The sequence below is a fragment of the Coregonus lavaretus genome (assembly GCF_964263955.1).
Source record: "Coregonus lavaretus genome assembly, chromosome: 34".
NCBI lineage: Eukaryota > Metazoa > Chordata > Actinopteri > Salmoniformes > Salmonidae > Coregonus > Coregonus lavaretus.
Window position 1 is genome coordinate 19,466,331 of NC_140021.1, and position 144,179 is coordinate 19,610,509.

At 43.5% G+C, this 144,179-nt stretch overlaps 1 protein-coding gene across 1 annotated transcript; it reads right to left on the reverse strand.

The window, feature by feature from the left end:
• Window positions 1–442: 442 nt before the first annotated feature.
• On the reverse strand, window positions 443–63,892 carry wwp1 (WW domain containing E3 ubiquitin protein ligase 1). Its single transcript, XM_084151647.1, has 23 exons — window positions 63,754–63,892; window positions 48,660–48,719; window positions 40,472–40,701; window positions 31,767–31,891; window positions 30,703–30,843; window positions 29,019–29,085; window positions 18,701–18,906; window positions 12,325–12,709; window positions 12,103–12,198; window positions 11,620–11,794; window positions 8,686–8,740; window positions 8,142–8,226; window positions 7,439–7,567; window positions 6,996–7,068; window positions 6,800–6,871; window positions 6,360–6,448; window positions 5,988–6,147; window positions 5,734–5,867; window positions 4,598–4,738; window positions 3,990–4,215; window positions 2,850–2,946; window positions 2,535–2,607; window positions 443–2,300 (listed from the first exon to the last, which is right to left on the reverse strand). Exons 3-23 carry the CDS (start codon window positions 40,678–40,680, stop codon window positions 2,201–2,203), a joined length of 2,838 nt encoding a protein of 945 aa, XP_084007773.1. The 5' UTR covers window positions 40,681–40,701; window positions 48,660–48,719; window positions 63,754–63,892; the 3' UTR covers window positions 443–2,200.
• Between the last annotated feature and the right edge of the window lie 80,287 nt (window positions 63,893–144,179).

The window sequence follows — 144,179 nt, forward strand, 5'->3', positions numbered from 1 at the left end:
CAAGGGAGTTGGGACACCTATGTATCCTTGCACAGAGACAATGCAAATGACCTTGTAGGGTTTCAAGGGGGGATATACACTGCGTAACACTAACAATCATTGTCCATTCAGAAGGCTGCTCAGTTACTTAGTTACTAAGTCTAAGAGTAAGAAAAAGGTCACTCGCTGATTTTCATTCATTTCATGGCAAAGAAACATTTTGTCATTTTACTGCAATTTTGTACATCTTTTGTTGAATGGATTAACTCCAAGACATGAGCATTCAATTAGTGGGTAGCAACTAGCACTAGGAAGCACTTCTGGCACTGACATTTCTGTTGTATGCATGTGACATACAGAAACATTTTTAGCAGGAAAAGTCAAGTAACTCATCAATTTACTATCCCAGAAAGGGAGTTAGTGCACCAAACACGGGAGATAGATACATCCATAACTAAATGTGTTATTTTCATTTCGCGTTTATTTCTCTCCATGAGTAGCAACTGCTTTGCTTCGGGTGAACATACAGCATTTGAGACGAAGGCTTATTAATCTCTCTCTCTCAAAAGACAAGAAAAAAGAACATTACTTAATAAATTAAATAGGCAGGTAAATGATGTAAGAAGAAGAGGAGTAGCAAGGTGCAGTGCCATGGCTTGAGAGCAAAGCTTTGAGTGCCAGTTATAAACCTGCCACTACAGCAGAGACCTAGAAGCCCCCAACCCCAAACCACTGCTGCCACCAGTCAACACCACTCAGTCACAACAGATGTCTCTCTCAGAGCTGGTGTACACAAACAGCCAGTAACAAGCACCCATATAGGTCCTAGAATTCAACATTATAGGATCTCTATGCAAGTACCATTCTATCAGGCAACTGCATAAAAATAAAAATGGGTCCCATTAACCCATTCATAAAATGGAACCACTGATTTGATCCATATCCTCTTCCGAAGCAACAAACCTTTGTAGGCTACACATCATCATGGAGTACAAACTGATGATCATCCTCCTTGAGTCAGGTTCTCACAGATCTTGACAGTGAAGGCTGTCGGTTCTTGACTCGAGCCCAGAAAAAAAGTCATTGTTTCCTTTTAGTCGACAGCTCCAAATTTACACATAATCCAAGGTACAACAAGACTGCATAATCTCATGTGAAGGTACCATCCTCTCATCCAGACTTTAAAGGCCCAGTGCATTCAAAAACGTGATTTTCCTGTTATATATATATATATATATATATCCACACTATGAAGTTGGAATAATACTGTGAAAATTATAATGCCCTTTTAGCGTAAGAGCTGTTTGAAAGGACCGCCTGGAATTTCTGCCTGTTTTGGTGGGAGGGTTTTGGCATTCCATGATGACATCACCATGCTGTAAATTAGTTAATAGACCAATAAGTTCCAAACCTCTCTGCCAACAACAGCTAATTTACAGTTTTCCCCTCCCATCTCAAACCACGCCCAGACAGTCCTAGCTAAATTCTTCCTTGCAAAATTGCTCTTTGCTAAGCAGCTATTAGTTTACTTTTTACCATTTTAATTTAAAACAATCACAGTAAGGTACTTAATTGTTACCGAGAAATTATGTGATATAGAGAAAAAAACAGCTGCATTGGACCATTACTCCAGATGGTCACCATACACCATCTCTTATCTTGGTGCTGAGTTGGAGGAGGGGGCTCGAGTCAGGGCTACTGAATTCTGGTTTTTATTCAATGACAACAATACTGATGGGGAGCTGGCTTCAGTTGATAGGAGTGGATGTGCAGTTGGGGTTGGAGGCAGTCTTCCTCTTTTCTGGAGGCAGCCATGCAAGCGCAGCACAATCACAACTACAGGTCCAAAAAACCCAGGCACTGGACCAAACACTACAATCACCCTTAAAAGCTCTATAAAACTAGAGCCGTAAGTTATGGTTCAACTATAAAAATCCTCTCTACGTTTTCAGTCTCCTTTTAAAAACCAGCCAAAAAGGGGAAAAAACATTTTAAAAATCATACATAGATTTTTCGTTTTTTAAAAGCGGAGGAAAAGCTGAAATGCTTGCATATTTTATGGGGTATAATATAAGGGGGATTGCTAAAATGAGGTTGTGAATCAAGATTTGGTTTTAAAAATGACAAAATAGCTTATGTACATTGGTAGTTATCTGTGCAATGTTTCATTTTTTGTTGTTTTACATGGCTGGATACACTGTGGTAGAGAGAGAGACTTTCTCTACTCTTGGCCAAATCCTTCCGTTTCCTCGATGGCAAAGAGCAGCTTCTCCTTCAGCTGTTCAAAGCTTTTGTACGGGGGTAAGTCCAGCCTGTTAAAGCTAAAGAAAATAAGCAAAAATACAGTAATTGAGTTTGAAAGCGAAAGAAGAAACAGTCATTGAGTACGGAGGTGAAACAAGAAACAGTCATTGAATACGGAGATGAAACAAGAAAGTAATTGTATTAAAATATGACATGATTTACACCCAACACATTGTTATTTGACATTGAAACATCATGATTCATTGACTTGATTGACAAGCAGGATGTTGCCGTGGAAGCGGACCACTCACCAAGTGTGACTCCGAGGGAGCCAAGTGTCTTTTCCGACCTTCTCAATGCAGAACTTCTGGGGCCCGTTACTACCTACAGAGACAGAGATATGAGGTGAACAAAATAAATACTTGCAAATACTTGCCAACTAAATAACCCTTCCCCCAGTACGACCTACGTTTTCCACAGAAGAGGGTAATTAAGTCTAGGACAAGTAAGCCTTCTCCGAGCCAGAACGGCGCATAGATACATCCTGACTAATTGTTCAACCCCAGATCAGTAGACGTGGAGGTTAGTCGTGTGTGTGTGTGTGTGTGTGTGTGTGTGCCACTAACCCATGAGCTCAGCGAAGCCCCCTAGAGGCAGTCTGCAGGTCCCCGTAACAAATTGCATGAGTCTCAGACGCACCTCGTTGTCCACCTCCTTCACCAGCTGTCCACACACAGAGGGAGGTGGAGACAGCAGATTAACACTGCGACAACATACAACATTAACACATCCTTGCCAACATATACCTGTACCCCACCTGTACAGAAACATAGAGGAATACAGGGCAGGTGGTGTCCAAATCACTAAGGACTTAAAATGGTCCACACACATGCACACAATTGTGAAGAAGGTGCGACAGCGCCTTTTCCCCTTCAGGAGGTTGAAAAAGTTTGGCAAAAAGTTCTACAGCTGCACCATTGAGAGCATCTTCACTGGCTGCATCACTGCTTGGTATGGCAACAGCACCACCCTCGATTGAGTGGTGCGGACAGCCCAGTACATCACTGGGGCCGAGCTCCCTGACATTCAGTACCTCTATATCAGGCGGTGTGAAAGGAAATGGTTAAAGACTCCAGCCACCCAAGCCTAGACTGTTCTGTCTGCTTTCGCACAGCAAGCGGTACTGGTGCATCAAGTCTTACACCAACAGGCTCCTGAACAGCTTCTATCCCCAAGCCATAAAACTGCTAAATAGCTAACTAAATGGCTACATGAACTATGCGATTTGGCCCTTGTATTTTATTTTTAGACTTTCTCTATACACACACTCACAGGGCCCTACACACTCACGCACAATGACACTCCAGCGCACACACACAATCCATAATTTGCTCACACACACACATAACATGCACATACATTTATACTGACTCTACACACAATACAATCATCATATACACTGCTGCTACTCCTGATGCCTAGTCACCTTACCGCAATACATATCTACCTCTATCACTCCAGTGTCCCTGCACATTGTAAATATGGTATTGGAACGGACTGACCCTGTATATAGTATGCTTACTTTCTCGTGTTCTTATTTTGTTATTTGTAGTATTACATTGTTATTGATTACTGCATTGTTGGGTTTAGAGCTTGCAAGAAAGGCATTTCACTGTACTTATGCATGTGACATTAAAACTTGAAACTGAAAGGAAAGGCAGTCGCAGAGATTGAACCCACGACCTTTGGGGCGCTGATGTACCTACCTGCCAGAACCAGATGATCTGCTTACTGTTCCTGGTGTAGTGGCGATACACAGTGTTTCTCTGCCAATCCTGTAGGTCTACCTCCTGCATGCCACACAGCATCACCTCCAGCTCCTTCTCATCAAAGTACTGGAGCCACTGCAGAGGCACCACCTCGTTGAAGCCGTCCAGGAAGGCTTTGGTCTGTCCCTCCACGCCGCGGGAGAACCGCCACTCTGCCATCAACCTGTAGGAAACAGGATGTAGTGACAGTTAGGGTCTCATCTTTATAATCATAAGCAGCCTCAGGTATTATCAATGTAAGGAATGCAAAGATGACTAAAACATTTAGCTAGTTGTTATCGGGCCAGTTTTTTAGCCCAGTCCTGGATTCAAAAGCTTGTTCAATGGAGAATCTCTCTTGCAAGTACCTTTAAGCAGAAAAAGCCATTATAATACAGCAGTAAGAATAGCAAAATGAGGATGTACATCACTAAGAAGAGGCACTATTATCACCATGTTATCATGATGCTAAAATACATGTTCACAATTGCTCATCGGATATCATTGGATGTCTCTGTGAACAAGCTGCTCTGTGATGGTCCATCACTCGGCGCCTCCTTCCTTACCCGATGTACTCCTCCTTGTTCTCCTCCGTCACCAGGAGGTCGCTGCCGTCAGGCTTCAGGTCATGTGACGTGATCTTCCCCAGGATCTCCATGTCCACAGAGAAGTACATCTCTAAACTACACTCCTCGATGTTGTTATCCCTGTTATGAAGGACAAGCACCATTATGTTATAGATATTATATCTCTAGACCACACTGCAGGATGTTATTATCCCTAAAGGACCACAGAATCAGGGCTAAGCTTAGGTCCAACGTTAACAGAGAAATACAGCTCTAGACCACATGTGTCCATGTTGTTATCCCTGGAGATGAGGAGAGCGCTCTGGACTAACCTAACGTAGTAGCAGGCGTAAAATAAAACGACTGAGCGGGGTCCCCACATCCGGTTTTCAGGAAGAAAATAAGCTAGTTGATACTGTATCCCTGAAAACCGGTTGTTTTTTCCCGTTTCTTCTGACCCGCTAAGGTCAGAAGTACATATCCAGACCACACTATGTTGTTATTCCTACACAGGAGAAAATTGCTTAAGGGTTTGGTAGTCAATGGTTAAAATGGGTAATCACCTTCCTAATATTGAGTTGCAACCCTTTTGCCCTCAGAACAGCCTCAATTCGTCGGGGCATGGACTACAAGGTGTCAAAAGCGTTCCACAGGGATGCTGGCCCACGTTGACTCAAATGCTTCCCACAGTTGTGTCAAGATGGCTGGATGTCCTTTGGGTGATGGACCATTCTTGATACACACTGGAAACTGTTGAGCATGAAAAACCCAGCAGCGTTGCAGTTCTTGACACACTCAAACCGGTGTGCCAGGCCCCTACTACCATACCCTGTTCAAAGGCACTTACATATTTTTGTCTTGCCCATTCACCCTCTGAAAGGCACACATACACAATCCATGTCTCAATTGTCTCAAGGCTTAAAAATCCTTCTTTAACCTGTCTCCTCCCCTTCATCTACACTGATTTAAGTGGATTTAACAAGTGACATCAATAAGGGATCATAGCTTTCACCTGTTCAGTCTATGTCATGGAAAGAATATGCCACTTAGCAGATGATTTTATCCCTGTGGGAATGGAACCCACAACCTTGTGGTTCCTGGCTAGGATGGGTCAAGAGAGCAGTAGGTCTGCCTACCTGATCCAGATCAGAGAGTTGTAGAACTCCGGGTCGATGGACTCCAGATCTTTGATGATGAGCTTCTTGTTCAACATGCGTTTATAGAATGGCAGAGAGAAGCCTGTGTCAATGAATTTCCCGTGGAAGAGCGCCTGTGGACAAGAGAGAGAGACCAGGAATGTTCACATGATTCTGCCGAAGGAGTGTTTGTGTATGCAAGACTATGCACATGATCTCAAAGAGCGAGTGAGAGAACATTGTGTGTGCTGTACCATGGCTATGAATCGTCCTATAAAGCAGAAGTAGGATAGGTGGTCAGGGTTGATGGTGGAGGCTGGGTTTATCTGCAGACAGTAGTTACTCTTGCCAGCGTACTCAAAGAGGCAGTACATGGGGTTGAGCACCTCGTGGGATAACAGGAAGAACCACTCTCTGTGGGGACGACGAGAGAGCGAGGTAGGTCAGAGGTGAAGACTGGCAATGACAAAAAGATCTGGAACATGTCATTTTACTATGCATGTTTCTTTCAACAACAACAGGTAGGGAATAATCTTACTGACAAGCATATGGTTGCAGAAATTGCCTAAAAGACTAAAGGGTGACTATCATTGTGTGCAAATGCGATGTGTGTGGTTGTGACGGACCTGGCTAGGCCACCGTAGTCCAGTCCCTCTTCTCCTCTGAAGATGACGTACAGTCTCCTCCTCAAGTCATAAGGTTTCAGGGCCATAATCTGGAAACACAAATACTAGCATTAGCCTATAGAGAACTGGTCACTGTCAAAACATTTTATTCAGAGTGAAATGTGGTTTGCAGGCAGGGGTAACAGTCCATACAAAAAAGTTAACAGATCACACAGAACACAAACTACGTCACAAAAAAACACAAACATCATCATACTGCAACTTATCACATGTAATAATACAATTGCCTTACTTTGAGTTGCACAAATGATATACAGTCAGTGAGGAACAATGTGACATGCCATAAGGAACTGGGTGTGTGTTTACGTGTTGCTGTTTGTGTGTGTCCTGTATATTATGCTCTTACAACCAGTTACATACAGAGGGAGGCCAACTCTTACTTGTTGGAAAGAGTCTTCGAACAACGTCTGCCTAGACACGGTGATCTTAACATGGCTGGGGAGTGCGTTGGACTGGAGAAAGAAAGAAAAAGTGGCTGTGAAATCAAAAGTGACTGGAATGTGCAAAACAACCATCCCTTCATCCAAACTAAAACGGTCCAACCAGAAGAAGAAAACATAGGGAGAGTAATATTACCTGACAAAGGTAGCGGAAGTGTGCTAGTTTCCACCTGAAGCTGCGCTCGTACGCTATCTGTGGGCCTTTGGTGCTGAGGAGGGAGTGGCAGAGGTTAGAGGTCAGGGTCAAGGGGTACAGTAACATGATGTAACTAATCCTCATCATGTGACAGAAGCATTGTTTGATGAAGCCATAATGAACCAGAGAAATATCCAAAAGATTTAGATCAAATAGATCTTAAACGATTCAGAGATGTTGGTGGTTTTCTTGAGTACGTAAATAAAACAATAATTACAAGCAGAGGTTTGCTGCTCATTGCCTCACAAGACACTTTAACTAATGACTGTTTAAGAGCAGCTGCTGCTAAAACATAACTTAAAAAGGCCCAGTCTGTGATATAAAAAGGCCCAGTCTGTGATACGTACAGCCAAAAACAAACAAGAGTTCAGTCCACTACTTACACAGAGGACTTCCCTGTGCGCGGATCACTGAAGGTGGTGGTCCGGGTGTTGTGATCTACGAAGTAGCGGACGCCCTCCCGCGTGTACCGGATCTCCCAACCCTGAGGAAGAGGGTCCTCATTCTGTAGCCTGGAGGCAGAGAGGCAGAGAGAGGCAGAGGCAGAGGCAGAGGCAGAGGCAGAGGCAGAGAGAGAGAGAGAGAGAGAGAGAGAGAGAGAGAGAGAGAGAGAGAGAGAGAGAGAGAGAGAGAGAGAGAGAGAGGGCAGAGAAAGAGAGAGAGAGGGGGGCAGAGAAAGAGAGAGAGAGGGGCAGAGAAAGAGAGAGAGGCAGAGAAAGAGAGAGAGAGAGGCAGAGAGAGAGAGAGGCAGAGAAAGAGAGAGAGGCAGGCAGAGAAAGAGAGAGAGGCAGGCAGAGAAAGAGAGAGAGGCAGAGAGAGAGAGAGAGAGAGAGAGAGAGAGAGAGAGAGAGAGAGAGAGAGAGAGAGAGAGAGAGAGAGAGAGAGAGAGAGAGAGAGAGAGAGAGAGAGAGAGAGGCAGAGAAAGAGAGGCAGAGAAAGAGAGAGAGGCAGAGAAAGAGAGAGAGAGGCAGAGAAAGAGGCAGAGAATATTAAAGAAAGGAGAGAGACTACTAAATGTGTTTTTGTTAGATACTATCAGATCAATTTGGCAGGACATGGCATTGCCACAGAGCTAGCTGGGCTCACCCTTGTGTGCGGGGATCTTCCCACTGTGTTGTCTTGGTGCTGTGGTTGACAAAGTACACCCGGTCGTTGGAGTCCACACGTCGCTCTATGGGGAACACAGGAGAGAAGGTCAAACAAGACCCAGTGAATTAACGTGAGTGGTGATTGAGGGAAGAGATGAGTTAGAGAGAACGGTATAGCTCACACAGCAACATGCAGGTCAGGAGAGAGCGAGAGAGAGACAGCGGGAGAAGAGGAACAACAACAACAACAGACAAGACTGCAAATAGAGGACAAGAGGTGAATGTTCAAAAAGGATTAGTATGACAGAAAGAGTCAGAATATGCATGAAAAAATACACAAAATCATTTTAGTATCAATCTTGTACATCTGGCCACAAACCAAGCCAAGATAAACCATCATGAATTCCAAAAGGTGATAGACAGTGAGCCAATTACGGAACAACCTCACATAACCTCACTAAAGATCAAATAGTGGACACAGTGGGTCCTGACTTGAGAACAAAGTCAGAACAACATCAGCACAACTTCAGAACTGAACTTACCCCAACCAGGAGGTAGCGGGCCCAGAGGGTCGTTTTCTGCCGACATCATGGAAGCCTGGAGGAAGCGTGGAATGGAGATCATGTACACGTCCATACAGTACCGATAGGGAAGAGAAGAAACAAAGGGAAAATAGTCCAAATGAGATGATATTCCAACTAAAGTGAGTAAATGCATATATAGCTGAGTGACTGAGTGACTAAGCAGCTCGCTAGCCTGCCATCAGCAAAATGCTGACTACATCAGATGGTAGTCAGTCAGTGTAGTGTGCTAATCATCGTCAGAGCAGATGAGATTACACGATAGTTCAAAGGGTTAGGGGAGCCCAGTGAAACCCTTCTCAATGCACTACATCAAAGGTGTCAGTGGTGGCTATAGCGACCAGGCCTGAGTGATCACTAACACTGTGAGTGATGTGAGCACTAGGGGTGGGACTACAGACAGTCATGTCTATTGGTAAGATTAAGATTCACTCATGTCTGTGCCTTTACAAACATTCATAAATTATAATATTTATTTGATTTATTTTTAATTAAAAAGGCTGGCCTCACTGATAAATTGAACACTTTGATATTAATACAAAAAGTGAAATCTACTAGATTTGTTTTACATAAAAGCCAGGAGTTCTTCCGTAGCTTCAGACCAGAGGCCTATCCGGTTTGTTTATGCTGTGAAGTAATTGGTTGATGATCATTCTGAGAATAAACTGTCAAACAGATTCTATAATTTGATTGGCAGATTAGCGTTTAGCTGTTGGCGGGGACCCAGGGTTTATTAGATGGGCCAGAAGGTCAATATGAATATGCAATATGTTACACAGAACTGACATGACTATTTGCTCCTCACAAAACAGAAAACTGTATCTGTTGCATAGAACTGAGAATTGTCTTTCCTCCTCTCAAAATAAAAAGCTATCTTTAATGTAGCTAATATACAGTACATTAAGAAAGTATTCACATCTTTTGACTTTTTCCACATTTTGTTGTGTTCCAGTCTGAATTTAAAATGGATTAAATTGAGATTTATCACTGGCCTACACGCAATACCCCATAATGTCAAAGTGGAATTATGTTTTTTTTAAAAATCTTTACAAATTAAGTAATGAAAAGCTAAAATGTCTTGAGTCAATAAGTTTTCAACCCTTTTGTTACGCCAAGCCTAAATATGTTCAGGAGTAGAAATGTTCTTAACAAGTCATATAAGTTGCATGGACTCACTGTGTGCAATACTCGTGTTTAACATGATTTTTGAATGACTACCTCATCTCTGTACCCCCACACATACAATTATCTAGATGTATGGTCCCTCAGTCGAGCAGTGAATTTCAAACACAGATTCAAACACAAAGACCAGGGAGGTTTTCCAATGCCTCGCAAAGAAGGGCACCTATTGGTAGATGGGTAAAAAATATATAAGCAGACATTGAATATCCCTTTGAGCATGGTGAAGTAACTAATTACACTTTGGATGGTGTATCAATACACCCAGTCACTACAAAGATACAGGCGTCCTTCCCACCTCAGTTGCCGGAGAGGAAGGAAACCACTCAGGGATTTCAACATGAGGCCAATGGTGACTTTAAAACAGTTACAGAGTTGAATGGCTGTAATAGGAAAAAACTGAGGATGGATCAACAACATTGTAGTTACTCCACAATGCTAACCTAATTGACAGAGTGAAAAGAAGGAACCCCTGTACAGAATACAAATATTCCAAAACATGCATCCTGTTTGCAATACGGCACTAAAGTAAAACAGCAAAAACTGTGGCAAAGAAATTAACTTCATATCCTGAATACAAAGCATTATGTTTGGGGCAAATCCAACAACACATCACTGAGTATCACTCTTCATATTTTCAAGCATGGTTGTGGCTGCATCATGTTATGGGTATGCTTGTCATCTGCAAGGACTAGGGAGTTATGATGATAAGAATACATTGAATAAAGCTAAGCACAGGCAAAATCCTAGAGGAAAACCTGGTTCAGTTTGCTTTTCAACAGACACTGAGACAATAACCTAAAACACAAGGCCAAATATACACTGAGTGTACATAACATTTTTCATGACAGACAGACCAGGTGAATCTAGGTAAAAGCTATTATCCCTTATTGATGTCACTTGTTAAATCCACTTCAATCAGTGACAATTCAGACATGGATTGTGTACGTGTGCCATCCCGAGGGTGAATGGACAAGACAAAATATTTAAGTGCCATTGAACAGGGTATGGTAGTAGGTGCCAGGCGCACTGGTTTGAGTATGTCAAGAACTGCAACGCTGCTGGGTTTTTCACACAACAGTTTCCCGTGTGTATTAAGAATGGTCCACCACCCAAAGGACATCCAGCCAACTTGACATAACTGTGAGAAGCATTGGAGTCAACATGGGCCACTGAGTGTACAAGACGTGTTCCTAATGTTTTGTACACTCAGTGTACACGGAAGTTGCTTACCAAGACAACATTGAATGTTCCTGAGTGGCCTAGTTACAGTTGACTTAAATTCGGATTTAAAATCTATGGCAAGACTTGAAAATGGCTGTCTAGCAATGGCCAACAACCAACTTGACAGAGCTTGAAGAATTTTTTTAATAATAATGTGCAAATATTGTACAATCCAGGTGTGCAAAGCTCTTAAAGACTTACCCAGAAAGACTCATAGCTGTAACCGCTGCCAAAGGTGATTCTAACATATTGACTCAGGGGTTTGAATACTTATCTAAATCATGATCTATTAGTGTTTTATTTTTATTTTTTTACAAATGTTAGAATTGTTCTTCCACTGACATTTAATCCCACTTTGTAACACAACAAAATGTGGAAAAAGTAAAGGGGTGTGAATACTTTCTGAAGGCACTGTAATATTTCCTATCAGCCACATTCTCTGACATAGCCAAGGATTGGTTGTTCGGGGCAGGAGAAAGAGGAGGTCCCTACCGAGTAGAGGTATCTCTGGTTGAACTGGTGCATAGCCCCCTGGAGCTGGCTGCGCTGGGACTGCCATGCCTCAAAATTACGCACTGACTCCATGGTGGGCCTCTGCCACGTGGTGGTTCTGGTGTTGTGGTCCACATAGTAGATCCTGCCCCTGTCATCCACACGCCTTTCCCAACTGTGTGTGTGAGAGAGAGACAGAGACAGAGACAGAGCGAGAGAGAGAGAGAAAGAGAGAGAGAGAGAGATAGAGAGAGAGAATATATGTATTATTATATGCCATTTAGCAGCGACTTTTTACGGATGGAGAAAGACAAATAGAGGGAGAAAGAAAGAGCGGAAAGGGAGAGAGAGGGAGAGCGAGAGAGAAAACCAATAAGTCCTACTCTAAGGGATCGACAATAACAGAGATGGCAAAGAGCAGATCCTGGTAACATGCTGACATTGTGTTAAAGTCAACACAGTGCAAATAGTCATCTTACTGACCCCGGCGGGAGGGGCTGTGGTCTCTCCCATGTTGTGGTTTTGGTGTTGTGATCCACATAGTAGGTTCTTCCATGGGGATCCTTCCTCTGCTCCCACCTGCAGAGGAATACACAGGGTCACAACACAGGATTACAACACAGAAACACAGATATTGAACACATCTGACACAGATACAGCCACAGCAGAAACACACAGTTAAAAGTCCAGTGAGACGTCACTTACCCAGGGGGCAGGGGGTCTGAAGTGCCAGTGTTGGGGGCCTGTTGTCTGGGCTTGGCGTCGTCTGCTTCTGCCCCACTGGAGCCCCCTGCTGCCTCCGCAGTGGGGGTGGAGGCGGCTGGGGCTGCCTGGCCTGAGGCTGGGGCTGAGGAGGAGAAGGGGGGAGCAGCAGCACTGTCATGCTCAGTGGAGGGAGCCTCTGTGGTGGGTTGAGGGGGAGAGGGACCAGGGGTGGAAGTGGAGCCTGGGTCGGTGGCTGGGACAGGTTCAGTGGTGGAAGCAGAGGTGGTGGTGGCTTCGCTGCAGTCCTCAGGGCCATCTGCAGGGGGCAGGGTCTCATCTGTGGATGTGGAGGGGGCAGGAGCAGCAGCAGAGGACTCACTTTTAACTAGAAGTACAGAGGGAAAGGACACAATTGAAAAGGAGTGTGAAAAAGAGCAAGAGAAAGGGGAAAGTATGACAATTTGACAACAGTGTTTCTTAAGGTATCAAAAAAATACTTACAAAATAATATTTGATGAAACATTGAATTTGGCCTTACGGCTATTAGCCCATAGAAACGCATTGAATAACAGCTTCATACATGGAAAAACAGATAGATTTTTTGGGACTAAATGTAGTTTGTTCTGAAGTGTCTGTCCTATTTCTGAGAGATATAAGAAAGATCTGGAAACTATTTTAATTTTTTACATGTATTTAACCCCTTATTTTAGGCACTAAACTATTTCCATATATACTTCCATATACTTTGGGCTCCCTTCAGACTAGTCTTGTGAGGCTTGTGGGCGTCCTAGAGCAAAACAACCGACATGTACGTGTTCGTGAGAGACTTATTAGTGTGTAGCCAAAACAGTTTGGACACTACAGACAGAAGTTGGCAGATCGGCTGTACAGACTTCAGACGAGTCCCATGACGATTGTGGGGGTCGTAGAGCACAACGAAGAAGAAACAACACTGTAGGCTACTTCTACACAAAACTGTAACTCAAGAAGATCTATACTGAACAAAAATATAAATGCAACATGCTACAATTTCATTGAGTTACAGTTCATATGAGGAAATCAGTCAATTGAAATACATTCAGTGGTCCTCTGTAGCTCAGCTGGTAGAGCACGGCGCTTGTAACGCCAAGGTAGTGGGTTCGATCCCCGGGACCACCCATACACAAAAATGTATGCACGCATGACTGTAAGTCGCTTTGGATAAAAGCGCCTGCTAAATGGCATATTATTATTATTATTATTATTATTATTATTATTCTTCATTAGACCCTAATCTATGGATTTCACGACTTTGAATACAGATACGCATCTGTTGGACACAGATACCTTAAACAAAATGGGCCTCAGGATCTAGTCACGGTATTTTTGTGCATTCAAATTGCCATCGATAAAATGCAAATTGGGTTTGTTGTCCGTGGCCTATGCCTGCCCATACCATAACCCCACCGCCACCATGGGGCACTCGGTTCACATTGACATCAGCAAACCGTTCACCCACACGATGCCATACACGTGGTCTGCGGTTGTGAGGCCGGTTGGACGTACTGCCAAATTCTCTAAAACGACATTGAAGGTGGCTTATGGTAGCGAAATTAACATTAAATTCACCGGCAACAACTCTGGTCGACATTCCTGCAGTCAGCATGCCAATTGCACGCTCCCACAAAACTTGAGACATCTGTGGCATTGTGTTGTGTGACAAAACTGCACATTTGAGTGGCCTTTTATTGTCAACGGCACAAGGTGCACCAGTGTAATGATCATGCTGTTTTAATCAGCTTCTTGATATGCCACACCTGTCAGGTGGATGGATTATCTTGGCAAAGGAGAAATTCTCTCTAACAGGGATGTGCACAAAATTGGATAGAAATAAGCTTTTTGTGCTTATGGGAACATTTCTGGGATCTTTTACTTCAGCTCATGAAGTAGTGTAGTTTGTAGGCCAAACCGTTCGGACGCTACAGACTGACAAACACCGCTCTAGCTCTGCCACCTTTCACTGCAGATGCATGCGGAAGGGCGACATTGGCGGAAGCGGTGATTGAGATGCAGCCCATGCAAAAAAAACATATCGCTAGCTTAAACTGATGGACAGCGGGGCGTGGACATCGACTCTAGGGAGTTAAACAATGATTCCAATTACCTACCTTACTATGGTTCTAACCTTACTCCAACCATTCTGAGAGCCTAGCTAACCATATTCCCCCTCTCCACTGTGTCTTGCCTAACTAGTGTTGCTTGCTCAATGCTCTCCTCGGTGTCTGGCTGATCTCTCCTAAGGGCTTTCTTAAAGACAGAGGTGCTGACAGGACAGCAGCAGAGAGGGATTGAAATGAAAATGAATCCGTTCTGTTCCCTTGGATCAACTCAACCATGACCAGGCTATAATAAAACAGCAGGGAAATTAACTCTGCAGCAGCTCAGCTACAAAAAACTGCAAACATCAGGACATTTAATATGAATAAAGACTTGCTAAAGTGCCAAAATTCTGCATTTTGGCATGTCCCACTGTGCACACTATGACTTCTAGGAAGATGTTAAGTTTTCACCATCATTGTAAAGCCTTATTTTGTTGCTTTCTGGAGATTAATATTTATTTCATGTGATTTTTAGTGATTCATTTTAAGGTTAAAAAAATAGTCCCTCATTTTAAGGTCAACCCTGTTACGTGAACTCTCGCTTTAATATGGTGAAACTTTTCCTTTTTCAATATTTTTTCCTAGAGAAACGTTGTGTTAAATCATTGTGTAAAAGCAGGTGAGATGGTTCTCCTCTTTTTGGCAAATTTCTGCTCTTTTGCTGAGTAAAAATGTGCGGTCGAGCATAACGTCAAATCAAATCACATTTTATTGGTCACATACACATATTTAGCACGTTATTGCGGGTTTGGCAAAATGCTTGTGTTCCTAGCACCAACAGTGCAGTAGTATCTAACAATTCGCAACAATACACACACATCTAAAAGTAAAAGAATCGAATTAAGAAATATATAAATATTAGGACAAGCAATGTCAGAGTGGCACTGACTAGAATACAGTAGAATACAGTATATACAGTGCCTTGCAAAAGTATTCATCCCCCTTGGCGTTTTTCCTATTTTGTTGCATTACAACCTGTAATTTAAATGGATTTTATTGGGATTTCATGTAATGGACATACACAAAATAGTCCACATTTATTCTGAAAAATAAATAATGGAAAAGTGGTGCGTGCATATGTATTCACCCCCTTTTCTATGAAGACCCTAAATAAGATGTGGTGCAACCAATTACCTTCAGAAGTCACATAATTAGTTAAATAAAGTCCACATGTGTGCAATCTAACTGTCACATGATCTGTCACATGATCTCAGTATATATACACCTGTTCTGAAAGGCCCAAGAGTCTGCAACACCACTAAGCAACGGGCACCACCAAGCAAGCGGCACCATGAAGACCAAGGAGCTCTCCAAACAGGTCAGGAACAAAGTTGTGGAGAAGTACAGATCAGGGTTGGGTTATAAAAAAATATAGAGTTAAGCATGCTCAAGTTTTCTGTTTTTTTTGCATCTTGAAAGTGGTAGGCATGTTGTGTAAATCAAATTATACAAACCCCCAAAAAATCCATTTTAATTCCAGGTTGTAAGGCAACAAAATAGGAAAAATGCCAAGGGGGGTGAATACTTTCACAAGCCACTGTACATATGAAATTAGTAAAACAGTATGTAAACATTATTAAAGTGACTAGTGTTCCATTATTAAAGCGACCAGTGATTCCATGTCTATGTACATAGGGCAGCAGCCTGTAAGGTGCAGGGTTGAGTAACCGGGTGGTAGCCGGCTAGTGATGGCTATTTAACAGTCTGACGGCCTTGAGAAAAGCTGTTTTTCAGTCTCTCGGTCCCAGCTTTGATGCACCTGTACTGATCCCGCCTTATGAATGATATCGGGGTGAACAGGCCGTGGCTCAGGTGGTTGATGTCCTTGATGATCTTTTTGGCCTTCCTGTGACATCGGGTGCTGTAGGTGTCCTGGAGGGCAGGCAGTGTGACCCCGATGATGCGTTGGGCAGACCGCATCACCCTCTGGAGAGCCCTGCGGTTGCGGGTGGTGCAGTTGCCGTACCAGGCGGTGATACAGCCCGACAGGATGCTCTCAATTGCGCATCTGTAAAAGTTTGAGAGGGTCTTGGGGGCCAAGCAAAATGTATTCAGCCCTGAGGTTGAAGAGGCGCTGTTGAGCCTTCTTCACCACACTGTCTGTGTTGGTAGACCATTTCAGATTGTCATTGACGTGTATGCCGAGCTTTTCACCTTCTCCACTGCGGTCCTGTCGATGTGGATGGGGGCGTGCTTGCTCTGCTGTCTCCTGAAGTCCATGATCAGCGCCTTCGTTATGTTGATGAAGACATTTTCCTGGCACTACTCCACCAGGGACCTCACCTCCTCCCTGTAGGCTCTCGTCATTGTTGGTAATCAAGCCTACTACTGTTGCGCCATCTGCAAACTTGATGATTGAGTTGGAGGCGTGCATGGCCACGCAGTCATGGGTGAACAGGACGTACAGGAGGGGGCTGAGCGTGCACCCTTGTGGGGCCCCTGTGTTGAGGATCAGCGTAGTGGTGGTGTTGTTTCCTACCTTCACCACCTGGGGGAGGCCCGTCAGCAAGTCCAGGACTTAGTTGCACAGGGCGGGGTTCAGACCCAGGGCCCGAGCTTAATGATGAGCTTGGAGGGTACTATGGTGTTGTAGGCTGAGCTTTAGTCAATGAACAGCATTCTTACATAGGTATTCCTCTTGTCCAGATGGGATAGGGCAGTGTGCAGTGCGATGGAGATGGCAATTAAATCGTCTGTGGATCTATTGGGGCGGTATGCAAATCAACCCTGTTACCCATAGGCTAGAAACATTTCTATTTTTTGTGAAGCTTGCATTCAATTGCCCCTCCTTGTTGCACACAGCAAGCTTCAATTCCTCCTGTCACAAGGGGATTTTATTGATTTAAGATGAAATCGTCAACCCTGTTACTTTATTTGGAGTGGCTGCTGATCTGACCATTTCGGGATCTTTAGTCCGTCGGAGGTACATCGATTGGACTGCTGAGGACTGGGGTAAAGTCATTTTCTCTGATGAATCCCCTTTCCGATTGTTTGGGGCATCCGGAAAACACCTTGTCCAGAGAAGACAAGGTGAGCGCTACCATCAGTCCTGTGTCATGCCAACAGTAAAGCATCCTGAGACCATTCATGTGTGGGGTTGCTTCTCAGCCAAGGGAGTGGGCTCACTCACAATTTTGCCTAAGAACACAGCTATGAATAAAGAATGGTACCAACACATTCTCCGAGAGCAACTTCTCCCAACCATCCAAGAACAGTTTGGTGAGGACCAATGCCTTTTCCAGCATGATGGACCACCTTGCCATAAGGCAAAAGTGATAACTAAGTGGCTCAGGGAACAAAACATCGACATTTTGGGTCCATGGTCAGGAAACTCCCCAGACCTTAATCCCATTGAGAACTTGTGGTCGATCCTCAAGAGGCAGGTGGACAAACAAAAACCCACAAATTCTGCCAAACTCCAAGCATTGATTATGCAAGAATGGGCTGCCATCAGTCAGGATGTGGCCCAGAAGTTAATTGACAGCATGCCAGGGCGGATTGCAGAGGTCTTGAAAAAGAAGGGTCAACACTGCAAATATTGAGTCTTTGCATAAACTAAATGTAATTGTCAATAAAAGCCTTTGACACTTATGGAATGCTTGTAATTATACTTCAGTATACCATAGTAACATCTGACAAAAATATATCATAACACTGAAGCAGCAAACTTTGTGAAGACCAATACTTGTGTCATTCTCAAAACTTTTGACCACGACTGTACACATGCGCAGAACATGATCCGCAGAAGCTTCCCAAAAAACTAAGATCTGCAGCCACGGCCTACTTTATTTGGCACTTAATAGGTACTAACTATAGCAATTTTTTCTTTAACCTCTTGAGATGGGATAACATGTTTTTTATTAAGTTAATGACAATGTTACAATTCTGTGAAATAAAGTTTATTTTCACCAAGTTACACTACCCAAAAGGAACTCATTTTGTGGAACGACCCATATAGTTATGTTTGGATTTTTTGAGAATTTGAAGGATATCTATCAAAATCAATAAGGGACAGTTTCCTTTACATAGGTTAAGCCTAGTCTTAGACTAAAAAGCACTTTCAATGGAGAATCTCTATTAAGCATGCTTTTTTATAGTCTTACTACAACAACAGTGACCTTAGTGACAACACCTGTTTTTCTCAGCCTGACATGTGGGTGAGTAAACCTAAACCATAGGTAGAAAAATAATTAACTGTACAATCCCAACTTCAATATTCAAATGAGCTGTTTTCTCACCAGTCCTATTGGCTACATCACTGTCGGTGGGGGCGGGGTTGGGTGTGGGCTTGGGGCTGGCCGTCTGGTGGGTCAGGGAGGATGCTGCATCGCCGTTGACAACAGGGGTGGGGCCGGGGCTGGAGTCGCTGTGGGCGGAGGAGGTGGAGGGACCCTCACTGTCCACCCCGTTATAACTGGGAGCACACCCCGTACCATTCACTGAGCTGTAGGAGGAGAAGTTTACAATTGTAATCTGTGCATGTGGAAAACATATTTGACATTAAGGTAACGTACACAGTGTACGCGGAAAGTATTTAGACCCCTTGAGTTTTTCCACATTTTGTTACATTACAGCCTTATTCTAAAATTGATTAAATTGTTTTTTTTGCCTCAATCTAAACACAATACCCCATAATGATGAAACAAAAACTGGTTTTAAGACATTTGTGCAAAAAAAAAAAAAAGAGGAAATAAATCAAATCAAATGTTATTTACCACATGCGCCGAATAAAACATGTGTAGACCTTAGTGAAATGCTTACTTACAAGCCCTTAACCAACAATGCAGTTTTAAGTAAAAAAATAAAAATAAATAAAGAGCAGCAGTAAAATAAATTAAAAGTAGGGAGCCTATATACAGCGGGTACCGGTAGAGAGTCAATGTGCGGGGGAACCGGTTAGTCAAGGTAATATGTACATGTGGCTGGAGTCTTTGACAATTTTTAGGGCCTTCCTCTGACACTGCCTGGTATAGCGGTCCTGGATGGCAGGAACCTCGGCCCCAGTGATGTACTGGGCAGTACGCAATACCCTCTGTAGTGCCTTGCGGTCGGAGGCCGAGCAGTTGCCATACCAGGCGGTGATGCAACCAGTCAGGATGCTCTCGATGGTGCAGCTGTAGACCTTTTTGAGGATCTGAGGACCCATGCCAAATCTTTTCAGTCTCCTGAGGGGGAATAGGCTTTGTTGTGACCTCTTCATGACTGTCTTGGTGTGTTTGGACCATGATAGTTTGTTGGTGATGTGGACACCAAGGAACTTGAAGCTCTCAACCTGTTCCACTACAGCCCTGTCGATGAGAATGGGGGCGTGCTCAGTCCTCTTTTTTGTCCTGTAGTCCACAATCATCTCCTTTGTCTTGATCACGTTGAGGGAGAGGTTGTTATCCTGGCACCATCAATTCAATCAATTTTATTTTATATAGCCCTTCTTACATCAGCTAATATCTCGAAGTGCTGTACAGAAACCCAGCCTAAAACCCCAAACAGCTAGTAATGCAGGTGTAGAAGCACGGTGGCTAGGAAAAACTCCCTAGAAAGGCAAAACCTAGGAAGAAACCTAGAGAGGAACCAGGCTATGAGGGGTGGCCAGTCCTCTTCTGGCTGTGCCGGGTGGAGATTATAACAGAACCATGCCAAGATGTTCAAAAATGTTCATAAGTGACAAGCATGGTCAAATAATAATCAGGAATAAATCTCAGTTGGCTTTTCATAGCCGATCATTAGAGTTTAAAACAGCAGGTCTGGGACAGGTAGGGGTTCCATAACCGCAGGCAGAACAGTTTAAACTGGAATAGCAGCAAGGCCAGGCGGACTGGGGATAGCAAGGAGTCACCACGGCCGGTAGTCCCGACGTATGGTCCTAGGGCTCAGGTCTCTCAGTTGGCTTTTCATAGCCGATCATTTAGAGTTGAAAACAGCAGGTCTGGGACAGGTAGGGGTTTCGTAGCCGCAGGCAGAACAGTTGAAACTGGAATAGCAGCAAGGCCAGGCGGACTGGGGGCAGCAGGGTGTCATCATGCCCGGTAGTCCTGACGTATGGTCCTAGGGCTCAGGTTCTCAGAGAGAAAGAGAGAACGAGAGAATTAGAGAGAGCATACTTAAATTCACACAGGACACTGGATAAGACAGGAGAAGTACTCCAGGTATAACCAACTAACCCCAGCCCCCCGACACATAAACTACTGCAGCATAAATACTGGAGGCTGAGACAGGAGCGGTCCGGAGACACTGTGGCCCCATCCGAAGAAACCCCCGGACAGGGCCAAACAGGAAGGATATAACCCCACCCACTCCGCCAAAGCACAGCCCCCGCACCACTAGAGGGATATCCCCAACCACCAACTTACAATCCTGAGACAAGGCCGAGTATAGCCCACAGAGGTCTCCACCACAGCACAAACCAAGGGGGGGGGGGGGCGCCAACCCAGACAGGAAGATCACGTCAGTAACTCAACCCACTCAAGTGACGCACCCCTCCCAGGGACGGCATGAAAGAGCACCAGCAGGCCAGTGACTCAGCCCCTGCAACAGGGTTAGAGGCAGAGAACCCCAGTGGAGAGGGGAACCGGCCTGGCAGAGACAGCAAGGGCTGTTCGTTGCTCCAGCCTTTCCGTTCACCTTCACACTCCTGGGCCAGACTACACTCAATCATATGACCTACTGAAGAGATAAGTCTTCAGTAAAGACTTAAAGGTTGAGACCGAGTCTGCGTCTCTCACATGGGTAGGCAGACTGTTCCATAAAAATGGAGATCTATAGGAGAAAGCCCTGCCTCCCGCTGTTTGCTTAGAAATTCTAGGGACAATTAGGAGGCCTGCGTCTTGTGACCGTAGCGTACGTATTGGTATGTACGGCAGGACCAACTCGGAAAGATAGGTAGGAGCAAGCCCATGTAACGCTTTATAGGTTAACAGTAAAACCTTGAAATCAGCCCTTGCCTTAACAGGAAGCCAGTGTAGGGAAGCTAGCACTGGAGTAATATGATCAAATTTCTTGGTTCTAGTCAGGATTCTAGCAGCCGTATTTAGCACTAACTGAAGTTTATTTAGTGCTTTATCCGGGTAGCCGGAAAATAGAGCATTGCAGTAGTCTAATCTAGAAGTAACAAATGCATGGATTAATTTTTCTGCATCATTTTTGGACAGAAAATTTCTGATTTTTGCAATGTTACGTAGATGGAAAAAAGCTGTCCTTGAAACAGTCTTGATATGTTCGTCAAAAGAGAGATCAGGGTCAAGAGTAACGCCTAGGTCCTTCACAGTTTTATTTGAGACGACTTTACAACCATCAAGATGAATTGTCAGATTTAACAGAAGATCTCTTTGTTTCTTGGGACCTAGAACAAGCATCTCTGTTTTGTCCGAGTTTAAAAGTAAAAAGTTTTCAGCCATCCACTTCCTTATGTCTGAAACACAGGCTTCTAGCGAGGGCAATTTTGGGGCTTCACCATGCTTCATTGAAATGTACAGCTGTGTGTCATCCGCATAGCAGTGAAAGTTAACATTATGTTTTCGAATAACATCCCCAAGAGGTAAAATATATAGTGAAAACAATAGTGGTCCTAAAACGGAACCTTGAGGAACACCGAAATGTACAGTTGATTTGTCGGAGGACAGACCATTCACAGAGACAAACTGATATCTTTCCGACAGGTAGGATCTAAACCAGGCCAGAACTTGTCCGTGTAGACCAATTTGGGTTTCCAGTCTCTCCAAAAGAATGTGGTGATCGATGGTGTCAAAGGCAGCACTAAGGTCTAGTAGCACGAGGACAGATGCAGAGCCTCGGTCTGACGCCATTAAAAGGTCATTTACCACCTTCACAAGTGCAGTCTCAGTGCTATGATGGGGTCTAAAACCAGACTGAAGCATTTCGTATACATTGTTTGTCTTCAGAAAAGCAGTGAGTTGCTGCGCAACAGCTTTTTCTAAAATTTTTGAGAGGAATGGAAGATTCGATATTGGCCGATAGTTTTTTATATTTTCCGGGTCAAGGTTTGGCTTTTTCAAGAGAGGCTTTATCACTGCCACTTTTAGTGAGTTTGGTACACATCCGGTGGATAGAGAGCTGTTTATTATGTTCAACATAGGAGGGCCAAGCACAGGAAGCAGCTCCTTCAGCAGTTTAGTAGGAATAGGATCCAGTATGCAGCTTGAAGGTTTAGAGGCCATGATTATTTTCATCATTGTGTCAAGAGATATAGTACTAAAACACTTAAGTGTCTCTCCCGATCCCAGGCCCTCGCAGAGCTGTGCAGATCCAGGACAGCTAAGCCCTGGAGGAATACGCAGATTCAAAGAGGAGTCCGTAATTTGCTTTCTAATGGTCATGATCTTTTCCTCAAAGAAGTTCATGAATTTATCACTGCTGAAGTGAAAACCATCCTCTCTTAGGGAATGCTGCTTTTTAGTTAGCTTTGCAACAGTATCAAAAAGAAATTTTGGATTGTTCTTATTTTCCTCGATTAATTTGGAAAAGTAGGATGATCGAGCAGCAGTGAGGGCTCTTCGGTACTGCACGGTACTGTCTTTCCAAGCTAGTCGGAAGACTTCCAGTTTGGTGTGGCGCCATTTCCGTTCCAATTTCCTGGAAGCTTGCTTCAAAGCTCGGGTATTTTCTGTATACCAGGGAGCTAGTTTCTTATGACAAATGTTTTTCGTTTTTAGGGGTGCAACTGCATCTAGGGTATTGTGCAAGGTTAAATTTAGTTCCTCAGTTAAGTGGTTAACTGATTTTTGTCCTCTGACGTCCTTGGGTAGGCAGAAGGGGTCTGGAAGGGCATCAATGAATTTTTGTGTTGTCTGAGAATTTATAGCACGACTTTTGATGCTCCTTGGTTGGGGTCTGAGCAGATTATTTGTTGCGATTGCAAACGTAATAAAATGGTGGTCCGATAGTCCAGGATTTTGTGGAAAAACATTAAGATCTACAACATTTATTCCATGGGACAAAACTAGGTCCAGAGTATGACTGTGGCAGTGAGTAGGTCCAGAGACATGTTGGACAAAACCCACTGAGTCGATAATGGCTCCGAAGGACTTTTGGAGTGGGTCTGTGGACTTCTCCATGTGAATATTAAAATCACCAAAAATTAGAATATGATCTGCTATGACTACAAGGTCTGATAGGAATTCAGGAAACTCAGAGAGGAACGCTGTATATGGCCCAGGAGGCCTGTAAACAGTAGCTATAAAAAGTGATTGAGTAGGCTGCATAGATTTCATGACTAGAAGCTCGAAAGATGAAAACGTCATTTTTTTTTTTGTAAATTGAAATTTGCTATCGTAAATGTTAGCAACACCTCCGCCTTTGCGGGATGCACGGGGAATATGGTCACTAGTGTAACCAGGAGGTGAGGCCTCATTTAACACAGCAAATTCATCAGGCTTAAGCCATGTTTCAGTCAGGCCAATCACATCAAGATTATGATCAGTGATTAGTTCATTGACTATGACTGCCTTTGAAGTGAGGGATCTAACATTAAGTAACCCTATTTTGAGATGTGAGGTATCACGATCTCTTTCAATAATGGCAGGAATGGAGGAGGTCTTTATCCTAATAAGATTGCTAGGGTGGACACCACCATGTTTAGTTTTGCCCAACCTAGGTCGAGGCACAGACACAGTCTCAATGGGTATGGCTGAGCTGACTACACTGACTATGCTATTGGCAGACTCCACTAAGCTGGCAGGTTGGCTAACAGCCTGCTGCCTGGCCTGCACCCTATTTCACTGTGGGGCTAAAGGAGTTAGAGCCCTATCTATGTTGGTAGATAAGAGGAGAGCACCCCTCCAGCTAGGATGGAGTCCGTCACTCCTCAGCAGGTCAGGCTTGATCCTGTTTGTGGGTGAGTCCCAGAAAGAGGGCCAATTATCCACAAATGTTATCTTTTGGGAGGGGCAGAAAACAGTTTTCAACCAGCGATTAAGTGCTGAGACTCTGCTGTAGAGCTCGTCACTTCCCCTAACTGGGAGGGGGCCAGAGACAATTACTCGATGCCGACACATCTTTCTAGCTGATTTACACGCTGAAGCTATGTTGCACTTGGTGACCTCTGACTGTTTCATCCTAACATCGTTGGTGCCGACGTGGATAACAATATCTCTATACTCTCTACACTCGCCAGTTTTAGCTTTAGCCAGCACCATCTTTAGATTAGCCTTAACGTCGGTAGCCCTGCCCCCTGGTAAACAGTGTATGATCGCTGGGTGATTCGTTTTAAGTCTAATACTGCGGGTAATGGAGTCGCCAATGACTAGGGTTTTCAATTTGTCAGAGCTAATGGTGGGAGCCTTCGGCGTCTCAGACCCCGTAACGGGAGGAGTAGAGACTAGAGAAGACTCAGACTCAGACTCCGACTCGCTACATAATGGGGAAAACCGGTTGAAGGTCTCTGTCGGCTGAATGAGCGACACCGGTTGAGCATTCCAACAGTATTTCCCTCCAGAAGCCATGAGAAAGTTGTCCGGCTGCAGGGACTGTGCGGGGGGAGTTATACTAACGTTACTGTCTGTACTTACTGGTGGCACAGACGCTGTTTCTTCCTTTCCTACACTGATAATACTCTTGCCTAACGATTGCGTCTGAAGCTGGGCTTGTAGCACAGCTATTCTCGCCGTAAGGCGAGAATTCTCCTGTATATTATGAGTACAGCGACTGCAATTAAAAGACATCATGTTAATGTTACTACTTAGCTTCGGCTGTTGAAGATGTTGATGAGCCATGTCCAGATAAAGCGTCCGGAGTGAAAAAGTTGAATAAGGGAAAAAAAGTTGCGATGGAAAAACGGAAAATAACGTAAAGTTGGCAGCTAAAACGCACAGGAAAATGACTCTTCTGTCTCGGGATAAACGTCCGGGGTGAAAAAGTTTAACGAAAAAAGATGAGTGAGGACAAAACTAAAAAGTTGGTAAATTTGTTGAACACAGAGATTGATTAAACGTTTATTAAAAGTAAAACGTGAATAGTTTGGCAGGTAGCCAAGTAACCACACGGCCAGGTCTCTGACCTCCTCCCTATAGGCTGTCTCATTGTTGTCGGTGATCAGGCCTACCACTGTTGTGTCGTCGGCAAACGTATTGATGGTGTTGGAGTCGTGCCTGGCCATGCAGTCATGGGTGAACAGGGAGTACAGGAGGGGACTGAGCATGCAACCCTGAGGGGCCACCGTGTTGAGGATCAGCGTGGCAGATGTGTTGTTACCTACCCTTACCACCTGGGGGCGGCCCGTCAGGAAGTCCAGGATGCATTTGCAGAGGGAGGTGTTTAGTCCAAGAGTCCTGAGCTTTGAGGGCACTATGGTGTTGAACGCTGTGCTGTAGTAAATGCATGGCATTCTCACGTAGGTGTTCCTCTTGTCCAGGTGGGAAAGGGCAGTGTGGAGTGCAATAGAGATTGCATCATTTGTGGATCTGTTGGGGCGGTATGCAAATTGGAGTAGGTCTTGGGTTTCTGGGATAATGGTGTTGACGTGAGCCATAACCAGCCTTTCAAAGAACTTCATAGCTACAGACGTGAGTGCTACAGGACGGTAGACATTTAGGAAGGTTTCCTTAGTGTTCTTGGGCACAGGGACTATGGCGGTCTGCTTGAAATATGTTGGTATAACAGACTCAGTCAGGGACATGTTGAAAATATCAGTGAAGACACTTGCCAGTTGGTCAGCGCATGCTCAGAGTACACGTTCTGGTAATCTGTCTGGCCCTGCGGCCTTGTGAATGTTGACCTGCTTAAAAGTCTTACATCGGCTACAGAGAGCGTGATCACAGTCATCTGGAACAGCTGATGCTCTCATGCATGCTTCAGTGTTGCTTGCCTCGAAGCGAGAAGTGATATAGCTGGTCTGGTAGGCTCGTGTCACTGGGCAGCTCGCGGCTGTGCTTCCCTTTGTAGTCTGTAATAGTTTGCCCTGCCACATCCGACGAGCATCAGAGCCGGTGTAGTACGATTCAATCTTAGTCCTGTATTGACACTTTGCCTGTTTGATGGTTCATCGGAGGGCAGAGCGGGATTTCTTATAAGCGTCCGGGTTAGAGTCCCGCTCCTTGAAAGCGGCAGTTCTACCCTTTAGCTCAGTGCGGATGTTGCCTGTAATCCATGGCTTCTGGTTGGGGTATGTACGTACGGTCACTGTGGGGACGATGTCATCGATGCACTTATTGATGAAGCTAGTGACTGATGTGGTGTACTCCTCAATGCCATCGGAAGAACCCCGGAACATATTCCAGTCTGTGCTAGCAAAACAGTCCTGTAGCTTAGCATCTGCATCATCTGACCACTTCCTTATTAACCGAGTCACTGGTGCTTCCTGCTTTCGTTTTTGCTTACTAGTTTGTCTTTTCTTAGCAAGGTGTTGCTAAAATAATTAGTGTTAGCCGCTAATGCTAATCGCTAGTTAGCTGGCTAGCCCATATCATACTGCGTGGCACAGTGTCTAAATTATAATAAAAGTGCAGGAAATGCAAAAATGTATGAAAATGCTGACTATTTTTGTTTGGAGTTGGATTGAACAGTATAAATGGAGACGGCCCCATTGAAATCACTTATCATGTATGTGTTGCCACCCTAGGGTCATGAACTACTCAAAGCATATTTATAACTTTTATTATCGAAACATTAAATACCGTAAAACATGTGACATGATATGATATTTGTCCATATAGCCCAGCCCTACAAATAGGACATGGCAAATAAGGTTCATCATCCACTTGTGCAGAGACAGATCCTATGTGATGGTGGGGTTAAACATAGGGGCAGTAGGCTAGACTCCCCATCATCTGTCAGAAGGAGGCCCCTCGTCTATACAAACCAACCTGAGACCGCCCGCGTCTTCCCACAACACAATGGGGGTGACGAAATCACTGTCTGAAAGCACTACTAATGATGGAGCGTGCCTGACAACACTCTCTGTAGACTAGTGTGTGCGCGTGCATGGTGTTTTGAGTCTTTGTGTGTTCTAAAATGTATACATCTGTTTTCTGGCCAGGCTGACACAGAACAGCACCACCACAGTATCTCAGCAAGCAGAAACTTTATTACCTCCACTAACCCTCTTCCTGTTTTTCAGGCAGGCCACGCACATGCAGCCAACTCCATTTCCTCTGTATCAACGCTTCTGAGGCACTTCACAGAGTACAGAGGGTATGTGAGTGTGCGTGCGTGCTTGCGTCTGTGTGTGAGGGAAGGACTTGTGATGTGCGTCTTTCAGAGTGGAAGTAAAGGGAGCCTGGGTGCTCCACTCTGCGTATGTCCTGTTCTGTACGGGGCACTAGTGACGCAGTCCTTGGTCTGAGAAGAGGCAATGCTTTGTGACATTGAGACTATTGTCATGCAGGGCAGAGGACGAGGAGAGAGGGAGGAGGGGGCAGGGTGCTATGGTGATGAAACAGGCAAGACTGAAGGAGAGCCTTTGTGTGTGTCCACAAGGTTTTGTCTCTGCACTCACTGCCACAGACCAGACAGAAACGTTCCAGGGACAGACGTAACTAGCCTACATGCACATACAATATATTGTGCCACAATGTGGACAACCAAAACCCACCACTAACACAATCAGAGTCTGGGCAGTGTTTTTGCTGGAGGTGGGCGGACTCACGCACACTATCCACAGTAGGTTGTGTATACTGTGACAGTCGGGCCTAGCGGGACAGTGGAAGTGTTTTAACAGCTGGGAGCAGGGGCACTGGGGCTACAGGAAGTGTCTTCCTCACTCTTAGTGGATAAACAGAGAGAGGGAGAGAGAGCGAAAGGGGGGAGACCGAGAGAGAGAGACAGAGAGACCGTGTAATGTTTACTGTTAATATTTAATGTTTATTTCACTTTTGTTTACTATCGACTTCATTTGCTTTGGCAATGTTAACATACGTTTCCCATGCCAATAAAGCCCTTAAATTGAATTGAATTGAATTGAGAGAGAGACCGAGAGAGAGAGACCGAGAGGACAAAGCAAGTGCAAAGGCAGTGTTTGCTGTCATCACAGGGTGGACGCAGCAGTAACTGCAATGCAGATGAAGTCTGTCTGCCATCTCCTTCACCTCTGTCTGTGAATAAATTGCCAACAGTCACTTTTTGTGGATTCTAATAAAACCCATTATAGTCCTGTTAACTGCACTTTTACAGTGTGAGCGAGATAATAAAGATCAGGGTTGTGTGGCTAGGCCTGCATGTAAGCTGTCCTGATTTAGGGACAGAGGGAGACAGAGGGACAGACAGAACATGTGCAGCCGTCGGAGCTCTGTTAAATTACAAGGTGAGAGTTCTAATAACCCTGCCTTCAGAGAACGCTCCAAGAGCCAGACAAATACAATGACCTAAGGCAGGAAAATCGGCTCTCTGTGTGTGTGTGTGTGTGGCTTGAGAAAACTGCATTGCCTTTCAGCATTGGTTTATGGTTTTCTCGAATATGAGCGGCATCACATTTTCTGCTGATCAAAATTATCTTTCCGCAGCCATCTAAACCAAACCATGCGTCTCTGCTGACCATATCACGTAATCTCAAGACTAGCTCAGTGCCCATTCATTCACAACATGGTTTTCTGCCAGGAGTTTCTCTCTTACCTGTTGGGAGCCCTTGATGGGGTGTCCCCTCCATTTTCATGAATGGCATCGCCGTTCTGCTGGACTTCTGAAAGGCAGGAGATGGCACTGTTATCCTAAACAGTATTCTACAACTAACAATCTAAACATGCATACATAAACTCAGCAAAAAAAGAAACGTCCCTTTTTCAGGACCCTGTCTTTCAAAGATAATTCGTAAAAATCCAAATAACTTCACAGATCTTCATTGTAAAGGGTTTAAACACTGTTTCCCATGCTTGTTCAATGAACCATAAACAATTGAAGAACATGCACCTGTGGAACGGTTGTTAAGAAACTAACAGCTTACAGACGGTAGGCAATTAAGGTCACAGTTATGAAAACTTAGGACACTAAAGAGGCCTTTCTACTGACTCTGGAAAAACACCAAAAGAAAGATGCCCAGGGTCCCTGCTCATCTGCATGAACGTGCCTTAGGCATGCTGCAAGGAGGCATGAGGACTGCAGATGTGGCCAGGGCAATAAATTGCAATGTCCGTACTGTGAGACGCCTAAGACAGCGCTACAGGGAGACAGGACGGACAGCTGATCGTCCTCGCAGTGGCAGACCACATGTAACAACACCTGCACAGGATCGGTACATCCGAACATCACACCTGTGGGACAGGTACAGGATTCCTCGTTACACCAGGAACGCACAATCCCTCCATCAGTGCTAAGACTGTCCGCAATAGGCTGAGAGAGGCTGGACTGAGGTTGTAAGGCAGGTCCTCACCAGACATCACCGGCAACAACGTCGCCTATGGGCACAAACCCACCATTGCTGGGCCAGACAGGACTGGCAAAAAGTGCTCTTCACTGACGAGTCGTGGTTTTGTCTCACCAGGGGTGATGGTCGGATTCGCGTTTATCATCGAAGGAATGAGCGTTACACCGAGGCCGATTTGGAGGTGGAGGATCCGTCATGGTCTGGGGCGGTGTGTCACAGCATCATCGGACTGAGCTTGTTGTCATTGCAGGCAATCTCAACGCTGTGCTTTACAGGGAAGACATCCTCCTCCTTCATGTGGTACCCTTCCTGCAGGCTCATCCTGACATGATCCTCCAGCATGACAATGCCACCAGCCATACTGCTCGTTCTGTGCGGGATTTCCTGCAAGAAAGTAATGTCAGTGTTCTGCCATGGCCAGCGAAGAGCCCGGATCTCAATCCCATTGAGCACGTCTGGGACCTGTTGGATCGGAGGGTGAGGGCTAGGGCCATTCCCCCCAGAAATGTCCGGGAACTTGCAGGTGCCTTGGTGGAAGAGTGGGGTAACATCTCACAGCAAGAACTGGCAAATCTGGTGCAGTCCATGAGGAGGAGATGAACTGCAGTCCTGCAATGCAGCTGGTGGCCACACCTGATACTGACTGTTACTTTTGATTTTGACCCCCCCCCCCCTTTGTTCAGGGACCCATTATTCAATTTCTGTTAGTCACATGTCTGTGGAACTTGTTCAGTTTATGTCTCAGTTGTTGAGTCTTGTTATGTTCATACAAATCTTTACACATGTTAAGTTTGCTGAAAATAAACGCAGTTGACAGTGAGAGGACGTTTCTTTTTTTGCTGAATTTACTATAGATAAATCCACATACAGAGAAATGGTGACAAGCCACACGCATACTAAAACAGACAGACGACACACACACAGACCGGTACTCACTGGTAGAGGTGGCAGCGTTGCCGTTGTGCAGCTGTTCCTGGTTGACGGTCAGACCGTCCAGGAACACGGTCAACTCTCCCGTAGCAACCACAGCCCCCTTATGGTCCAGCACCAGCTTCAACACCTCCTTCACATTCTCCACTGGGGAGGAGGGAGGGGAGACAGGAGAGAGGAGGATACAGGGGGACAGGGCATGGCAGAGACAGGGGAGAGGAGAGAGACAGGGGACGACAGAGATGTGAGAGGACAGAGGAGGGGGACAGGGGATGGCAGAGACAGGGGACAGGGGAGAGGAGGGGACAGGGGGACAGGGGATGGCAGAGACGGGGGACAGGGGATGGCAGAGACAGGGGACAGGGGATGGCAGAGACAGGGGACAGGGCATGGCAGAGACAGGGGACAGGGCATGGCAGAGACAGGGGACAGGGGATGGCAGAGACAGGGGACAGGGCATGGCAGAGACAGGGGACAGGGCATGGCAGAGACAGGGGACAGGGCATGGCAGAGACAGGGGACAGGGCATGGCAGAGACAGGGGACAGGGCATGGCAGAGACAGGGGACAGGGCATGGCAGAGACAGGGGACAGGGCATGGCAGAGACAGGGGACAGGGCATGGCAGAGACAGGGGACAGGGCATGGCAGAGACAGGGGAGAGGAGGAGACAGGGCAGAGACAGGGGACAGGGGAGGAGGAGGAGACGGGGCATGACAGAGACAGAGGCCAGGGGACAGGAGGAGACAGGGGGACAGGGCAGAGACAGGAGAGAGGGTGGAAGAGAACACAGCTATTAGTGACACTTACTCATTAGCAAGAAATGTCTGATACTTTCAAGTAGGGCCCCAAATACTGTAACAACATTCTATCTAAACCTTTTACTGTAGAATACTGTGTCTAACAGCACAATGGCATACTGCAGTTAATCCTGAAGAGTAAGAACATACTCTTTCTGGGGCAATAATATCGGAGCTGATATCCTGTTTAGTTTGTTGCCTATTGACATTGTTCTTGTCAAGGTTAGAACATAAGGAGGAATAAGAGATGAGGCGGGCTGCCAACTACGTACATTTCCTGTCGTGCTGCTCCAAGGCCTGGAGGAGGTCCAGAGTGGCTTTCCCCAGCAGAGCATCAGCCTTCAGGGTGTGGTGACTCCACACCTTAAAGTCCACCTGCGTGTGTGGCCAGACATTTCTGCAACACAGCACAGCGGTCAGACTATATCGCATGCACATGCGAACACACACAACACAGCAAGTGACATGGACACCTGAAGACTATACAACAGTGTTCATTTCTTATAAAGCAGTACTGTGTGTCCAAGCCAATTTTCCCCTTGGGGGCAAACATGTTTTTCTTATCGTATCTTACAACAACTAACTGGTGGCTTCTTTATCCAATTCTTCTGATGTAGAAATAAACTACCAGCACCATTACAGTGCATTCAGTGCTGATATGCTATACAGGATGCACAGCATACATTAGACAGTCACAATATCCCCATGACAAAATGCAATGATGTAGGTCCTGTTACCCCACTGATTATACTGTAAGTGGCTCCACTGAAGTCAATGGGCAGACAGACAAAAAGCAGGTTTCCATCTAACCATTTCAAGCAGACTAATTACCCGACACGAAAAAAGTCACAACCAGGTTGACGAAAACAGGAAATGCTGGGACAATTTTTTATAAAATGTCGACAATTTGTTCTTTCGACATGGTGGAAAATGTGCATATTGTTTTATGCAGATTTTAGAATATTCGCATGAAAATCTGTTGCCAATTGGATGGAAACCTAGCTACAGACAGCCAGCCAGCCAGGAAGGATCTTCTTTGTGACTTCTAGCAAGGTGCCACAACCTGGAGGAGTCTGCAGCATTTGATAATAATGGTAATGAATGTTTCTCAGCGATCCTTAGAAGGGCTCCCTCATCGATCTGAACATGTCTCCCGTCGTCTGGGCACAGCCACTGACAGCGCTCTAATCCAAATCAGCTCTACACACAGGACACGCTTTAACAGGGAGAGGTCTCAGCGGTCTGTCTGTGGCATACACAACATCTGAAGGGAAGGGAGACTCAGGAGCCAGCCTTGTCTTGTCGTCACACTGTTAAGACTTCAAAGAGTTGTGTTTAGTCATTGATTTTCCTCAGATTTTATCGCACCTCCATGCTATGATACTAGGACTATCGCTTTGGCCATTTCCCTTGACAATTACAATTTCTGGATCCTTTGGCAAATGCTTGCTTTTGTCACACTCTCCCCCTGACTTCCCTCTCTGCTGTCTGCAGATTAGACCGGTTAGTATTCCTCACACGGTCAGGGCCCCCCCCCCCCCCACCCCCGAGAGCGAGACAGAGAGAGAGCGAGAAAGAGGAGGGCTGCCTCTGACTGCAGAATAAAGAACTTCCCTGGTCTATAGAAACGACACAGGCAACCAGGAAGAGAGACAGTAAGGGAGACAGATAGAGAGAGATAAGAGAGGAAGAATGAGTGAGAAGAGCTAAGAAAATATACAAAAATAGAGATGACCAGAAAGCGTAGAGGCAGATGACGGAAGAAAACTAAAAAAAGAGAAAGACCGAGAGAGAGAGAGAGACAAAAAGTTAAGGTGGTAGACACACCCAGATTGTGCCCCAAATGGAATCCCCTGGCCTATTCGCTTTATAGTGCACTACTTTTGGTCAAAAGTAGTGCACTATATAGGGACTAGAGTGCCATTTGGGACACATCCCCTGTAAATCCTTCTATAAACTGTTTGATAATGGAAAAGCTGATAGCTAACCAAGTGTGTTTAACCCCAATGCAAATGGTGGCCCTCTCCCTGCATTCAAAAAATACAGTGCAATATACCAGCAGTGTTTTGCACTAGCGTCGGCTGTCTCCAGATTCATTTTTAGCCGGGTATTTTTTCCACTTAAATTCACTATTGATAGAACAGGCGACTGTTAGTCACAAAGTGAGCGATGAAAAGAATCACTCCTGGTTTGTCTGCGGTCTGTCCGGCCTATCGGTACCTGGGTGTGTGTGTTAGCCATATACCACAAACCCCCAAGGTCCCTTATTGCTATTATAAAACTGGTTACCAACGTAATAAAACAGTAAAAAGTTTGTCATACCTGTGGTATACAGTCCGATATACAGTGCATTCGGAAAGCATTCAGACCCCTTGACTTTTTCCACATTTTGTTACCTTACAAACTTATTCTAAAATTGATTAAATTGTTTTTTTCCCCTCATCAATCTACACACACACACACACACACACACACACACACACAATACCCCATAATGACAAAGCAAAAACAGGTTTTTAGAAATGTTTGCTGATTTATACAATTTAAAGAAAACGGAAATATGACATTTACATAAGTATTCAGACCCTTTACTCAGTACTATGTTTAAGCACCTTTGGCAGCGATTACAGTATCGAGTCTTCTTGGGTATGACGCTACAAGCTTTGCACACCTTTATTTGGGGAGTTTCTCCAGTTCTTCTCTGCAGATCCTTTCAAGCTCTGTCAGCTTGGATGGGGAGCGTTGCAGCACAGCTATTTTCAGGTCTCTCCAGAGATGTTCGATCGGGTTCAAGTCCGGGCTCTGGCTGGGCCACTCAAGGACATTCAGAGACTTGTCCCAAAGCCACTCCTGCGTTGTCTTGGTTGTGTGCTTAGGGTAGTTGTCCTGTTGGAATGTGAACCTTCGCCCCAGTCTGAGGTCCTGAGCGCTCTGGAGCAGGTTTTCATCAAGGATCTCTCTGAACTTTGTGCCATTCATCTTTGCCTCAATCCTGACTAGTCTCCCAGTCCCTGCCGCTGAAAAATATCCCCACAGCATGATGCTGCCACCACCATGCTTCACCGTATAGGATGGTGCCAGGTTTCCTTCTTACGTGACGCTTGGCATTCAGGCCGAAAAGTTCAATCTTGGTTTCATCAGACCAGATAAATCTTGTTTCTCATGGTCTGAGAGTCTTTAGGTGCCTTTTGGCAAACTCCAAGTGGGCTGTCATGTGCCTTTTATTGAAAAGTGGCTTCAAAAAACAAATGTTAGGCTATTTTCTGGCTACAACAATAAACTGAAGTTATAGGCTATTTATTAAATCCGTTTGCCAGCTCCAGTTAGGCTACACAAATGGCACAAATTGATTTGCAATGACTCCAGTGATATCGCCATTTTAACATATTTATCAAATGGTAGGCTACAATGGCAGATAAATTAATGGGATACTTGATGTCCAACAGATGCAAATGTATTATTGTCCACATTTATTGGCAGTTTCACTGAGGACTTTTCCGCATAACATTTTCCCTATAACAGAAGCACGTGAAGGAGTTCCATAACTTCCATTTAACATTTCCACTCGCGCAGCCTTCGAGACCCAAGAACTGAGCATGCGTAAAACACTTCCCTTGATACGGTTTTCCATGAGCAAAGTTGACATTAAAATGGCGTTTAAACCACCTCCAAGCAAATTTTTACCATTAATACTCCTCCACCAAACTTTACAGTTGGCACTATCTATTCGGGCAGATAGCGTTCTCCTGGCATCCGCCAAACTCAGATTAGTCCGTCGGACTGCCAGATGGTGAAGCGTGATGCATCACTCCAAAGAACGCGTTTCCACTGCTTCAGAGTCCAACGGTGGCGAGCTTTACACCACTCCAGCCAACGCTTGGTATTGTGCATGATGATCTTAGGCTTGTGTGAGGATGCTTAGCCATGGAAACCCATTTCATGAAGCTCCCGAAGAACAGTTCTTGTGCTGATGTTTCTTCCAGAGGCAGTTTGAAACACAGTAGTGAGTGTTGCAACAGAGGACAGATGATTTTTACGTACTACGCGCTTCAGCACTCGTTCTGTTCTGTGAGCTTGTGTGGCCTACCACTTCGCGGCTGAGCCGTTGTTTCTCCTAGACATTTCTACTTCACAACTAATAGTCTTGGAAGGAGCCTGCTTGATTCTGTAAGTATAATTGTTTTAACTTGTAAACTGTGTTGGTTCTGTCTGTCTGTCATAGTTAGTAAGCTACCCAGTCTGCTTAAGAAGCGATTGCTACCCATTCACACTGGACACAGGTCCAGCCACTTCTTTTGTTCTCTGCAGATTACAACTCAATAGGAGGGGGAGAGGCTACACTTGTGCTAGGCAATTAGCTTAGTGTTATTAGCACAACCTCTTTGTTCAGCGGCAGCTGTCTGCGGCGGCTGTCCCCAAAAATGAAGACTGTCCCTGAAACAAAGACAGTTCTGCCAAGTTGTTCTGCGGGAGTTAGTCGAGGGAGGCCCAGCTCTCTCGCTTCCCCAGATGTTTAGTTAATTTCATTCCGATCTCTTTTGCATTATTGTAGCCTTTTCTGTAGCCTGTCAACTATGCCTGTCTATCCCTGTTCTCTCCTCTCTGCACAGGCCATACAAACGCTTCACACCGCGTGGCTGCTACCACTCTAATCTGGTGGTCCCTGCGCGCACGACCCACGTGGAGTTCCAGGTCTCCGGCAGCCTCTGGAACTGCCGTTCTGCGGCCAACAAGGCAGAGTTAATCTCAGCCTATGCTACCCTCCAGTCTCTCGACTTCTTGGCGCTAACGGAAACATGGATTACCACAGAAAACACTGCTACTCCTACTGCTCTTTCCTCGTCTGATCATGTGTTCTCGCATACTCCAAGAGCATCTGGTCAGCGCGGCAGTGGCACAGGAATCCTCATCTCTCCCAAGTGGACATTCTCTCTTTTCCCCCTGACCCATCTGTCTATCTCCTAATTTGAATTCCATGCTGTCACAGTCACTAGCCCATTCAAGCTTAACATCCTTGCCATTTATCACCCTCCAGATTCCCTTGGAGAGTTCATCAATGAGCTTGATGCCTTGATAAGTTCCTTTCCTGAGGATGGCTCACCCCTCACAGTTCTGGGTGACTTTAACCTGCCGACGTCTGCCTTGGACTCATTTCTCTCTGCCTCCTTCTTTCCACTCCTTTCCTCTTTTGACCTCATCCTCTCACCGTCCCCCCCTACTCACAAGGCAGGCAATACGCTTGACCTCATCTTTACTAGATGCTGTTCTTATACTAATCTCACTGCAACTCCCCTCCAAGTCTCCGACCACTACTTTGTATCCTTTTCTCTCTTGCTCTCCTCCAACACTACTCACACTGCCCCTACTCAGATGGTAATGCGCCGTCGCAACCTTCGCTCTCTCTCTCCCGCTACTCTCTCCTCTTCCATCCGATCATCTCTTCCCTCTGCTAAATCCTTCTCCCTCCGGTCTCCTGATTCTGCCTCCTCGACCCTCCTCTCCTCCCTTTCTGCATCTTTTGACTCTCTATGTCCCCTATCCTCCCGGCCGGCTCGGTCCTCCCCTCCTGCTCCGTGGCTTGACGACTCATTGCGAGCTCACAGAACAGGGCTCCGGGCAGCCGAGCGGAAATGGAGGAAAACTCCCTGCAGACCTGTCATCTTTTCACTCCCTCCTCTCTACTTTTTCTTCCTCTGTTTCTGCTGCTAAAGCCACTTTCTACCACTCTAAATGTCAAGCCTCTGCCTCTTTGCCACCTTCTCCTCCCTGCTGAATCCTCCTCCTCCTCCCTCCTCCCTCTCTGTGGATGACTTCGTCAACCATTTTGAAAAGAAGGTAGACGACATCCGATCCTCATTTATTAAGTCAAATGACACTGCTGGTCCTGCTCACACTGCCCTACCCTTTGCTTTGACTTCTTTCTCCCCTCTCTCTCCAGATGAAATCTTGCGACTTGTGACGGCCGGCCGCCCAACAACCTGCCCGCTTGACCCTATCCCCTCCTCTCTTCTCCAGACCATTTCCGGAGACCTTCTCCCTTACCTCACCTCACTCATTAACTCATCCTTGACCGCTGGATATGTCCCTTCCATCTTCAAGAGGGCAAGAGTTGCACCCCTCCTCAAAAAACCTACACTCGATCCCTCTGATGTCAACAACTACAGACCAGTATCCCTTCTTTCTTTTCTCTCCAAAACTCGAGCGTGCCTAAATCCTAACTAGTCAGGTTTCAAGACTGGTCATTCAACTGAGACAGCTCTTCTCTGTATCACGGAGGCTTTCCGCACTGCCAAAGCGAACACTCTCTCCTCTGCTCTTATCCTTCTAGACCTATCTGCTGCCTTTGATACTGTGAACCATCAGATCCTCCTCCGAGTTGGGCATCTCCGGTCACGGTTGACAACTCTCGCCATCACGGTTGACAACTCCATTGTGTCCTCCTCCCAGAGTGCAAAGAACCTTGGCGTGACCCTGGACAACACCCTGTCGTTCTCTGCTAACATCAAAGCGGTGACCCGATCCTGCAGGTTCATGCTCTACAACATTCGCAGAGTATGACCCTACCTTACACAGAAAGCGGCACAGGTCCTAATCCAGGCACTTGTCATCTTATTTCACCTGCTAGCACTGACTTGTTTAAAGAAATGTATTTATTGTGATCGAGACGTAGTTGTCCCTGATTGCACTGACTTTGCTCACAGCTGCTTGTTTGAAGAAGTGTACTTACTGTGATCAAGATGTGGTTGTCCCACTGGCTATCCTAAGTTGAATGCACCAATTTGTAAGTCACTCTGGATAAGAGCGTCTGCTAAATTACTTACATGTAAATGTAAATAACAGCACTTACAGTTGACCGGGGCAGCTCTAGCAGGGCAGAAATTTGACGAACTGACTTGTTGTAAAGGTGGCATCCTATGACTGTGCCACGTTGACAGTCAATGAGCTCTTCAGTAAGGCCATTCTACTGCCAATGTTTGTATATGGAGATTGCATGGCTGTGTGCTCGATTTTATACATCTGTAAGCAACATGTGTGGCTGAAACAGCCAAATCCACTAATTTGAAGGGGTGTCCACATACTTTTGTATATACACACACATACTGTACTTTTTAATATATATATTTTTTTTATACCTACAGGGTTCCTAAAATTCTATATCAAATAGCTAAATGATCCATGGTATGACCATCTTAAAACAATTCCATATGTTAGAAGAGAGAAAGCATACAAACCTATAGGCCCTGCATGACCCCAATGCATTTAAGAACTACACCATGTCCGGGCCAGCAGAAATTCTGTTCGGAGTAGTAGATTTTTAGCCAACTAGCTCGACCGGGCCAGTGAGAAAAAAAAAAGTATACGTTGGACCATGGCGTGTTTCATATGCAGCCACGGAGTGGTGGGCATAGGCTATTTACTGTGCTTTGATTGACGAACAGCAAGCTTGACTAGTTTATCAAACGTGTCGAACTAACTGAATAAAGTCGATCTCATATATCCTTGCCATTCATAAATCATACAAAGTAGTTATATCTCCATGGTATCGTATCGGGACAAGTAAACTAAAGATGTCGTTTGTATTTTCGATATGAAGTCCATCAGGAATTGCAAGACAGCGACGTTAAAGTGAGTGACTCGTCAGTAGCCTATCGAATTGCATCGTTAAGACAGCTGTTCATTTAGCTCCATAATTTGCATACTGGTAGGCTTTTTTGGCAATTACCTGCAGTTAAATTAAGTCAGCAGACTCTTACAGGATTCTTTAAAAGGCCCAGTGGGGTCAAAATAATTGTTGTCCTGTGTTTTATATCATACTGTACAACAGCTGATGAAACCAACACTTAAAAGGTATCAGTGTTATTTCCTGATAGTTGCTGGTTGAAAATACAATCTTGCATTAGAATGTACCAGAGGCCACCAAAATAGAGCTTGTTTTAGAACCACTGGACTATGACTTGCAGGCCACGGTTGAGTTTCAGACAGCTAGCTAGCTACTCCTATAACATGAAGCATACACAAAAACAAAACAAACACACAGAGCCCTGGCTGTTTTGTCCGAGATAATTACCCCATCAAGGCAATTAGTGGCCTGGTTAACGAGTTTCTGAGTCTGAAATGGCACCCTACTGCCTGAATAGTGCACTACTTTTGAGCAGGCCCATAGGGCTCTGGTCAAAACTAGTGCACTATTCATATGGGATAAGATGTCGTTTGGAACACAGCCTGACATTTGGCTTTGACTCATTAAAGCCAGAGAACCATAAAAGCTGCTAGGTTACAGGCATCTCTGCTAGTGTTGCAACTGAACAGATACAGAAGGGTATTTTCAGCACAGTTCAAACCTGCACACCAACATGGGAAATAAAACAATAAAGATAACAGGCTCGTTTTGGGAACAGAGTGTTCAGAGGAAAGACACAGTATGTCTGCTTTGGTTTTTCAATCATCGTAATTTCATTGTACTGTAGGCCATTATAAAAAATATATTTTTTATAAATCTGCCCAGATTGGATGACTAAGTATTAGAGATATTCAGACTGCTCAGACTTCTAGTCGTTAGTCAGCTCTCCCACAAGCCCACTATGTGTTCCAATGAATCCACACCCCCAGATTCCCACAGATAAATAAGACCTTTGAGAAAACTAATCTTCTTTGTGTTGTACCACAAATGCATCTCATGTGTAGCCTGGTTCCTACTAAAAACGAGTGTTTAGATTTCTTCTCCCTCTAGTCTTCCTATTCCAGTACAGAACAGTTTGTTCCGAACAAATTTAACAGAGGTTAGATTGAAAAAGCACTACCGAAATCGATTCATACTGAATTAACACACCACCACTGTCTAACTCTAAAGAGTGTAACTTGATTCAGTGAGGAATACAATGTTGCTAGAGCATGCAAAACAGACTACAGTAAGTGATTAAATGGGCTACTCATGACACACATTAAGAACACACACACAGAAGGTAGGTTTCCTTACAGAGTGAGCCGCTCATCCCACTTGGGGTTGGAGGAGCTGTGGGACTTGGCCGTGCGGCGCGACTCCCCCTCCGCTGTCACCTCCACAAAGATGGACGTCCCAAACAAGCTCTTCTTCCGCTTGAGTTTGGCACAGGCAACGACGGCATGTAGCTGCGACGTCGGTCCGTGGTTATAGCTACACTCTGTTCTGGACGAGGCCGTGGCCATGTCATACACTGCAGTGGAAGCCTGAAGACACACAAAACAAAGAAGTCAAAATGAGGAAAACCTAAAGAAACGTCACCAGCAATCTAAAACTATGTGATATACAGTACCTTCGGAAAGTATTCAGACCCCTTGACTTTTTCCACATTTTGTTACGTTACAGCCTTATCCTGAAATGGATTAAATTTAAAAACATCTACACACAATACCCCATAATGACAATGAGAAAACAGGTTTAGACATTTTTGCAAATGTATTAAACAGAAAAAACATATTTACATAAGTATTCAGACCTTTTGCTATGAGACTCGAAATTGAGATCAGCTGCAACCTGTTTCCATTGATCACCTTTGAGATGTTTCTGCAACTTGATTGGAGTCCACCTGAGGTAAATTCAATTGATTGGACATGATTTGGAGAGGCACACAGCTGCGTATATAAAGGTCCCACAGTTGACAATGCATGTCAGAGCAAAAACCAAGTCATGAGGTGGAAGGAATGGTCCGTAAAGCTCCGAGACAGGCTTGTATCGAGGTACAGATCTGGGGAAGGGTGCCAAAACATTTCTGCAGCATTGAAGGTCCCCAAGAACACAGTGGCCTCCATCATTCTTTAATGGAAGAAGTCTGTAACCAGCAAGACTCTTCCTAGAGCTGGCTGCCCGGCCAAACTGCGCAATCAGAGGGGAGAAGGACATTGGTCAGGTGGCCAGATGGAAGTCACTCCTCAGTAAAAGGCACATGACAGCCCGCTTGGAGTTTGCCAAAAGGCACCTAAAGACTCTCAGACCATGAGAAACAAGATTCTCTGGTCTGATGAAACCACGATTGAACTATTTGGCCTGAATGTCAAGCGTCACGTCTGGAGGAAACCTGACACCATACCTACGGTGAACCATGGTGGTGGCAGCATCATGCTGTGAGGATATTTTTCAGCAGCAGGGACTGGGAAACTAGTCAGGATCGAGGGAACGGAGCAAAGTACAGAGAGATCCTTGATGAAAACCTGCTCCAAACCTGGAGAGACCTGAAAATAGCTGTGCAGTGATGCTCCCCATCCAACCTGACAGAGCTTAAAAGGATCTGCATAGAAGAATGGGAGAAACTCCCCAAATACAGGTGTGCCAAGCTTGTAGCATCATACCCAAGAAGACTATTTACCAAGAGAGTGTTCATCTATATTTTTCGTAGCTGTCTATTTACCACCACAAACCGATGCTGGCACTAAGATTGCACTCAATGAGCTGTATAAGGCCATAAGTAAACAGGAAAACGTTCATCCAGAGGCAGTGCTCCTAGTGGCCGGGGACTTTAATGCAGGGAAACTTAAATCTGTTCTAACTCATTTCTACCAGCATGTTAAATGTGCAACCAGAGGGAGAAAAAAAAACTCTAGACCACCTTTACTCCACACACAAAGCTCTCCCTCGTCCTCCATTTGGCAAATCTGACCATAACTCTATCCTCCTGATTCCTGCTTATAAGCAAAAACTAAAGCAGGAAGCACAAGTGACTCGGTTAATAAGGAAGTGGTCAGATGACGCAGATGCTAAGCTACAGGACTGTTTTGCTAGCACAGACTGGAATATGTTCCGGGAATCTTCCGATAGCATTGAGGAGTACACCACATCCGTCACTGGCTTTATCATTTCACTGGCTTCATCAATAAGTGCATCGATGATGTCGTCCTCAGTGACAGTACGTACAGTTGAAGTCGGAAGTTTACATACACCTTAGGCAAATAAATTGTGAAAAACTCAGTTTTTCACAATTCCTGACATTTAATCCTAGTAAAAATTCCCTGTCTTAGGTCAGTTAGGATCACCACTTTATTTTAAGAATGTGAAATGTCAGAATAATAGTAGAGAGAAGGATTTATTTCAGCTTTTATTTCTTTCATCACATTCCCAGTGGATCAGAACCTTCCATACACTCAATTAGTATTTGGTAGCATTGCCTTTAAATTGTTTAACTTGGGTCAAACGTTTCGGGTAACCTTCCACAAGTTTCCCACAATAAGTTGGGGGAATTTTGGCCCATTCCTCCTGACAGAGCTGGTGTAACTGAGTCAGGTTTGTAGGCCTCCTTGCTCGCACACGCTTTTTCAGTTCTGCTCACACATTTTCTATAGGATTGAAGTCAGGGCTTTGTGATGGCCACTCCAATACCTTGACTTTGTTGTCCTTAAGCCATTTTGCCACAACTTTGGAAGTATGCTTGGGGTCATTGTCCATTTGGAAGTGCCATTTCCGACCAAGCTGTCACTTCCTGACTGATGTCTTGAGATGTTGCTATAATATATCCACATAATTTTCCTTCCTCATGATGCCATCTATTTCGTGAAGTGCACCAGTCCCTCCTGTAGCAAAGCACCCCCACAGCATGATGCTGCCACCCCTGTGTTTCACGGTTGGGATGGTGTTCTTCGGCTTGCAAGCTACCCCATTTTTCCTCCAAACATAACGATGGTCATTATGGCCAAACAGTTCTATTTTTGTTTCATCAGACCAGAGGACATTTCTCATAAAAGTCAGATCTTTGTCCCCATGTGCAGTTGCAAACCGTAGTCTGGCTTTTTTATGGCGGTTTTGGAGCAGTGGCTTCCTCCTTGCTGAGCGGCCTTTCAGGTTATGTCGATATAGGACTCGTTTTACTGTGGATATAGATACTTTTGTACCTGTTTCCTCCAGCATCTTCACAAGGTCCTTTGCTGTTGTTCTGGGATTGATTTGCACTTTTGGCACCAAAGTACGTTAATCTCTAGGTGACAGAACGCGTCTCCTTCCTGAGCGGTATGACGTCTGCGTGGTCCCATGGTGTTTATACTTGCGTACTATTGTTGTACAAATGAACATAGTACCTTCAGGCGTTTGGAAACTGCTCCCAAGGATGAACCAGACTTGTGGAGGTCTACACATTTTTTTCTGAGGTCTTGGCTGATTTCTTTTGATTTTCCCATGATGTCAAGCAAAGAGGCACTGAGTTTGAAGGTAGGCCTTGAAATACATCCACAGGTACACCTCCAATTGACTAAAATTATGTCAATTAGCCTATCAGAAGCTTCTAAAGCCATGACATACTTTTCTGGAATTTTCCAAGCTTAAAGGCACAGTCAACTTAGTGTATGTAAACTTCTGACCCACTGGAATTGTGATACAGTGAAATAATCTGTCTGTAAACAATTGTTGGAAAAAGTAATTGTGTCATGCACAAAGTAGATGTCCTAACCGACTTGCCAAAACTATAGTTTGTTAACAAGAAATTTGTGGAGTGGTTGAAAAACTAGTTTTAATGACTCCAACCTAAGTGTATGTAAACTTCCAACTGTACATACCCCAACCAGAAGCTATGGATTACAGGCAACATCCACACTTAGCCAAAGGGTAGAGCTGCCGCTTTCAAGGAGCGGGACTCTAACCCGGACGCTTATGAGAAATCCCGCTATGCCCTTCGACGAACCATCAAACAGGCAAAGAGTCAAAACAGGACTAAGATTGAATCGTACTACACCGGCTCCGATGCTGTTATGATGCGGCAGGGCTTGAAAACTATTACATACTACAAAGAGAAGAACAGCCGTGAGCTGCCCAGTGACACAAGCCTACCAGACCAGCTAAACCACTTCTATGCTCGTTTCGAGGCAAGCAACACTGAAGCATGCATGAGAGCTTCAGCTGTTACGGCTGACTATGTGATCACGCTCTCCGTAGCCGATGTGAGTAAGACTTTTAAGCAGGTCAACATTTACAAGGCCGCAGGGCCAGACGGATTACCAGGACGTGTACTCTGAGCATGCGCTGACCAACTGGCAAGTGTCTTCACTGACATTTTCAACATGTCCCTGACTGAGTCTCTAATACCAACATGTTTCAAGCAGTCCACCATAGTCCCTGTGCCCAAGAACACTAAGGTAACCTGCCTAAATGACTACCATCCCGTAGCACTCACATCTGTAGTCATGAAGTGCTTTGAAAGGCTGGTCATGTCTCACATCATCACCATTATCCCAGAAACCCTAGACCCACTCCAATTTGCATACCACCCCAACAGATCCACAGATGATGCAATCTCTATTGCACTCCACACTGCCCTTTCCCACCTGGACAAGAGAAACACTTATGTGAGAATGCTATTCATTGACTACAGCTCAACATTCAACACCATAGTGCCCTCAAAGCTCATCACTAAGCTAAGGATCCTGGGACTAAACACCTCCCTCTGCAACAGGATCCTGGACTTCCTGACGGGCCGCCCCCAGGTAGTAAGGGTAGGTAACAACACATCTGCCACGCTGATCCTCAACACGGGGGCCCGTGTTGTCGACTACAGGAAAAAAAAGACTGAGCTCGCCCCCATTCTCATCGACGGGCTGTAGTGGAACAGGTTGAGAGCTTCAAGTTCCTTGGTGTCCACATCACCAACAAATTATCATGGTCCAAACACACCAAGACAGTCGTGGAAGAGGGCACCCTAGTCATAGACTGTTCTCTCTGCTACCGCACGGCAAGCTACCAGAGCACCAAGTCTAGGTCCAAAAGGCTTCTTAACAGCTTCTACCCCCAAGCCATAAGACCCCTGAACAGCTAATCATGGCAACCCAGACTATTTGCATTGCCACCCCCCGCTGCGGCTACTCTGTTTATTATCTATGCATAGTCACTTTAACTCTACCCACATGTATATATTACCTCAATTACCTCAACTAACCGGTGCCCCCGCACATTGACTCTGTACCGGTACCCCCTCTATATAGCCTCCCTACTGTTACTTTATTTTACTGCTGCTCTTTAATTATTTGCTATTTTTATTTTTTACTTAACACTTGTTTTTTCTTTTCTTAAAACTGCATTGTTGGTTAAGGGCTTGTAAGTAAACATTTCACTGTAAGGTCTACACCTGTTGTATTGGCAAATAAAATTTGATTTGACTTGAGGCTGTAATCGCTGCCAAAGGTGCTTCAACAATGTACTGAGTAAAGGGTCTGAATACTTATGTAAATGTGATATTTCAGTGTTTAATTTTTTATAAATCTGCAAACATTTCAAAAAACCAGTTTTTGCTTTGTCATTATGGGGTATTGTGTGTAGATTGATGAGAGGAAAAAACAATTTAATCAATTTTAGAATAAGGCTACCAAAATGTGGAATAAGTCGAGGGGTCTGAATACTTTCTGAATGCACTGTAACATGGGCTTCCAATTACAATACAATGAACTGTATTCGGACATTGAACTCCTTATCCATTGATTACTTGCCCTGCAATAACTTTTGACCTCCATACTGATACCAGGTTTAGTACCACGATACCATCACGATACTTGATACCAAGAAAGACACCACAGCAAAAAGATTAAGTTATATTAGCCAAAGTCACAGAATGGTACTTGTTCCAGACAGATGAACGTTTCAGTTTACCGTGCAACACTAAACCACACTGACATGTTAGGCTGTAGCCTAAACCAGGGATGGGCAACTGGCAGCCCGCGGAACAATAAAATACCCCATAATGTCAAAGTGGAATGATGTTTTCGAAATGTTTACAAATTAATTAAAAATTGAAAGCTGAAACGTTGAGTCAATAAGTATTCAACCCTTTTGTTATGGCAAGCCTAAATAAGTTCAGGAGTAAAATTGTGCTTAACAAGTCACATAATAAGATGCAATAATAGTGTTTAACATGATTTTTGAATGACTACCCCATCTCTGTACCCCACACATACAATTATCTGTAAGGTCCCTCAGTCGAGCAGTGAATTTCAAAAACACATATTCAACCAAAGACCAGGGAGGTTTTCCAAGATGGGTAAAAGAAAAGCAGACATTGAACATCCCTTTGAGCATGGTGAAGTAACTAATTACACTTTGGATGGTGTATCAATACACCCAGTCACTACAAATATATAGGAGTCCTTCCTAACTCAGTTGCCGGAGAGGAAGGAAACCGCTCAGGGATTTCACCATGAGGCCAATGGTGACTTTAAAACAGTTACAGAGTTTAATGGCTGTGATAGGGGAAAACTGAGGATGGATCAACAACATTGTACTTACTCCACAATCCTAACCTAATTGACAAAGTGAAAAGAAGGATGCCTTTTCAGAATAAAAAATATTCAAAAATATGCATCCTGTTTGCATTAAGGCCCTAAAGTAAAACTGCAAAAATATGTGGCAAAGAAATTAATATAAAGCGTTGTGCTGTGTTGGATTTGCCCCAAACATATCACTGAGTACCACTCTTCATATTTTCAAGCATGGTGGAGGCTGCATCATGTTATAGGCAATGTTCCCTCTAAACTGCACACATGCGTGGGCGCGCAGTACCCCGAGATTGCCACGCATCTCCCGGGACTGCTGCGCAAAATAAATACAGTATCAGCCCACGAAGAAGCACGAGATTGAACTTCACTCAACTTTTTAGATTTTGCCGTGTTAGTTAACACTATCAACCGTTGCCCTTTACTGTGGTCTACTGAGCGGCAGGTAGCTTAGTGGGTAAGAGCGTTGTGCCAGTAACCGAAAGGTCGCTGGTTCTAATCCCCGAGCCGACTAGGTGAACTGTCGATGTGCCCTTGAGCAAGGCACTTAACCCTAATTGCTCCTGTAAGTCGCTCTGGATAAGAGCGTCTGCTAAATGACTAAAATGTCAAATGTAAATGTAAATGTAACGCAATATTAGCCAATTTCAATGCAACATACCGAAACAAAATGAACTATGCAAGACTTGGTATGAAAAACGAACCACGCAAAATATTTTGTTGTAGCCAGAACGCGCCGGAGTAGGATACTATTGCATTGACACGACCGACTCAGCCCGTACTCTACACAGACCGGTGTTGCATAACTAATCAGAGCTGCAGTAGGCCTATATGCAAATAGACCATTGCCATATATGGATCTGTGCCATTTACTTTGAACTGGACTGTTTACAGCATGAGCGGTCGGTAGTAGATGTGCTTGTTTTGAGATCAAAGCGAGAGCTGCATGTTGCCACGTGTGCACATTTTGTTCATATCCTTTGCTAGTTAGTGAGTTATTAGCCCAGTTATAGATAATTTGTAGTCAGCAATAGGGGAGTGATTGCTTCCTACAAGAGCACAAAACATGTACATTTCTAGACATCTTTGAAAAGCAAGTCAGAGCTTTTTTTGTCTTAAAGGGGTAGTGTTGTGTTTTAAGACAGGCTTGAATAAGCTAAGTAGCCAATAGGCGGAGGGTGGCATAATTTGTCTGATTCTCTGTAATAATGGTATGGGAATAATAACGCATTTTATGTTTAAAGTGGTTTCTTTTTTCTTTTTTTTTCAAGTGGTTTCTTGCATCAAACCCAACATTTTCAGTCTGAAGGACAAGTGGATAAACAGGTCAATGCCAAGCCCTGCATGTTTTTTTTAGTTTTTTTAAAGTCTCATGGAATGTAGGTCTACATTGAACACAACACATTGGCTGCTACTGTAGGCTGAATGATAGAACAGCTATGTACATGTTAAAATGTTATGGCATTCATTTTCTCCATTGTTTTTGATGGTAGGCCAATCTGGTATGTCTACATTATGATCAAATAGCCACAGTATAATTTTTTAAAGAATAATGTGCAAATATAGTACAATCCAGGTGTGCAAAGCTCTTAAAGACTTACCCAGAAAGACTCACAGCTGTAATCGCTGGCAACGGTGATTCCAAAATGTATTGACTCAGGGGGTTGAATACTTATCTAATAAAATATACATTAGTGTTTTATCTTTCATAAAAAAAATGTTTTGCAAACGTTAGAATGTTTCTTCCACTTTTACAGTATTTTGTGTTGTCAGAAAATGACAAATCAATTTTAATCCCACTTTTGTAACAACAAAATGTGGAAAAAAATCAAGGGGTGTGGGTACTTTCTGAAGGCACAGTACCTTTCAAATCCTTGGCCAACATTAGCTCTAGTTCACATCCAAGGAAATAAACAGGCCTAGAATGGCGAATATACATCCCTACTCACGATTGGTGCGTTTTGCAGAACCCTCCGGATCCTCAGCCGACTCCGTGGCCCATGATTGCCCTGCAAAAGGAGAAAGGGAGTAGTTAGTTAGTCAGTGAATAATGCACTGTCAGCTGTTATATTAACACTGATCTGGGTTGTGCAAAGAAGGCTTTAACCTAAGCACAGAACCAGTCAAAGGGAAAATAAACACTTTCTTAATCTGAACAAAGTATTGATGTATGGTTTGTTTGGTGCAGATGAGTGACAACATATGAATGTTCTTAAACTGACAAGGTAAAATGGTTACCACAAGATCCCTTCCCTTCCTGTCCAAACACAGATGGGGTGCTAGGAGTTGTGAACTCAGAAGCTGAGAGCCACAGACCCAGGTTTAGGGAGATCCGAACTGATAACTGAGCAGATGGAGAGACTAGAGAGAGAGAAGGCTAAAACAATTTTCCATTGTCAGCATACATATGCCACTACCACCCCATTCTGAGGGCATAACACCACACAGAGAAACATAGCCATTTGATCTTTGCTACACAAACAAAAACACATTAAAATCATGTTACTCACTGGCAAAGCAAAGGGACATGAAAAAGGCCACTAACCATTGTTAATAAAGTGCAGATATGCACACACACACCAATTGCCACAAATTGTCTCAACAGACTGCCTCAAAGTGTGCAGTCACATGAGTAAACAGGGCAAGCAAGGCCATAATCTCAGAGCATTAAAGGCTAAGATGAGTGGAGCCAGAGGACTCCCAGCTGACTAAGGGTGAAGTGTTGTTCATCAGGACAGGAGAAAGCCTCCATTGTCTTTAGACCAGTGGGATCAGTTCCCGCTTTTCCATATAATCAATAGGCTATGTATTATGATCTTCAGGCCCAAACTAATCCTAGATCAGCACTCCTACTCTGAGATGCTTGATACATACGGCCCCGGGGCTTCATCCTCATCCAGACATCTCATGGAACACAGCAGAAGTCATTAGAGAGGGTGCAGAATCCAGAGGACCTTGAAGGGCACTTCACCCTACTCCAAAACACTGCACTCGTCCCCCTTCTCACTTCTCCGCGGCACTTCTATCATATTACACTCCTCCGCACTGCAAAACACTTCTTCCTTTACTCACCTCCTATATCCTCTTATCTCCTGTCCTCTCCTTCACACCCCACTCCACTGTTCTCCTGTACCCGTCTGGCTTGCATAGGGGAACGGACGGTATGTGTCTGCCTTGCATTAGCTCCAGCTCAGCAGAGACGCACAGAGACTACCGGCAGGCAGGCCAGATAAAACCTTTCCCTGATCCCCTCCAAGCCTCTGTCTGTCTGAAGAGACAGAGCAGCCCAACCAGGGGAGGATAGGGGAGTATGGGAGGATGTGGGAAGGGAGGTATGGGGGAGAGTGGGGATGTTAGCATCAGAACCAATGACACAGCATTACGGAGTGCATCTGGCATGGAAACCAACCAACCGCTGCGATTAACAGCCTCTGACCAGCTGAACGAACAACCAGGCGACTCGCAACCCCACTCCGCTCATTGTGTCTCAGTGTCTGGTAGTCGTGACAACGCCTCCAGCTGTAACAGTGACATGACAGGGGAACAGATAGCTGGCATAACCTCCAAGGTGAACCAGCGTGACATCTAGGGCTGGCACAATTACCGTATAACCGACAGTTATGGATGAAGACCGTCATGAAATGTAAAATAACTGCCATAACCGTTACAAAAAAGACGCAAACAGATTATTTTTATTTATAAGACATTTACGTCCCACTTTACTTCCTGCTTTGCTCCTATGGGTACACTCGCAATGGCCGCCAGTCCACACATTACGGCATCATTAACTTGAATGGGGATGCCCATTAGCCTATATTCATTCTGTTTCTATGGCAGCACATGCAGTCAGGAGTGGAAGAAAATATTTGCGTCAAATGTTGCTATTCAAAGTCATTACGGTGACTGTGGTCATTTGAATGGTCATCAAAAATTCCATGACCGTCACAGTGATGTCGTGCCTCAAAGACAGAAGTGCTCAGTCAGTCTGGAGCTGAATGAACAGGCTGCATAAAATAAAGCGTCATTGCTGTCCATCCTAAATGTGCAGATTGCAAAGGACATTTCCTTTTTTTACTCAGTGGATAAAAAGAGTGCTGTTCTGCTTAATCTGCTAGCACAGCACAGAGACCTATAGCAATATCTCCTCCTCAAGTGCACTCTGGCCTCTCAGACTAGGAGTAGAGAGACAGACAGAATAGGAGTAGTGTGACAGAGATGGAGTAGAGAGACAAACATAGGACACAGACAGACTTGGAGTAGAGCGACAGACAGAGGACTGGGGCAGAGCAGAGACCAACAGTAAGCTGCCATCAGTCTCTAATTAAGGAGGCTGACTAATGACAAGCGATCCTGCCAGCCAGACAGGCCAGGGAGCAGTTTATAATCCCCTCAGCCCTGGCCTGGAAGTCTTTCTGGGATTGGAGGCAGGGGATAGTCACACAGAGGGCAAGAGGTCAAGAGCACATGTAATCTCATTCCCAGAGTCTGGTGGACTAATGCGTAAAACTTTGCCTTAGTTAGCGAATACAGAAAGACCGGGAGAAACTCATAGGCATTGGCTTGATCGTGTGGTTTGCAAAAATTTAATGACAAATAATTTACTCAGCAATTTATAAAGTCACAACCGGGCTGATGGAAACAGAAAATGCAGGTACAATTTTATAAATGTCGACAGACAAGTTGTTTGTTTGACATGGTGGGATCTTTTTATGTCTGCAAAATTAATTATGCGAGAAATGGCGGTGGAAGCGCCTTTATGGGCAAATATTTATATAAAACAACCATTATATAGAACATGGATCGCAGGTCTGCGTACTGGCATCAATACCCACACATGCAGTCCCCTAGCCTTTTGGGGACCCTAAGGAAAATGTTGTTGGGGAGGGCACGTGCCAAGACCAGAATGGGCAAATTTGCTATATAACAACAGTTTTTGTGACAAAACCATCAAAAGAGTTGAACCCCATTGAACTTGTATTTTTTATTGTATTTTATTTGCACTACTAGGGGAGTTGCACTTGCCAGGGACCTCACGATATGATATTATCACGATACTTACGTGCCGATACGATATGTATTGCGATTCTCACGATTCAATATGTATTGTGATTTGATACTGTGATTTTATTGCGATTTGATGTTCCAAACATATTGCTCACCATATGTCTGCTGCAGAGGGACAAGAGAGAGACATGAGAAAACTAGTTTTGTTCAGTCATGCAAATAGAAGTCCTGAAAACTAATTGGCTCCCTCTATAAAAAGAAGATGGAGAACAAGCTATGAAGGAAAAATACTCAAGTTTTGGTGCAGGTACAGCCAACTAGCACAAGAATAATATTGCGATAATGACAAAAGCGATACGATATATAGTCAGTAATAATATCCCGATATGTAACTATCGATTTTTCCCCGCCCGCCACACACCCTTTTATCCACAAAAAGTCAGTTTGATGGAAACATCTATGCAGATTTGAGAATATTCACATGAAAATCTGTCACCAATTGGATGGAAACCTAGCTAGTGACGAAAACCCATCAGCGTACCGGAACAAAGTTCCTTGTTAGTCATCGCATCCCTCAGTCTGTTGACTGACGGCCACTACCATTTATGTTACGTGCGTCCGTCCTACAAGAAGCTATCAATATGTCTGAAGGTGACAGTCAGTGGCGTGATTATGCCTTCATTCCTCTCTTTCTAGCCTACATATCACGTGTTTCAAATATGGAGACACATTGGACCTTTGTGCTGCCATTGGCAGGCTGTAATCAGATGGACCTCATTTGGACAGAACAGGAGACTCATGCAGAATAAATGTGTTGGCATACTGCATTTTCCGGGCCTTCCTTTCACACCGCCTGATATAGTGGTCCTGGATGGCAGGGAGCTCAGCCCCAGTGATGTAATGGGCTGTCCATACCACCCTCTGTAGCGCCATGCGATCGAGGGAGGTGCAGTTGCCATACCAAGCAATGATGCAGCCAGTCAAGATGGTCTCAATGGTGCAGCTGTCGTCCGCTAACTTGATGGTGTTGGAGTCGTGCGTAGTCACGCAGTCATGGGTGAACAGGGAGTATGGGAGGGGACTAAGTACACACCCCTGTGGGGCCCCCGTGTTGAGGGTCAGTTTGGCTGTGCTGATGTTACCTACCCTCACCACCTGGGGCCTGTGTAATAGGATTCCACCTGTTCCTATATTGTCATTTTTCTTGTTTGATGGCTCTGCGGAGGTCGTAGCAGGACTTTTTGTACTTGTTCCTTTCCTCAGCCGTAGCCTCAGGGTTGGCTGCGATAGCCCTGCTGTGTGCGGTAGCCCTGTCCTTTCATTTAACACCAACCTCTGTGATAATCCAGGAACTTTTGATTGGGGAAACAGCCAACCTTCACTGTGGGGACAACGTCTCCGATCCATTTCCTAATAAAGCCGGTGACGGAGGTGGTTAGCTCGTCGATGCTATCGGCGGAGTCTCTGAACATATTCCAGTCAGCGCTAGCAAAGCAGTCCAGTAGGATAATTTCTGAGGACAATTTCTCAACGGAGCAAGTCACGAGTACTTCCTGTTTGAGCTTCTGCTTGTATACAGGAAGCAGGAGTATGGAGTCATGATCTGATTTGCCGAATGGGGGACGAGGGAGGGCCTTGTTTGCTTGCTTGTGGGTAGAGTAACAGTGGTCTAGGACTTTATCGCCCCTAGTAGTCCCATAGGGCGGCACACAATTGGCCCAGCATCGTCCGGGTTTGGCCGGTGTAGGCAGTCATTGTAAATAAGAATTTGTTCTTAACTGACTTGCCTAGTTAAATAAAGGTTAAAAAAAATACAATAAAAAAACGTGTTGATGGAAGTTGGGCATCACATGCCTTAATGATGCTGAATTTAAATCACCAGCAATAAGAAAAGCAGGGTCCGGGTGCAAGGTTTCCAGCTTGTTTATAGCCTCGTACAGTTCGTTATTTGCCAGCTTGTTATTTTTCTTGTCCTTAGGTGACAGGAAAACAGAGGGGAAACTAAGGACAGACAGAGTGAGACAGAGGATGAGGTGTGTGCGCATGTATTGTCATTTAGGCTGGTTGACAAAGCCTGACTAAGGGCCAGTCAGTCAGTTAAGTGTTATCATTGGTTGTGACAGACTGGGGAGACTGAGGCCTCTAATCGTATGATGTTTCAGAGCAGTTGCAACACTTTAAGACATTTTTCTATTAGAATCCTTCTGAGATAGTTTTGATTTCTTTGAAGCCATCAAAGACTAGGGTATGTGCCGGGGTGCAACACTGTCTAGAAGCAACGTCTTCACTTACGGGATTAATGACTCAAAAATATGACTGAATCAAAAAGTATTATTATATGTTCAGTGTCGCTTCATGGCTTGGCTGTAAAGCTGCTAGTTAAATGTGAAGGCTGAGGAACACTAACACTATTTGATGTGAAAATACCACTGTAGTGTGTGTGTGTGTGTGTGTTCTCCCAGTCAGTTTGCTGAGAGCTGGCCTCTGTGCAGGCACACCATTGGGAACATCAACAGCCCATGCAGCCAGCAGCACTGAATTGGATATCATTATAACTAATGGCTCTCTGACTCAGGAATCGATCAGACTGTTCAGACTCACTAGATCAGAGAGAGTAGGAGGGGGGATCCGATTTACACGGTTGTGTGATATTTGGTATTCATAGTACATGTGAGTAGCTTTCCAGTGCTACCATAATAGGCTTAGGCTAGAACTAGGCTACACAGACACAGTAAAGGAAGACAATGTGCTCAATCCTCTGGTAGTGTTGCACGGTATACCAAAACTTTGGTACTTTTTCCAATAGTAGAACTTGAAAAATAATTTGTGTTACTTTCTGTACTTCTGTCAAATGTGTCACACATCATCTACTGATTGAGAGAGGATCAAGTCTGTCTATCAGTGCAGCCGATGTCCCCTTAAAGCACGAGAGCACCGTGCCTGCTCCACTTACTCACTGCTAGCTCTAGCCTGTCCTGAGGAACCACTGCACTCACTGGGAGTCTGGTTGCATCACCACTCATGCTGCACAGAAGTTAACACACTTGAATAATGCGACACAGCATGTAGAAATGTTGATTTAATTACTGTTCGCAAAACAATGCCCATTACAGGCTAGAACACTTCAAAATACAAGAAGATACTGGTAGCTTCCAGCTTTGTAGGCTAACTTTCCTTGCTAGCTTACAGCTGAAACTAACATCAATTAACTACCCTAGTACTTTGTTTGTGATAATATTCAAACCATAACGCAAAATATTGCTGATTTCAAAGCTGATTGTCACCAAAAACTTTATTCATTCATTTCCTCTCCCCGCCTCACGTCGCTCCCAGTCAAGATCATCTTTGCTGGAGCTGACTGTGTGAATGAGGTCTTAGAGACAGTGCACACTTTTATAAAAGACACGGTTGCTTCTTCTATGCAAATGTTGATCAGTATAATAAAATAAGTCCCAAACGGAAGACAAAACAGATTGTTTATCATCTGTAGCCCCATGAAATCAGCCAAAACAAGCTCAGTAACTCAATGAATGCGCACACTCCTATTGAATATGCAGTCACCTGTACTGTGAATAAACCTAGGCTACATCTTGATTTACCCAGTTTATCAATAGACTAAAGATTTACCATTCAAATAACTGATTACCATTATGTTATGTAGTTAGACAGCTTTTTACCAAAGTCAAATGTATTGTATAATTGATTAATTAATGCATACATTCAAAAATCAAACATTTCAAATATAATGATACTGAACTCAAGAGAGCTGTCTGGATCAAGTTCCATTCTGTGACTTTGGCTAATACGCCTTCTTTTTTTGCCGTTGTATCGTTTTGATATCGTGATCCTAAACCTGGTATCGAAGTCAAAATTCTGCTAACGTGACAACACTATCCCTGGTGTAAACAAGTAAAAATCATGCTTGGAATTGGAACCCAAAATCTAAAATCACATAAAAAGTATGTGCTGGCATATTTTTTATATTTAGACACAGACACGCCCACATCTCTGTATGGCTGCTTGGGAAAACAACACAGGGACAAACTGCACACATACAGTGAGTGAATAATAACACATCCACCATAAATTCTACAGCTGCCATTTAAAATGGAACTGACAGTGTTTTAGCAACATGAAATATTTAAAAAATGTGTTCATATACACCCACAGGAAGAATATGCCGCCTTTTTTTTACATTTTCCGACAAGCGAGCACTTAGATGGTCATTTTCAAGTTCATATTTTCACATTTTAATTCTATAACAATATAGAGTGGGAAGGCGGCCGTGCATCTGGACAACTAATACACTTTAGGAAATAAAACCTAATAAAAACATCTGTCTTGTCCAGGACCAGACTCTACACAAACCGGTGTGCCCTAGCCAATCAGAGCTACAGTAGGCCTATATGCAAATACAGTGGGGGAAAAAAGTATTTAGTCAGCCACCAATTGTGCAAGTTCTCCCACTTAAAAAGATGAGAGGCCTGTAATTTTCATCATAGGTACACGTCAACTATGACAGACAAATTGAGAGAGAAAAAATACAGAAAATCACATTGTAGGATTTTTAATGAATTTATTTGCAAATTATGGTGGAAAATAAGTATTTGGTCACCTACAAACAAGCAAGATTTCTGGCTCTCACAGACCTGTAACTTATTCTTTAAGAGGCTCCTCTGTCCTCCACTCGTTACCTGTATTAATGGCACCTGTTTGAACTTGTTATCAGTATAAAAGACACCTGTCCACAACCTCAAACAGTCACACTCCAAACTCCACTATGGCCAAGACCAAAGAGCTGTCAAAGGACACCAGAAACAAAATTGTAGACCTGCACCAGGCTGGGAAGACTGAATCTGCAATAGGTAAGCAGCTTGGTTTGAAGAAATCAACTGTGGGAGCAATTATTAGGAAATGGAAGACATACAAGACCACTGATAATCTCCCTCGATCTGGGGCTCCACGCAAGATCTCACCCGTGGGGTCAAAATGATCACAAGAACGGTGAGCAAAAATCCCAGAACCACACGGGGGGACCTAGTGAATGACCTGCAGAGAGCTGGGACCAAAGTAACAAAGCCTACCAGCAGTAACACACTACGCTGCCAGGGACTCAAATCCTGCAGTGCCAGACGTGTCCCCCTGCTTAAGCCAGTACATGTCCAGGCCCGTCTGAAGTTTGCTAGAGTGCATTTGGATGATCCAGAAGAGGATTGGGAGAATGTCATATGGTCAGATGAAACCAAAATAGAACTTTTTCGTAAAAACTCAACTCGTCGTGTTTGGAGGACAAAGAATGCTGAGTTGCATCCAAAGAACACCATACCTACTGTGAAGCATGGGGGTGGAAACATTCTTTGGGGCTGTTTTTCTGCAAAGGGACAAGGACGACTGATCCGTGTAAAGGAAAGAATGAATGGGGCCATGTATCGTGAGATTTTGAGTCAAAACCTCCTTCCATCAGCAAGGGCATTGAAGATGAAACGTGGCTGGGTCTTTCAGCATGACAATGATCCCAAACACACCACCCGGGCAACGAAGGAGTGGCTTCGTAAGAAGCATTTCAAGGTCCTGGAGTGGCCTAGCCAGTCTCCAGATCTCAACCCCATAGAAAATCTTTGGAGGGAGTTGAAAGTCCATGTTGCCCAGCGACAGCCCCAAAATATCACTGCTCTAGAGGAGATCTGCAAAATACCAGCAACAGTGTGTGAAAACCTTGTGAAGACTTACAGAAAACGTTTGACCTGTGTCATTGCCAACAAAGGGTATATAACAAAGTATTGAGAAACTTTCGTTATTGACCAAATACTTATTTTCCACCATAATTTGAAAATAAATTCATAAAAAATCCTACAATATGACATTCCAGAAAATCACAGTTGACGTGTACCTATGATGAAAATTACAGGCCTCTCTCATCTTTTTAAGTGGGAGAACTTGCACAATTGGTGGCTGACTAAATACTTTTTTTCCCCACTGTAAGCCATTTGCCACACAGGCCTGCCATCCTTCACTTTCAACTGGCCTGTGTGTTTACAGGCAGTAGCAACAGAGAGACTTTTGATCATTAGAAAGCATTCACCAAAAAGGCACAAAATACACCTGAATGGATTTCTGCAAATATGTAAATCCCAAGGGAGTCCTTTGACATTTGGGAACTTTGCAGTCCCATTAATCAAACAAACATGAATAGGTAGGCTACCTCTCCCTCAGTTGCCTATGCACATCAACAAGATCAACAACTAACGTTAGCCAGAGCGAGATTAGCTAAAATCTAACAAGGGAACATATGATAAACCTGCTCAAACTATTTCAGCTTTTAGTTTGCCGTCAAAATTGCACTGATAAACGATGGGGAATAGTAGTCTGCTCGCCCTTCTGCAGCTTGCCTGCCAATGCATGCTTGTCCCAACCCACGTTTTGACAACTGAATGGGAACATGCCTGCCCCCATTTGACTGATGCCAAATACGACTGACAACTAAGAGATATGCTAAGTGTGGATAACAGTCGTTCAAGTTCAGCATAGCTAGCTAGCAAAGTGATTCACATTTCTTGCTAGCTAACCAAATGACACCTGTGTCTCTACAATGCCTTGCAAATGTATTCATCCCCCTGGCGTTTTTCCTATTTTGTTGCATTACAACCTGTATTTAAATGGATTTTTATTTGGATTTCATGTAATGGACATACACAAAATAGTCAAAATTGGTGAAGTGAAATGAAAAAAATAACTTGTTTCAAAAGTGTCACATGATCTCAGTATATAGACACCCCTGTTCTGAAACGCCCCAGAGTCTGCAACACCACTAAGCAAGGAGCACCACCAAGCAAGCGGCACCATGAAGACCAAGGAGCTCTCCAAACTGGTCAGGGACAAAGTTGTGGAGAAGTACAGATCAGGGTTGGGTTAGAAAACAGGTTAGAAACGTTGAACATCCCACGGAGCACCATTAAATCCATTACTAAAAAATTGAAAGAATATGGCACCACAACAAACCTGCCACCAAAACTCATGGACCAGGCAAGGATGGCATTAATCAGAGAGGCAACAAAGACACCGAAGATAACACTGAAGGAGCTGCAAAGCTCCACAGCGGAGATTGGAGTATCTGTCCATAGGACCACTTTAAGCCGTACACTCCACAGAGCTGGGCTTTACGGAAGAGTGGCCAGAAAAAAGCCATTGCTTAAAGAAAAAAAGGCATGTGGGAGACTCCCCAAACATATGGAAGAAGGTACTCTGGTCAGATGAAACTAAAATTGAGCTTTTTGGCCATCAAGGAAAACGCTATGTCTGGCGCAAACCCAACACCTCTCATCACCCCGAGAACACCATCCCCACAGTGAAGCATGGTGGTGGCAGCATCATGCTGTGGGGATGTTTTTCATCAGCAGGGACTGGGAAACTGGTCGGAATTGAAGGAATGATGAATGCCGCTAAATACAGGGAAATTCTTGAGGGAAACCTGTTTCAGTCTTCCAGAGATTTGAACTGGGACGGAGGTTCACCTTCCAGCAGGACAATGACCCAAAGCATACTACTAAAGCAACACTTGAGTGGTTTAAGGGGAAACATTTAAATGTATTGGAATGGCCTAGTCAAAGCCCAGACCTCAATCCAATTGAGAATATGTGGTATGACTTATAGATTGCTGTGCACAAGCGAACCCATCCAACTTGAAGGAGCTGGAGCAGTTTTGCCTTGAAGAATGGGCAAAAGTTCCAGTGGCTAGATGTGCCAAGCTTATAGAGACATACCCCAAGAGACTTGCATCTGTAATTGCTGCAAAAGGTGGCTCTACAAAGTATGGACTTTGGGGGGGGGTGAATAGTTATGCACGCCAAAGTTCTGTTTTTTTGTCTTATTTCTTGTTTGTTTCACAAGAAAAAATATTTTGCATCTTCAAAGTGGTAGGCATGTTGTGTAAATCAAATGATACAAACCCCCCAAAAATCCATTTTAATTCCAGGTTGTAAGGCAACAAAATAGGAAAAATGCCAAGGGGGGTGAATACTTTCGCAAGCCACTGTAGCTGTAGCAACTGAAAAACGATATGGGGGGGGGGGGGGGGAAGTGTGGTCCTCTGTAGCTCAATTGGTAGGGCATGGCGCTTGTAACGCCAGGGTAGTGGGTTCGATCCCCGGGACCACCCATACGTAAAAATGTATGCGCACATGACTGTAAGTCGCTTTGGATAAAAGCGTCTGCTAAATGGCATATTATTATATTATTATTAAAGTCAGCCACTCACCCAATCGTCCAATGACATGAAAAACTCCCAGCAGCTAGCTAGCTAACGTTAGACTCCATGTTTTTAGCTCGCTAAATAAGTAGCTACATAAATAGATAAGCTAGCCTATTAGCCATGTTATGACTGACTTGTGATCATTGCCCTTGCTAGTTTAATTGTACTGACATTCCCAGCCATAGTTACATTTGTCCGTTTTATTTTTTTCTGAAAGTGCATCCTGAATGTGTCGGCAGCAAACAATGTACCAGGCCAGCTGTGACTTACAAACTGATAGCAATATTTGTTGGACTACCAAGAAATGTGTTGGTGAATTATATTAATCATGCATTGAACTGCATCCATCTATTCTGCCAACAATGCCTTACTGTACGACGGAATTTTGAGTCAAATAGAACCTATTTTTAAAATCTCTTATAAAGTTGGTTTTGTAGCAAACTGGGAATTACACACTTTGTGCTGATATTATAATTGTCTGTTTCATATCTGTAAAGTAGTTAAAACACTGTCAGTTCCACTTTAATTCCTTAACTATTTTGTACTTCTCCATTACCAGCTCCATGCATGTTACAGTGTGTGTGACCTTACTTGAACCTTTCCATAGCATATGGATTGGCTTTCAAAACACAATCGTCTGTACTCGGATGAACACAGAAAGTATCTCTTACTTCATACACAACAGTTTACATACACAGTGGACTTGCTTGCGATGCTGTGAACATAGAGCGATGGAGGAACTAGTTGCCTTAGCACTAACAGGCCACAATAAACAGCCGATACACACACACACACACACACACACACACACACACACACACACACACACACACACACACACACACACACACACACACACCAGTAACCACAAGTCAGGCTGGGAGACCATTAAGAGGGGTGTTTCCTGACATAGGCCTACCTAATGGTCAGAATATCCTCCAGCCCACACCCCTGCCCCACTGAGAAAGGCAAAAACAAGCAGAGTCATAATCCTAGCATCTAGGCCAGGGTTCCCCAACTGGCGGCCCGCAGGCCGAATATGACCCGCGGGTGGTTTTATTTGGCCCCTCAAGTTGTTGTTGAATTTTCATTGTTGGACATAAGGCTGTAAAAACACCAGGAAACCAGCTCCAAGTGATTTTAATTTTGAAAATCTGTTCCCAAGTATTCCCATGCATAATAGAGATATGTGATCATATAAAAATTATAAATAATTGATTGGATTTATATAGCACTTTCCTACCAACTGAGGTATTCAAAGCGCTTTACATAGCAGGGGGAAACTCACCTCATCCCCCATCAATGTGTAGCACCCACCTCAGTGATGCATGGCGACGATTTTTGTGCCAGAACGCTCACAACACATCAGCTATCAGGTGGAGAGGTGAGGAGTGATCTATGCCAATTAGGAATGAGGGGCATGATTAGGTGGCCATGATGGAATGTGGCCAGGTTGGGAATTTAGCCATGACAACAGGGTGAACACCCCTATTCTAACAATAAGTGCCATGAGATTTTGAATGACCACAGAGAGTCAGGACACCCGTTTTAATGTCCCATCCATAAGACGACACCCTACGCAGGGCAATATCCCTAAATGTAGTCAAGGTTTGAAATGATTATGTTTTAGTAAAATATTATCTGTTTAGGCTTCTTGAAGTCAATTTGCAATTATGTTCCGGCCCCCCGACCATCCACCCAAGACAGAATTAGCCCACGGCTGAATCTAGATCCCTGATCTAGTCCTAGTAGCCTCGCTCCATGCACTGTGCAGGCCTAAACTTCAGCCAACACTACGGCATTGAAACTTTATTCACATTTAACGTGATTGACCTACACGGAGCGGCAAACTTTATGCATTAGAGGTGTCTTCATTTCAAATAGACAGATTAGGCTAGCTAGACGCCTGCAACCACACCAGCACAAAACACTGACCTCACTCTAAAACATTGAACCGTCTAACCAAGATTTCCACTGATTGTATCCAGCACATAAAAATATATATATTTTTTTTTAAACACTGGAATGATTGACCAACTAACGTTACAACACCCACCCAGACATATCTACCAAAAACAGGGGCATTGCCTTTTTACACTTGCAACATTTATTTACATTGGCAAGAGCCACTAGCCTCACACCTTGTGCAAGAGACATACAACTCAAGCATTCCCCACACATAGCTGTTTCTTTGTGAAAGGTCAACAACAGAGAGGGGGAAACTGAGGCTAAATAAGCATTTTGGACAGAGGCTGCCAAAGGCGCTGCTCAAGTGACAGCATCATGTAACTAATGCCTTCACACTGTGACAGCCAAACCATACAGGACTACTGTCAACGGGAGGATGCTACCCGCAGGCCTGCAATCACAATAGTCAAATTTGTGTGGAAGAGCACATTGAAACAAATTAAACAAATAAGGCCACCAGACAGTTTTTCTTCTCTCATTTTACATTTTAGTCATTTAGCAGACGCTCTTATTCAGAGCGACTTACAGTTAGTGAGTGCATAGATTTTCATACTCTCCAAGTCACCGGCTTGGTCTCCAAATAGCCTAGGCCTCAATAGAGCTACAGAGGACAAATCATTTGATCTAAGTTTGTCAACAAATCCCAACACAAATTTGAGAGAATAATGATGGCAGCCAAATCTATAGGAAATAAAATAAAAGTGTCTGTGTTATTACAAAATCGTCATATTTTCTCAAAATAGTGTCCAAACAGGGAAGATGTTGGTCTCTGTTCGTAAAGTACCATGGCAATTTCGAGGCCACATTGGCAGAACCACATCACGCACACTAGCCAGACTTAAACGTAACGTTTGCTAGCTAGCTATAACATTACATCAGTATAACATTACATCAGTGGTTCAATTCGTGTTGCCACAAAACAACCGTGCGACTACCGTTAGCTTGCTTTAGTTATTAACCCTAGATGGAGTTCTCTAGGGCAATAACCATGAAAAGTTACCCAGAGTACACTAAATACCGACAACATTATTAGTTACACGTCAAGTGTAACTAGTTTTATGAAATGGTAAAGGTGCTAACTAGCTAACGTTAGTTTATCCCCAAACTTATCTAGCTAACGTTAGCTAGCTAATCTTTAGTGAAGATTGCAAGGACCTTGGCATTAACACCATGAAAAATGTTGGGTGAATCCGTGTATTTTAGCGAACCAGCTAGCTAAGTTAATTAGATGGCTAGCCAGATAGTTAACATTACATGTCTCGCAATCAATTGGGAGTGTATTACACCGGGCACACTGATCACAACGGACAAAAACAAACAATCGGATGGTCAGACACAGCTAAGTTAGCTAGCTAGGTAGCTAACATTACATGGTAGCTAGCTAACTGCTTAGCGAGGCCATAGCAGTTGGGTAGCTAGCTAGTAGCTTAGTTAGGTGTCCGCCATCTTTTGCTGGCATTGCTTACTGATGATGGCACGGTCCATTACCAGTTAACGTTAGCTAAAGTTAGCTAGCCATTTCAAACAAATATATTGTAGCTAGTTAACGTTAGTAGCAGTTCGCCAGTAACCAATCTCAACTTGGTAGCTAGCTAACTGAAATAACAGATTAAATAGTTTAATTAGCTAGCTACTATCTAGTTAGCTAAACAAGATCCTATGGTACCTCAAGCAAATATCAAGTCAGTTGAGTTGGAGGAACGTAGCTAGCCTAGCTAACGTTAGATAGCTGAAATACAAGAAGATTGGCAAGCTCAGCTTGAAGCAGGCATGTAAAATTGTAGACGACAGACATCCAACGTCTCTAAGTTTGGGTGGTTTACCGTGCCTGTAGCTCCAAACCGGTGTTATAAACTCCCTGTAGCTATATTCTCTCGATAAAAAGCCTGGCATTAACCTCTCAGGCTGAGCGTCCAGCTACGATTGCCATCTCTCGTCACAGACAGGTTCTCACATACACCGTAGTAGCCGACTAAACTCAACTCCACGATTTACGATGGAGTTGAGCGGTAACTAGCGTGTGCGGACTGGAGCACCAACGTCACATACACATTTTTTTTTTCAATATAAAAAAACTACTGATTTCCGGACCTAACGAATAGCTTCTGTGTAAATGCGGGCTATTCGTTGGGTGCTGAAATCAGTCGTTTTGGATAAAAACTTCATTTTATGTGATGTCGGAGCTCCAGTCCGTCCACACTAGTCATCGCCCAACTCCATCGTACATGTTTTATTGTTGGACATAAACGGTTAATATATATATATATAATCTGCGAAATGATTTTTATTTTAGAAATCTGTTCCAAAGCATTGCCACGCATTATATATATATATATATATATATATATATATATATATATATATATATATATATATATATATATATATATATATATATATATATATATATATAATCGTAAGCAAGGTTTGAAATGATTATACTTTAGTCAAATATTATATATTTTTGTGCTTCTTGCGGTCGATTTGCAGTCCACAAATTATTAGTAATTAGGTTCCGGCACCCTGACCATCCGCTCATGACATAAATCCACCAGTGGCTGAATCTAGTTAATGATTCTTGCATTATATTGACAAGATAACAGCGTGACCGTTCTAACAATGGAAATACATGTCCTCAATGATTGAAGGCAGAAGAGAGCAGATGGGACCATTCTAGCCAACGAGAGGGCAGATACGCGTGTAAACAACAGACACAATAAGTCGTTTTTCTCAACGTTGACGGAATGCCACGTGCATCCACTTATACCAGTACATTTGTAACATCTTAGACATGACTAAACGTATATTAGATCAAATAAGCCTCACGTATTTTGACACTTTCTGATAGGCCTCCATTCAATAAAGGGCTTATCTCACGCAAACAGATTTTGGGCGGAGTAAATTCTCTCGCTTTGCCTCACCATCTTTGCTGCCAGACCCTGCAGCAAAAACATTTACATTTTAGCAGACGCTCTTATCCAGAGCGACTTACAGTTAGTGAATGCCTCCATGTTTTTTTTTGTTTTTTTTGTTTATACTGTCCCCCGTGGGAAAAGAACCCACAGACCTGCCGGTCAAACCCTCCCCTACCTTGGGTTTGACGCAAACAGATTTTGGGCGGAGTAAATTCTCTCGCTTTGCCTCACCATCTTTGCTGCCAGACCCTGCAGCAAAAACATTTACATTTTAGCAGACGCTCTTATCCAGAGCGACTTACAGTTAGTGAATGCCTCCATGTTTTTTTTTGTTTTTTTTGTTTATACTGTCCCCCGTGGGAAAAGAACCCACAGACCTGCCGGTCAAACCCTCCCCTACCTTGGACGCCGGCTGCGACAGAGCCTGGACTCGAACCAGTATCTCTAGTGGCACAGCTAGCAATGCGATGCAGTACCTTAAACCACTGCGCCACTCGGGAGTCAGAAACAGAGGAAGACAGCACGTCTGACACCACCCCAAATATCAAATCAAATCAAATTGTATTGGCCACATGCGCCGAATACAACAGGTGCAGACATTACAGTGAAATGCTTACTTACAGCCCTTAACCAACAGTGCATTTCTTTTTAATAAAAAAGTAGAATAAAACAAAAAAGTGTTGAGAAAAAAAGAGCAGAAGTAAAATAAAATAACAGTAGGGAGGCTATATATACAGGGGGGTACCGGTGCAGAGTCAATGTGCGGGGGCACCGGCTAGTTGAGGTAGTTGAAGTAATATGTACATGTCAGTTGAGTTAAAGTGACTATGCATAAATAATTAACAGAGTAGCAGCAGCGTAAAAAGATGGGGTGGGGGGGGGGGGGGGGGGGGGGGCAGTGCAAATAGTCTGGGTAGCCATGATTAGCTGTTTAGGTGTCTTATGGCTTGGGGGTAGAAGCTGTTGAGAAGTCTTTTTTACCTAGACTTGGCACTCCGGTACCGCTTGCCGTGCAGTAGCAGAGAGAACAGTCTATGACTAGGGTGGCTGGAGTCTTTGACAATTTTGAGGGCCTTCCTCTGACACCGCCTGGTATAGAGGTCCTGGATGGCAGGAAGCTTGGCCCCAGTGATGTACTGGGCCGGACGCACTACCCTCTGTATTGCCTTACGGCCGGAGGCCAAGCAGTTGCCATACCAGGCGGTGATGCAACCAGTCAGGATGCTCTCGATGGTGCAGCTGTATAATTTTTTGAGGATCTGAGGACCCATGCCAAATATTTTCAGTCTCCTGAGGGGGAATAGGCTTTGTCGTGCCCTCTTCATGACTGTCTTGGTGTGTTTGGACCATGATAGTTCGTTGGTGATGTGGACACCAAGGAACTTGAAGCTCTCAACCTGTTCCACTACAGCCCCGTCGATGAGAATGGGGGCGTGCTCAGTCCTCTTTTTTTTCCTGTAGTCCACAATCATCTCCTTTGTCTTGGTCACGTTGAGGGAGAGGTTGTTATCCTGGCACCACATGGCCAGGTCTCTGACCTCCTCCCTATAGGCTGTCTCATCGTTGTCGGTGATCAGGCCTACCACTGTTGTGTCGTCGGCAAACTTAATGATGGTGTTGGAGTCGTGCCTGGCCATGCAGTCATGGGTGAACAGGGAGTACAGGAGGGGACTGAGCACGCACCCCTGAGGGGCCCCCGTGTTGAGGATCAGTGTGGCAGATGTGTTGTTACCTACCCTTACCACCTGGGGGCGGCCCGTCAGGAAGTCCAGGATCCAGTTGCAGAGGGAGGTGTTTAGTCCCAGGATCCTTAGCTTAGTGATGAGCTTTGAGGGCAGTATGGTGTTGAATGCTGAGCTGTAGTCAATGAATAGCATTCTCACGTAGGTGTTCCTCTTGTCCAGGTGGGGAAGGGCAGTGTGGAGTGCAATAGAGATTGCATCATCTGTGGATCTGTTGGGGCGGTATGCAAATTAGAGTGGGTCTAGGGTTTCTGGGATAATAGTGTTGATGTGAGCCATGACCAGCCTTTCAAAGCACTTCATGGCTACAGACGTCAGTGCTACGGGTCGGTAGTCATTTAGGCAGGTTATCTTAGAGTCCTTGGGCACGGGGACTATGGTGGTCTGTTTGAAACATGTTGGTATTACAGACTCAGTCAGGGACATGTTGAAAATGTCAGTGAAGACACTTGCCAGTTGGTCAGCACATGCTCGGAGTACACGTCCTGGTAATCCATCTGGCCCTGCGGCCTTGTGAATGTTGACCTGCTTAAAAGTCTTACTCACATCGGCTACGGAGAGCGTGATCACATAGTCATCCGGAACAGCTGGTGCTCTCATGCATGCTTCAGTGTTGCTTGCCTCGAAGCGAGCATAGAAGTGGTTTAGCTCGTCTGGAAGTCTTGTGTCACTGGGCAGCTCGTGGCTGTGCTTCCCTTTGTAGTCTGTATATGTCACTATGGCTGCGTCTACACAGGCAGCCCAATTCTGATATTATTTCCACTAATTGGTCTTTTAATCACATATTTTTTCATTTCTTTTCACTTCATATATTTTTCAGAGCTGATCTGAGTGGTCAAAATACCAATTAGTGGAAAAAAATATATATATATCTTCTGTATACACCCCTACCTTGTCAAAACACAACTGATTGGCTCAAACGCATTAAGAAGGATAGAAATTCCACAAATGAACTTTTGAGAAGGCACACCAGTTAATTGAAATGCATTCCAGGTGACTACCTCATGAAGCTGGTTGAGAGAATGCCAAGAGTGTGCAAAGCTGTCATCAAGGCAAAGGGGGGCTATTTGAAGAATCTCAAATCTCAAATATATGTTGATTTTTGTAAACACTTTTTTGGTTACTACATGATTCCATATGTGTTATTTCATAGTTTTGATGTGTTCGCTTTTATTCCACAATGTAGAAAATAGTAAAAATAAAGAAAAACCCTTGAATGAGTAGGTGTTTTTTGACCGGTAGTGTAGGCTATGTAGTGGCTATAGTCTGTGCAAATTCACTGTGCTTCCTCCCTGTATAAGTCTTATGTCTCTTAGCATCTTTCTGGTTTTTGGCAGGCCTATGATGGCCTGCTTGTGGCCACCCCCTTGGCCTTTTGTTGTCAGAGTGTGCACATGTGTGAAGACCGGCCACAGCAGAATTGACAAAAACAAGCAGTCAGAAGTCATCGGCTCCCTGCACCCAGCTCCCCAGAGAGAAATATTATCGGGGCCATTCAGCCACTGTGTTGCTTATTCAAGAGGCCAAGGCCGCATTCTCCAGTCAATTCACAAATAGCCATTGTTTTTCTGCGGTTTGTTGTTTGTAGTGGCAAGCCTGAGGGATGTGTTTTTTGCAAAACTATTGAAAGCATTTTGAGACAAATATCTGAGGTTGTATAATGCAATCAGTGGAGAATTTACAAAAAGACAATGTGGATACTGTAATTTGAACTGCAACTTAAATCATAATATAATTGTTTTTCTTGAAAGCGTGTGTGCGTGTGTGCGTGCCCGGGCCAGCAGAGGACGCCAAAGTCTTTCTTTTAGTGTTACATTTGACATTTGAGTCATTTAGCAGACGCTCTTATCCAGAGCGACTTACAGTTAGTGAGTGCATACATTTTCATACTGGTGTTGACTCCAGCCATTATGTTCACAATATTTCCATTGAAAGCTGTGTGTGTGTGGACTCAACCCGAAAGAGAATTAGAGACAAAGGCAGAGAGAGAGAGACAAAGGCAGAGAGAGAGAGAGAGAGAGAGAGAGAGAGAGAGAGAGAGGTGGAGAGAGAAGAGAGAGAGAGAGAGAGAGAGAGAGAGAGAGAGAGAGAGAGAGAGAGAGAGAGAGAGAGAGAGAGAGAGAGAAAGGCAGAGAGAGAGAGAGAGACAAAGGCAGAGAGAGAGAGAGAGAGACAAAGGCAGAGAGAGAGAGAGAGACAGGCAGAGAGAGAGAGACAAAGGCAGAGAAAGAGAGAGAGAGACAAAAGCAGGGAGAGAGAGGGAGAGAGACAAAGGCAGAGAGAGAGAGAGAGAGAGAGAGAGAGAGAGAGAGAGAGAGATTGTTACAACACTGTATACTGTATATACTGTACATAATATGACATTTGAAATGTCTTTATTCTTTTGGAACTTCTGAGTGTAATGTTTACTGTTAATATTTGTTGTTTATTTCACTTTTGTTTACTATCTACTTCACTTGCTTTGGCAATGTTAACATACGTTTCCCATGCCAATAAAGCCCTTAAATTGAATTGAATTGAATTGAATTGAATTGAGAGAGAGAGAGAGAGAGAGAGAGAGAGAGAGAGAGAGAGATAGAGAGAGAGAGATAGAGAGAGAGAGAATGGATTCAATAACATCTATGAAACAAAGCTCCATTACTTTAAAATACACCGATATTCTCATTAATTACTTAAGAATACACAGACTATAGATTTGATTATGAAGGTGACCTCAACTCTGTGTAATTATATCCAGATTTAATTCTCCCTAGAACCGTTTCTACGTTTCTGACAGCTACTTCATCATTCCAATTAGACCTTGACCTAAATTTAGACAGCAGCAAAAAAAAGACTGTTTTATCCATGCAAAAAAATGTGCCTTGGTATTCTGCATTATATCATTCATACATGGGTTTCGGAAATTATTTTGTGATAAGTTAAGCTTAGTTCTAAGAGTTGGATGAAGTCTTGGAAGGGCCTTTGGCTACAGTATGTGGGTGCTGCTGCTCTCTCTCAGTCTCACCATTTACAGGTGCAGTGCACATGTGAGCGTTTGATCATTCTAACACCTCCTCTTTGAAAGTAAACAAGTTTCAAGTTTTATTAGTTGTACAGGAGACATTTACATTTACATTTACGTCATTTAGCAGACGCTCTTATCCAGAGCGACTTACAAATAGGATAGACATGGTACAGTGCCTTGCAAAAGTATTCATCCCCCTTGGCGTTTTTCCTATTTTGTTGCATTACAACCTGGAATTTAAATTGATGTTTATTTGGATTTTATGTAATGGACATACACAAAGTAGTCCAAATTGGTGAAGTGAAAAAAAACAACAACACTTATTTCAAAAAATTCTACAAAATAAATAACGGAAAAGCCACAAAATACACCTGAATGGATTTCTGCAAATATGTAAATCCCAAGGGAGTCCCAATCAAACAACCATGAATAGGTAGGCTACCTCTCCCTCAGTTGCACATCAACAAGACCAACAACTAATGTTAGCCAGAGCGAGATTAGCTCAAATCTAACAAGGGAACATATGATAAACCCGCTCAAACTATTTCAGCTTTTAGTTTGCCGTCAAAATTGCACTGATAAACGATGGGGAATAGTAGTCTGCTCGCCCTTCTGCAGCTTGCCTGCCAATGCATGCTTGTCCCAACCCACGTTTTGACAACTGAATGGGAACATGCCTGCCTGCCCATTTGATTGATGCCAAATACGACTGACAACTAAGAGATATGCTAAGTGTGGATAACAGTCGTTCAAGTTCAGCACAGCTAGCTAGCAAAGTGATTCACATTTCTTGCTAGCTAACCAAATTACACCTGTATCTCTACAGTGCCTTGCAAAAGTATTCATCCCCCTGGCGTTTTTCCTATTTTGCTGCATTACAACCTGTAATTTAAATGGATTTTTATTTGGATTTCATGTAATGGACATACACAAAATAGTCAAAATTGGTGAAGTGAAATGAAAAAAAAAACGTATTTCAAAAAATTCTACAAAATAAATAACGGAAAAGTGGTGCGTGCATATGTATTCACCCCTTTTGCTATGAAGCCCCTAAAAAAGATCTGGTGCAACCAATTACCTTCAGAAGTCACATAATTAGTTAAATAAAGTCCACCTGTGTGCAATCTAAGTGTCACATCATCTGTCACATGATTTCAGTATAAACTCATCAAAAAAAGAAAGATCCCTTTTTCAGGAACCTGTCTTTCAAAGAGAATTTGTAAAAATCCAAATAACTTCATAGATCTTCATTGTAAAGGGTTTAAACACTGTTTCCCATGCTTGTTCAATGAACCATAAACAGCTAATAGTATAAAAGTAATCATTCTACCCCCTCCCCTCCCCCACCCCACCATAAAAAAAAAAATCATAAGTTGAATGCACCAATTTGTAAGTCACTCTGGATAAGAGCGTCTGCTAAATGACGTAAATGTAAAAATTTAATGAACATGCACCTGTGGAATGGTCATTAAGACACTAACAGCTTACAGATGGTAGGCAATTAAGGTCACAGTTATGAAAACTTAGGACACTAAAGAGGCCTTTCTACTGACTCTGAAAACAACCAAAAGAATGATGCCCAGGGTCCCTGCTCATCTGCGTGAACATGCCTTAGGCATGCTGCAAGGAGGCATGAGGACTGCAGATGTGGCCAGGGCAATAAATTGCAATGTCCGTACTGTGAGACACCTAAGACAGTGCTACAGGAAGACAGGACGGACAGCTGATCGTCCTCGCAGTGGCAGACAACGTGTAACAACACCTGCACAGGATCGGTGTATCCGAACATCACACCTGCGGGACAGGTACAGGATGGCAACAACAACTGCCCGAGTTACACCAGGAAGGCACAATCCCTCCATCAGTCCGCAATAGGCTGAGAGAGGCTGGACTGAGGGCTTGTAGGCCTGTTGTAAGGCAGGTCCTCACCAGACATCACCGGCAACCATATCACCTATGGGCACAAACCCACCGTCGCTGGACCAGACAGGACTGGCAAAAGTGCTCTTCACTGACGAGTCGCGGTTTTGTCTCACCAGGGGTGATGGTCGGATTCGCGTTTTTCTTCAAAGGAATGAGCGTTACACCGAGGCCTGTACTCTGGAGTGGGATCGATTTGGAGGTGGAGGGTCCGTCATGGTCTGGGGCGGTGTGTCACAGCATCATCGGACTGAGCTTGTTGTCATTGCAGGCTATCTCAACGCTGTGCGTTACAGGGAAGACATCCTCCTCCCTCATGTGGTACCCCCCCCCCCCCCATTGTTTAGGGACACATTATTCAATTTCTGTTAGTCACATGTCTGTGGAACTTGTTCAGTTTATGTCTCAGTAGTTGAATCTTGTTATGTTCATACAAATATTTACACATGTTAAGTTTGCTAAAAATAAACGCAGTTGACAGTGAGAGGATGTTTCTTTTTTTACTGAGTTTATTAACACCTGTTCTGAAAGGTCCCAGAGTCTGCAACACCACTAAGCAAGGGGCACCACCAAGCAAGTGGCACCACGAAGACCAAGGAGCTCTCCAAACAGGTCAGGGACAAAGTTGTGGAGAAGTACAGATCAGGGTTGGGTTATAAAAAAAGATCAGAAACCTTGAACATTCCACGGAGCACCATTAAATCCATTATTAAAAAATGGAAAGAACATGGCACCACAACAAACCTGCCAAGAGAGGGCCCCCCCACCAAAACTCACGGACCAGGCAAGGAGGACATTAATCAGAGAGGCAACAAAGAGACCAAAGATAACCCTAAAGGAGCTGCAAAGCTCCACAGCGGAGATTGGAGTATCTGTCCATAGGACCACTTTTAGCCATGCACTCCACAGAACTGGGCTTTATGGAAGAGTGGCCAGAAAACCCAACACCTCTCATCACCCCGAGAACACCATCCCCACAGTGAAGCATGATGGTGGCAGCATCATGCTGTAGGGATGTTTTTCATCAGCAGGGACTGGGAAACTGGTCTGAATTGAAGGAATGATGGATGGCGCTAAATACAGGGAAATTCTTGAGGGAAACCTGTTTCAGTCTTCCAGAGATTTGAGACTGGGACGGAGGTTCACCTTCCAGCAGGACAATGACCCAAAGCATATTGCTAAAGCAACACTCAAGTGGTTTAAGGGGAAACATTTAAATGTCTTGGAATGGCCTAGTCAAAGGCCAGACCTCAATCCAATTGAGAATCTGTGGTATGACTTATAGATTGCTGTACACCAGCGGAACCCATCCAACTTGAAGGATCTGGAGCAGTTTTGCCTTGAAGAATGGGCATAAATCCTTGTGGCTAGATGTGCCAAGCTTATAGAGACATACCCCAAGAGACTTGCATCTGTAATTGCTGCAAAAGGTAGCTCTACAAAGTATTGACTTTGGGGGGGTGAATAGTTATGCAAGCTCAAGTTTTCTGTTTTATTGTGTTATTTCTTGATTGTTTCACCCCCCCAAAAAATGTGCATCTTCAAAGTGTTAGGCATGTTGTGTTAATCAAATGATGCAAACCCCCCCAAAATCCATTTTAATTTCAGGTTGTAAGGCAACAAAATAGGAAAAATGCGAAGGGGGTGAATACTTTCGCAAGCCACTGTATACACCGTCCAACAAATGCTTACTTGCAGGTTCCTTCTCAACAATGCCACAGAATAAGTAATAATAAAATATAAGAATACGAACATAAAGTAAATGGCTCAGTAGAATATAATAAATAATTTAGCATACATGTAAGTATAATACAGGAAGGCACAATTTATAGTACAAGTAGTCCAATAACCAACTTCTTTGCGAGTAGCTGAGGTGTGCATGCATATAAACTCCGGAGCCAGAGCAGTCCGCTCCACCGGTGTTATTGGACTACTTGTACTATAAATTGTAGCAGCACTAACACAATCATGGAGGCCATGAGCCAATGAAGCCTCAGACACTTCCAGTACCTGACTGACATTGCCGGGTGAAACACTGAGAGGCAGTGGTGAGGGCTGCTCGACAGGCTACAGAGTCCAGAGACAATCCCAAAATGATTTTCTGCTGGGTCGGTAAGAGCGAGCTTTTGGCACAACTTGTTCTGAAGCGTAGAGCATGCAGGTGCGACAACAGCTGGGCTGTGTGCTCCGCTGCCTGAGCCTGAGTGTCCGTGTAGATCGACCAGTCGTACAGTCGTACCATGTACATCAGAACTCTTTTAAGCCTCTTTCCTGTATGGAGGCTAGGGCGGCTTCAGCAAACCTTGTGAATGTCCGTGGGGCCAGGGACAGACCGAAATGGTAAGGTGAGATATTCATAGGCTATGACCTAGAAGGCGAACCTCAGATATCTCCTGTGCAGGATAATCTCCGATGTGGAAATAAGCATCCTTGAGGTCTACTGTGGTGAACCACTCGTTCGGTCGAATCATGCAATGCTTTAGCATTCGAAATCTGTAGACACTCAGATGCTTGTTGAGATGCTGTAAACTAGCGTCTGAAGAAGCCCTGTTGAGCTTCCTCCCACTGGCATCACACGTAAGGCTCCCTTGGCCAACAGAGTGTCACGTTCGTTGAAGGACAGGTCAGACCAAGGCGCAGCGTGAAAGGCATACATGTTTATTTCACAGATAAACACACAAACAAAACAACAAACCAATCAGAGACAACGAGCGACAGCTGCCTCTGATTGGGAATCACACCCGGCCAAACATAGAAATACAATAACTAGAATGTGAAGATAGATCTCCACACCCTGACTCAACATACAAGAGTCCCATAAGTCAGGGCGTGACAGTACACCCCCCCCAAAGGTACGGACTCCGACCGCACAAACCTTACATAACAGGGTAGGGTCCGGGTGGGCATTCCGCCTCGGAGGCAGAGCCGGCTCCGGGCGTGACGCCCACATTCTCTCAGCCTCCCCGTTGCGCCCTTGGTCTGGTCTGGACCTCGGCGCGCTGCTTCCCCTCTCCTTCCTCCCACGATGTACCAAGCCCTGTCTGGACCCTGGTGTGGGAGACCCCGAACCTGGAGAGGGGCTGACATCTGGGTCTGGAGCCGCTGACCGGAGCTGGACTGGGCACCGGTGGAGCGGACTACTCTGGCTCCGGACTGGAGCCGCTGACCGGAGCTGGACTGGGCACCGGTGGAGCGGACTGCTCTGGCTCCGGAGTGGACCTGCTGACCGGAGCTGGACTGTGCACCGGTGAAGCGGACTGCTCTGGCTCCGGAATGGAGTTGCCGAGTGGAGCTGGACTGGACCCCGGTGGAGCGGATTGCTCTGGTTCCGGAGTGGATCCGCTGACCGGAGCTGGACTAGGCACCGGTGGAGCGGACTGCTCTGGCTCCGGAGTGGAGCAGCTGACCGGAGCTGGATCAGGCACCGGTGGAGCGGACTGCTCTGGCTCCAGAGTGGAGCAGCTGGAACAAGTGGAATGGGCACGGGCCGTGCCGGACTGGACACACGCACCACTGGCTTGGTGCGAGGAGCAGGCACGGGCCGGACCGGACTAGGAACACGCACCACTGGCTTGGTGCGAGGAGCAGGAACGGGCCGGGCCGGACTGGTGACACGCACCACTGGCTTGGTGCAGGGAGCAGGCACGGGCCGGGCCGGACTGGGGACACACACCACTGGTCTGGTGCGAGGAGCAGGAACGGGCCGGGCCGGACTGGAGACATGCACCACTGGTCTGTTGCGAGGAGCAGGAACGGGCCGGGCTGGACTGGGAACACGCACCACTGGTCTGGTGCGAGGAGCAGGAACGGGCCGGGCTGGACTGGGAACACGCACCACTGGTCTGGTGCGAGGAGCAGGAACGGGCCGGGCCGGACTGGAGACACGCACCACAAGTCTGGTGCGAGGAGCAGGAACGGGCCGTACCGGACTGGGAACACGCACCACTGGCTTGGTGCAGGGAGCAGGCACGGGCGGTACCGGACTGGGAACACGCACCACTGTCTTGGTGCGAGGAACAGGCACGAGGTGTACCGGACTGGGAACTGACGTTAGAGATCTCCGACTGTACCAGTCTTTCACTCTCCGCGCCCAGTCCTCCTCCCGTGAGGACTCCTCCCTGAGCCCCCACGAGTGCAGTGGTCGGAGCTCTTCTCCATCGATCCCCGACCACTCTTTTAGCCCCCCAAAATGTTTTTATTGGGGCTGTCTCTCGGGCTTCCTCCTCGGCCGACGCCTTCTTTGTTGCCATTGCTCCTCTCTAAACCGGGCCTCCACTGTCTCCTCCCAAGGACGGCGATCCTTCCCAGCCTGAATCTCCTCCCATGTCCAGGATCCCTTTCCATCCAGTATCTCCTCCCATGTCCAGGATGTCTGCTCCTGGGCACGCTGCTTGGTCCATTTTTGGTGGGATCTTCTGTCACGTTCGTTTAAGGACGGGTCAGACCAAGGCGCAGCGTGAAATGCGTACATGTTTATTAACTGATAAACACACAACAAAACAAAAAACCAAACGAAACATGAAGTCCTAAGGCTGAACACACAACAAACCTATACACGGAACAAGATCCCTCAACTAATGAGTGCCAATAGGCTGCCTAAGTATGATCCCCAATCAGAGACAACGAGCAACAGCTGTCTCTGATTGGGAATCACACCCGGCCAAACATAGACATACAATCCTAGAATGAAAACATAGAACTACTAACATAGAATATTCACACCCTGACTCAACATATAAGAGTCCCCTGAGTCGTGACACAGAGACTGTATCTCATCTCTGAGGACTCTGGCTGCTTACCCCTGTGCAGTGGACTGAACTATTCCCATTAAACTATTCCCATTAGTATGTACCCCTGGCCTACGGCACATAGGACCCATGGGGAGACTGCACCACTGCTCCCTGTGAGAAGCAAGGGAGCCCACCTGTTCCCTGGGGGGAACAGGGAGCCCTGTGGCGGCCGACCCACTGGGCATATGGGCAACCTATCCCATGGAAGGGATGGGGAACATACAAGGTCGCGCTTCAGAGGTTGATTGGTTTGAATGGGAACATTCTGAACCATCACCCTCGGCCCATGGGCCTGGATGTGATGGAACTCTTTATTAGAGAACTGAACTGGAGGAACAGTGGTGTTGACCGGCCCCAACGGGGGCTTATGGGTCTTGAGTTGGGGGGCTCCTGTTGGCAACAGTAAGCCCAGCGCCTCGGTTTTCTTTTTTCTTTATTCGAACCTGGCCTGTATCTCCGATATGGCTGGTCCGAACAGTCTGGTGGGATCGATCTGTCCATTCAGGATCTTTCCTTTCTCCCTCTCAGACACCCATGTGTTGTTCAGTCAGAAGGCTCTCTGGCCGACAGTTGTGTGCGCCATATAGATGGAGAGGAGGGCAGCTGCATTAACGGAGCACCTCGCCTGAGCTGCGGATCGGTAGACCCTGTCACACATGGCCGTGGTGAAGTGATTGTTGTGATGAGCGAGCTTGGGGGCAGAGGAAGAGGTGCTCAAAGCCTTTGGGTGGAGGTGCTCAGCCAGGGAAGGCTCCATGGGAGCAGGGCTGAACCATCCGGACAACTCCATGCCATAAATATCCAACTGTGGTAGTCAGTCACCTGAGAAGGTGACTTAAGTGGCTCCGCCCAGAGAGACTCCACCAACGACACACAGTGTAGGAAGTCTGGTACATGTTGTCGGACGGATTTGGAATTACCCTGAGAGGTGATTCCATCTATCCTAGTCTTTTTGGCAGGCAGGATACCCGATTGTGAGTTTGGTGCAGCGTGTCTGATTTCCTCGAAGAAGGGGAGATCAGTCATTGACTCCTGCCCTACCTCCTCAATTTGGCTGGGCAGCACAAGCTGAGCAGAAAGCAACTCTTCCTCAGCGGTGTAATCCCCCTCGTGGTCAAAGAAGGCGCTGCCTTATGTGGCAAGAGACATGTCGTCATCCTCAATTCTAGATTCGTCTGACAGGTCTGCCCACCGGGAAAGATGGGCATCCTCCAAATTTGTTGGGTGCTCGAGTGGAGGGGAAGAGTGGCCAGCCTCCCTCCTCTGGGACTTGTCAACGAAATCTTCCCTGAGCAAGAACAAGGCCTGGGCAATACTTTCCATCTACCTTGCTCTACATTTAAGGACACCTAGACCCAGCTGGTTGCAATGCGCACAGCTAGTGGGGTCCACGAGTAGTCCATGCCCAGGCAGGTAGCACAGAAATGATGGGAATCACTGTTATACACAAAGAAAAAGGAAAACCTTCATCATATTTTCTTGTGTGCAAATAAAGTGTGCGTATCTCCACACACAGATCAGACTATGCGTATGTACAACTTCTAGTGGTTGAAGAATTGTATTGAAAGCAAATGTCTTTGGGAAAATGAGGTGTCTGTTAACATGCACAGAATAGTCATAACAGTGGTAATAAAAACATGAAAAAATATAATGTAGTAAGGCTCTGATTTATCAATGAAAACATGCATGTACAGTGCATTCGGAAAGTATTCACACCCTTGATTTTTTCCACATTTTGTTAGTTTACAGCCTTATTCTAAAATGGATTTGACAAAAAATCCTCATCAATCTACACACAATACTCCATAATGACAAAGCAAAAACAGGTTTTAGAAATGTTGGCAAATGTATAATTTAAAAAAATACGGAATACGGAAATACCTTATTTACATAAGTATTCAGACCCTTTGCTATGAGACTCGAAATTGAGCTCAGGTGCATCCTGTTTCCATTGATCATCCTTGAGATGTTTCTACAACCTGATTGGAGTCCACATGTGGTAAACTCAATTGATTGGACATGATTTGGAAAGGTCCCACAGTTGACAGTGCATGTCAGAGCAAAAACCAAGCCATGAGGTCGAAGGATTTGTCCGTAGAGCTCCGAGACAGGATTGTGTCGAGGCACAGATCTGGGAAAGGGTGCCAAAACATGTCTGCAGCATTGAAGGTCCCCAAGAACACAGTGGCCTCCATCATTCTTAAATGGAAGAAGTTTGGAACCACCAAAACTCTTCCTAGAGCTGTCCGCCCGGCCAAACCGAGCAATCGGGGGAGAAGGGCCTTGGTTAGGGAGGTGACCAAGGACCAATGGTCACTCTGACAGAGCTCCAGAGTTCCTCTGTGGAGATGGGAGAACCTTCCAGAAGGACATCCATCTCTGCAGCACTCCACCAATCAGGCCTTTGTGGTAGAGTGGCCAGACGGAAGCCAGTCCTCAGTAAAAGGCACATGACAGCTCGCTTGGAGTATGCCAAAAGGCACCTAAAGGAATCTCAGACCATGAGAAACATGATTCTCTGGTCTGATGAAACCAAGATTGAACTCTTTGGCCGGAATGCCAAGCTTGGTGGTGGCAGCATCATGCTGTGGGGATTTATTTCAGCAGCAGGGACTGGGAGACTAGTCAGGATCAAGGGAAAGATGAACGGAGCAAAGTACAGAGAGATCCTTGATGAAAATCTGCTCCAGAGCACTCAGGACCGCAGACTGGGGCGAAGGTTCACCTTCCAACAGGACAACGACCCTAAGCACAGCCAAGACAAAGCAGGAGTGGCTTCAGGACAAGTCTCTGAATGTCCTTGAGTGGCCCAGCCAGTGCCCAGACTTGAAACTGATCGAACATCTCTGGAGAGACCTGAAAATAGCTGTGCAGCGACACTCCCCAACCAACCTGACAGAGCTTGAGAGGATCTGCAGAGAAGAATGGGAGAAACTCCCCAAATACAGGTGTGCCAAGCTTGTAGCGTCATACCCAAGAAGACTCAAGGCTGTAATTGCTGCCAAAGGTGCTTCAAGAAAGTACTGAGAAAAGTCTGAATACTTATGTAAATGTAAAATGTATGTTTTGTATTTTTAATACACTTGCAACAACTTTTAAAAACCTGTTTTTGCTTTGTCATTATGGGGTATTGTGTGTAGATTGAAGAGGAAAAAAAACAATTTCATACATTTTAGAATAAGGCTATAACGTAACAAAATGTGGAAAAGGTCAAGGGGTCTGAATACTTTCCGAATGCACTGTCTGTTGCGTGGGACAGTTTGATAAATCCTAATAATGTGTTGCACATTTAGTGAGTAATGTACACATGGTTGGTAAATGAGGCCCCAGGGGAGCGGAAAATAAAGTCAGTCTATACTTTCAGGGTAGTTAAAGTAACGCTAACAGTGATGCTATCTAATTAGCTGGCTATCACCACGTCAGTGATGATAGCTAGCTGGCCAAACGTGTTAATAACAAGTGCTGACTGTGTTTAAATCAAGTAACTCAAGGTAAAAACGCACTGCTTATATTTTACAGGGGAATGTAAAAGGAGATAGTGCTTCAATGGTGGGTTAACCCACTTTGAAGAAATAGCACCGCTCGTGTTAGCCAAACAAACTGAATGGGGGCTTAGCGCAAAAGGTTGCTATCTATGACCACATGTCGTACCCTTCACCAACTAGCTAGCTAGGACACTCAACAGTTCAGCTAGCAAACTCCGAACAGTGGAAACCGACAGAGAGCTGAAGATCACGAGTAGAATAATCTAAAACTAGTGGAAAGCTGCTATTAGCGGGATGCTAATGCTGTAGAGCTAGCAAGCTAACAGCACTAATTGCGTGTAGGCTAGTCTACAGGTACTGTAGCCTGTTAGAAGAGTACTTGAAATGTAGGAATATGTAAATAAATAGTTACAATGTAAAACGGCTAAAAAGCAAGAATTATGTAAGAAATGTGCTCAACTAGGCGGATGATACAGTATGTCAATAAATAGAACTGTGGACTTAACATTTATTTAATTGAATGAACAGTACTTATTTTGGTGAAAAATATGATTGAATTGTTAACAACACACCATATTATGCAACAATAAATGGGTTAAACCACATTTCATCCCCCATGGGGCAAATTAATAAATATTCGGACTAAAGGTCGCCTATACAGTAATGCCTATAATAGTAATAAAAAACTGTACTTTGTCATTTATTATCTCAAAATGTAGTCTGAATATGTGGGAAACATGGTGGAAGAACCTAGATCATCTGAAATGTAATAAAACTATTTTTGGGGACATTGCACTATACATCACCTGAAAATGCATTAATTTTAATGTACATTAATATTCATGTTTGGACACACAAAATTACCATTATTTGTTGAAATTTGACATCAGTCCTCATTTAACAATGCCTAGTTATCTATAAAAGCCATTGAAGCAGACATAAAGCAATTGATGTAATATTGTTGAGATGAGTAAAATGCTATGCAAATTGCCATTCTTATGTGGCATTGCTGGTATGACCCTCTTTTAACTTCGTACCCGCCTGGTAGAGGTCTGTAATTTCCAAAATAAACATCAACTTGAAAGAAAATACAGTGAGGGAAAAAAGTATTTGATCCCCTGCTGATTTTGTATGTTTGCCCACTGACAAAGACATGATCAGTCTATAATTTTAATAGTAGGTTTATTTGAACAGTGAGAGACAGAATAACAACAAAAAAATCCAAAAAAACACATGTGAAAAAAGTTCTAAATTGATTTGCATTTTAATGAGGGAAATAAGTATTTGACCCCTCTGCAAAACATGACTTAGTACTTGGTGGCAAAACCCTTGTTGGCAATCACAGAGGTCAGACGTTTCTTGTAGTTGGCCACCAGGTTTGCACACATCTCAGGAGGGATTTTGTCCCACTCCTCTTTGCAGATCTTCTCCAAGTCATTAAGGTTTCGAGCCTGACGTTTGGCAACTCGAACCTTCAGCTCCCTCCATAGATTTTCTATGGGATTAAGGTCTGGAGACTGGCTAGGCCACTCCAGGTCCTTAATGTGCTTCTTCTTGACCCAATCCTTTGTTGCCTTGGCCGTGTGTTTTGGGTCATTGTCATACTGGAATACCCATCCACGACCCATTTTCAATGCCCTGGCTGAGGGAAGGAGGTTCTCACCCATGATTTGACGGTACATGGCCCCGTCCACCGTCCCTTTGATGCGGTGAAGTTGTCCTGTCCCCTTAGCAGAAAAACACCCCCAAAGCATAATGTTTCCACCTCCATGTTTGACGGTGGGGATGGTGTTCTTGGGGTCATAGGCAGCATTCCTCCTCCTCCAAACACGGCGAGTTGAGTTGATGCCAAAGAGCTCGATTTTGGTCTCATCTGACCACAACACTTTCACCCAGTTCTCCTCTGAATCATTCAGATGTTCATTGGCAAACTTCAGACGGGCCTGTATATGTGCTTTCTTGAGCAGGGGGACCTTGCGGGCGCTGCAGGATTTCAGTCCTTCACGGCGTAGTGGGTTACCAATTGTTTTCTTGGTGACTATGGTCCCAGCTGCCTTGAGATCATTGACGAGATCCTCCCGTGTAGTTCTGGGCTGATTCCTCACCTTTCTCATGATCATTGCAACTCCACGAGGTGAGATCTTGCATGGAGCCCCAGGCTGAGGGAGATTGACAGTGTTTTGTGTTTCTTCCATTTGCGAATAATCGCACCAACTGTTGTCACCTTCTCACCAAGCTGCTTGGCGATGGTCTTGTAGCCCATTCCAGCCTTGTGTTGGTCTACAATCTTGTCCCTGACATCCTTGGAGAGCTCTTTGGTCTTGGCCATGGTGGAGAGTTTGGAATCTGATTGATTGATTGCTTCTGTGGACAGGTGTCTTTTATACAGGTAACAAACTGAGATTAGGAGCACTCCCTTTAAGAGTGTGTTCCTAATCTCAGCTCATTACCTGTATAAAAGACACCTGGGAGCCAGGTGTCTTTTGCGAGGGGGTAAAATACTTATTTCCCTCATTAAAATGCAAATCAATTTATAACATTTTTGACATGCATTTTCTGGATGTTTTTGTTGTTATTCTGTCTCTCACTGTTCAAATAAACCTACCATTAAAATTATAGACTGATAATCTCTTTGTCAGTGGGCAAACGTACAAAATCAGCAGGGGATCAAATACTTTTTTCCCTCACTGTACATGTTTTTCAAGAATTTTAAGTTAAAAGGTTAACCTCTTGAGATGGGAAAATATGTTCTTTATGAAGTTGAACATGTGGTCTTTATGACAATAATGTAAAAATTAGGTGAAATCAAAAGTAATTTTTGACCAAGTAACACTCCCCAAAAGGCACCGAATTGGTGGAACGACCCAATTACAAAAAGTTTACTTGAGTTAACTGATTAACTCTGACAGCCGTAAATTGTTTACATCCCTGTTAGTGAGCATTTCTCCTTTGCCAAGATAATCCATCCACCTGACAGGTGTGGCATATCAAGAAGATGATTAAATAGCATGATCTTTACACAGGTGCGCCTTGTGCTGGGAATAATAAAAGGCCACTCTAAAATGTGCAGTTCTGTCACACAACACAATGCCACAGATGTCTCAAGTTTTGAGGGAGCGTGCAATTGGCATGCTGACTGCAGGAATGTCCACCAGAGCTGTTGCCAGAGAATTTTATGTTCATTTCTCTACCATAAGCTGCATCCAACGTCGTTTTAGAGTATTTGGCAGTGCATCCAACCTGCTGCAGACCATGTGTAACCACGCCAGCCTAGGACTTCCACATCCGGCTTCTTCACCTGTGGGATCATCTGAGAGCAGCCACCCAGACAGCTGATGAAACTGTGGGATTGCACAACCAAAGAATCTCTGCACAAACTGTCAGAAACCGTCTCAGGGAAGCTCATCTGCGTGCATTGTCGTCCTCATCAGGGTCCTGACCTGACTGCAGTTTGGCGTCGTAACTGACTTCAGTGGGCAAATGCTCACCTTTGATGGCCACTGGCACGCTGGAGAAGTGTGCTCTTCATGGATGAATCCCGGTTTCAACTGTACCGGGCAGATGGCAGACAGCGTGTATGGTGTTGTGTGGGCGAGTGGTTTGCTGATATCAATGTTGTGAATAGAGTGCCCCATGGTGGCGTGGGGTTATGGTATGGGCAGGCATAAGCTACAGACAGGACAATGAACACAATTGCATTTTATCGATGGCAATTTGAATGCACAGAGATACCGTGACAAGATCCTGAGGCACATTGTTGTGCCATTCATCCGCTGTCATCACCTCATGTTTCAGCATGATAATGCACAGACCCATGTCGCAAGGATCTGTACACAATTCCCGGAAGTTGAAAATGTCCCAATTCTTGCATGGCCTGCATACGCACCAGACATGTCACCCATTGAGCATGTTTGGGATGATCTGGATCGTCTTGTACAACAGCGTGTTCCAGTTCCTGCCAATATCCAGCAACTTCGCACAGCCATTGAAGAGGAGTGGGACAACATTCCACAGGCCACAATCAACAGCCTGATCAACTCTATGCGAAGGAGATGTGTCGCACTGCATTAGGCAAATGTTGGTCACACCAGATACTGACTGGTTTTCTGATCCACGCTCCTACTTTTTTTTTAAGGTACAGTGGGGGAAAAAAGTATTTAGTCAGCCACCAATTGTGCAAGTTCTCCCACTTCAAAAGATGAGAGAGGCCTGTAATTTTCATCATAGGTACACGTCAACTATGACAGACAAATTGAGAGAGAAAAAAATCCAGAAAATCACATTGTAGGATTTTTAATGAATTTATTTGCATATTATGGTGGAAAATAAGTATTTGGTCACCTACAAACAAGCAAGATATCTGGCTCTCACAGACCTGTAACTTCTTCTTTAAGAGGCTCCTCTGTCCTCCACTCGTTACCTGTATTAATGGCACCTGTTTGAACTTGTTATCAGTATAAAAGACACCTGTCCACAACCTCAAACAGTCACACTCCAAACTCCACTATGGCCAAGACCAAAGAGCTGTCAAAGGACACCAGAAACAAAATTGTAGACCTGCACCAGGCTGGGAAGACTGAATCTGCAATAGGTAAGCAGCTTGGTTTGAAGAAATCAACTGTGGGAGCAATTATTAGGAAATGGAAGACATACAAGATCACTGATAATCTTCCTCGATCTGGGGCTCCACGCAAGATTCACCCCGTGGGGTCAAAATGATCACAAGAACGGTGAGCAAAAATCCCAGAACCACACAGGGGGACCTAGTGAATGACCTGCAGAGAGCTGGGACCAAAGTAACAAAGCCTACCATCAGTAACACACTACGCCGCCAGGGACTCAAATCCTGCAGTGCCAGACGTGTCCCCCTGCATAAGCCAGTACATGTCCAGGCCCGTCTGAAGTTTGCTAGAGTGCATTTGGATGATCCAGAAGAGGATTGGGAGAATGTCATATGGTCAGATGAAACCAAAATATAACTTTTTGGTAAAAACTCAACTCGTCGTGTTTGGAGGACAAAGAATGCTGAGTTGCATCCAAAGAACACCATACCTACTGTGAAGCATGGGGGTGGAAACATCATGCTTTGGGGCTGTTTTTCTGCAAAGGGACCAGGACGACTGATCCGTGTAAAGGAAAGAATGAATGGGGCCATGTATCGTGAGATTTTGAGTGAAAACCTCCTTCCATCAGCAAGGGCATTGAAGATGAAACGTGGCTGGGTCTTTCAGCATGACAATGATCCCAAACACACCGCCCGGGCAACGAAGGAGTGGCTTCGTAAGAAGCATTTCAAGGTCCTGGAGTGGCCTAGCCAGTCTCCAGATCTCAACCCCATAGAAAATCTTTGGAGGGAGTTGAAAGTCTGTGTTGCCCAGCGACAGCCCCAAAACATCACTGCTCTAGAGGAGATCTGCATGGAGGAATGGGTCTAAATACCAGCAACAGTGTGTGAAAACCTTGTGAAGACTTACAGAAAACTTTTGACCTGTGTCATTGCCAACAAAGGGTATATAACAAAGTATTGAGAAACGTTTGTTATTGACCAAATACTTATTTTCCACCATAATTTGCAAATAAATTCATAAAAAATCCTACAATGTGATTTTCAGGAGTTTCATAGTTGACGTGTACCTATGATGAAAATTACAGGCCTCTCTCATCTTTTTAAGTGGGAGAACTTGCACAATTGGTGGCTGACTAAATACCTTTTTTCCCCACTGTATCTGTGACAAACAGATGCATATGCATATTCCCAGTCATGTGAAATCCATAGATTAGGGCCTAATGAATTTATTTCAACTGACTGATTTCCTTACATGAACTGTAACTGTATGCTGACTTTGAAGTAAGATCTAAAGAAGACTGTGGAAAATTACTCAGTTTAAACAAAACCACAAAACCAGCCCTGTAATATCAGAATGAAAGAGAATGTTTAAACTCATCCACATGTGGCACAGGCGCTGTCCAAATGTTGTTACATCTAAAGGTAAACGTCTGCTCACTTTCTACAGCTCCGAATAGACAAACAATACTTGACCAACGTGGTCTTATGGTTTATTTATATTGGGGAGATCTGTGTGTTAAAGTTGTTTGCATAACAAGGGTAAGTTTCCATCACTTATACTGAGAAATACTGAGAATTTCCTTTGTGAACTCCACAACTAGTTTACTATGAGAATTGACATTTTCACACTCACCTAAACAAACATATAACTTACTTTTGTCAAGCATCAATAGTTTGCTATATTGGCTTAAGCCCACAGTTGTGATAGGTTCAATTCCCCTTGTCTGTTTTCTTTGAACTATGGTTTACAGTATCCAGAAAATTCAGAAGCATGCAGCAGCTTTTGGCCTCAGAATTCAACCTGAGCTCTGTGAGGAATGAAGCCCTGGGGATGGGAATGAGAGCCAACATCATGGAGAGGTACAAAATGGGGCAATCAAAGTTCCATTCCATCTCAGAAAGGAGTCAATCCTCTACCTCAAATAAATTCAAACCACATGGAACGTTATCAGAAAGCTATTGTTAGGCTAGCTGCTTGTCTGCCTGTCACAAAACTCCCCACTCAACACCTTTCTGGGTTCAGGGTTGGTTTGACAGCATCTTGATTAATGTCCCTAGATGTTAAAGGAGACAGGCAAAGATGTTCCTGTTTCTATAGAAAGATTACAAGCACTGATTAGAGAACATATATTTCATATGGGGAAAATCCAAGGTGCTGTGAGGGAATATGCCTTGCCACCTTGAAGACTACAGAATAGTATGCCTGGGTTACTGAACAGGCTGTTATTTTTTCCTTCTGCTCTCAAGGTCCCCCAAGATTTTACGACCAGGAGGCTTGAGAAGAAAGTCAAGGAATTCGAGCTCACCCTATGGGTGTTGGGGTCCGCTCCCTGCTCTGTTAGTCCTGGAACTTATAGGATGTTCCCCCCAACTCTTATGTAAGTCCCTGAAACAGTATGAATTTAAATGTTGTCTTATTGCATTTAACGCAAGCTCTCTCTCTAGGCATTTCATGACAGTTATATACTTGTGGAACTGGGGCGAAACTGTAGATAGTGATCCAACTGACTGATAGCGCTTGTAATGGTAAAGAGTGGGGGAACCCACCCACTCACTCCAAACATGCTGTTAAATAAAATGATCTTATTTCAACTTTTGCATAGATTCATTTTTGTATCATTGTCATCCGTGAACTATAGGACACATCTATAGTAGGCAGTAGTAGTTTTCCAAGAAAAATAACACATAGTTTAACACACATTTGTCTAGGAAGCCCAAAATATTATTTTCTCTCCCGCTGCGTTACAGTATTAGCCGTCTCTGCATCTCTCTGCATTGAAATGGAACAGATCTAAAACATATGGTCCAGAAAAAAAGAAACCACAATGGGAGAGATTGTCTGAGGACTCAGTGGAGTTGAATGTACTGTTCCACTGGGCACAGACGTAATTAAACGTATATTCCACGTTGTTTCAATGTCATTTCATTGAAATGACGTGGAAACAACGTTGATTCAACCAGTGTGTGCCCAGTGGGGTATGTTCAAGGGTCACTGGAACCTGCATGCCTTTAGATGTGCCTTTCAGTTATTTTGCATGAATATGTTATGTGAAATGCTATATAGAATTGATTTGTGTGGTCCTGTGTGGTTCAATTGGTTGTGGCTTCAATTGTGAGTTGTGGGTTCAATTCTAGCTGGGATCACATAATAAAAACATAATGCACTCACTGTAAGGAACTCAAACCCTTAGCTCTCCAGATTCTTCTTTAAACACAGGTTCATCTTTAAATGTAAGATAGATAATGTTCGCTCTCAGAGATGTGTGATTTGTTCATGTTTGTGCTGATGTTTTGGTCTTGGTGAAATGCACGCAGTATGGAATAACTTTTACACGCTGTTGTGACATACAAAACTGAAGAAATATTTATGTAATGTTAAACACAGTGCCACATGCCAGGCAGACGTTGTTAAAATATGGTTGCTCGCATGTCCCAGTTTTGATCAAGTACACTTAAGATATTCCCCCTTTGAATTTATCAGTTCAACTATAAACTATATGTAGTGATTTTAAAATACAGCCTCATTCATTTCAGTCTTAGCACAGCCTTCTTCCCACTTGGCATATTTTCCCCTCACATAACTTATAGCAAGTTAACTGCAACATTCTTAAAAGAACAATGCACTGTATTTCAAATCAAATCAAATCAAATTGTATTTGTCAAATGCGCCGAATACAACAGGGTTAGACCTTACAGTGAAATGCTTACTTACAAGCCCTTAACCAACAATGCAGTTTAAAGAAAGAATACAAAAAAAAACACACCAAAAAATAAATTATAAAATAATACGAAATAAAAGTAACAAATTAAAGATCAACAGTAAAAATAGCAACAGCGAGGCTATATACAAGGGGTAGCGGTACCGAGTCAATGTGCGGGGGCACCTGTTAGTCGAGGTAATTGAGGTAATATGTACATGTAGGTAGAGTTATTAAAGTGACAATGGGTAGCCATTTGATTAGATGTTCAGGAGTCTTATGGCTTGGGGGTAGAAGCTGTTTAGAAGCCTCTTGGACCTAGACTTGAAGCTCTGGTACTGCTTTACGTGTGGTAGCAGAGAGAACAGTCTATGACTAGGGTGTCTGGAGTCTTTGACCATTTTTAGGGCCTTCCTCTGACACCGCCTGGTATAGAGGTCCTGGATGGCAGGAAGCTTGGCCCCAGTGATGTACTGGGCCGTACGCACTACCCTCTGTAGTGCCTTGCGGTCGGAGGCCGAGCAGTTGCCATACCAGGCAGTGATGTAACCAGTCAGGATGCTCTCGATGGTGCAGTTGTAGAACCTTTTGAGGATCTGAGGACCCATGCCAAATCTTTTAAGTCTCCTTAGGGGGAATAGGTTTTGTCATGCCCTCTTCACGACTGTCTTGGTGTGCTTGGTGATGTGGACACCAAGGAACTTGAAGCTCTCAACCTGCTCCACTACAGCCCCGTCGATGAGAATGGGGGTGTGCTCGGTCCTCTTCTTTTCCTGTAGTCCACAATCATCTCCTTTGTCTTGATCACTTTGAGGGAGAGGTTGTTATCCTGGCACCACACGGCCAGGTCTCTGACCTCCTCCCTATAGGTTGTCTCGTCGTTGTCAGTGATCAGGCCTACCACTGTTGTGTCATCGGCAAACTTAATGATGGTGTTGGAGTCGTGCCTGGCCATGCAGTCATGAGTGAACAGGGAGTACAGGAGGGGACTGAGCACGCACCCCTGAGGGGCCCCCGTGATGAGGATCAGCGTGGTGGATGTGTTGTTACCTATCCCTTACCACCTGGGGGCGGCCCGTCAGGAAGTCCAGGATCCAGTTGCAGAGGGAGGTGTTTAGTCCCAGGGTCCAGTGATGAGCTTTGAGGGCACTATGGTGTTGAACGCTGAGCTGTAGTCAATAAATAGCATTCTCACATAGGTGTTCCTTTTGTCCAGGTGTGAAAGGGCAGTGTGGAGCGCAATATAGATTGCATCATCTGTGGATCTGTTGGGGCGGTATGCAAATTGGTGTTTCTGGGATAATGGTGTTGATGTGAGTCATGACCAGACTTTCAAAGCACTTCATGGCTACAGATGTGAGTGCTACGGGTCGGTAGTCATTTAGGCACATTACCTTAGTGTTCTTGGACACAGAGACTATGGTGGTCTGCTTGAAACATGTTGGTATTACAGACTCAGACAGGGAGAGGTTGAAAATATCAGTGAAGACACTTGCCAGTTGGTCAGCGCATGCTCGGAGTACACGTCCTGGTAATCCATCTGGCCCTGCGGCCTTGTGAATGTTGACCTGTTTAAATGTCTTACTCACATCGGCTACGGAGAGCGTGATCACACAGTCGTCCGGAACAGCTGATGCTCTCATGCATGTTTCAGTGGTACTTGCCTCGAAGCGAGCGTAGAAGTTATTTAGCTCATCTGGTAGGCTCGTGTCCCTGAGCAGCTCGCGGCTGTGCTTCCCTTTGTAGTCTGTAATAGTTTGCAAGCCCTGTCACAGCCGATGAGCGTCGGAGCCGGTGTAGTACGATTCGATCTTAGTCCTGAATTGATGCTTGTCCTGTTTGATGGTTCGTCAGAGGGCATATTGGGATTGCTAATGAGCTTCCGGGTTAGAGTCCCGCTCCTTGAAAGCGGCAGATCAACCCTTTAGCTCAGTATGGATGTTGCCTGCAACTTTTGCAGGTTTTGCAGGTTTTCCTACTTACAAAGCATGTCTGTAATTTTTATCATAGGTACACTTCAACTGTGAGAGACAGAATCTAAAACAAAAATCCAGATAATCACATTGTCTGATTTTTAAGTAATTAATTTGCATTTTATTGCATGACATAAGTATTTGATCACCTACCAACCAGTAAGAATTCCGGCTCTCACAGACCTGTTAGTTTTTCTTTAAGAAGCCCTCCTGTTCTCCACTCATTACCTGTATTAACTGCACCTGTTTGAACTCGTTACCTGTATAAAAGACACCTGTCCACACACTCAATCAAACAGACTCCAACCTCTCCACAATGGCCAAGACCAGAGAGCTGTGTAAGGACATCAGGGATAAAATTGTAGACCTGCACAAGGCTGGGATGGGCTACAGGACAATAGGCAAGCAGCTTGGTGAGAAGGCAACAACTGTTGGCGCAATTATTAGAAAATGGAAGTTCAAGATGACGGTCAATCACCCTCGGTCTGGGGCTCCATGCAAGATCTCACCTCGTGGGGCATCAATGATCATGAGGAAGGTGAGGGATCAGCCCAGAACTACACGGCAGGACCTGGTCAATGACCTGAAGAGAGCTGGGACCACAGTCTCAAAGAAAACCATTAGTAACACACTAAGCCGTCATGGATTAAAATCCTGCAGCGCACGCAAGGTCCCCCTGCTCAAGCCAGCGCATGCCCAGGCCCGTCTGAAGTTTGCCAATGACCATCTGGATGATCCAGAGGAGGAATGGGAGAAGGTCATGTGGTCTGATGAGACAGAAATAGAGCTTTTTGGTCTAAACTCCACTCGCCGTGTTTGGAGGAAGAAGAAGGATGAGTACAATCCCAAGAACACCATCCCAACCGTGAAGCATGGAGGTGGAAACATCATTCGTTGGGGATGCTTTTCTGCAAAGGGGACAGGACGACTGCACCGTATTGAGGGGAGGATGGATGGGGCCATGTATCGTGAGATCTTGGCCAATAACCTCCTTCCCTCAGTAAGAGCATTGAAGATGGGTCGTGGCTGGGTCTTCTAGCATGACAACGACCCAAAACACACAGCCAGGGCAACTAAGGAGTGGCTCCGTAAGAAGCATCTCAAGGTCCTGGAGTGGCCTAGCCAGTCTCCAGACCTGAACCCAATAGAAAATCTTTGGAGGGAGCTGAAAGTCTGTATTGCCCAGTGACAGCCCCGAAACCTGAAGGATCTGGAGAAGGTCTGTATGGACGAGTGGGCCAAAATCACTGCTGCAGTGTGTGCAAACCTGGTCAAGAGCTACAGGAAACGTATGATCTCTGTAATTGCAAACAAAGGTTTCTGTACCAAATATTAAGTTCTGCTTTTCTGATGTATCAAATACTTATGTCATGCAATAAAATGCAAATTAATTGCTTAAAAATAATACAATGTGATTTTCTGGATTTTTGTTTTAGATTCCGTCTCTCACAGTTGAAGTGTACCTATGATAAAAATTACAGACCTCTATATGCTTTGTAAGTAGGAAAACCTGCAAAATCGGCAGTGTATCAAAAACTTGTTCTCCCCACAGTATATCGACAAATATTACAACAACACGCAACACCCAAACATGGCGGAAGATAAACGAGGGGAACCAATCCCCAAGAGAAAACGCGACTCGTCGACTGATACAGATGATATGCTTTTCACCACTGGGACTGGTAAGTGTGGAAAGCGACCTGTTGAAGTCGATAAATGACAAATTGGGCATACTAGAATTGGTCAGTAAGGACATAAAAGAGTTGAAAGCGAGTCTTCAAATGAGTGACGAAAAAGCTGCGATAATGGAAAAAGAAACCAAAAATTTTTAAGTGACAGTCACTAAGATGGAAACGGACGTTAGGGAACTTAAAAAGGAGAACAACCTTCTGAGAGAAGCCTTACTAGACATCCAAACTAGATCGATGAGAGAAAATGTAGTACTTACGGGTATTCAGGAAAAGGAGGGAGAAATAACCGAGAATATTATGAAGGATTTCCTGCATACAGCGCTTCAAATCCCACTCGAGGCTGTCGATAAAATCCAACTCGAACGTGTACACCGTTTCGGACAAAGAGGACAGAAATATGATCGCCCAATCGTTGCCAAATTTGTATTTTTTAAGGATAAAGCAATGGTTAAAAGCCTAGGTAACAGACTTGCTGGCACGAAAATAGGCATGAATGATCAGTTCCCGAGGGAGATTGCAGAAAGGCGCAAAGTTCTGTATCCAATCTTCAAGGAAAATAGATTAAAAGGGAAACGTGTTGCACTGGTGGTCGATAAACTATATATTGACAACCAAATGTTCAGAGACACAAAGACTACTCCATGGCTATTCTAAAAGTTGTAATAGAGGAGTCGAATAATGGAACACCAAATACTAGCAATTATAGGGATTGTAATATTAAAGAATATTTCTAGTAAGTATAGTATTTTAAAAAAAGGATAAAACGATATAACAAGAAAACATAACAAGCAGAATAATACATCTTCAAATACAACTAATTAGAACATGGCTTTTTTGGCGGGCAATTGTTGTTTTGGCGGACGGTTGTTGTGGTTGGTCCTGTGTTCTCCCTGGCGTCCTTTTCCCCTTGCGGCAGGTGTGGGATGCGGGTGCATTTGCGCTTGGCCCATTTCCTCCGCAGTCAACCATGTGGTGTGCATTTCTGTGTTTGGAAGGGTGCGGCGTTAAGTGAGTGAGAGGGGAAATGGTTGCATATCCCAGAGCCGACGGGTGTCTATGAGAAGGGGTAGTGAGAGAGAGCTTTCAATTTTGTGAAGATGAGGGATATACATTTTTTTATATAGTATACATCTAATCTAACTTTTTATTGTCCTTTCATGATGGAAAGATCCCCAACCCTATATCCTGGACACCCTCCTGAGCGACCCATACACCAAAGAGAAGTTCCCATCTGTTTTATGGACCTGCTGTGAGTATGCAGCCTAAACAGAGAAATAAATGCCTCAGGATTCTGAGCCTGCCTGGCAGGGTTGGTCATACAAAGCCAGAGCCCCCTGATGGGAGAGCATTATATACAAGGAAATTCTCAAAGCTGCTAATGAGAACCTTGACGACCTTGTACCTAGCCGGTGGGGATTCCGGTGGGGTACCCCCACCCAGGTAGTGGCAGTGCTGGCAACACTGGCTGCAGTAACCCATGGGGAGGGGGTCACACTCGGACAATCAGAGAGGGGGTTTATCATTGTGGCCCGGGTGGCACAAAATAATCAAAGGTCTGACTGCACAGAGATGCTTGGGAAAAATTGTTACAACGGGGGACCAGAGTGTTTGTGTCTCAGGTGAAGAGGGTGGATCTGATCTCCATCACCTAGGACTTGTCATAGATTAATTAGATTAATCAAATCTCACATTGTTGTCAATTTCTGCTCAATCTTGCATGCTTTCTCAATCAGCTGTAACTGTATGTGCACTCGTAAATCAGGTCCTTTCTTGAGTTGGGCTCTGGGATGTAACAACCGTTGAGCATCTGATTTTATGGTTGATTGTGGAGGAAGGGGGTTGAGTGTGTTGGAGTATGTGAGTATGTGCGTGTGTGTTTGTCCCGCATCTGTTGTGGGGGGGGGGGGGGGGGTGAGGATGTTGGGGGGGGGGGTATGGGATGGACCGCTGTAATTATTTGCTAGGATAATAATTGCTTGTCAATAAATTAAATGTAATACAATGGCAATCCGGGTTGTATGTTGAGATCCTGTGTATGAACTGCCGACATTGTTACACATATTAATTGATAAAGATGGAAAATAAGATATGCTGGATATTTGAATAGATATATATATATTTAAATAGTTATATATATATATAGAAGTGACAGCATTGGAAATGCTTTTGGTGGTTAATCTGCTTCTGTTTTGTGGGTGGCACTGTGTCCTGTTGTCGATGGATGGGTCCTGGCCTCTCGGGGCCCTAGGGATCCGGAGGGACGTGGGTGGGATGCCGATCACTGGGATGACGGCTCAACTTGGGATGGGGAGGGGCTTTAGCGGGATAATTTGTGGAGAACAATTGAAGGGTTACTTAGTAGCAATGCAAATATCACGGTACAGCTATATGGACACTCAATCATTACGGTATTTTTTATTGGTAAATTTACAAACATATATAATGATAAATAGACTTGAAACTTGTATCTCATTATGGTGTATGGTGAAATAAGTATAGCCAGTTATAATTGTAATGGCTTAGCTGATAATAACAAAAGAAGAACAATATTGACATGGCTCAAAGAGAAGGAATATAATATCTATTGTTTACAGGAAACTCATTCAACAATTCTAGATGAAGTTAAGTGGAAAAATGAATGGGGGGGGGGGCGAAATATACTTCTCCCATGGGCAAAGAAATTCAAAAGGGGTGATGATATTAATTCATAGTAATTTCGATCCGAATGTGCAAATTGTCCAAATAGATCCGCAAGGTAGATGGATTCTTTTAAATATGTTATTGGACCATAAACAGATATGGCTCATTAACCTTTACGGACCAAATAATGATGATCCACACTTCTTTGACAATATATATAATAAATTATCAACCCTGCAAGCAATTCAAGACAATATTATTATGGTGGGGGATTATAATACTGTTTTAAATAGCTCAATGGACCGTAAAGGAAATCACACCACAAACAATCACCCACACGCTCTTAAGGAAATCATGAATGTCATGGATACATTAGAACTAGTAGATATATGGAGGCTTAAATATCCTGATCTAGTGAGATATACATGGCGGAGACTCAATCAAGCTAGTCGTCTTGACTTCTTTCTTATCTCATTCTCGTTGGCACTAAAAGTTTAAAAAGTGTTGATAGGGTACAGAATGCAGTCGGACCATCATGTAATTGGCATATACATTACTCTTACTGAATTTCCACGTGGGCGAGAATATTGGAAATTTGATCAAAGCCTATTGGATGATAATTTATTTTTAACTAGGACAAAGGAATTTATAACTTACTTTTTCCGACATAACATAGGTAGAGCAAATCCCCTTATTGTATGGGACACCTTTAAATGTGCCTTTAGAGGCCATGCAATTCAGTACTCATCTCAAAAACAAAAGCAATTTAGGTCAAAAGAGTATATACTAACAAAGGAAATATAAAGTCTAACAGTACAGATAGATGGCAATAAAAACTGTAACATAGAGGCTCAGAATATATTAGAGGAAAAACAAAAAGAAATTGAGAATCTTATTCAAGAAAGATCAAGTGTAATATATTATAAAAATAAAGCAAACTGGATGGAATATGGGGAATAATGCACCAAATTCTTTTTTAATCTTCAACATAGGAATGCTACCAAAAATAATTTAATGTAACTGGTTACAATTGTAACCCATGATTCTCCAAATGATATTTTGAAGGAGGAAGCAAAGTACTTTAAGCATATGTTTTTGTTTCAGTTGCCTACATCTCCTCTAACTGAAGCTAATTGTAGATATTTTATTTCTATTGATAATGTAAAATTAACAGCCATACAGAAAGACTCATGTGAAGGTGAAATTACAGAGGAGGAACTTCTGGATGCAATTAAAGTCTTTAAGTCCGGGAAAACTCCAGGGTTGGATGGCATACCAGTCGAGGTATACCAAATCTTTTATGATATACTAAGAGGACCGTTATTAGCATGTTTTAACCACTCCTATGTAAATGGTAGATTATCTGACACTCAAGAAGAAGGTCTGATCTCATTATTACTGAAACAGGATACAAGTGGAAAATATAAAGATCCAGTACATTAAAAAAATTGGAGGCCCCTTATACTTCAGTGTTGTGATGCAAAAATTCAAGCAAAATTCTAGCGCATAGAATTAAAAAGGTATTGTCGGATATTGTTCATTCTAATCAGACAGATTTTTTACATGGAAGATACATTGGAGATAATATAAGGCAAGTATTGGAAACAATAGAACACTATGGAAAATCTGGGAAACCAGGCCTGCTATTCATAGCAGACTTCGAAAAGGCATTTGATAAAGTACAACTGGGGTTTATATATAAATGCCTGGAGCATTTCAATTTTGGAGAATCTCTTATAAAATGGGTCAAAATCATGTATAGTAACCCTAGGTGTAAAATAGTAAATAATGGCTATTTCTCAGAAAGTGTTAAACTGTCAAGAGGAGTGAAACAAGGTTGTCCACTATCGGCATATCTATTTATTATGGCCATCGAGATGTTAGCTATTAAAATCAGATCCAACAATAATATCAGGGGAAAGAGGAGGAAGGGAAGCGCTACTAAGGTACACAATAGTAAATGTTGGTAGACAGAAGGTGCTCTTTGGTCAAAGGGGTGAATTGGTCATCAAAAAGAAAGGAGGACCAAGGCAGTCTTCTTATAATTAATTAAAATGCCTTTATTAGTATGGCATGTTCAATAGAAACAAGGTTTTTAAAATAAATGATCTCACTTCAATATATTTTAATAGAAAGTTAGCAAAAATAGATAAGATCTTGCTACCATGGAAAGGTAAATACCTGTCAATTTGTGGAAAAATCACTCTGATTAACTCTTTAGTATTATCCCAGTTTACCTATTTGCTTATGGTCTTGCCTAAGCCTAGCGAACAGTTTTTTAAATTATATGAGAATAAAATGTTCCATTTTATTTGGAACAGCAAGCCAGACAAAATTAAACGGGCCTATTTATATAATGAATATGAATTCGGAGGACAGAAATGATTAAATATTAAAACATTAGACCTATCACTAAAAGATTCAGTCATACAAAAGTTATACTTAAATCCGAACTGGTTCTCTAGCAAATTAGTAAGATTTTCTCACCCAATGTTCAAGAATGGCCTTTTTCCCTTTATTCAGATTACAACCACTCACTTTCAGTTATTTGAAAAGGAAATAATCTCCCAAATATCACTATTTCTAAAACAAGCCATAGAAAGTTGGTTGCAATTTCAATTTAATCCTCCAGAAACAACAGAACAAATAATGCAAGAAATATTGTGGTTAAACTCAAATATACTAATTGACAAAAAAGCTTTTTCTTTTGACAAAATGTTTAAAAAAGGTATAATCTTCGTAAATGATATCATCGGTAGGACTGGTGGAGTTATGTCGCACATGCAGCTATCAAAAACATATGGAAATGTCTGCTCTACCCAAAATTACAACCAAATAATTGCAGCCTTACCGCAAAAATTTAAGAGGAAAGTGGAAGGGGGAGAAAGTAAGGAACTTGTCTGTCGGCCTTGCATTAAATAACATAATTGGTTAAGGAAAACTGTGATAAATAAAAAAGTATATCAGTTTCATTTAAGGACCAAAGGTTTGACAGCCGTCCCATATAGATTGCAAAATAGTTGGGAAGAGATTTTTGACATACCGATCCCATGGCATAGTGTTTATGAACTGATACGCAAAACGACACCGGATTCAAAACTTAGAATCTTTCAATTAAAATTATTATATACAATTCTTGCTACCAATAGAATGTTATTTATATGGGGGATACAATCTTCCTAGCTCTGCAGATTTTGCTGTGAAGAGACAGAATCATTAGATCATTTGTTTTGATACTGTCCATTGCAGATAGCATTACTGGGTGATCTGAAAAGTCATAGTCAATTGATCAATAACATAATAACACTTTTAGCAAAAAAAAGTATTTTCAATTCACAATCTGTAGAAACAATGAGAATAGAAAGGTTCAGAACTTTTGTAAGACATCACAGTACAGTTGAAATATATATGGCAAATAGAAATCCTATATGGATGGTGTTAATAGATAGATAGGAGGTGTTGAATGGAATTGAAGGATGGGACTAATAACAACTAACAACAAATAATAACAATATAACTAATAATGTAAGCATACTGTGTCCATAAGAAGTATATAGGTTGTAGGTTGGGAGCTTTTGTGAAAGAGCACAGTTAGAAAGATATGGCATATAGAGCAAACCGGATGGACATCATGAAAATGAAGAGGTTGAGAGTAGAGGATATTCAGGAGAAAAAAAATAAACAAAATATAATTCTTGTAAAATTGACTGTGTCCATAAAATGTAGATAGTAGGTATAAGCTGGAAGTAGAGGTCTAAGCATTGTTGTTCACTCGTTTACTCCAAGTAGGGAAAGGGTGGTGGGGTTGGAAAGTAATAAAGGGGAATATATATATTTGTTTAAAGTATGTATGTGTATGTATGTCACGCCCTGGCTCGGGGGACTCTCGTATGTTGAGCCAGGGTGTTAGTTTCTATGTTTTGTGTTGTAGGTTGTGGGTCTAGTTTGTATTTCTATGTTGGCCTGAGTGACTCCCAATCAGAGGCAACGAGTGTCAGCTGGTTGTCTCTGATTGGGAGCCATATTTAAACTGTCTGTCTTTCCCTTTGGTTTGGTGGTTTCTTGTTCTTATTTGGTTTGTGTTAAACCGTAGACATCACGTTATCGTCTGTTGTTTTGATCGTGTGATCAGTATAATAAATAATATGTTCACCTTCAACGCTGCGCATTGGTCCTCCTCCTTAGACGATCGTGACAATGTATGCATGTATGTATGTGTGTATGTATGTGGGTATGTGTGTATATATATGTGTATATACACTGCTCAAAAAAATAAAGGGTATTTGTAAGTCGCTCTGGATAAGAGCGTCTGCTAAATGACGTAAATGTAATGTAAAATGGAACACTTAAACAACACAATGTAACTCCAAGTCAATCACACTTCTGTGAAATCAAACTGTCCACTTAGGAAGCAACACTGATTGACAATACATTTCACATGCTGTTGTGCAAATGGAATAGACAACAGGTGGAAATTATAGGCAATTAGCAAGACATCCCCAATAAAGAAGTGGTTCTGCAGGTGGTGACCACAGACCACTTCTCAGTTCCTATGCTTCCTGGCTGATGTTTTGGTCACTTTTGAATGCTGGCGGTGCTTTCACTCTAGTGGTAGCATGAGACGGAGTCTACAACCCACACAAGTGGCTCAGGTAGTGCAGCTCATCCAGGATGGCACATCAATGCGAGCTGAGGCAAGAAGGTTTGCTGTGTCTGTCAGCATGGTGTCCAGAGCTTGGAGGCGCTACCAGGAGACAGGCCAGTACATCAGGAGACGTGGAGGAGGCCGTAGGAGGGCAACAACCCAGCAGCAGGACCGCTACCTACGCCTTTTTGCAAGGAGGAGCAGGAGGAGCACTGCCAGAGCCCTGCAAAATGACCTCCAGCAGGCCACAAATGTGCATGTGTCTGCTAAAACGGTCAGAAACAGACTCAATGAGGGTGGTATGAGGGCCCGACGTCCACAGGTGGCGTTGTGCTTACAGCCCAACACAGTGCATGACGTTTGGCATTTGCCAGAGAACACCAAGATTGGCAAATTCGCCACTGGTGCCCTGTGCTCTTCACAGATGAAAGCAGGTTCACACTGAGCACGTGACAGACGTGACAGAGTCTGGAGACGCCGTGGAGAACGTTCTGCTGCCTGCAACATCCTCCAGCATGACCGGTTTGGCGGTGGGTCAGTCATGGTGTGGGGTTGCATTTCTTTGGGGGGCTGCACAGCCCCCCATGTGCTCGCCAGAGGTAGCCTGACTGCCATTAGGTACCGAGATGAGATCCTCAGACCCCTTGTGAGACCATGTGCTGGTGCGGTTGGCCCTGGGTTCCTCCTAATGCAAGAGAATGCTAGACCTCATGTGGCTGGAGTGTGTCAGCAGTTCCTGCAAGAGGAAGGCATTGATGCTATGGACTGGCCCGCCCGTTCCCCAGACCTGAATCCAATTGAGCACATCTGGGACATCATGTCTCGCTCCATCCACCAACGCCACGTTTCACCACAGACTGTCCAGGAGTTGGCGGACGCTTTAGTCCAGGTCTGGGAGGAGATCCCTCAGGAGACCATCCGCCACCTCATCAGGAGCATGCCCAGACGTTGTAGGGAGGTCATACAGGCACGTGGAGGCCACATACACTACTGAGCCTCATTTTGCCTTGTTTTAAGGACAATGCATCAAAGTTGGATCAGCCTGTAGTGTGGTTTTCCACTTTAATTTTGAGGGTGACTCCAAATCCAGACCTCCATGGGTTGATAAATTTGATTTCCGTTGATAATTTTTGTGTGATTTTGTTGTCAGCACATTCAACTATGTAAAGACAAAAGTATTTAATAAGATTATTTCATTCATTCAGATCTATGATGTGTAATTTTAGTGTTCCATTTACATTACATTTTACATTTTAGTCATTTAGCAGACGCTCTTATCCAGAGCGACTTACAGGAGCAATTAGGGTTAAGTGCCTTGCTTAAGGGCACATCGACAGATTTTTCACCTAGTCGGCTCGGGGATTAGAACCAGCGACCTTTCGGTTACTGGCACAACGCTCTTACCCACTAAGCTACCTGCCGCCCCAGTTCCCTTTCTTTTTTTGAGCAGTGTATATTTATATATATGTATATGTATGTATGTATGTATAAATATATATATATATATATATATACACAGTGGGGAGAACAAGTATTTGATACACTGCCGATTTTGCAGGTTTTCCTACTTACAAAGCATGTAGAGGTCTGTAATTTTTATCATAGGTACACTTCAACTGTGAGAGACGGAATCTAAAACAAAAATCCAGAAAATCACATTGTTTGATTTTTAAGTAATTAATTTGCATTTTATTGCATGACATAAGTATTTGATCACCTACCAACCAGTAAGAATTCCGGCTCTCACAGACCTGTTAGTTTTTCTTTAAGAAGCCCTCCTGTTCTCCACTCATTACCTGTATTAACTGCACCTGTTTGAACTCGTGCAATTGGATGTGATGCAGACAACGACATTGATGGAAGTTACAATCTATCTGCAATATTAAGCTGATCTACCCCCCCAAAATGTAATAATAATAAATAAAAAAATAAGAATATAGATGAAAACTATCTTGGTAGATAGAGTATCTCATGCTGTAAACCACACTATCTCAGGCGAGCAAAACCTTAAGACTTCCTTAGATATCATGCACCAGCTTTTGTTTACAGCTTTTCTTGTTGAAATCATTTTACACAGTTGTTGAAACTGAACAGACAAAGTATAATGGGTTAATCATAAAGTTTGTTTTATTATAAAGCTTCATTTAGACCATGCAGCTTGGTTAAAAACATTGTAATCAGTGTTTGGTTATCAAAAACAGTAAGATCTCGCTTACTTTTACAACAGTAAGATTCTGTTTTTTATAAAAAGTACCTGTATAACACACCATTCCTTTTATAGCAAAGGGACATTGATTATCATCAAGTGGATTGTACTTGTGTGGGATCAATCTGACCCAAAAGAGTACAGACGCATTCTGCCCTACAAACGCAAAATGCAGTAACCATGGCAACAGTGAAACTGAGAAAAATGGCTTTAAAGTTTTTTTTTGCTAGCCAGCCAAATATGTTGTAGGTAGATAAGTGATAATGCACTGATGTATCATCTTATTATGAAGACATTTCTATGCATATCAACCATGACCATGGATTTTACCTATGCAGATACTGCACTCTGCCTTTGTATGACCTTAAACAACTATATGGGTAATGCAAAGGCAAAGTGCAGTATCTACAATCTAAATGTGTTTATCCAACTTTCTTGTTTTTCTGTTTGATGGAAACAGTTTGATAGTTCTAACTACATTCCAACTGTATTTAATGGTATTAAGTAGTTATGTTTTCATCTTTTGAATGTTGTATTGTAGTAACCCTCAAGCATTTTTTCACCATAATGTAAGGACTATTTCATCACGCAGAATGTTATACTTAAAATGTTTTGACTTTGTGCAGTATATACAATCGAAATGTGTTTATCCAACTGTCTTGTTGTTTTTCCTGTTTGACGTTGTATGGTAATTTATTTGACTTAAGGTTCATAGGTTAAATCAGTGGTCATGGTTGATATGTGTAAAAAATTACTCACTTACAGTTGAAGTCGGAAGTTTACATACACTTTGGTTGGAGTCATTAAAACTCGTTTTTCAACCACTCCACAAATTTCTTGTTAACAAACTATAGTTTTGGCAAGTTGGTTAGGACATCTACTTTGTGCATGACACAAGTACTTTTTCCAACAATTGTTTACAGACAGATTATTTCACTTATAATTCACTGTATCACAATTCCAGTGGGTCAGAAGTTTACATACACTGAGTTGACTGTGCCTTTAAACAGCTTTGAAAATTCCAGAAAATGATGTCATGGCTTTAGAAGCTTCTGATAGGCTAATTGACATCATTTGAGTCAATTGGAGGTGTACCTGTGGATGTATTTCAAGGCCTACCTTCAAACTCAGTGACTCTTTGCTTGACATCATGGGAAAATCCAAAGAAATCAGCCAAGACCTCTGGTAGACCTCCACAAGTCTGGTTCATCCTTGGGAGCAATTTCCAAACGCCTGAAGGTACAACGTTCATCTGTACAAACAATAGTACACAAGTATGAACACCATGGGACCACGCAGCCATCATACTGCTCAGGAAGGAGCTTGGTCGCCAATGGGTCTTCCAAATGGACACTGACCCCAAGCATACTTCCAGAGTTGTGGCAAAATGGCTTAAGGACAACAAAGTCAAGGTATTGGAGTGGCCATCACAAAGCCCTGACCTCAACCCTATAGAAAATATGTGGGCAGAACTGAAAAAGCGTGTGAGAGCAAGGAGGCCTACAAACCTGACTCAGTTACACCAGCTCTTTCAGGAGGAATGGGCCAAAATTCACCCAACCTATTGTGGGAAGCTTGTGGAAGGCTACCCGAAACATTTGACCCAAGTTAAAGAATTTAAAGGCAATGCTACGAAATACTAATTGAGTGTATGTACATTTCTGACCCACTGGGAATGTGATGAAAGAAATAAAAGCTGAAATAAATCATTCTCTCTACTATTATTCTGACATTTCACATTCTTAAAATAAAGTGGTTATCCTAACTGACCTAAAACAGGGAATTTTTACTGGGATTAAATGTCAGGAATTGTGAAAAACTGTGTTTAAATGTATTTGGCTAAGGTGTATGTAAACTTCCAACTTCAACTGTATCTACCCACAACATATTTGACTGGAAAGCAAATAAACTTTAAAGCCATTTTTCTCAGTTTCACTGTTTGCGTAGTTACTGCTCTTTGCCTTTGTATGGCAGAGCAGGTAACTGCAGTCAAAACACGGTGGTACCAGCTCCTTACACTTCTCTCTATTGCCAACGATTTTCCGGAACTCAAATATTATTTTCAGATCATCAGGCTTTCAGTTACTGCTGTTTCCTTTGGTTTTACTTGGATTCTGTAGTTACTGCAAATTTCACACTCCATTTTCTCTGAAACTGAACATAATTGAACAAGGATACTTTGTCACAAGATAAAACAGATACTACAAAGCCTGATTTCAGTCTTAACTCAATTTTGACCAAAAGTGTAGTTACTGCATTTTGCCTTTGTAAGGCAGTATCGGTTTGTATTGTGCAAAGTTTGTGCTGAATAGCAGTCTTTTTATTGAAAAGAAGAGGTAGTCTACAACCTTGGCTCTACCAGAAGCAAACTACTGTACCATCCTTAGCCCAGATCTTTTTGAGCTCTCTAGCCAACTCTATTGCTGTCCTTGTCAAGCCAAACAGACATTGAGTGACAAGGAGTTGGCATGATAGCACAAACAGACTGGCACTCAGGCTATTCTACGTTTGCTAGTTTCTCACTAGTAAGGCTGGAGCTTGCCTTTAAGTTTCCTAACATCAATGTTACACGTACCATTTTCTGCAACTCTTTGCTTGAGGCCTGCAACATAATGCATTCTGTCTTCAAAATTACCTAAATAAATGTTTAGTAATTTTGGCTTATCATGAATATTAAATGTTCATGATTATACAAGTTTATTGCCATTCATTAGTTTGCATAATGTATAACTATTCCACTATTATCCCACTTGTGGGTTGTGTCTGCTCTCCAACCTACAGTAAAAAACATTTAAAACCAATTACCCAGTGGAGAGAAAATACATGGAAATATATCCTTAGCCCTTATAAACACTAGCGCTTATTAAGACATTTGGGCAGTGGAAAACTAACTTAATTGCAGTTTCACACTCAGGAATATCCTAATTATATTATATATCTAACTTTACATGTAGATAGTGTTGACATATACAGTAAATACATGTAAACATACTGTAGTCTACAAATATTGTATAATATTGTAGCACATGATGAGTGCATAAGGTGGTACAGGTGTTGAAGGGGAGGTAGGTGGGCTACTTCCAGGCAGCACTAGAGAATGAGTGATTGTGTGTCCCGTGGTGTGTGTGTGTGTGCACGTGTATGTGAATGTGTGTCTTCAGGTCTTCAGGTATGACAGCCCAGTGTCCAGCAGTACAATGGAATGTTTTGTGTATGTGTGTGTATACACAGTGTGTGTGTGTGTGTGTCAGTATGTTTAAGATTTCTTCTGGCAGTGTTATCCCAGTTTCCAGCAGTAGCAGATGGAATTGAAGAAGCGACAGTGACAGGAGACACAGGGGTCACAGCAGCGGGAGTGGGGCATACAGCTCTCCATCACCTTGGAACAATTAGGGGTAGGGGGGGCAGGCTTCACCTTGGGCTTCTATAGCACACACACACACACACACACACACACACACACACACAGGAAAAAAATGAAAAAGGTATTAACTGACAATTAAGCACTTACCCTCTGACTGTTTCAAGATTTATGACCTGCTAACCAAGCACTCATGCAATTTTGTTCCAAATGGCACCCTATTCCCTATATAGAAATGAGGTGCCCTGCTCAAAAGTAGTGCACTATATAGGGAATAGGGTGCCATTTGGGATGCAGACATGCAATCACTACGCCAACACACTATGCCAAGACTATCTTGGACTGTCAACCACTCAGAACTAAGTACACTCCATTTCCCGAGCAGCCTCGCCTCCAGCTGTGCAGAAGCCATTTTGTTGATGTTCTGTAAGCTAGTAATCATCATACTGTAGGAGAAAAATGAATAGAATTAGATACGGTTTGAAATTGTTGAGGTCTTACTACCCAATATGGGTTGGCTGACATAAATCAAGCATGAAATGCACATTCATCTTGCATTGATGTCAATGGGAGATTTGTGGTCTAATGTCTAGAAAGATCATAATAATAATAATAATAATAATAATAATAATAAATGCTATTTAGCAGACAAGTACACATCCCATGCCATCTGTTGTGTGGGACAGATAGGCACCGTTTTCTTTCCATTAACATGGGTTTGAGGCACATGGATATACAGAACAGGTTTTGTGGGATGTGGAATCATATCGATATTACACTGAAAGGGTCTGGCAAACGTTGATTTTGGAGTGAAGTACACTATATGACCAAAGGTATGTGGACACCTGCTCGTCAAACATCTCATTCCAAAATCACGGGCATTAATATGGAGTTGGTCCCCCCTTTGCTGCTATAACAGCCTCCACTCTTCTGGGAAGGCTTTCCACTAGATGTTAGAACATTCCTGCAGGGACTTGCTTCCATCAACCACAAGAGCATTAGTGAGATCGGGCACTGATGTTGGGCGATTAGGCCTGGCTCGCAGTCGGCGTTCTAATTCATCCCAAAGGTGTTCGATGGGTTTGTGGTCAGGGCTCTGTGCAGGCCAGTCAAGTTCTTCCACACCGATCTCGACAAACCATTTCTGTATAGACCTCGCTTTGTGCATGGAGGCATTGTCATGCTGAAACAGGAAAGGGCCTTCCCCAAACTGTTGCCACAAAGTTGGAAGCACAGAATCGTCTAGAATTTCAATGTATGCTGTAGCGTTAAGATTTCCCTTCACTGGAACTAAGGGGCCTAGCCCAAACCATGAAAAACAGCCCCAGACCATTATTCCTCCTCCACCAAACTTTACAGTTGGAAATTATCCAAACATAAACCCCAGCAGTTTACCGTCACACGCAACCTCTGCCGTTCCTGGATTCCTCTTCTGGCAAACAACGTTCTGGGTTTCGCCTGGTTCCACAGCTCTGTTGGAAGGAAAGAAGGAAGAATCATAAGAAACCTCCTTAATTCCGATCAGAGATTACAACATTCTGGGGTTGCAGTAAATTGAATAACATGAATTATCGTGCAAAAATCAATTGAAACGCCAAACAGCATAATAGGAAACTGTTGTCATGGATCTGAATATCAGAACTCCATCATGTTCACTTCACTTATTGAAGTTCACGTCAGCCATGGCATCAAGGTTAACTGATGGAAATTGTGTGCTTTTGTAGTGTGTGTGCGTGAGTGTGAGTGTGTATATCACCAATAACTCGCATAACTTTTGTACAGCTTCATCATCCCTGTCACAAATCATGGCCCAGTTAAATGTAGCAGAGTGTAACCAGAGATTTATGTTACATATATTTGAAATACGTATTTCAATTACTTTTGAATGTTGTAATTTGTATTTCACTGGCCTGACCTACAATCCAATGTATTTTGTAACAAGATACTTTTGAGACCTAAGGTAGATAAACAACCACATATGACAGTCATAAACCCCGTTTCCATCCACAGTTTTTATGCAAGTAAAGCCATATCATTTTTAAAAAATCATGACAGCTGTGATGGAAACAGGAAGTTTCGGTGTAATTTCATAAATGCCGACAGATAATTTGTTTGTTCGATATGGTGAGATCTTCTTGTCGGTAGAATGTATTATGCGGGAAATGGTGGTGGAAACGCCGTTATGCGCAAATATTGATATAATAACCATCATATCGAAGTAAATTTGGAGTCACACAATGAAATGGTGTGTGGTCCTCACACTACGACTCGGGAAACCATGCAGTTTATTAGGCTACAGATGAAATAAATTATGAACTTCACAGGGTGTTGAAAGTGCAAGGTGATGAGCTTGATGCTGTTTTCCAATACATATCGAGGGTCTTATTCTGGTGACATGATCATCGATGCTTGGCTGCTGTTTGACAAATAAAAATAATCTTGCTCTTTTGTACATCATAATCTCATCATGTAGGCTATACGTGCACTCTAGCCAAAAGAGCTGTTGGCTAGAGAGCACGTTCCAATACCAGAATGGGCACACTCGCTATATAACGCAACATTCTTTGTGACAAAACCATCAGTAGAGTTGAAAATGCGATGGAAACCCATTTAACTTGTATTTGTTATTCAGTACATGGGAATTTAACCGCAAAATGTATTTTTATGTGACCTACGTGATCACACACAGCCTTTTATCTGCAACAAGTACATTTGATGGAAACACATCTTTGTTTTTATGCAGATTTTAGAATATTCGTATGTAAATCTGTCGCCAATTGGATGGAAACCTAGCTATAGCAAGTCAAAACAAATTGGGTACCGTTACTGAGCATGTTGTTGTAGTGAAAGCGTGTACTTGCAAATGTATTTTGTAAATACAAAATACCTAAAATAACTGTATTTTGATTAAATACAATACTTTGCAAAATAATTTGGTATTTATTTTAATACATTGGACTTTAGAGTATTTTGTAATAGTAACAAGATAGTATATTTGCTCATCTCTGAATGTTACAGGGGGTGAGTGAGCAGCAGCGTCTCAGAGAGAAAAAGTGGGTGAGAGGACAACCCTGTGTTGAGGTTAAACCCTGAGGAGAGGGTCTGGAGTCTCTCGACTAATCCCTCACCTGGACATTGGGACCTTCCGACAACTTACAGCCCTGCATGTGCACTGGTGATTTGGACTGAGTACGTTCAGAGGTGAATCAATGAACCTGTGCACTGCAGACCTGGGTTCAAATAACGTTTAAATAGGTTGAGTTTAGCCTACCATGAGTGCCAAATTGGTTTTACAATTTGGGACTATTCTATTGGTCCATTACGCCAGACAAGGTCAAGAAGCTGAAATAATGTTTTCTTAATGTGATTTCGAATAGTATTTGAACCCAAGTCTGGTGCATTGTGGATTTGGATGATCAGGCGACTTGCCACTAAGATGGTCATGATATGTTGTGACCTAAGAACCTGCTTAGGTCAAAGCTGCTCAGAGCAGGAGGGATATGTGTAGACTCTGGGGGATGTATTGCTATACAAGGTTCAAGGGATTTTATTAGTCACGTTTACAATAAACATGACATTGGTTACCCTAGTGCAAAACAGACTACATTACACAATACAAATACATAATGTATTGCAATAAATCTAGCTCCCCTCCTGTAGGTCTTTCCTCCAACCCCAGTTGTAACTAACCTGATTCAGTTTATCAACCAGCTAATTATTAGAAACAGGTGTGCTAGATTAGGGTTGGAGTGAAAAGCTAGAGGAAGGTAGCTCTCCAGGAACAGGGTTGGAGAGCCCTGATCTAGTCTATCAAAATGAAAATGAATATCCCTTGCATGTAAATTATTGACAGGATGCTTCAGTAGGCTACTAAACAGTGTACTGAATTAAACATGTTTAGTAATTAATTCAGGTTACAATTGCTTTTTTGACCAGTTCAGACAAATATGAAGAACAAAATCTTAGCCAACTAAATGCACACATGCATGGTTAATAGCATATTATGCATAATCATTGTTATATTTTCCATTCCTATATATTATCTCCAAAGTGTGATTCCTGAATTCCTGATGTGACTTCCAGTGGTGGGCGCATTGACAATAAATACACAAAAAATATATATATACAGCAATACAGGATGTACACAAGAGGAGTGGCAATGTATGGCAATGACTTGAACCATACATTGTGCGAAGTTCATAGCATAACATGCTTTTCACACCATCAGTCTATATTTAGCCTATCATTTAGCTAATAAAATAAATGTACAACTGAAGAGAAAAAAGACAATTGGAAATTTGGATAACGAATTAAGGGGACTGAAACTAAGATAAGCTACTCACCCATTTCCTTGGCCGTAAGGTCATTTGATGACAATTTATTGTCGGTCCTTTTATTTTTAACAAGATGTGTCTTGTCACGCGCTGCAAGTCTACAGTTGACAGCTGCCAATTGAAGAAGGCAAATACATAATATGGCAAGCTTCATTTCAATTCCACTCAAATATTCCTAATGTGGGGAGAAACAAAAATGAGCGTTATTAGATCAAGCAGGACTGCAGAAATGTCGACGCTATAAAGCAGCAAAATATCGCTCCTCACTATTGGACGTTTAGTCTCGTCGTCAACATTATTTGGTCCTTCCAGTCAAAAGTCATACTTTATAAGCCGGAATCTTGTTCCCGCGCCGCCCACCTCCGTATTTCCTTAAGAGAGAGCAAGAGACCGTGGACCATCAGGACACTGAAAGCTTGGCTCAACGATCATAGTAAAGTACCCACCTGAGGATATTCAGAGATTTATTCTGGATATACACTGAACAAAAATATAAACGCAACATGTAAATTGCTGGTCCCATGTTTAATGAGCTGAAATAAAAGATCCCAGAAATTTTCAAAATTTGTTTACATCTTAACCAGAGCGATTTACAGGAGCAATTAGGGTTAAGTGCCTTGCTCAAGGGCACATCGACAGATTTTTCACCTAGTCAGCTCAGGGATTAGAACCAGCGACCTTTCAGTTACTGGCACAACACTCTTAACCACTAAACTACCTGCCGCCCATCCCTGTTAGTGAGCATTTGATCCTTTGTCTAGATAATCCATCCACATGACAGGTGTGGCATATCAAGAAGCTGATTAAACAGGATGATAATTACACAGGTGCATCTTGTGCTGGGGACAATAAATGGCCACTCTAAAATATGCAGTTTTGTCACACAACACAACACAATGCCACATATGTCTAAAATTTTGAGGGAGCGTGCAATTCCAAATCAAATTAAATCAAATTTTATTTGTCACATGCGCCGAATACAACAGGTGTAGACCTTACCGTGAAATGCTTACTTATAAGTTCTTAACCAACAATGCAGTTCAAAAAATAGAGTTAAGAAAATATTTACTAAATAAACTAAAGTAAAAAATAAAATAAAAAGTAACACAATAAAATAACAATAACTAGGCTATATACAGGGGGTACCGGTACCGAGTCAATGTGCATTAGTAGAGGTAATTTGAACATGTATAGATAGATAGATAATAAACAGCGAGTAGCAGCAGTGTAAAAACAAAGGGGGGGGGGTCAATGTAAATAGTCTGGGTGGCCATTTGATTATTGATTAATTGTTCAGCAGTCTTATGGCTTGGGGGAAGAAGCTGTTAAGTAGCCTTTTGGACCTAGACTTGGCGCTCCGGTACTGCTTGCCATGCGGTAGCAGAGAGAACAGTCTATGACTTGGGTGACTGGAGCCTTTGACAATTTTTTGGGCCTTCCTCCTACACCGCCTGGTATGTAGGATGGATGGCTGTCACGCCCTGGCTCTGGGACTCTTACATGTTGAGCCAGGGTGTGTAGATTCTATGTGTTTGTGTTTCTATGTTAGGATCTAGTTCATGTGTATCTATGTTGGCCGGGGTGGTTCTCAATCAGAGGCAACGAGAATCAGCTGTTGCTTGTTGTCTCTGATTGGGAACCATACTTAGGCAGCCTGTTTGGCACAGTGTATTGTGGGATCTTGTTCCGTGTATGGTTTGTGTATGTACCCAAGGACTTCATGTATCGTTTTGTTGTTTTTGTTTGTGTGGTGTATATTAAATAAAGATGTTCGCATTCCAGGCTGCGCATTGGTCCACTCCTTTTGACGATCGTGACAATGGCCTGGACCAACCTATGGCTGCGCCCCTGCCCAGTCACTTGAAATCCATATATTAGGGCCTGATGAATTTATTTCAATTGACTGATTTCCTTATATGAACTGTAAGTCAGCAAAATCCAAAATACGGGAGGGTTGTCTTTATTTATTTTTATATTTTGCTTTGAGGAGGGTTGTGCGTTTTTTTCCCCTGGTTTACATTCACTCTTCTGCTTGTATTTTCCATATAAACAATGGCTTGACTTACTTTTGATATTACCCTAATAAAGTTTAGAAACATTTATAAAGGTTTGGTATGATGTGGCTATTATTAAGCTTTAGCTACTGCAGGCCTATGATGTTGTGGCGTTTGCTGGTTTCCCGATCTCATAACTTTAATAGCTTCAATAACAAACTGACCAAGAGGGAAATATGATTAATGCCAAAAGGCGTTTTAATGTTACACTGCACAGGGTAACAGGGAGCTGCACAAAACAACCAACCTAAACTGAACTAGCTAGCCATAAATCACAGTCCAGCAGGAGGTATCTCCCCAGAGAGAGAAACACGAGAGAGACAAAATCCGGCTCTCACCACTAGTCTGCACACCTTACCCCCTGAAGGTCGCTACATTGCTCCCCCCTCAAGTCCTCATTCCAAGGATAAAGTCTCTGAACTGACCAAGGGGTCTCCTTGAACGCTGTGGCCTCCGGGTTGGATCAATGGGGGTAGGAGGTGAAGGGTGCCCAGCTCTGGGTGAGAGAGCGGAAGCAGGGAATGTAGTGCTAGGCCTTGATGGGGGCACCAGTGCACCCATCGGGGTTACCACCACCCCGGAAGTGGCTCTGATGTTGCCGGGGAACCACCGGTGAGGCCGTCCGGCCCTCTGGTGACTGGGGGTTCAATGGCTGACTCTGGAGGGTGAGCCGCGGTCTCTGGGGGATGGTGAGCTTCGGTCTCTGGGAGGTGGTGAGCTCCGGGCGAAGGAGGGCTGGTTCCGGCCCTGATAAGGCGCCATTCTGTGAAGGTGGATGACAACTGTGCGGCCATGGGGTGCTAGCCTCACCCGGTATACTACCTTTTCAACCCGGCCAACCATGTAGCAGGGACCCACCCAGTTGCTGTCCAGCTTGGGGTTCCTGTCTTTCACTCTCTTGGGGCTATACACCCACACCATGTCTCCTGATGTAAAATGTTGCCCCATCACATGCACATCGTACCCTCTCTTTTGCCGCACCCCAGCTGCCTTGACAGTCGGGGGCCCGTCCATAGGCCAGTTCTGTAGGGGTTCTAAGCTCCCGACCCATCAGAAGCGCACAGCAGAAGCTCAGGGGTGCATCCCGTAGATTCTTGCACCGTGCTACAACATGCCAGGAGGACTAAAGGCAGCTGGACATCCCAGGCCTTTTGGTCTCGGGCGGTGATGAGGTCCAGCTGTGCACCCAGGGTGCACATTAACCCCTCTACCAGTCCATCACTTTGTGGGTGAATGGGGGTGGTTCTGGTTCTTTATGAATCCCGAGTATCCGACACATTTCAGCGAAGACCTTGGACTTGAAGTTCCGCCCTTGGTTGGAGTGAAGAACTGAGGGCACTCCGAAGCGGCTGAATATGTCCCCCACTAAGGTGTCAGCCACAGTCTCTGCTTCCTGGTTTGGTAGTACGTAGGCCTCTGGCCACTTTGTGAAGTAGTCGATCGCCACAAGGACGAAGCAATTACCATTGATGGATTTCGGGAATGGGTCCAGCACATCCACGGCGACCAGACCCCAACTCGGTGTTGCTGCAAGGGGGTGTGTGATCGACCTTGGGGGCCTTTTTTGGCTGTGCATGGATCACAGCGACGGCAGTAATCCTCCACATCTGGTTTACATTGTCCCCAGTAGAAGGATTGGCGGATTTGCTTCAGAGTCTTGGTAACACCGAAATGTCCTACACCAGGGTGTCCATTGTGTAGCTCAAGCACTTCTTCTCTCAGGACCTCTGGGAATACCAACTGCCAACGAGCCTCTCCTGTGGCTGGTTCCAACCAGCTTCTTTTCAGTGCTCCATCTCTTATTTCCATCCCAGGCCACTGTAACCACAGTCCCCTCACAGTGGGTGACTGCTCCACCACCTCATCCCAGGGGAGGCAACATCCTTCCTCCACCCAGCCAATCACCATCTGTAGGTTGGGATCAGCCTGCTGTTGTTCCGTCTACCCATCAGTGTCTGCTGGCAGTAGTGCCCGACACACGTGGCCTTCGGATAGATGTCGCTCCACTTCTTGAGCATCTGTGCTCTCACAATGCTTGCACTCAGGACCACCTGGCTGCCTGGACAGTGCATCAGCATTGGAGTGGTTCTCCCCAGCATGGTGAATGATGGTGTACTGGAAAGCCTGCAGCTGCTCTTACCAGCAGGCCACTTGCCCCTCGGGTTCTTTAAAGGAGAGAAGCCACTTCAAAGCTGCGTGGTCTGTTCTTATGATGATGGGCAGGCCACAGAGGTGGTGGCGGAAGGGATGAGTAGAGTCCACTACTGCCAAGAGTTCTTGGCGAGTGACGCAGTAGTTCCTCTCCGCCTTTTTGAAGGTATGGCTATAGTATGCCACTAACTGCTCAGCCTCAGGGTTGGCCTGCGATAGGACTGCTCCCAGCCCCTCACCGCTGGTGTCGGTGTCCAGGATGAACTGTCTCTGTGGGTCTGGGGCAATGAGGATGGGGGCTTCACAAAGGGGCCTTTTTTAGGGCTTCAAAGGCAACCTGCTGCTCTTGGTTTCCATTGGAAGTCATTCCCTTTCTACAAGAGCCAGTTCAGAGGAGCATCCACCATTGAGAAGCCTGCAACAAATCTCCTTTATTATTGGGCTAGGCCCAAGAATGCCCGTACTTGGTGGATGTCTCTGGGGGTAGGCCAGCCCTGTACTGTAGCAATTTTGTCCTCCATTGTTTTGAGGTCCTCACTGCTCACTCTATGGCCGAGGAACGTAACCTCAGTTTGCAGCAGGCAACACTTTTCAGGGTACAGCTTGAGGCCTGCGGCACGGATCCTGTCCAAGACCTCTCTCAGAGCCTCGAAGGCAGCATCAAAGTCCAGCCCATGTGCCAGCACATCGTCTAAGTACACTAGATAGTGTTCAGGGGGCATGCCAGCTAGTACTTTCTCCATCAGTCATTCAAACGATGCTGGTGTGTTGTGTCGTGGAAATTCTACTTTATCAATAATGAGGCGAGACAAGGTCAATCACCAATCAGGATATTACTTTTGTCATGACTCTCCTGGGTGAGGATCCAAGTCCTCAGATCAGCTTGGCAATGGCTGACAACAACCAGACCCCTCTCACCCACAGAAGAGGGGAGGGGGGGCTGGGCCGGTTTTGACACCTTAACACTCAGTCGTAAATTAGGCAGGAGGGGAATCTCCCTCTTGCTCTTCAGTATTGGTAAAGGAATGTCCTTTGTCTCCAGAATACTTTTGCCGCCAAAACTATAACGTCCAAAAAGTAAACACTGGAACAATATTTCCAACATCAGAATGTAGGGAATGGTCAGTGGGGACCTAAAGAATAATCATGTCATATTGTTCTTTTTTTTGTGATGTCATTAAGAATGGTATCAAGAAAATATTGTAACTTGAAAAGTATACACACTATATGTGTCAGGTTTTCATCCTTTATGTTGTATATGATATATGAAAAATTATGAAAGTATTTTTGTTAAGATAGGAATGTGATTTTAGTTTTCTAACGAGATCATAGTTTTCATATAAGCTTTTCACCAGTAAGTAGCCACATCCCGAGTGAGCTCAGAGATTGTGTCAGCACGATGGAACGCCCCTTTTATCAAGAGTGCATAAAGGCTTGAAATTCACATCAGACCAGAAAGACGTGAGCGGAGGCTACACGTCTGAAAATGGTTGGAACGTTGAACCTCAACACGAGGTGAAAAAGATCACCTCTCAGTCTAGAGCGTGTGGTCCTCTGTAGCTCAATTGGTAGAGCATGGCGCTTGTAACGCCTGGGTAGTGTGTTCGATCCCCGGGACCACCCATACGTAAAAATGTATGCACACATGACTGTAAGTCGCTTTGGATAAAAGTGTCTGCTAAATGGCATATTATATTATAGACCCGAACATTGACAGGCTGCAGCTGTGCGTGTAAAGTGGTTCAATCTCTGACTAACCACTCAAGGTGGGAAGAAGAAAGCTCCCCTCTCAGACAATCACTGGTACATCTGAGTATCTGTTCTGAGGAAACAAGCCAGGACAACAAAGAAGAAGGACATTGTGACCTCCTGTATGCAATCAGAGCCTTACAAGTGAGCAGAGTGAAGACCCAGCCAAAACCCCTCCCAAGAGGGCTTGGGTCAACAGAGATACACGACAAAACAAAGACATCCACACGTAAATACATTCATGATTTCTTACTCCAAATGGGCGGTGGTTCATGAGCAATGTATTATGATTACTTTGAGGGTAGTTTCCGAATGTATCAACGATAAGTGTTGTGTCTCTCTTTCTCTCTCTCGCTCACTACCCCTCCCTCTTTTGGTAACCAAGCAGTCATGTTGTTGTTAGTCCGCTAGGGACCTTTTCTCATGTATTAAGTGTGTATGTTATTCTGTGTTATTATTTAGTTAGCTAGTAAATAAATAATTAAGCCAATTTGTGTAGTGCTGAATCATAAGTAAAGCTGGGGTTCATGCAGATCCAAGAAGTCTACGACCATTCAGAATGAGACTGATAAGAGGTAATGATTCATTTACATTTTAGTCATTTAGCAGACGCTCTTATCCAGAGCGACTTACAGTTAGTGAGTACATTTTTCATACTGGCCCCCCGTGGGAAACGAACCCACAATCCTGGCGTTGCAAGCACCATGCTCAACCAACTGAGCTACAGGGGACTATATTCATACGTTGACTGTTTTATACATATTGATAGGTAAAGAACTTTAGAGTTTAATTCGGGAGATGGTAACTCTATAAACAACTTCTTCCGTGGTACCCCAAATCCTAATGAGTTAATTGTTACATGATTAATTTAATCGAGTAACAATTAAACATAATATAGTTAGTTGATTCGATAAACAACAGTCATCATATTAATGGAAGTCACGTCACAACACTTTATTCAAAAAGTATGAATAAGGGAGCAGGTCACACTATACACACTAATGAATAGAGTGAGTGCTCAATGATTCTGAGTTGGGGCTTGCCTTATATAGCCCAACCTTGTTACATTTCCTTAATCCACCACAACTGTCTCAATGTGTCGAACCAACAGATAACATGCGAGTACTGAGAACTGTTTGTTCTTAGAACAGAGGAACAAAGACAGTTTTTTCGGGACAGAGACACCTTGTTCCGGCTATACAAGTTTCAGAGTACAGAGTTTATGCGAATCCAACAACTTACACAACCAGAGTAAAAGGATTGTACACACCTATCATTTATAGAAACCTTAAAGTAATGCTAATACTGATTCCCCCCCCCCACAGTTGCATAGTCCAAACGGCATGGTCTTGAACTGCCACAGTCCCTTCCCTGTGGTGAAAGCAGTCTTGGCCTCTGAGTCCATGCAGGACCCCTGGGGTTATGGCTGTGTGGAATAGGGGTTGAGTCAGGCTGGGCATGGGGTAGGTTGGTGGGGGGGGGGGGGGGGGGGTCCAGTAGTGCCCTTCCAGACAGGTCCAGTAGTGCCCTTCCAGTGACATAGCCAACTGTACTGCTCTCTCTGTAGTGGACTAGCTGTTAGCTGCAGCCACTAGCATCAAACCAGCCTACTTTGAGCCTCTCCTGGAGAGCCCCAGAGCCGTCAGTATCAGCCTTTTCCCCTTCTGCTGTCACTGTTTCACTACTGCTACATTTGGGGCTAGGGTTAGCGTCCTGGCTAACATTAGCATTAGCATCTGCATTGGGAAACTCTAAGAAACTCTGGGTTGAGGTCAGTGATAAAGTAGTCTACAGTACTACTGCCAAGAGATGAGCTATAGGTGTACCTACCGTAGGAGTCCCCTCTAAGCCTACCATTGACTATGTACATACCCAGATTCTGACAGAGCTGCAGGAGTTGTGACCCGTTTTTGTTGGTTATGTTGTCATAGTTGTGTCTAGGGGGGCGTATGGGGGAGGGAATGCTGTCACCTCCAGGTATGTGTTTGTCCCCCTGTGTGCTGAGGGTGTCAGGATCTTGTCCAGTTCTGGCATTTAGGTCTCCATAGACTAGTACATGTCCCTGGGCCTGGAAATGGTTGTTCTCCCCTTCTAGGGTGGAGAAGTGTTACAAGAAGGAGTCGCAGTTCCGGAACGACCCACTAGGTGTCATCCTCCGACAACCTTAGGCACCTCCTCACTCACAGTCTGGACTAATCATTATCCTATTGGTGTCACCTGTGTCTACCTGTTCACCTGGGTATTTATGCCCTCACTTCCCTGTGTTCCCTTGCTCAGTTTTCTCTGCTAGTTTCTCTATGTCCAGCAGTACTACTCAGTGTCTGATCGGAGACCTATGCACAGGTACTTGAGAAGTGTTCTCCCTGTTTCGTTATTTGCTTCAGTCTTAGGTAGTATTTAGTATTTTGGCTGTCAGACGGTTTTTGGAGATTTATTTGCTCCGCCTTTCTTTTGTCGTAATAAGTCCGTTGTTTTGTATTCTGGCTTCAGGACCACCAGTAAAGATCCTTGTTTCACCATCTCTGTCTACTGCCTACTGGGTCACACCTCACACCAACCCTTACAGAGAAGCTGTCATCGTTAAAGTATGGGGATTCTATTGGGGATATATATGTAGCACACATGACAACATTTTTCTCTGTTGAGATAAGTTCCTTAATTTCTAGCCATGTGTAAATTGTTCCTGTTTTGACTAATTTAATTGTGGGTTAAGTCTGCTCTATACCAAATTAGCATACCCCCTGAGTCTCTTCCCTGTTTCACACCTGGTAGTTTGGTGGATGGGATTCTCTCTCTGTTACAGTATCCAGTGGACTGATTACTGAAATGTGTGTTAGTGATGCTATTGCATCCCTGTTTGTTATCTATCTAAACCTTGTCCTCTGAGGAGAACTTTGATGCCATCTATATGGATGTATGATCTCTGTGGTTACTTGTAGTTGTTCAGAGTGAACACTGACAACACTTTATGCAAGGATCTCTGTTGTTCTCTCAGGAATTCTCTCTTATCTCTATTGTACCCAGCTCACCGCCTCAGGACATCACACATAGATGTGATATCCTTCCTAGAGGATGTTGGCTGGTTCAATCTGATTGGATAGCTTATTTATTGTCTTTAGTTTGGTCTGTGGATTGGTCAACAACTTGTATGAAAATGCTTCTCTTCTAAACTACCCAGGCCCGTGGCCTGATTAGGTCAGATTAGGCCTAGTTGACGCTTTGCCTTGTAAATTAACCTTAAGATCTGTATGCCTAGAATAATCCCTTGTAATGCTTGTTAATGCTTTGTAACTTAAGTTTATGCCTTGTATGTGATTTCATTCATTTTACAAAGTTATTAAATAACACTTGCCTTTTGCATTTGCTTCTCATGACCATTTCTTGATCTTTGTCAGCTAAACTCATAATACTTGATCACAGACAAACAATTGGCATGCATAAAAAGGAGGTGGAGAAAAACACATTCTAGAGGTTAGTGTGCATCTGCTAAGCAAACACCAAAACAGGGAATTGAAGAAAAATATGCGCGTTTTGGAACTCTTCTCTGACAAGATGCGTTCCAAAAACGTTTCTTGGGAAAGAAACATGTTGAATATGTTGCCTCCTTAGAGCGAGAGGAGATGCTTTTGAAGCAGCAAATGTATAGTGCTAGAAAAATAGTGTTAAGACACTGGAGCATCGTGCCCATAACTCTGCTGGACCATTCCCAGTGAAATGTCCATTCACACCATGTTGGGAACAGGTGAAGACCCAGTACAATGGTATGGTCTAGAAATGTGAGATGTAGCAAGTACTTTTGCTCTCAATTCCAAGTTAAATTGTCCACAGAGCCATGGATGACATTAAGCAAGGCACAATTGTTAATCCGCTGTTTGACAATGAAAGAAATGCAGCCATTTTAGAGTGGCTTAAAGCAAACTTGCTTAGTCTTCGAGGTCCATCTCAAACAGACGGGACTAGGGTCATAGCCTGTAAGCAGGGCACACAAGAACCTTTTGAACAGTCTGCAGAGTGACTGTAGAAACTTTTCTATGAATATTCTGGCCATGAAACCCCATCATGTGACAATAACATGTTACTAACAATGCTCACACAATAAGCAGGCTGGTCTCTGTACATTTTATTTTGGGAGTGGAGAAATGGAAAAAGGCTCTTCTACGTTTTTAATTTCTGAATTTGAATTTATTGTGTCAGAATTAGACATTGAATAATGGAAAACAAATAACATTTATATTCTTGGATTTTGTTTTTTGTTTCTTTCAAACCCGGAAGTGCACGCCTGATTCATAGAATATTAATGGGCTTAGAGGGTGTGTTTACAGCCTATGTTGGCACCACAAAGAAATTATTAGACTCTGTGAGTGTGACCGGAAGATACAAAAATACTTATGTTAGCTAAGATGCAGAACTTTTTATGAAGTTAGCATGCCAATAGAACAAACTCCACAACAACTAGCTAGCTAGCACTAGCTGGCTAACTAGCACTAGCTGGCTACTAACTAGCTAGCAGACTAGCCAGCTAGCTCTACCTGGTTACTGGCTATAGTCATGCTAGCTAGTAGTAGCTAGTGGAAGTAAGTTAGTCCCTCAACCTGATACAAGATTAAGCTGCCCGGCCAGCGCAACCTGCTGCAGAAAGGTCAGATTTCTCCATTCCTTTCTGTACCTAACTTAGATAGTTTCTGTTGGCTAATGATGTTTATTGAATGAGTAATAATGAACAGCAGTTACTGTAAATGGTTACCTATCTGGCACTTTGCATAGCTAACTTAGCTATTGCTTAAACATACAGTGCATTTGGAAAGTATTCAGACCCCTTCACTTTTTCCACATTTTGTTATGTTACAGCCTTATTCTAAAATTTATTAAATACAATTTTTCCTCATCAATCTACACACAATACCCCATAATGGCAAAGCGAAAAACACGTTTTTAGAAATGTTTGCAAATGTATTACAAACAAAAAAACAGAAATACCTTATTTAGATAAGTATTCAGACCCTTTGCTATGAGACTCGAAATTGAGCTCAGGTGCATTCTGTTTCCATTGATCATCCTTGAGATGTTTCTACAACTTGATTGGAGTACACCTGTGGTAAATTCAATTGATTGGACATGATCTGAAAAGGCACACACCTGTCTATATAAGGTCCCACAGTTGACAGTGCATGTAAGAGCAAAAACCAAGCCATGAGGTCGAAGGAATTGTCTGTAGAGCTCCGAGACAGGATTGTGTCGAGGCACAGATCTGGGGAAGGGTACCAAAACATTTCTGCAGCATTGAAGGTCCCCAAGAACACAGTGGCCTCTATAATTCTTAAATGGATGAAGTTTGGAACCATGAAGACTCTTCCTAGAGCTGGCCGCCTAGACAAACTGAGCAATTGGGGGAGAAGGGCCTTGGTCAGGGAGGTGACCAAGAACCCGATGGTCACTCTGACAGCACTCCAGAGTTCCTCTGTGGAGATGGGAGAACCTTCCAGAAGGACAACCATCTCTGCAGCACTCCACCAATCAGGCCTTTATGGTAGAGTGGCCAGACGGAAGCCACTCCTCAGTAAAAGGCACATGACAGGCAGCTTGGAGTTTGCCAAAAGGACCATGAGAACTTGTAGTGTATTTGAGGTTTAAAAAGGCTCCTAAAGATTGTAATTTCCACTTTAAAATGTCAGACTTGATTTGCCCCAACTAAAAATGTATCAACCCTTAAGAAAATGTAAATTAATTATAATGCACATAATAATACAAATATCCTGCTGCTGTAGGATTCTTTTCCTGCTGTGAGAAAATGATCAAATTAAGATCATACATCTGTACATTCCAACTGCGGTCATGACTCGTGACTGCCGATGTGGTGGTAATACAGCCACCGTAACAGCCCTAATCCTGGCCCCATGACTATAAATCTGCATGTCTCTAACCCTGCTGTACCGTACAGTGCTGAGACAACATGTCTCTAGAACAGTTTCTCTCTCTCTCTCTCTCTCTCTCTCTCTCTCACCCACTCACTCACTCACTCACTCACTCACTCACTCACTCACTCACTCACACACACACACACACACACACACACACACACAGAGACACACACCGACAGAACCATTCACACAGTTCAGTCACTGAACGGAGAAACTTAAATCCTTTTTAGCTAAATTTTACCAGCTTGTCACCTGTGCAACTAGAGGTGAAACAACTTTAGATCACCTTTACTCCACACAAAAATGCATACAAAGCTCTTCCTCACCCTCCATTTGGCAAATCTGACCATAACTATCCTCCTGATTCCTGCTTACAAGCAAAAACTAAAACAGGAAGTACCAGTGATGCGCTCAATACGGAAGGTGTTTCACTAGCACAATCTGGAATCTGATGGCATTGAGGAGTTTACCACATCAGCCACAGGCTTCATTTATAATTGCATTGACGATGTCATACACACAGTGACCGTACATACAGGCAACATCCGCACTGAGCTAAAGGCACCCTGTGGATTAGCTAGAGCTGCTGCTTTCAAGGAGCGAGACACTAATCCGGATGTTTATAAGAAATCCCACTACTAGGCTGAAAAAATGGCAGACTGAAGACAGAAGTGCAGAATTCCTCAAGATAAAAACGTAATATTCAACATCTCTAAATTTGACTAAAAGTAGCACTTCACTTCACAAACTCGTGGGCAATAACCTTCAATCTGGATAACAACACAAAACAAATAATGATGCTAGAGAAATGTATCGACCAATATCACCAATACAATCAACACCAAAACATGTCGGAGAGTAAGCATGGAGAACCAATCACAAAAAGAAAACGAGACTCCTCAACGGACACAGACAATTTATGCTTTTCAACACCGGGAATGGTAAGTGTAGAAACCGACTTGCTAAAGTCGATAAATGATAAACTGGGCATACTTGAACTAGTAATGAAAAAGCTGCGACAATGGAGAAAGAAACAAACAAGATAGAAGGCACAGTCAATATTGTTGAAACGGATGTTAAAGAACTGAAAAAGGAGAACATGTTTCTGAGAAAAGCCTTACTTGGAATACAGATTAGATCTATGCGAGAAAATCTGGTACTTGCTCGTATTAAAGAAAATGAGGGTGAAGATCCTGAAAGTGTGGTGAAAGAATTCCTTCTTAAAGCACTACAGATCCCAGGCGATACTGTCGACAAAATCAAACTCGAACGTGTATACCGTTTTGGACAGAGAGGACAGCAATACGAGCGCCTAATCGTTGGCAAATTTGCATCCTTTAAAGATAAAATAATGGTCAAAAGCCTGGGCAAAAGACTCACTGGCACGAAAATAGGCATGAATGATCAGTTCAAAGTACAGTACCCACTCTTCAAGGTGAATAGACTTAAAGGGAAACGTGTAGCTCTCGTAGTCGAATAAACTGTACATTGATAACCAACTGTTGAGACACCAAGACTAATCCATGGCTATTCTACATAATACAAAGTTCCCATAGAGGAGTGGAATAATGGAACACCCAATACTATGCATGGTAGGGATTGTAATAAAAACAGGAAAACAATCAAATACAACAATTGATAAAGAAATAAACTACAAATACGCTATACCATTCAAGATAGGGAATGTTGTAAAATAATTAGTATTCGACTTTCTATTTATAGTATTTATAAATGGATAAAAGACAGCATTAGAAGAAAGGATAATTATGGAAATAATACATCTTGAAATATAATGAACTGAAACACAAAAGTACTCAAAAGCCCGAAATGAGGTAGGAATCAACATGGTAGGGATAAAAACACAGCAAACAGAGGACATAGAATGCACAGTATGTGGGTATGTGCGGGTGTATTGTGATGGAAGGTGGGGTGTGTGTTTTTGTGTTTGGAAAAGTGTGGAGTGTGCAAATACCAGAGCCCATGTGTGTCTGCGAGTTGTGACAAAGAGCTTTCAATTTTGTGCAGATATGGGATATACATTTTAAAATAAATTTATTTATTTATTGTCCTATCACGATGGGACGGTCCCCAACCCTATACCCTAGACACCCACCTGAGCGACCCACACACATTCCTTATCTGTTTTATAGGCCTACTGCAAGTAGCCTATACGCAGCCAAGACAGAAAGATAAACGCGGTCAGAGACCCACTAAAGCAGCACTGCAACCTCAAGAGTCTAAGCCTGCCTGGCAGGGTTGGTCCAACAAAGCCAAAGCCCCAGGATGGGTGAGCATAATATACAAAACATTTCTTAAAGCTGCTAATGAGAACCTTGATGACCTTGTACCTAGCCGGTGGGGATTTCGGTGCTGTGCCCCCACCCAGGTAGTGGCAGTGCTGGCAACATTAGCTGCAGTAACCCATGGGGAGGGGTTCACACTCAGACAATCAGAGAGAGCCCTGGTGGCACAAAATTATCAAAAGGTCTGACTGCACAGAGATGCTTGGGGAAAAGGTCACAACGGGGGACCAGCGTGTGTGTGTTTCAGGGAGGGGGGGTATCTGAGCTCTATCAGCTAGGACTTGACATTGGTTAATCAAATCTCCCCATTCTTGCTCAATTTTGCATGCATTATCAAACAGCTACAACTGTATATGCATGCGCACATCAAGTCTTCTCTTGAGTGGGCTCGGGATGGACAACAGTTGAACATCTGAGCGTGTGGTTGTTTGTGGGGGAAGGGTGGGGAGTGTGTATGAGTATGTGTGTATGTGTGTGTGTGTATCCCACATCTGTTGTTATGGGGTAATGATGTTAGGGACAATACAGGATGAATCACAATGATTGTTTGCCAAAATAATAATTGCTTGCCAAAAATGTAATTTTTGCAATGCCAATCTTGGTTATAGGTAATAATCCTTAGTATGAACTGCCTACATTATCATGCATATTATTTGTTAATTGTGGAAATACAGTGCATTCGGAAAGTATTCAGACCCCTTCACTTTTTCCAAATGTTCTTACGTTACAGCCTTATTCTAAAATATATTAAATGTTTATAATATCATAAATCTACACACAATACCCCATAATGACAACGTGAAAACAGTATTTTTATTTTATTTTATCAAAAATAAAAACAGAAATACCTTATTTAGGTAAGTATTCAGACCGTTTGCTATGAGACTTGAAATTGAGCTCAGGTGCATCCTGTTTCAATTGATCATCCTTGAGATGTTTCTACAACTTCATTGGAGTCCACCTGGGGTAAATTAAATTGATTGGACATGATTTGGGAAGGCATGCACCTGTCTATATAAGGTCCCACAGTTGACAGTGCATGTAAGAGCAAAAACCAAGCCATGAGGTTGAAGGAATTGTCCTTAGAGCTCCAAGACAGGATTGTGTCAAGGCACAGATCTGGGAAAGGGTACCAAAACATTTCTGCAACATTGAAGGTCCCCAAGAACACAGTGGGCTCCATCATTCTTAAATGGAAGAAGTTTGGAACCACCAAGACTCTTCCCAGAGCTGGCCGCCCGGCCAAACTGAGCAATCGGGGGAGAAGGGCCTTGGTCAGGGAGGTGACCAAGAACCCGATGGTCACCCTGACAGAGCTCCAGAGTTCCTCTGTGTAGATGGGAGAACCTACCAGAAGGACAACCATCTCTGCAGCACTCCACCAATCAGGCCTTTATGGTAGAGTGGCCAGACGGAAGCCACTCCTCATTAAAAGGCACATGACAGCCCGCTTTGAGTTTGCCAAAAGGCACCTAAAGGAAACAAGATTCTCTGGTCTGATGAAACCAAAATTGAACACTTTGCCCTGAATGCCAAGCGTCACGTCTGGAGGAAACCTGACACCATCCCTACGGTGAAGCATGGTGGTGGCAGCATCATGCTGTGGGGATGTTTTTCAGCGGCAGGGACTGGGAGACTAGTCAGGATTGAGAGAAAGATGAACGGAGCAAAGTATAGAGAGATCCTTGATGAAAATCTGCTCCAGAGCGCTCAGGACCTCAGACTGGGGCGAAGGTTCACCTTCCAACAGGACCACGACCCTAAGCACACAGTGAAGACAACGCAGAAGTGGCTTCGGGACAAGTCTCTGAATGTCCTTGAGTGGCCCAGCCAGAGGCCGGACTTAAACCCGATGTAATATCTCTGGAAAGACCTGAAAATAGCTGTGCAGCGACTCTCCCCATCCAGCCTGACAGACCTTGAGGGGATCTGCAGAGAAGAATGGGAGGAACTCCCCAAATACAGGTGTGCCAAGCTTGTAGCGTCCTACCCAAGAAGACTCGAGGCTGTAATCGCTGCCAAAGGTGCTTCAACAGAGTACTGAGTAAAGGGTCTGAAAACTTATGTAAATGTGATATTTCAGTTGTTAAAAAATAAATACATTTGCAAACATTTCTAAAAACCTGTTTTTGCTTTGTCATTATGAGGTATTGTGTGTAGATTGATGAGGTAAAAAACGATTTAATCAATTTTAGAATAAGGCTGTAACCTAACAAAATGTGGAAAAAGTCAAGGGGTCTGAATACTTTCCGAAGGCACTGTACCTGGCTAAAAGAGAAAGAATATAATATATATTGTTTACAGGAAACTCATTCAACAATTTTGATGAAGTTGTGTGGAAAAAGGACTGAGGGGGCAAAATACACTTCTCCCATCGGCAAAGAAACTCAAAAGCGGTAATGATATTAATTAACAATAACTTTGATCCGAATGTGCAAATTGTTCAAACAGATCCGCAAGGTAGATGGATTCTTTTAAATATGTTATTGGACCATAAATAGATTTGGCTCATTAACCTATACGGTCCAAATAATGATGATCCACACTTCTTTGAAAATATGTATAATAATTTATCAAGCAATACAAGACTATTATTATGGTGGGAGATTATAATACGGTTTTAAATACCTCAATGGACCGTAAAGGAAATCACACTACAAACTATCACCCTCATGCACTTAAAGAAATCGCTAATATCATGGATGTATTGGAACTAGTGGATCTATGGAGGCTTAAATATCCTGATCTAGTGAGATATACATGGCGGAGGCTCAAACAAGCTAGTCGTCTTGACTACTTTCTTATGTCATTCTCGCTGGCACCAAAAGTTACAAAAGTGTTGATAGGGGACAGAATAGTTGATAGTCGGACTATCAAAAAATTGGCAAATACATTACTCTTACAGATTTTCCATGTGGGTGAGTATATTGAAAATGTAATCAAAGCCTATTGGATGACAACTTGTTTTTAACCAGGACAGAATATAGGTACAGTGGGGAAATAAAGTATTTAGTCAGCCACCAATTGTGCAAGTTCTCCCACTTAAAAAGATGAGAGAGGCCTGTAATTTTCATCATAGGTACACGTCAACTACGACAGACAAATTGAGAGAAAAAAATCTAGAATTTATTTGCAAATTATGGTGGAAAATAAGTATTTGGTCACCTACAAACAAGCAAGATTTCTGGCTCTCACAGACCTGTAACTTCTTCTTTAAGAGGCTCCTCTGTCCTCCACTCGTTACCTGTATTAATGGCACCTGTTTGAACTTGTTATCAGTATAAAAGACACCTGTCCACAACCTCAAACAGTCACACTCCAAACTCCACTATGGCCAAGACCAAAGAGCTGTCAAAGGACACCAGAAACAAAATTGTAGACCTGCACCAGGCTGGGAAGACTGAATCTGCAATAGGTAAGCAGCTTGGTTTGAAGAAATCAACTGTGGGAGCAATTATTAGGAAATGGAAGACATACAAGACCACTGATAATCTCCCTCGATCTGGGGCTCCACGCAAGATCTCACCCAGTGGGGTCAAAATGATCACAAGAACAGTGAGCAAAAATCCCAGAACCACACGGGGGGACCTAGTGAATGACCTGCAGAGAGCTGGGACCAAAGTAACAAAGCCTACCATCAGTAACACACTACGCCGCCAGGGACTCAAATCCTGCAGTGCCAGACGTGTCCCCCTGCTTAAGCCAGTACATGTCCAGGCCCGTCTGAAGTTTGCTAGAGTGCATTTGGATGATCCAGAAGAGGATTGGGAGAATGTCATATGGTCAGATGAAACCAAAATATAACTTTTTGGTAAAAACTCAACTCGTCGTGTTTGGAGGACAAAGAATGCTGAGTTGCATCCAAAGAACACCATACCTACTGTGAAGCATGGGGGTGGAAACATCATGCTTTGGGGCTGTTTTTCTGCAAAGGGACCAGGACGACTGATCCGTGTAAAGGAAAGAATGAATGGGGCCATGTATCGTGAGATTTTGAGTGAAAACCTCCTTCCATCAGCAAGGGCATTGAAGATGAAACGTGGCTGGGTCTTTCAGCATGACAATGATCCCAAACACACCGCCCGGGCAACGAAGGAGTGGCTTCGTAAGAAGCATTTCAAGGTACTGGAATGGCCTAGCCAGTCTCCAGATCTCAACCCCATAGAAAATCTTCGGAGGGAGTTGAAAGTCCGTGTTGCCCAGCGACAGCCCCAAAACATCACTGCTCTAGAGGAGATCTGCATGGAGGAATGGGCCTAAATACCAGCAACAGTGTGTGAAAACCTTGTGAAGACTTACAGAAAACATTTGACCTGTGTCATTGCCAACAAAGGGTATATAACAAAGTATTGAGAAACTTTTGTTATTGACCAAATACTTATTTTCCACCATAATTTGCAAATAAATTCATTAAAAATCCTACAATGTGATTTTCTGGATTCTTTTTTCTCATTTTGTCTGTCATAGTTGACAGGTACCTATGATGAAAATGACAGGCCTCTCTCATCTTTTTAAGTGGGAGAACTTGCACAATCCTGTCTTGCACAAACTTGCACTTTTTTTCCCCACTGTAAAATGACGTCAAATCACGTTATATTGTATCTACCGTAGCTTTGATTGGACTGATCATGTCAACATCATACTTTCAAAATCTTGGCTAGCAAGCTAGACAAGCTGTCATCATCACGAATCACGTCGACATTCTACTGGCAAATCCTTTTCAATCCTTGTCATATGAAGAGAAATTATAGATAAAATGTATCGGTGCTCATCAGCCATTGGACATAAACATTACACAAGAAGTTGGAAATAGCAAATTCAACAATGAGTGGTTTGGAAGGAATCAGTGGTGAACCACAAGCGTTGCAAAGCAATCACTAGCCTGCTATTCAGTGGAGAGGGTGTGTCGTCCAAGTCTGGGTTTAAGGGTCTCCTTTCCAAGCTTAAAGGGATAAACATTCAACACCACGGGCCAGAAAAGTTTGAATACATTGGCCACGCTGTCAATCCAGAAAGACTTCTGCCGTGTTCAAAACAACTGGAAACTCGGAACTGGGAAATCTCAGACTTCAGTGAGTTCAAGACAACTGGTAACAGTGGTAAGCCAGGTGTAGCAGCGGTAAAGATTCACTCCATGGTGCTGAAAAGAAAGCTCTGCTGTTGGGACAGCTTTATATAGGCCCTAACAGTTTGTGGGCACCGTTTGTCACTGTTATAGTGCAATTAATGTATTGTTTAGTGTTTTGTTGTGTTGTGTAGTGGCTTTCCTGGCATGCATCGCAAATATTTTTCAAGATTTACATGCTAAAATTGCCACTGACTACAAGTTTGCATTTTCTGCAACAACAGGGTGATCAAATTAAGATCCTACACCTGTATACATTCAGAGAAGTAAGCCAATTGTGGCAGCAATAGTCGTGTTAACAACTAAAGAGTATAGCGTACGTCTGCCTTTCAGTGAGCAGGAAAGGATGTTGGTGAAGTATACACATACCAAAAAAAGGCTTATTTTAAAAAGGCTTATTTTAACTTACTGTATTGGCTGATATAACTACATGAAGGTCATGATGATCAGCTCAGATGCCATACTGTGCTTTTCTCCTGCAGGAACATTCAGAACTCACTCACACAGAGATGCACAGAGACGCACAAAGACACACAGACACACAGACACACACACACACACACAACGTGTCTCAGAGTAGGAGAGTAGACATATCCTTATAAAGTTATTCTGTCATAGAATGGTAAAACTGTAGGTCACCACTCCTACTGGGACTACAGGTGGGACTACAGGTGGGACTCCAGGTGAGACTCCAGGTGAGACTCCAGGTGAGACTACAGGTGAGACTCCAGGTGAGACTCCAGGTGAGACTACAGGTGAGACTACAGGTGAGACTCCAGGTGAGACTCCAGGTGAGACTCCAGGTGAGACTACAGGTGAGACTCCAGGTGAGACTCCAGGTGAGACTCCAGGTGAGACTACAGGTGAGACTCCAGGTGAGACTCCAGGTGAGACTACAGGTGGGACTCCAGGTGAGACTCCAGGTGAGACTCCAGGTGAGACTACAGGTGAGACTACAGGTGGGACTACAGGTGAGACTCCAGGTGAGACTACAGGTGGGACTCCAGGTGAGACTACAGGTGAGACTACAGGTGGGACTACAGGTGAGACTCCAGGTGAGACTACAGGTGGGACTCCAGGTGAGACTACAGGTGAGACTACAGGTGGGACTACAGGTGAGACTCCAGGTGAGACTACAGGTGGGACTCCAGGTGAGACTCCAGGTGGGACTACAGGTGAGACTACAGGTGAGACTACAGGTGGGACTACAGGTGAGACTCCAGGTGAGACTACAGGTGGGACTCCAGGTGAGACTCCAGGTGAGACTCCAGGTGAGACTACAGGTGGGACTCCAGGTGAGACTACAGGTGAGACTACAGGTGGGACTACAGGTGAGACTCCAGGTGAGACTACAGGTGGGACTCCAGGTGAGACTCCAGGTGGGACTACAGGTGAGACTACAGGTGAGACTACAGGTGGGACTACAGGTGGGACTCCAGGTGTGACTACAGGTGAGACTACAGGTGGGACTACAGGTGAGACTCCAGGTGAGACTACAGGTGGGACTCCAGGTGAGACTCCAGGTGAGACTACAGGTGAGACTCCAGGTGAGACTCCAGGTGAGACTACAGGTGGGACTCCAGGTGAGACTCCAGGTGAGACTCCAGGTGAGACTACAGGTGAGACTACAGGTGGGACTACAGGTGAGACTCCAGGTGAGACTACAGGTGGGACTCCAGGTGAGACTACAGGTGAGACTACAGGTGGGACTACAGGTGAGACTCCAGGTGAGACTACAGGTGGGACTCCAGGTGAGACTCCAGGTGAGACTACAGGTGAGACTACAGGTGAGACTACAGGTGAGACTACAGGTGGGACTCCAGTTGGGGCTCTAGCTGCGACCACTTGGTTGGCTTGAGCCTGGTCCTGTCATCTGTCTCCATTCCTCTCTCCATATCATATCCATCCTGCTCCTGTGTCCTCCCTACCTCATCTTCATCGTCCTCGCTCTCATCCACCTCTTCTTCTCCTTCGTCACTTGGTCCTTCAACCTCCTCTCTCGCTCATTCTCCCATTTCCTCATCTACCTCATGTTGGTCTCTCTCCCTGGCACCCTGACTCTCCCTGGCTCTCTCTTTCAGCTCTCTCTGCAATCTTTCTCTACAAGGGACATCACACAACAAGCATGCAATTATTACTAATTTACAGTATTACTAAGTTTTATACTGCCAGTATTCGTATTACACTCGTACACAAGCTTACCTAGCTAGTAGTAGCCAAGAAAAAGTAATCATGAATGATTGTTCTCTCTTTCTCTACACACACACACTAACACACACACACACACACACACACACACACACACACACAATAGCCAGCTAGTGCTATCTAGCCAACTAGTGCAAGCCAACTTTGTTCAGTTGTTGTTGAGTTTGTTCTATTGGCATGCTAACTTCATAATAAGTTCTGCATCTTAGCTAACATTGGTATTTTTATCTTCCTGTCACACTCACACAGTCTAATCCTTTCTTTGTGCTGCCAACCTAGGCTGTAAACACACCACCTAAGTCCCATCAACATTATGTGAGGGGGCGTGTACTTCTGGGTATGAACAAAACAAACATTTTTATTTTTTATTTTTTATAAATGTGGTTGTTATTTGTTTACCATCATTCCATGTTCAATTTTGACACAATAAATGAGAAAACAACTCGTTTTCCGTTTTTCCATTCTCCGTTTTGACTCGTAAATCAAAATAACAAAACGTACATGGACCCTAACCAGGCATGGCATCCTGAAGCATTATTTATTTTTTAACATGAATAGCAAGATTTAACCTACAATGCAATCATTGAATAGACCACAGTGGTTTTTGGAAACGTGGGCATTTATCATGCTGCGATCTTGTTGTGCATTGGACAAGGTTTTAATCTACGCAATTGTAATGTATAGACATCTTCTCAATGCATTGTACGAACGGGTAATTATAGAGCAAATTATCCTGCAAACCCTCTTTGATAAATATCCTGTCCTGTTTGAGAAACGTAGGCATGAATCCATTTATGGCAGGGCCAGCAGAAATGTAGGTGGGCCAAAATTTGGGCACTCCAAATCATTATTAAATTATCATAAAAGCATAGCCAAGCAAAGCATAGCCAAACCATCTAACATCTGATTTCGCATTACAGACCAAATAGTCTTCTAGGTCTACGTAAATCCATGACTCTTAACATGTGACTCACATAGACCTACACATAATAAACCATAGGCATATACAGTGGGGGGGGAAAAGTATTTAGTCAGCCACCAATTGTGCAAGTTCTCCCACTTAAAAAGATGAGAGAGGCCTGTAATTTTCATCATAGGTACACGTCAACTATGACAGACAAATTGAGCTTTTTTTCCTCCAGAAAATCACATTGTAGGATTTTTTATGAATTTATTTGCAAATTATGGTGGAAAATAAGTATTTGGTCACCTACAAACAAGCAAGATTTCTGGCTCTCACAGACCTGTAACTTCTTCTTTAAGAGGCTCCTCTGTCCTCCACTCGTTACCTGTATTAATGGCACCTGTTTGAACTTGTTATCAGTATAAAAGACACCTGTCCACAACCTCAAACAGTCACACTCCAAACTCCACTATGGCCAAGACCAAAGAGCTGTCAAAGGACACCAGAAACAAAATTGTAGACCTGCACCAGGCTGGGAAAACTGAATCTGCAATAGGTAAGCAGCTTGGTTTGAAGAAATCAACTGTGGGAGCAATTATTAGGAAATGGAAGACATACAAGACCACTGATAATCTCCCTTGATCTGGGGCTCCACGCAAGATCTCACCCCGTGGGGTCAAAATGATCACAAGAACGGTGAGCAAAAATCCCAGAACCACACGGGGGGACCTAGTGAATGACCTGCAGAGAGCTGGGACCAAAGTAACAAAGCCTACCATCAGTAATACACTACGCCGCCAGGGACTCAAATCCTGCAGTGCCAGACGTGTCCCCCTGCTTAAGCCAGTACATGTCCAAGCCCGTCTGAAGTTTGCTAGAGTGCATTTGGATGATCCAGAAGAGGATTGGGAGAATGTCATATGGTCAGATGAAACCAAAATATAACTTTTTGGTAAAAACTCAACTCGTTGTGTTTGGAGGACAAAGAATGCTGAGTTGCATCCAAAGAACACCATACCTACTGTGAAGCATGGGGGTGGAAACATCATGTTTTGGGGCTGTTTTTCTGCAAAGGGACCAGGACGACTGATCCGTGTAAAGGAAAGAATGAATGGGGCCATGTATCGTGAGATTTTGAGTGAAAACCTCCTTCCATCAGCAAGGGCATTGAAGATGAAACGTGGCTGGGTCTTTCAGCATGACAATGATCCCAAACACACCGCCCGGGAAATGAAGGAGTGGCTTCGTAAGAAGCATTTCAAGGTCCTGGAGTGGCCTAGCCAGTCTCCAGATCTCAACCCCATAGAAAATCTTTGGAGGGAGTTGAAAGTCCGTGTTGCCCAGCGACAGCCCCAAAACATCACTGCTCTAGAGGAGATCTGCATGGAGGAATGGGCCAAAATACCAGCAACAGTGTGTGAAAACCTTGTGAAGACTTACAGAAAACGTTTGACCTGTGTCATTGCCAACAAAGGGTATATAACAAAGTATTGAGAAACTTTTGTTATTGACCAAATACTTATTTTCCACCATAATTTGCAAATAAATTCATTGAAAATCCTACAATGTGATTTTCTGGATTTTCTTTTCTCATTTTGTCTGTCATAGTTGACGTGTACCTATGATGAAAATGACAGGCCTCTCTCATCTTTTTAAGTGGGAGAACTTGCACAATTGGTGGCTGACTAAATACTTTTTTTCCCCACTGTAGCTTAATTGAGCTTTCTGTCCATATAAGACATGTCTATGTTCTGGAAAGTTTGCTGTTACTTACAACAGTCATGCTAATCACATTAGTGCACGTTAGCTCAACCGTCCCGTATACGGGACACCGATCCCGTAGAGGTTAATAGATTATGAGACTAGAACAGATCACTGGCTTAGCTACCAGGAGAGAGTAGGCTAGGCGGCCACAAATGTAATAATTTAACACTAGGAGAGCCGAGAGGGTCATATTGGCTCAAAACAAATGTACTTTTTTAATTACTCTGCCATTTTTGAAGTTATGTCCCCCACCGTCCTTGACTTTTTCTAAATAGTTTATCTAACACTCTATTGTTGTTAGACTCTTAATATCACAAACATAATTTGTGTTATAAGCAGTTTTAAGAGGACATTTACAAATTCTCCTACAAATTCTCTTACAGTCACAAGCAGGTAAGCTGTTTTGATGTCTACAGTGCATTCGGGAAAGTATTCAGATAACTTCCCTTTTTCCACATTTCGTTACATCACAGCCTTATTTCTAAAACGTATTTTAAAAAACATTTTCCTCATCAATCTACACACAATACCGCATAATGACAAAGCAAAAACAGGTTTTTAGATTTTATTGCAAATTGATAAAAAATACAAAAGAGTAATACCTTATTTACATACAGTACCAGTCAAAAGTTTGGACACACCTACTCATTCAAGGGTTTTTCTTAATTTTTTACTATTTTCTACATTGTAGAATAGTAGGGAAGACATCAAAACTATGAAATAACACATATGAAATCATGTAGTAACCAAAAAAGTGTTAAACAAATCAAAATATATTTTATATTTGAGATTCTTCAAATAGCCACCCTTTGCCTTGATGACAGCTTTGCACACTCTTGGCATTCTCTGGTCTGATGAAACCAAGATTGAACTCTTTGGCCGGAATGCCAAACGTCACATCTAGAGAAAACCTGGCCCCATCCCTATGGTGAAGCATGGTGGTGGCAGCATCATGCTGTGGGGATGTTTTTCAGCGGCAGGGACTGGGAGACTAGTCGGGATCGAGGGAAAGATGAACAGAGCAGAGTAGAGTACAGAGAGATCCTTGATGAAAACCTGCTCCAGAGCGCGCAGGACCTCAGACTGGGGTGAAGGTTCACCTTCAAACAGGACAACGACCCTAAGCACACAGCCAAGACAACACAGGAGTGGCTTCAGGACATATCTCTGAATGTCCTTGAGTGGCCCAGCCATATCCCAGACTTGAACCCAATCAAACCTCTCTGGAGAGACCTGAAAATAGCTGTGCAGCGACGCCCCCCATCCAACATGACAGAACTTGAGAGGATCTGCAGAGAAGAATGGGAGAAACTCCCCAAATACAGGTGTGACAAGCTTATAGCGTCATACCCAAGACTAATCGAGGCTGTAATCGCTGCCAAAGGTGCTTCAACAAAGTACTGAGTAAAGGGTCTGAATACTTATGCAAATGTGATATTTTATTTAAATATATATATATATATACTAAAGTTTCTAAAAACCTGTTTTAGTTTTTTTTCATTATTTGGTGTTGTGTGTACAGTCGTGGTCAAAAGTTTTGAGAATGACACAAGTATTGGTCTACAGTGTTTTTAGATATTTTTGATGTTACTATGGTATACTGAAGTATAATTACAAGCATTCCATAAGTGTCAAAGGCTTTTATTGACAATTACATTAAGTTTATGCAAAGAGTCAATATTTGCAGTGTTGACCCTTCTTTTTCAAGACCTCTGCAATCCTCCCTGGCATGCTGTCAATTAACTTCTGGGCCACATCCTGACTGATGGCAGCCCATTCTTGCAGAATCAATGCTTGGAGTTTGTTAGAATTTGTGGGTTTTTGTTTGTCCACCCGCCTCTTGAGGATTGACCACAAGTTCTCAATGGGATTAAGGTCTGGGGAGTTTCCTGGCCATGGACCCAAAATGTCGATGTTTTGTTCCCCGAGCCACTTAGTTATCACTTTTGCCTTATGGCAAGGTGCTCCATCATGCTGGAAAAGGCATTGTTCGTCACCAAACTGTTCTTGGATGGTTGGGAGAAGTTGCTCTCGGAGGATGTGTTGGTACCATTCTTTATTCATGGCTGTGTTCTTAGGCAAAATTGTGAGTGAGCCCACTCCCTTGGCTGAGAAGCAACTCCACACATGAATGGTCACAGGATGCTTTACCGTTGGCATGACACTGATGGTAGCGCTCATCTTGTCTTCTCCGGACAAGGTGTTTTCCGGATGCCCCAAACAATCGGAAAGGGGATTCATCAGAGAAAATGTATAAATAAACATACATCATGTACAGTGCCTTCAGAAAGTATTCATACTTCTTAACTTATTCCACATTTTGTTGTGTTACAGCCTGAATTGAAAATTGGATTCAAGTGATTTTTTTTCTCAGCAATCTACACACAATACCCCATAATGACAATGTGAAAACATGTTTTTAGAAATGTTTGCAAATGTATCGAAAATGAAATAAAGACATATCTAATGTACATAAATCTTCACACCCCTGAGGCAATACTTTGTAGAAGCACCTTTGGCAGTGATTACAGCTATGAGTCTTTCTGGGTATGTCTTTAAGAGCTTTTCACACCTGGATTGTGCAACATTTGCCCATTATTCTTTTCAAATTGGTTGTTGATCATTGCTAGACAACCATTTTCAGGTCTTGCCATAGATTTTCAATTTGATTTACAGTTTTTTTTGATTGCTTAAGCACGATTTTCAAAACAGGGCCCGTGTTTTCAAAACACTACACACAATTAGCACAACCACACACCCAATTAGCAAAACACTACAGATCCTTTGCAAAATTAAACACTCTTGTAAAAACTATACACTTCTTTTTAAAAACCACACTTTGTTACCATATGAAACACACACGTTTCACATTACTATACTCTGTTTGCACGAGTTACACTCTGCTGTGATAAACCTAAAACACTTTTAGCACTTCTACTTCCCTATGATTAGAGTAGGCTACTCTCAACAAAGTACAAATATAATGTAAATTCACCAAACACTACACAAGACCAATGTTGCAGACTGAAGAAACTCATTTATTTCTCAACACGCCCAAAATGTTGACATGGAGATTCATAATACTGTAACCAAACGTCACTTTACGTATTGTAAGTTCAAAAAAATAAAAATAAAATAACTAGACATTGTCTCTTCGCCTAGCTGGATCTGGCCAGAGAATTTCATCAACATCGCAGGCAATGTTGTCATTAGCAAGACACCTTGGAAAGAAACGTCTTGAATGACGAATCCATCCTTGCATTGCTGCTACCTCCATCTGGTCACAGGCCTCCTCCATGGCTTGGATGAGGGGTACCTCAGCCTGGAGACGGAGATCATATACCTTCCACCGCCATGCCGAGAAAAACTATTCTATAGGGTTGAGGAATGGAGAGTATGGTGGAAGATATAGGACGGTGAAATGTGGATGTTGCTGAAACCAGTTCTGAACCAGAGCAGAGCGGTGGAAAGACACATTGTCCCAGACAACAATGTATTGCATATGATCGATTTGATTTGCTGCTGTTATGTTGTGCAATTGGTCCAAGAATGTAACTATGAGTGCTGTGTTGTAAGGGCCCATATGGGCATGGCGGTGGAGGACCCCATTCTGTGTAATGGCTGCACAGAGTGTTATATTACCCCCACGTTGCCCTGGGACATTGACTATAGCCCTGTGGCCAATGATGTTTCTTCCCCTCCTTCGTGTTCTCGTCAGGTTGAACCCAGCCTCATCTACGTAAATGAACTCATGCTGGATCTCCTCTCCATCCATTCGTAAAACTCTCTGAAAAACAGTGTCAGGCAAAATTGTGTAGTTCAGTGTAGATCTAGTATACATATTACAGTACAGTAAAAGATTATGAGACAGTATGCAAGATCACACTGCTAAAGTGAATACATACCTCTGCATAATCATGCCGCAGTCGTTTCACCCTTTCGGAATTGCGCTCGAAAGGCACTCGATAAATTTGCTTCATTTGAATATGTTTTTTTTTTAGGATGCGTGCCAGTGTTGATGTTGAGACCTGATGGATATCGTTGAAAATGGCGTGGTTATTGACAATGTTAGCTTGGAGCTGCTTGAGTGTTATAGCATTGTTGGCCAAAACCATGTTTACTATCTCCCTCTCTTGCTGTTCTGTGAACATAGGAGGCCTTCCCCCTTGTCGTCCCTGACCCTCAATCCTATGTAGAAAAAAAAACAGTATACAATAGTACAGTAATTTCACAGGAAAAGGTAACAGAAGTGCTGATAGTGCATAGAATATAGTACTGTAAGCAGTTACTGAAACCGTGCAGATGTTTTTGATATGATGATATTTTTACAATACCTATTTTCCAGTCGAAATGTTCTCATCACACTTGCCACTGTATATCGGCTTAGATTTGGCTGTACTCGCAGTCCAGCCTCCCTCAGCGTCAGGCCGTGGTTGACAATGTGGTCAACCAGTGTTGCGCGGATCTCATTTGTCAGATTCGGTCCTCTTTGAGCACCTTCTTGTCTTCCTCTTCCTCTTCCTCTTCCTCCCCTTCCTCATCCCTCATCCCTCCTCCTCCTCCTCCTCCTCCTCCTCCTCCTCGTCCTCCTCGTTCTCCTCGTCCTCCTCGTCCTCCTCGTTCTCCTCGTTCTCCTCGTCCTCCTCCTCGTTCTCCTCGTCCTCCTCGTTCTCCTCGTCCTCCTCCTCGTTCTCCTCATTCTCCTCGTCGTCCTCCTCCTCCTCCTCCTCCTCGTCTTACTCTTTCTCTGACTCTTTCCATTGTGCTTGAAGACCGATGAACTCACCTGCTGCTTTTTATAGTGCTTATACACCTGATTGGTGTGTCTACAATTAAGCAAACGAGTGTTTGCACACCTGATGACTGTGTTGAACCAATTGGTTGGACGGTGTGGTAATTTGACAGTCAGTGCTTTGGTATTGCAAGGACGTGACTTCATGATAGATTTTTGTGTGTAATGTATGTTAAGTGTGTTTAGTGTTTTGCAAATCACTGTGTGTAGAGTTTTGCAACAAGTGTAAGGTTGACAATGTGCTTATAGTTGTGCAAATATGGGCTGATGTTTTGCTTCTTGAGTGTAAGGTTTTGCTAATAGTGTACTACTTTTAATTTTAGTGTGTAAGCAATCCAAAAAAACTGTAAGTCAAAACTGTAACTGGGCCACTCAGGAACATTCACTGTCTTCTTGGTAAGCAACTTCAGTGTAGATTTGACCTTGCGTTTTGGGTTATTGTCCTGCTGAAAGGTGAGTTCCTCTCCTAGTTTCTGTTGCGCACATTTTGTGTTCTTGTAGGAAGCAACCACTCCCCGATTGTGTCCGGGCCTGAGTCGTGCCTGTCAATGCAATGGAATCCTACTCCAATGCGCTCTGCCTACAAGAAAATATCTTGCACAGTTCGTTTTGCATGTTAAGTTTTGCATAGTTTGTTTTGTTTCGGTATGTTACATTGAAAGTGGCTAATATTGCGTTTATTCAAGAACAACTCCCACAGTAGAGCAAAACATTGATAGTGTTAACGAAAGGGGAAAACTCTAGAAAGTTGAGTGAAGTTCAATCTTGTGCTTCTTTCTCTGTGGGGGCTAATATTTCTTCTGCGTGGCAGTCCGAGGGGAGCTGCGCACCCGCGCACGCACACAGCTTAGAGCAGGGGTGTCAAACGTACGGCCCGGATCAGGTCTGCATACGGGTTTAATCCGGCCCGCGAGATGATTTAGAAAAAAAAATAAAAAAAAAAAAATTTTTTTTTTTTTTTTTTTAAAGTATAAAAATGCGCTGCAATTTTTAAATAAAATAAACTGCTGTTCCAATTGCGTCCACTGGATGGCGCAATAGCAATTGTGTTAAGCAAGCAAACTGTTTATACCGGGGCAGAGCAAGTAGGTCAAGCACGTGCAGCCAATGAGCTACTTTGTTTTGCCCGCGATATTTATTACGGCTTCTACTTTTAACATTATGTGCTTTGGCACCCTCATTGCCCCAATATGTCTCTGTCAAAAAAGAGAAAAGTGGACGCAGAGTGCAGAGTGTTCCAAGAAAAATGGTCATCCTATTTATTCACAGAATTGAATGGGAAAGCTGTATGTTTGGTGTGTTCAGAGCATGTTGCAGTGCTGAAAGAATATAACCTTCGTCGCCACTATGTGAGTCTTCATGCCGACAAATATGACAACTTTCAAGGACAGCGGAGATGAGAGAAGGTGAATGAACTGTTGGCGGGTCTGAAGAAACAGCAGTCTGTGTTTACTCACAGCCGAGACATCAGTGACGCTGCAGTGAAAGCTAGCTACCTCATTGCTAATGAAATCGCAGTGGCTTCAAAACCATTTAGTGAGGGTGAATTTGTAAAAACATGCATGATGAAGGCAGCGGAGATTGTGTGCCCTGAAAAGCGGCAGGCTTTTGCAAATATCAGCCTGACAAGAAACACAGTTGCAGACAGGATTTCCGATCTTTCAGTGGATTTGGACAGCCAGTTGAAGCAAAAAGTAAAGTCATTGCAATTGCAATTGATGAAAGCACTGACATTACAGATGTTGCACAACTGGCCATTTTCATCCGCGGAGTTGATGACACATTGACCGTCACCGAGGAGTTCGTGGAGTTGGTGCCGATGACAGATACAACGACAGCAGCTGATATTTTTACCGCACTCGTCGGCGCGCTGGACAGGGTCGGAGTGGACTGGTCCCGCGCTGTCAGCCTGGCTACAGATGGTGCGCCCTCAATGATCGGGAAAAAAGCAAGCGTTGTGACAAAGTTCAGAGAGAAAGTGCAATCTGCAAATGGAGGACGTGATTTTTTGACTTTTCACTGTATTTTGCACCAGGAGGCTTTGTGTTGCAAGTCATTAAAGATGGATAACGTCATGAAGGTGGTCATCCAAACTGTTAATTTCATCCGATCCAGAAGCCTGAATCACCGTCAGTTTGACAGCCTTCTCAGAGAGAAAGACCACATCTATGGCCTGCCATACCACACTGAGGTAAGATGGTTAAGCCGAGGTGCTGTGCTGAGGCGTTTCTTTGATTTACGAGAAGAAATTGAACAGTTCATGGAAGAAAAGGGCAAACCAGTGTTAGAATTTCATTCCGCAGAATGGATGCAGGACCTTGCATTTATGGTGGATGTTACAGAGCACCTGAATAACTTGAACAAACAGCTGCAAGGGCGCAACAAAGTTGTCACGCAGTATTATGACAGCATACGTTCTTTCAAGTTGAAGCTGTCATTGTGGGAGACGCAACTTGCCGGTGGTGATGCAGCTCACTTCCCCTGTCTGAAAAATGTGTGCGCGACCCAACATGTGGCAGACATGAAGCGGTTCAAAGATAAAATAACGGGACTGTTACGGGAGTTTGAGCAACGCTTTCAGATTTATGTTTATGTTTTTATGTTGATGTGCTATTGTTTTTAATAGATTTTATTTGTATATTTAACCTATTCTTGACTGTGGTTCTTGCACTTGTTTGGGGAACAGGATTTCATTATTTTTATCTACATTTCTGCCTGAGAAATGACACCCTGATATAGTTCTGTGATCTGTGATATACTTCTGTGAATCACTGAGGCATTGTGTGTTTGTGTGTTCTTTGTCCTCAGAACTTTCAAATAACTTGAGGTGTTTTATGATTAATAGTGATGTTGTGCTTTTGGACACTGTCCTCAGGCTCCAGCTTTATGTTTATATGTTTTTATGTTGATGTGCTATTGTTTTTAATTGATTTTATTTTATTTGTATATTTAACCTATTCTTGACTCTGTGGTTCTTGCACTTGTTTGGGGAACAGGATTTCATTATTTGTATCTACATTTCTGCCTGAGAAATGACACCCTGATATAGTTCTGTGATCTGTGAAACAGTTCTGTTAATCACTGAGGCATTGTGTGTTTGTGTGTTCTTTTTCTTTAGAATTTTCAAATAAACTTGATGTGTTTTATGATTAATAGTGATGTTGTGCTTGTACTATTTTGGACACACTGTCCTCAGGCTCCAGCTTTATGTTGTATGTTGATCGTATTAAAACAAAGAAAACAATCTGAAGTTGTTGTTTTTAAGTAATATATACCATGATTTTTCCGGTCCGGCCCACTTGGGAATAGATTTTCTTCCATGTGGCCCCTGAGCTAAAATGAGTTTGACACCCCTGGCTTAGAGGGAACATTGGTACTCAGTCATGTGTTGTAATGGATTTACCCCAAACAAAACACTTTGAATTCAGGACAAAAAGTTAATTGTTTTGCCACATTTTTCAGTTTTACTTTAGTGCCTTGATGCAAACAGGATGCATGTTTTGCAATATTTTTATTCTGTACAGGCTTCCTTCTTTTCACTCTGTCAATTAGGTTAGTACGGTGGAGTAACTACAATGTTGTTGATCCATCTTCAGTTTTTTCCAGTCACAGCCATTAAACTCTTTAACTGTTTCAAAGCCACCATTGGCCTCATGGTGAAATCCCTAAGCGGTTTCCTTCCTCTCCGGCAACTGAGTTAGGAAGGACGACTGTATCTTTGTAGTGACTGGGTGTATTGATACACCATCCAAAGTGTAATTCATAACTTCACCATTCTCAAAGGGATATTCAATGTCTGATTTTTACCCATCTACCAATAGGTGCCCGTCTTTGCGAGGCATTGGAAAACCTCTCTGGTTTTTGTGGTTAAATCTGTGGTTGAAATTCACTGTTCGACTGAGGGACCTTGCAGATAATTGTATGTGTGGGGTAGTCATTCAAAAATCATGTGAAACATTATTATTGCACACAGAGTGAGTGACTTGTTATGTGACTTCTTAAGCAAATTTTTACTCCTGAACTTATTTAGGCTTGCCATAACTGTCACGGCCTGGCTCTGGGGACTCTTAAATGTTGAGCCAGGGTGTGGATTTTTCTATGTTTCGTTTTCTATGTTTTTTGTTCTAGATCGTTTTGATCTATGTTGGCCAGGGTGGTTCCCAATCAGAGACAGCTGTAGCTCGTTGTCTCTGATTGGGGACCATACTTAGGCAGCCTGTTGGCACCAGATAGTTTGTGGGATCTTGTTCCGTCAAGGTTTGTGTTGTGTAACCTCAGGACTTCACGTATCGTTTTGTTTGTGTGTTGTGTACGAAATAAGATGTACGCTTATCACGCTGCGTCTTGGTTCCACGAGTCATCAGTCAACGTGCGTGACAATAACAAAGAGTTTGAATACTTATTGACTCAAGACATTTCAGCTTTAAATTTGTAATCAATTTTTATTATTTTTAAAAAATTACATAATTCCACTTTGACATTATGGGGTATTTTGTGTAGGCCAGTGACAAAAAAATCTAAATTTAATCCATTTTAAATTCAGGCTGGACCACCACAAAATGTGGAAAAAGTCAAGGGGTGTGAATACTTTCTGAAAGCACTGTATGTCAAAGTATGTCGAATACAGTGGGGAAAAAAAGTATTTAGTCAGCCACCAATTGTGCAAGTTCTCCCACTTAAAAAGATGAGAGAGGCCTGTAATTTTCATCATAGGTACACGTCAACTATGACAGACAAAATGAGAAAAAAGAATCCAGAAAATCACATTGTAGGATTTTTAATGAATTTATTTGCAAATTATGGTGGAAAATAAGTATTTGGTCAATAACAAAAGTTTCTCAATACTTTGTTATATACCCTTTGTTGGCAATGACACAGGTCAAACGTTTTCTGTAAGTCTTCACAAGGTTTTCACACACTGTTGCTGGTATTTTGGCCCATTCCTCCATGCAGATCTCCTCTAGAGCAGTGATGTTTTGGGGCTGTCGCTGGGCAACACAGACTTTCAACTCCCTCCAAAGATTTTCTATGGGGTTGAGATCTGGAGACTGGCTAGGCCACTCCAGGACCTTGAAATGCATCTTACGAAGCCACTCCTTCGTTGCCCGGGCGGTGTGTTTAGGATCATTGTCATGCTGAAAGACCCAGCCACGTTTCATCGTCAGTGCCCTTGCTGATGGAAGGAGGTTTTCACTCAAAATCTCACGATACATGGCCCCATTCATTCTTTCCTTTACACGGATCAGTCGTCCTGGTCCCTTTGCAGAAAAACAGCCCCAAAGCATGATGTTTCCACCCCCATGCTTCACAGTAGGTATGGTGTTCTTTGGATGCAACTCAGCATTCTTTGTCCTCCAAACACGACGAGTTGAGTTTTTACCAAAAAGTTATATTTTGGTTTCATCTGACCATATGACATTCTCCCAATCCTCTTCTGGATCATCCAAATGCACTATAGCAAACTTCAGACAGGCCTGGACATGTACTGGCTTAAGCAGGGGGACACGTCTTGCACTGCAGGATTTGAGTCCTTGGCGCCGTAGTGTGTTACTGATGGTAGGCTTTGTTACTTTGGTCCCAGCTCTCTGCAGGTCATTCACTAGGTCCCCCCGTGTGGTTCTGGGATTTTTGCTCACCGTTCTGGTGATCATTTTGACTCCACGGGGTGAGATCTTGCGTGGAGCCCCAGATCGAGGGAGATTATCAGTGGTCTTGTATGTCTTCCATTTCCTAATAATTGCTCCCACAGTTGATTTCTTCAAACCAAGCTGCTTACCTATTGCAGATTCAGTCTTCCCAGCCTGGTGCAGGTCTACAATTTTGTTTCTGGTGTCCTTTGACAGCTCTTTGGTCTTGGCCATAGTGGAGTTTGGAGTGTGACTGTTTGAGGTTGTGGACAGGTGTCTTTTATACTGATAACAAGTTCAAACAGGTGCCATTAATACAGGTAACGAGTGGAGGACAGAGGAGCCTCTTAAAGAAGAAGTTACAGGTCTGTGAGAGCCAGAAATCTTGCTTGTTTGTAGGTGACCAAATACTTATTTTCCACCATAATTTGCAAATAAATTCATTACAAATCCTACAATGTGATTTTCTGTAAAAAAAATGCTCAATTTGTCTGTCATAGTTGACGTGTACCTATGATGAAAATTACAGGCCTCTCTCATCTTTTTAAGTGGGAGAACTTGCACAATTGGTGGCTGACTAAATACTTTTTTCCCCCACTGTATCTAAGTTGAACACTGCAACCACTTGACGTTCCGAGGACATCCTAACGACACATTTGTAATAATATGTTACATGTGCAAAA

Excerpts from the sequence above, each read along its gene's own strand:
- wwp1 (XM_084151647.1), bottom strand. The coding sequence starts at position 40,680 with ATGGCCACGGCCTCGTCCAGAACAGAGTGTAGCTATAACCACGGACCG. Across the intron at positions 31,892-40,471 it reads TGGGATGAGCGGCTCACTCT|AAATGTCTGGCCACACACGC; the intron begins GTAAGGAAACCT and ends GCTGTGTTGCAG. Across the intron at positions 6,148-6,359 it reads GACTACGGTGGCCTAGCCAG|AGAGTGGTTCTTCCTGTTAT; the intron begins GTCCGTCACAAC and ends TCGTCCCCACAG.